This window comes from Solanum dulcamara, chromosome 2 (assembly GCF_947179165.1).
Source record: "Solanum dulcamara chromosome 2, daSolDulc1.2, whole genome shotgun sequence".
NCBI lineage: Eukaryota > Viridiplantae > Streptophyta > Magnoliopsida > Solanales > Solanaceae > Solanum > Solanum dulcamara.
This window is the reverse complement of record NC_077238.1, coordinates 81,195,452-81,318,217: the sequence shown is the minus strand read 5'-3', so window position 1 is coordinate 81,318,217 and position 122,766 is coordinate 81,195,452. Positions and strand designations below refer to the sequence as shown.

The window sequence follows — 122,766 nt, the reverse complement described above, 5'->3', positions numbered from 1 at the left end:
TAATCTAAAGTGATGTCCTCGACAAATTATATAATATATCTAGATTTCAAATTTATTTTTATAACTTATAACAAAAAAAAACTTGGAAAGTTGAAAATCAAGATATTGATTCAATACATTGAATTGATTTGAGATAAGTTTAAAATGATATCTATATATTGCTATATTAGATAAAATACATACACATGGTATCCCTTTAATTTCTTTCTGCTGCCTCTTTCATTTTGGGCTCTTCCATTCCAATTAGAGCCAATATTATCAGAAAATATTGGAAAGTTTGCTTGTCTCTCTCTATATATATTATTATTTTTTTTAATTTTATTTTATACATGAAAGAAATTTTTCTATAATGTTCTTAACTTCTTGCAAGTAATGTAATACTTTTGGCCACTACTTAAAAAAAATTAATTTTAGAAACATTCAAATAGACTTTTTAAGAACAAAAGCCAACTTGTGATGTTCCTTTATTTTTGATAAGTAAAATTATCCAAGAAAAAGGTTTATCTAGATTTATTTTATTTTGTCTAACAAAGTTTCTCGTGAGACAACTGAATTTGTTTCTAAATATGACGTTTTATGAAAAATAAAAGAATTCGTTTATTAAAAATTATTTGGTATTTGAAAAATATTAATCCAAGTAATTTAAATTCATTTTGCATTGGACCAATTTAAGAGGGTAGCTCCCCCTAGGAATTTCTCCAGTCCCGTTGTGATTGCTCCTTAATTTAATGCATTAATATTATTTGATATAAATATCGAATCCAAATAAATTTTTACTCAATAAAAAATTATATTTTATCTAAGATCTTTAGCAATCGATCATTCATTCTCCCCTCAATAACTTTCCAAAAGGTCGACGAGGAATACCAACAAAAAAGTTAAACGTAAATGGAGACCACAAAAGGAATTGATCTTGTGGAACACAATTGATGCAAAAGAGGGACAAAACTATTGTGGCATCATGCTCATGCCCCACTTGAGCAAGCCTCATTTTCTTTTCCCAAAAAAGTGAACAAGGATATAATTGGGCCTGTCTTGGTAAATTCCTCCAATGTACAACCATTTTTTGTCGCTATTCAAAATATTTATTAATTTGAATTCATATAATTACAAAAGTAAAGTGCTTCGATTAATTTAATTACTTATCATAAAAATAAAGTGCTTCTTAATAAGAGATTCTCCATTCATAGAAATTTGCAATGTATCAGTGAGTAGTGACATATATAATATATGAATAAGCAAGATAAATTAACAAAAATATAATAGTAGCTTTTCTTTTAAAGAGCAATCATCAGATTGACCGATTTCGAACAGCATCACAATGTTCACTTGTGGTATATTAAGTACAGTATTTAGAGAAGACGTTACCAATATCCGTTTGATTATTATATGTGTGCTTGTGCATGTTCGGGTTTGTGACTGTATTCGTAGTCGAGATGAACAAAGGCACGCTCGATCTCTGGCAATAATTCGAGCTTCTCCTGCAATGACTCGCCGATATCATGTGCCTCTTGCAAGGGCATGTCTGCAGGTAAGACGATATCAACTTCAACAAAGTAGTGAGAACCAAATGTATAGGCTCTCACTGTATCTATATGCTTTATGGCTTTGTGATGGTTCCAGCAGAGGTAAGTCAGCTTCTGTAGATATTCTGGTGCAGCTGCCTTACCGATGAGGGAGTTCACGTTCTCCAATACGGTCATTGACCAAGTTCGAATGGTATACAGCGCAAGCTGCAACAGAGGGAAAATTGCTTAAAGCCACTAACATTGTTTGAAGTGACTGTGTTTTAGACAATATTTGCTTGAAGTTGAAAAAACGAGTAATTTCAAACTCAATTTGAAAAGAGTATTTGTGAGTTGTTCAATATTTCACCATTATTTTGAATACTCCAGTTCAGGATTTGCAAATATTGAAATGTTGTATATGACCAAAGGGAAGAGCATCAAAGGAGATATAACTCACAATCATAGCTCCAACAGGGTCTATCCAGCCACTGAAGTAGTTAGCAAGCAATGCTGCGACTAGTCCAATGATGTTTGTGATAACATCGAAGAAATGATCCTGGGCATATGCTTTCACAATCTCATTGGTAAAAGACCGGCAATACAACACCAAAACTAGTTTCACCAAAGTTACAAAGACCATAATCCCAATAACCCATCCCTCTTGCTCCTTGGTAAGGCTGAAATCAGACTCCTACGAATCCATGTAATTTTCAACCAGACAATACATCATAAATAAAACATAAATTTGGCAATATTAGGAGCCACAACTTACATCAGAAATTAGTGTACGCATAGACTCCAGAATAATCTGCAGTCCCAAAGTCGCCATGACAGAAGCAAAAACAAGGATTCCCTGTGTATCATTTTCAAAGTTGAATTGGACCAGCTCCCAAAGAAGAATAGAAAACAATCATACAATATCTATATTCATGCCTGTGCATTGTTGTCATCAGATACGTAGGAATAATATAAGTAAAACTGAAAGTTAATACAGAGTTCATCTTGAACCCATCGGGAATTACATGAAATGCATTTTGAATATAGTCATACACCTGAACTTTGCTCTAGCTCCATTAAAAATCAAACAATATGCAAAATCATTCAACTGTGTAGGATCATCCAGCATGCAGGGTAAAACTTGTTTGCAGACTAGATCTTTTTGAACACAACAATCAGCAAAAGAGTGGAAGTTACATTGAGTCTGGATCTAAATCAAAAACTTCCTTCTTTTTGTTTTTTTGGCTAGCAATAAATGAAGAAGAAAACCATGTCCTTAGAATCATGTAATGTGAAAATGACAATATTCTAGTAATGCTTCTCTAGAAACAAAGAAAAATCTCCTTCTGCCAAAGAATGGACAATTTTATGGATTTGTAATTGTCAATGAACAACTCATATATCAAAATAAGCTCATCACATTTACAGAGGGATCATACCAGGATCCTAAGGAATTATGAACTGATTTAAACAAGAAGGTCAATTTTATATGAACAGATAACACAGACTAAATAAACTAGTATTTCCACAATGGCACTTTACTAAGCACTAAAGTAAAACTTCACAAAGGTACTTAATTTACAGATATTAGGAAAGATTATCTTCAAATGACCAAGCTAAAGAGCAATCATCCTCCTTAAGATGTGCATCATAAGCTTCCTAACTAAAATGCAACTGTTATGATAGTACTACACCAAATTCATGTCCCAGACTAGTTATACTTGCTGAAAAATAAAATAGCAAGTCCTTAATGTCAATTCTGATAATCCAAATGAACCACAGGACATATCATCTGCAACAAAAAATATGTAAGAAACCAAATGTAGCTCAACTCTAGGATCCCTCCTTAGTTCTATTCAGATATTGGACCGGTAGAACATCAGGAGATGATGGGTTGTTTTTAGGTAACATCAGGAGATGATATTATAGAAACCATAGATGTCTATATGTATATCCACCAAAGTACTGTTAACAAAATGAATTAGAGGATCACAACTTAGCATCAACACTATGGCTATCAAAACCTGATGTGGGAGAAAATGGTGCATATGGGAAGCTAGAAGCGTCGGTTTCCACCACAGACCATAAACAGGGAATAAACCATATTCATCCACCCCACAGTACAAACGAAGCACCTAAATATTGTCAAATAACTAATAAACACTTCATAACTTCCTTCAGAACCACTCCCCTCTCATTCTTCTTACTGGCTGACAGTCTGTTTTTTTCATCTCACTAAATTCACTATGAAAAATCGGCTTCAATCTCTCTGCGGCCTAGTTGGTCTGTCTTTCTCATATATCTCTCCCTTCCTCCCTTGCCTAGTTGCCTTACACCAGCTTCACCTATCTTCTCTCACCATTCTTTGAGTCTCAGCAACGTACTCGGTTTGGTTCTTCACTGAGGGTACACTTGGAAGACAACAATTGGAGAAAGAGATGCTGAAGATTTGAATATCTGTAGGATATATTGTAGTCATGTAAGCTGTCTGCTACAGTTCATTATTAAAATTTTGCAGGTATTTTCTTTAATTTCTACCTTTTGTAGTTGGTTAATATCAGACAAATTGTTATCATAATTCATTTAATTTGTCTTAGATGCATTCACTTTGCATTTCTCGTGGTTCTATACTTCAGGTGGAAATTTTCCTTTTGTTTTTGGACTACATGATGTCATGCTTAGAGATTGATCTCAAGAAGAGGGCTAAGTTTCCTCTGCATCAACAAACAAATTGACTATTAAGTTTACCATGAGCACCAACTAAAAATAGAAGAGAAAGTGTTTAAGGTCCCTCTAGAATCAAATGCCACAAGAATGCATAGTACAATTACCTTGTTAGACAACTATTAATTGCATGAACAAGCAAGGCAATAGTTATTATATGCAGTCATGAACATTAGCCAATAGCAAGTGAAAAGTGCAGGATGCAAATTGCCCCAATTTTAAAGGCATAGGAAATCCTTGGAGAATAAAAGCAGCGGCACTAACCAAAGGCTGCATACGTTTCTTTCCGATAGGATATTGATACGGGTTCGGTGTCTGCATGGAGAAAGCTGTAAACCATAATATAAAACCAGAGAGAAGATCAAGCAGTGAATCCAATGTGGATGCTATGATGGCCAATGAACCACTCTTGACAGATGCATATACTTTAGCGGCAAAGAGAACCATGTTTGCAATATTTGATATCCTAATGGCGGTTGTTTCACTTCTAGCCAATTTTTCCCTCTCTTCCTGTAAGCAAATTATCGACCTTGTCAGTCCAAGCTTCGAGTCAAATTCTTTTTTTCTTATTAAAAGATCGGACCATCAAGTTATATAATAAGAGAAGAACGACTGCATACAGAGAAGGAACAAATGGTTGGTATTATACATACAGAAAAAGCAGATAAAAACTATCAAAACCTTTGATATCCCAGGTACAAAACCACGATCGGCCAAGGCATCCATTTCATTGAAGCCTTCGAGCATTTCCACCTGTTGCTGGTAGTACACGGCAATGTTGTCTTCTTGACCTGTAAGCACCAAAGATAAAAACACAAAGTGTGATAAGTCTTCCCTTCAAGGTCACCCCATATCATACAGTGAAAGCATTTAGTAAATCCCTCCAACATGCATCTCTATACAGCACTATAGACTCCTCTAAGCACTAACCAAAGAGTTGATGAGACCACTCATATCAATTAATCAAAGTTGATAACAAATTATAGATATCAATCCGAAAGTTACAATTTCATGGACATATTTAACAATTCAACAGAAAATGTAAAAATAGCCTCTCAAAACAATCTAACGACTAGCTCATGTCACAAGCAAATACACACACACCCAACTACACATGTTCTATTACACTGACCTAAGAACTGCTGAGATGTTGAGAAAACTAATGGATCCCTTGAACACATGACCTTAATAGACTTACCTGCTGAGCACACTCAACTAAAGTTCCCTTCTTATTTTTACTAGCTGAAGTGATGAACACATTAAATTTGAGCTCAAAAGCATATGTTCTCATAACAGTAATCATCCATCTAAAAAACTTATCCAAAAAGAATCATCCCTCTAAAATACATATATGCCAATTTGCTCCAAACCAATGAACTGGGTATCAAGCATGTTCAGTAGTCCACAGAACAATCAAAAAAAGCACAAAATATTGCTTAACATCTTCAGCAAATTTTAAGCCATCCATACAAGAATCTTATTGTTCTTCAGAAAGTTGGACCCACATGGCAACAAATTGATGTATAAAAAAAGAGTCACCAAAAATTTCACAACATCATCAATCAACTATTCCTCCATCCCTAATTAGTTAAAATCAGCTCTATAAATCCTCCATATACATTCCTCTCTACGTGAACAAGTCTCCATTCGATTCACTACTCTTACAATCAACCTAATACAGCTAGTGAATAGAAAAAACAACACTCAAAATCTACTCTGAGTCATAAAAAGTGAATCACAACAACATATATGGAGGATTTACAGAGCTGGAGAAATTTAACAATCATGGAGGCCACAAGGAGGCTTCTTTTTGCTCTCAGACAATAACTGCAGTTCGTCCTAAGCACAAGAGAATATCAATCAATCAATTATTCCTCCATCCCTAATTGGTTGAAATCAGCTCTATAAATCCTCCATACACATTCCCATCTACATAAACAATTCTCCGATTCACTACTCTTACAAATCAACCTAATACAACTAATCAATTGAAAAACAACACTCAAAATCTACTCCAAGTTTAAAAAAATGAATCACAAACGACGACGGAGAACCAGTGAGAGTTGGAGAAATTTACTCAAAACACCAAAACAAACATGGAGGCCACGAGGAAGAGGTTTCGCTTTGTTCTCAGACGATAACTGCAGTTCATCCTAAGCACAACAAAATAACAAATCAACTATTCCTCCATACCTAATTAGTTGAAATCAATCAGCTCTAAAAATCCTCCATATACATTCTGCTCTACCTAAACAACTCCCCGTTCGATTAACAACACTTACAATCAACCTAATACAACTAATCAAAAAAAAAATACTCAAAAAAACTACTAAACGACGTTTGCGAACTAGTTAAGAGCTGGAGAAATTTACTCAAAACACCGAGACAATCATGTAGTCGATGAGGAGGAGGTTTCTCTTTGTTCTCAGACGATAACCGTAGTTCATCGAAGTTCAACCTCCATGACCGGTCTACATTGTTAGTCTCCATCAACAACAGCTGCTCTTCGCCGTCGCATTCTCCGCCATGATCGCCGTCGGGAGGCACTAATTCCAACATTTTTCCCGTGAAAAACGAAAAAAACTAGCCAACTTGTAATGAATACTATTTGTAAGGAGTGGCAGAGTTGCGTAAATTTGCTGAAAACAGAAGGGTGTTTTGGGTATTTTAGGGGATATAGTGGAGGTTGTTGTGGTCCTCGTGGTGAGCTTGTGGCGGAACTTTTTTTGAACCGAAAAAGTGGAACTGATATTTCTTCAATTTTACGGAGCGTGATATCAACTCGCTCTCCTATTGGTTGAAATGATGATGACGTGTTTTAGTGGGGCCCATTTAGGTTGCTGAGCTGGATGGTGGTATGGGAGAGATCATGAAACGTGGATGGATAAGATATTGACACGTGGATTGAGAATATAGTTAAACTTTTAATTTATTTTTTTTATTATAAGTCCCTTTTTGAAAAGTTAATTTTGAAAAGTATCTCTATGTATTTGATAAAACTTTATTTTATAAAAATATTTATTTATATGAAAGAATTAATCCATATTTGGTCGAGTGGTTAAAAAGGTATATTGGGGAAAAAAATTGCTTTTTTTACGATTTCTGAATATAATTTATCTTATTATTCAAAGTATCTATGTTCTTGCCTAAAAATTTGGTCAAATCTTGCGAAAATAGAAATAAGGTAACGATCAATTTCACTATAAATATATTATTATTATAGTTTCAAAAACGTCAGTTGTTTACGATAAATATTTTTAAAAAGAATCAACTTCCTAAAAATTTGGCTAAACATATTATAAGTCCACCTGTGGTGAATACTTAATAACAAAAAAATTGTTATACTCATATTATTATTCAATTTTTTTTACCTAAAAAGGATTATTTTTATCTTTGATTAAATTTAATTATCACATAGTTATTACACATATTATTAATCAACAGTTTATTTCATATAACATAATATATAATTTCTCACATAACTTAATGCATATTATTTAATATCGTCAATTATGTTTATTTATTTTTGATAATTGCAGTATTTTAATCAATTTGTGTGCACGCACTTTGACTAATTTCACGAAATTTATATCACCAACAACAGATACTAATAAAATTTGAATTTGAAATCTCTTTATATTTAACTCACTTTATTAATCATTAAATCACACCCTTAAGTACATCGCCAATCAAATATTACTAGATAAGTTATATGTTCAATCAAATATTGTAGTATCGTATACGTAACTAAATAGTTTTAAGCAAAGATTAATCATTTTGAAGCATCCAATAAAACGGCTCCTCGTTGATTTGACGTAACGTGTTGATTTTATTTATTTTGTTAACAAAAACACGAAATGTAAATTCAAGTTTTGTTTGAACAAAGTAAGTTATGTTTTTCTTCTTCTTTTTTAAACACATTTAATCGTTCGAACAAAAATAATTGTAGCGGCTAATCAATATAAAAAAGATATATATTTGCATATTATAATTTATGTATAAAAATCCTATATGTTTATTAACTTTCAATTTTGGTGCATAAAAGTATGTGTTAGCCAGGTTTGGGGAAAGGTCAATTTCAAGGAATATTGTAGACAATTTATGTAATGTAAGCAGATTGGTGCAGAAATTATTTTTCGTTAGCAGAGTTTGGGAAATGATCGATTTCAAGGAATATATTGTAGACAGCCTATCTAATGCAAGCAGAACTGTGCATAAAGCACATCGCACTAACAAAATTTGGAATGTGTTATAGATAGTCTATCTTAATGCAAGTATTAATGATTGTTTTCACGACTCAAGCTTGTTACTTATAAATCACACAAAAATAACTTAGTCATTTCTTCAACACATAAATAGTTATTGTAACGATTCAAATTTGTTACCTAAAAATTATATAAAAACAACTTTATCATTATTCTAACGCTCCCATAATATAAATTTTTTTTAAAAGAAAAAACTTCCTTTCGGATAAAGAAGGAATTGTGCGGATTCGTATAAACAATGGGGACACCAACACCAGTCTACTGGCTATGGACAAAATGACAAAAGAATTCAAAATAAGTATACTGTTCATACATTGCTAAGTGACGACGACCCATGACGATCAAGTCCAACGTGATAAAAAAAAAGCTGCGTGTTTTGACATCGTCATTTAATTTATATTTATTTAAAACTTTGTTTTAATATAATCACTTTAGATATGTCGTGTCTGAAATTAAATTTGACAAAATTAAACTTCAGACACAATGTTTGAATGTATATGACAGAAATTCCAATCATTTTTGTTTGAGTTTAGTGATTTCAATCGGAAGTTTAAACAAAAATGGCTGAAATTCAATCGTTTTTGCCTTGCTTCAGACACACACGTCTACAGTAATAAAGTTTATCTATTTTTGTCTTCAGTCTTTTTCTGCTCGAACTTCATGTTATTGAAGTTAAATCATTTTGCACGACCTCAGTCAATTATATCCTCCGATGTTCAATCAAAAATGGTGAGAAGTCATTTTGACTGAACTTTAATCATATATGGCTGAAATACATAAAAAAAATTAAAAACAATGATACAAATTTTGTACCCTTATATGTAAAAGAGCATTTAACTAGGCTGTGAAGGTAGCAAAACAAATTATTTGATGATCTTCCAAGGTAGTAAATAAAATAACACTGTTTGAACAATAAGACATAAGAAACATGATTTTCATCTGTGTACAAGGCTATGTTGCTCGGATGTGTGTCGGATCCAACACAAGTGAGACAACATTTTTGGAGAGTTTGAGTAATACATGGACCCTATATGTTGGCTTTCATTAATCATAAGGTATTTGAATATAAGCTGCATCACACACAAATGGGATGTCAGCATACATCCCAGCAAGTGCGCACCTTATGGATTCTAAAACTGTGAACAGATAGGCAAACGCAACAGCGGTCCAAAAATGCATGCCAACCTTGCCCCAGTATACCGCGAGTGGCATCCAACGGCTTATAGTCCCGATAACCTGTAGGGCAATCTCGAGTAGCATCCCCATCACCACATGGAACCTAAAGAAATGAGGCCATTCTTTTCTCCTCACTACACCAAGATAAGCAACAAAGAAGTATGCCATTAGAAACCAGCTGGGTAATCTCCCAATAGCTCCCAGGAAAGGGTATGTCAGAAACTCGAAATCTTCCAAGAAGGGGTGGAGATGATATGCTGTCTCAGCATACATCCAAGTCTCGTGAAGAGGCATCAAGTAAGGAAGGCATGCTAAGGTTCTCCACCACCACCTTGGCTTTTTGGTCATCGGAGGGAATCTGTAACTATAAGGGACATCCTTCGATGCTCTAGGGGTCATGGACATTTGGCTTCGCCTTGGTAACCGGGGTATAGCATTAGAAAGACCACCATATTCACCACTTAAAAGAAGTGATGATGCAGAAGAAAGATCAAGGAAGCTGAATCCTGCACTGACAACAAAACTTTAATAGGGAAACTAGCTTCAAATCTATAAATTGATAGAGCCAACATAAAACAATTATACCATAAGCTTGTAGGGATAAGATATATTGGCTATTTGAATTAATGATCTGTTGACCATTTTGTTCCCTCCATCATGCTGCTTATAACACTGAATCCTCTAAAAGAACTACCACATATGACCTCCTATACCCCCTTAAACCTCTATGTTTTACTGAACCCGCCTTTTCCACATTTGTCTACTAGATGTGTGTGAGAACAAAAGAAAAAGGGAATGGGAGGATATGCATCTCTAATAAACAACACCCACCAAAGATGAGTGCATAAGAAATTCAGGCCATTTTAATTTTACTTCAAGTCTTTGAGGAAAGAAGACTTAAACTAAAAATGTTAATCTAATCATTCTTATTAAGATGTTTGAATCTGATGATTAAGATGTTATATCTAAATCTGAAGACGGGATGATAAACATTGTTTGTTTCTCATTATCTGAATGTGTATAATATATCTTTATTTAAATTCTAATAAATATACAATTCAAATAAACAATAATTATTGTTTAAACATTATATCAACAAAGTATTAGAAAAAAAGCTTAACTTACATGGCATTATAAAATTATTTGTTTGAAGCAGCACACTTTGAAAGCTAGTGATGGTGATCGATTGTGATAGTTGTGACTTGTGAGATGGTGGTTCTGGTTGGTGGAGGTGGCTGATGATGGTGGCCATGCATTGGTGGCTGGTGATAGGTATATGGTTGTGGCCAAAGGTGATTGTTATGCATTTGTGATTTGTAGCGGTTGTTGGCGGCGGATGTGGTTGTTGGCAGTGGAAGGCAATGGTGGTTGTTCATGATGACTGGTGGTAGAGGTGATTGGTAACGGATGTGGTTGGTGGTGATGGTGGTGGAGGTGGTAGGTAATAATCACATGAAGAAGGTTGGTGGTGGTGACTGGTAATGGAGGTAGTTGATGGTAGAGCTGATTGACATGGAGGTTGTGCGATGGTAACTAACGTTAAAGGTAATGGTGGTTGTTGGCGGTAGTGGATATGTGGTAGAGGCTGGTGGTTATGGCGGTCGTCTGGTGGTATTGGATAGAGTAGTGATAAACCATCTTCATGGGAATCCTTAATTGAATGTCTTAAATAGTCATGCAGTGGCAGTGAGTAAAATAGTGATACAATGTCATTTTCACAGGAATCTTTAATTTAACAACATTTTAATGATTTAAGACAACGAACAAGATAGGAATGAATAAGACCTATTTAAGAGCAAATATGTTTTTATAAAGAAAAAAATGAACTTTTACGCGCAGAAATTTGAAAATTTCAAAGTCAAACCTCCTTTAACTGAAAACAAAAGTAGCTAGGCAGAACTAACATAAGAATCAGATCTATGCTTCGGTTAAAATCAGCTTCCTCAAGCTAAAGAAAAGTAGACTAATGACCTCATTAAGAAACCAAATATCAATCTAGTTTAGTTGCAGTCATGCATATGATGCAACAACAAATTCCAAATCAATTATGTGTTTATTTCAACTCAGAAGTGCAGAATGAAAATAATGACATGCAAAAGGATCACCATATAAGATTCATACACACCTTTGGAGCAGGATGTTGGATACTGATGAGGTGTCGGTGAATGTCTAACACATGAGACTATAACCTTGGAAGGCAGCAGCGGGATGCATGATGATGCATATCCATAGGAATTGGAACTACATGCCTTGTAAGGTTTACAAATACCCCCAGACCTCAAGGAGCATCCATTTAGGATCATATTCAAGCCCTTTGATAAGATCTGCAAAGAAGAAAAGCACACAGCACCATAAATACACTGCAATGCGGGTTAAAAACCAAGCGGACTGAGCCAAACATTTCAATGTAAATTTGAAGCACCATTGTCTAAACGAAGAAAATGCATATAAACCTGATTGACTATCAAATCCAAAAGCTGGAAGTTTTACCATCAATAATTACATAATATGGAGAGTCTAATAAAACAGGAAGTTTATTGTTATTTGAAAGAAGAAACTTCTGTATCTGTGTAGTATAACTTTATGAACTGATGACCAACACATACCCATTCCTTAATGTTTTCACTAACAGAAGCCTTGAGGTTTCAAAATATATAAACTACAGCTATTTGCAATTTTGAGTAAAGATACTAGTATTTTTCCAATTAATGTACCAATGCTATCCATTATCCATAAAGAGAGTGGTTTTACATTCAAACTTGTCCCAATCATCGTAAAACAAAAGAAAGTGAAATTGTCCTACGCCTTCAAGCCAAAAGCAAGAAGTGGTGCATGCCCTTCACCAATGTTAAGAGAAGAATTATTTTTAGAAATGCAGGATTTAACAGTGATTTAACAGTAATATCCTAAAATCTCTCTCTTCAACCAGCAAGTGAGAAACTTCTGCTCATAGACTAATTATTGATCCATATCACTTATACAGCCTAAAACGGGACAACTATTATTTGCTTTGAGCTGTGATGGGAATAAATGTTAATGTTACTGTCGCTGAGGCAGTCAGTATTGTGTCTACAGCATTGGTGGGAAAAATGAAGAATGACGCAACAAAATAAGGCCAGAAACATTCAGTTTAATTGTCAGGTGAACGGTATTTGTGTCAAATGTTTTAAAAAAAGGTATTTAAAATAACTGCATGGTTTGGGGAAGGATTGATCCCTAAAAAGTGTATTGTAGACAGTCTACCCTATAGCAAGCATTAATGATTGCTTCCACGGCTCAAACCTGTTATCTATATGTCACACGAAGATAACTTTATCATTACTCCAACGCACTAGTGGCTGTTTTCACAGCTCGAATCCATTACCTAAAGATTAGACATCAATAACTTTAGCACTATTTTTCAGCCTCCTTTCCGATGGGCCATAGTATAAAATCTTTTTTCCTTTTAACTTCCTTTGGAATAATGAATGAATTATGCAGATTCGTGTCAGGTGAACAGTATTTATGTCGAATGTTGAAAAAAAAGGTACTTCAAATAACTGCATATTTTGGACACTAATTACATTAGGATGCACAAAGCCAACAAGAAGCAATATCAACAACCAGATAATATTGAATAGACTATAATCAATTGCAAGGCGCCCTATGAATGTTATGATAAACTGATTGAATTTTTCAAATGAAAAAAAATGTGACCTTTCCTTATTCAAACTTGAAGAAACTTAAATTTAACTTCATAAATGAGCAAATGACAGATTCAACAACATTACTGTACAACTATCAGTTTTTTTCATGGCTGCCGTTTCATCATTAAAACCCTATACTCCAGAGAAATATAAATGGAAATAAGCTTAACTGGACAGTACAAGCAATCCAACGCTGCCGGAGCACCCACCAACCACCACCGGAAAAGGTCGCCGGATCAACGGCGACTGAGAGGCACAGCGAGCAGTAGTTGAAGTAAGTAAAAGAATCAATTCTAGAAGGAGATAAACTGGTTTTTCTTATCGATTGGGACATTTTGGGTTGGGCCCCGACCCACATACATATTGAGTCTTTTATCGAGAGTGGACATTAATTCGAAAATTGAATTATCGAACTAAATGGAATTTAAATTTATCATCTACAAGTTTAATTTAATATACTGAACTGAATTTGAAATATCCAATCGAATATCAAATATCCACCTCTAAAAAATTCGTAATAACAATAATAAGATACTAAAAGAAAAATTATTGGATAACGATAATATTCTATTTATGACAAGCCCACGAGGGAGCTGATGTACTCAAGATCAGAGTCATGATCGAACATGACATTTATTTGATGAGCCTAGTTAAGAAATAAAATTATATTATTGTCATCGTCTATTAGCTATAATATTTGACATTATGATAGACGTTTGATCTTGACAAGTAATATAAGAATCAATATAGGAATTCGATCCCAAGTACAATATACTGCATGAGGCAAATGTTGGAAAATAGATTGTTGGCAATGACAACATCTTGTCATTTTTTTATGTAATGTTTAATTTGATGTATTCAAAATAATATATAGTACATAATTTGTATCCTTAATTCAGCTAATATATGTCTTAAAAAAAGGGATAATTATTGTTATCCCCTAAAAATAAATTATTTATCATTGGATATTCCGTTATTTTCATACCCCTTGTTTTTAACTATCTCGCGCATTTGATACCATGAGAGTATATAATATACTCTGATAGTATCAAACAGTTTCGTTGAAGCATTTTCTCTTCCTTCTTGATACCATCAAAATATATATATTACGATGGTATCAAGAAAAAACTATTTGATAAATTGTTTGATACCATCAAAATATAATATACTCTGATAGTATTAAAGAGGAACAAGTAAAGAGATATTAGCGTAAATACATATTTAATACATATATATATATATATATATATATACTCTGACGATATCAAGAAGAAACGGCTTGATACCATTATAATATAATATGCTCTAATAGTATCAAAGAGGAGCAGTGATGCTAACATCAGCATAATGTCATGCGCGAAATTAAAAAAAAAAAAATTGATAAGAGGATAAATAATTTAGACCATAAATCTATTAAAAATAAATAATTTGAATTAAATTCAATTTAAATAAATAATTTCATAATTAATCTATTTTTTTTTCCTAGTTTTGCGGAAGAAATTTATATTACTACTACTCCTAGACAACGACCCTAATTGATGTGGACCAGATAAAGTACGACAGAAATCTTACACTTCAATTCAAAAATTCAAAATAATAAAAATCACAAAAAATAAAAAACAAAAAAAAATATGATCATCATTATGCATTTACCACCGCACCTTTTTTTCCATCAAACCATTGAATCGAAACATATATTTAAACTTAATTTTAACTAATATTTATATTTTTTAATTTTAAATATGTATAAATATATATTTAAATTTATATAAAATTAAATAAATAAACACACATATTTTATATAAAAACGTAGGATGTATGTGTATGTCACTGAAATGTAATTAAAAACACATTTATATTCATTATATCTGTTGAATTTAAAAACATCTCTATATCACCTTTTTTTAAATTTATTATAAAATTACTATAATTTACATTATCCTTTTTAGTGGTGATATATAAGGTGGTATGATTAGTCATGAAATTATTAACCCCATAACATCATATCATATTACACATACTACCCTAAAATTTCTAACATTCATTCAATTTCCTCCACCAACAAAAAATGTCCTCAAATTCTTCAATTTCAACCCTCAATTCTTCACAATTTCTACTCAAAACCCTTTTCTTCTTCTTCTTCATATCAATTTTCCCATTGGTCAACGCTCGCTCGATAAAGTCAACGCATCACCACAGTAAAGAGCTCGATGAATCTCTCACGTATCTATGGCCTTTGCCATCTCAATTCAGTTCCGGTAACGATACGCTCACCGTTGATCCCAATTTGACACTTGATTTTACCGGAAATGGCGGTGGTGATGGATCAGTTGTTGTTGAAGAAGCGTTTGAGAGATATAAGAAGATTATCTTCAAGCATGGTTCTAAGTTATCTAAATCTGCTGAGTATTTTGACGTCAATAGGGTTACTGTCATTGTTCATTCCGATAACGAAAAGGTACTTTTTATTTTTTTTTGCTATATTTGTTATCTTATTGATGGGATTTATATTGTGTTGAATTGTGTGAAATGTCTTTAAAATATATGATTTTTATGGATTTAAGTTATTTAAAAGCGTTACATAGATTACTAATTACATATAATTACTTCTTTTTAAATAAATGTGGTGGAGGCTAGATGCTACTTCCCACTAGCATATGAAGCGGATAACTCTGTCCACCAACTCCGGAACAAATAGGAAGAAATCCTCTAGTGTTTTTTCCTTGATGTCACGGGTATAGGTAACTCCGTCACCGTGGCTTGTACAGATGGGAGGAAATTATCTAGTGTTGTTTGCCTTGAACCTCAGATGTCATGGGTATGGGGTAACTTTGTTCATCATGGTTTGTACAAATGACGAAAATCCAACTATGTAGTGTTTTTGCTACATATTGTGTTGAATTACGTTCTAAAGATACGATTTTTTAATGGATTTAAGTTATATAAATTGTCACCATTTAGAATCATGTGTTCGTTCAGCTCACTCGCACCTCGACTAATGTGTAGTGTTTTTGCCTCCGCTGGGATTTTGAACCTGAGACCTCATGGGTATGGGGTAACTGTGTCCACAAGGCTTCGACATATCGGTAGTGTTTTTGCTACATATTGTGTTGAATTGTGTGAACTGTCTTCTCCAAAGATATGATTTTTTTAACAGATGTAAGTTATATAAATTGACAATGTAAAGAATTTTAAGTTGTGATAGCAGGTTAGTTGTTTTTTTACTGGATTACCAATTAGTGCTTTATCATAGAGATTTTCTACTTCGGGGATTTCCCTTTCATAGATGAACATTATCTGTCCTTGTAGTTCGTTGATTAATTGGCTAACAATATCTGGTAAGTTAGAATAGTCTAGCATACAAATTGCGTGTACTATTTCTTCACTAGTCATCTGCCATATATTCATATAGCTGATCTAAGATATCTAGAGCTACATCTAGTCCTAATAGTTCTTGATCTATCTGTTCCTTAGTGTACAAAATTATATCTACCACTACAAGGACAAATAATGTTCATCTATGAAAGGGAAATCCCTGAAGTAGAAAACATGATTCAGATAAACCCTTCTTTTATCACTATTCGCACAGAACTCACAAACAAGTTAAGTGTCTTACACAAGTTAAAAGAAAGCCTAGTCAGCCTACAGCGGCAGCGTAACGGGACGACCCCCACATTGGTATCAGAGCAAGGAGAGATAAATATTTTAGATGAATTAGAAAATCAAGGTAGAAATGTTAGACAACGTAGAATATGAATGATAATAGAATACCACAAACTAAGAAATATACTTTAGAAAAATCAGAATTATTACCAAATAGTTATAGACAATGGCCAACAGAAGCAGTTACTTTTGGAGAATTTATACCTTATATGCTAGCAGGAATAGCAGGAACACAAGAACATAAACAGTTAAATTGGACAAATTTAGCATTAGATATAATAATTAGGAATAAAGGTTCAACTCAATTGCAAGAAGTAGATAGTGCAATCCAGACAGGCAAAGAAAATAATATAGTTAGTGCAATAAATAAATTACCAACAGAATTAGCAAAAATTATTAATCAAGATAGGAATATAGTACAACAGGTAAAAATACCAGAAGATGTTAATATAGCAAGGATCAATACAAAATTAGATGATATAGAAAAAACATTAGAAAAAGTTAAACAAGTGTTAAGAATATTAGATGATACAGTTACTAACAAACCACAAAGTTATACAAAATCATGACAACCTTACAGGAAATATTAGAAAATATAAGGATAATAATAACAAAACAAGACCAATTATTAGCAAACCATGATAACAGGGTAGAAAAAATACTAAACAATACAGAAAAAATATTATTAGAAATAGGAAGTCCAGAAGAAATTATACCAGTAAAAGAACCACTCACTGAAGAAGATAAAAAATTAATATTATCAGGAAAACAGTTAGGAAACTTTGGGATAAACATGAATAATGAATAAAATAGAGAAAATAGTAAAGACAAAAACATATAAAGGAGACTATATAGACCACTACATACATAAAACAGACCAAGATAGAGAATTTTATCAAATAGGAGAAAAATATTTATTAATAAAACCAACCCCAGAATATAAGTTTAATTTGGAAGACGAATTAACAGGAAAATGGCGAGTAATGGCAGAAAATGATGATATAGATAGGAAAGCTGGAATAAAAAAGAAATATATTAATAAAACTAGTGGAGAAGAAGTAGATTTAAGAGAAAGATACCAAGAATTAGAAAAAAGAGTGGTAACATTAGAAGAAAGATTAGAAAAAATAGAAACATTGGATGAATATTTAGTCAGATTGAAAAGAAGAAATAAAGAAGTAGCAGAAGAATTGGAGAAAAAGAGAAAACTAAAAGCTGAAATGATAGAAGAAATGGAAAAATTCAGGTTAGAAGAAATTGAACAACAAAAAAGTGTAGAAAAACAAGACATACAAAATATGGAAGAATACTTAGCAGAGACAATAGAAAAAGAACAGGAAGATAGAAGTGAAATAAGTGAAACGTATACAGAACTTATAGAAAAAACTAGAGAATTACAATTAGATAATTTAGAAGAAGATATAGAAGTAAACATGGAAGATGTAGAAATGAAACCAGCAAACTCGGGAGAAGGAACATCAGGGAAAAGAGAGCATAAACCAACAGTATTTGATACCTATGAAAAAGATTTAGCAGGAAGACAAGATGATATAGGAAGAGATAAAAGACAAAAGAAAATGTGGGAAAGTCGTAGAAATGAGAAATATATACCACATAGGAACACATACCCGGAATTCTTAAACCTAGATTGCCCGGAAGACATGAATGAAGAAATACAGAGATGGATAGCATATATATCAAAACAGATTATAGACAATAGGATACCAGTAAGGGATACACCAGGATATATAGAAAGAACTTTTATAGGAGTAGTGAAGGCATGGTATTTAAATGTAGCACCTAGTATAAAAGAAAAGGTAAGAGGAGGATTAGACCCAATGACAATACTATAAAATTATAAGTTATTAATAAGGAATGAATTTGCAAGTGCAGATACAGAAATACAACAAAAAGCAAAAGAACAAGAACAATACAGAACAGGTTTAAACAACTTAGTTATATGTGATATGTGTTATTTAAAGGAATACATATGTGCATTTAGAGAATATTATTATAATAGTGGATTTAATGATGAAGCAGCTAAGGAAAAAAGAAAGTTATTATTCAATAAATTACCAGAACCGTTTGGATCAAAGATAGAAAAAGAATGGAACAAATCCCCAAAAAAAGATACCTTAGGAAGTAGGATACAATATTTAGAAAATTGGTATGCCATATTATGTGAAAGATATTACTTAGAATATAAGATGGAAAAATCAGTTAAAGCAAATATGAGATGTTGTACATCAGTGAGAGCACCAAAATTTGGATGTTCAAGAGAATACCCTAAAAAGGAAAAAAAGAAGTAAAAAGGTACAAAAGACATAAAAAGTATGATAAACCTAGAAGAACAAAATATAAATATAGGAAACCAAGAAAAAAGTATTACATAAACAAAAGAAAGATGTATGATAAAAAGATATTACAAAGACCCAAAAAGTTGTAAATGCTACAACTGTGGAAAGTTAGGACACATAGCTAAAGATTGTAAATTACCAAAACAAAAGGAATTGAATGATGTAATAGTAGAATATGAGGATTTAGAATTAGTAAGTATAGATTATCTAGATTATGAATTAAGCGATACAGTATCAATATACGAGTTAGACAAAGAAGAAGAGATAATAAGCACAGAGGAAGATACTAGTGAACCAAGTGAATCAGATGAGTGAACAAGAAATAAAGGAAATCATTAGTCAAGACCACATAGAAACAGAATAATCTAAGCCAACATAGGTATATCTTTGATAAAAAATTGTTTGATGAAATACAAAAGAAAGAGTTAGATTTAACGATAAATAAAATATTTAAGTTACCAATAATAAAAAATCCTTTTAAGACAGAAAAAGAAGAATATTATGTAAGCAAAAGAGAACATATAATAGACTGTAAGTATGCAGAAGGAAAAGCTAAGATACCTTTAATTAACCAACAAATAATAAGAGAAGAAAGATCAAAAATAAAAAGTAAGACACCCTTAAAATATGTGTTCTTTGGAGCAACAGAAATACTAGTAAAAGCATGTTTCAGACAAGGAATAGATACACCAATAGAACTATACATAGCAGATGATAGGATTATAGAACCTATAGAAAAAAGTATAATAGTTTCAGTTAGAGGAAATTTATGTTAGTTTAAGTTCACAGTCAACAGAAATTACTCAGTACCCTTAACAGACCAGAACATAGATAAGTCATTCATACTATATTGGAAGATAGGAGGAATAAAATTAACCCCGGGAAGTAAGATATGTACAGCAAGATGTAAAAATCTTTATGTACTTACCACAAAGCATAAAATAACAGGAAAAAATAAAGTAGACAAAATAAAAATAGAAAATCCATTTGATGAAATAGTAAAAGTAATAGACTATGAAGATAACACTTATCAAGAAACAGATAATTCACAACTACAGATAGTAACAGATAGGATAACAAGTTTTAGGAAACCACAAACTCTAAGAATACAAGAAAAACAATTAGAAAAAGAGCCTTTAGGACAATTTTATATATTAGGAGAAATAAATGAGAGGATATTACCAAAACTAATAGACACAGGCGCAGGTAAGAATTTCATAACCCCAGACTTAGTTAAAAATGAACCAGTATATGAAAGTGAATTTAAATATTTAGACTTGCAGAAAAATAGTTATAAGAGCTTAGGAAAAGTATAAAAAAGTATAAAAATCTCTAATAAAAAAATAATAATTCAATTTGAAATACAAAAAGAAAATAGCGAACACAACAAAGAAGTAAAATTAGGAACCCATGGGTTAGAAAGTGTACAACCTTACGAATTACACCAAGATAAGCTAATATTCACATATAATCAGGAGAAGATAATAGTATTAAGAGAATTAGAAGAAATCCATGAGCTAAGACAAAAGTATGGATAAATGAAGATCCACATACTAGTAAAAATAATAGTAGAAGGATATTATAATAGATACTATACACCCATGTTAGATACAGGAGCAAAATCTGTTTTCATCTTTTTCCACTTTTCTGGTGGTAAACAATTATATTTACATAAACTTGAGGGATTTCCCTTTCATAGATGAACATTATCTGTCCTTGTAGTTCATTGATTAATTGGCTAACAATATCTGGTAAGTTAGAATAGTCTAGCATACAAATTGCGTGTACTATTTCTTTATTAGTCATCTGCCATATATTTATATAGCTGATCTAAGATATCTTGGGCTACATCTAGTCCTAATAGTTCTTGATCTATCTGTTCCATAGTATACAAAATTATATCTACCATATCGTTCCACATATCTAAGTAAGCAAATTCTATCTGTTCTACTTCAATAGGTAAACTCATTATCATATAAATGCTAAAAATTCTTCACCTTCCACTTTAACCTTACCAATGTATTATGGTTATAACCATAATCACCATATCCTGCTATATACACCTTTTTCAGAGTTCACTATTCATTTCCCTGTTCCATATGATCATACTGCTATGTCCCCTCCCTATCAGCAAAATCATTTAAATAAGGTAGTTCACACAACTCAACACAATATAAGATCAAAGGTACATAGTTATTTATGTTTGCAACAACTTGAACCAATTGACGCTTACTGGAGAGACTAGGAACGATTTTTATTGGTGTGTTGAATTGTATTTTTTTCCCTCAGTTGCAACTTGGTGTTGATGAGAGCTATTCGTTATTGGTGACAAAGAACAATGAACATTCAATTGTCGGGGGAGTCTCGATTGAGGTAAAGTTATCAACATTGTTGTGGCTGAACTTTTCTTTATTTCTTGTTCAAAGTAATTTGAGCTGTAGTTCTATTTGTGCTGCGAATTCTTTTTTCTGCCCCCTAGCTCTCAGTTGGAGAAGTGTTTTATAGCATACAGTAGGATGATGGTTGATGAATGTGATATAAACCTTAATCAAATAGAAAGTAGAACTAGATCAAAATCTCCATAGTAGTTAAAGAATGCGTCTAATGTTTAGGATATGGAGAATGATTCGCCTCCTCTACTTCAGAACATAAGTTAATCTCTAACGTATCTGGAGAATCTGAAGAGAAAGTTTATGCTGATAGGAAATTAGTTTGTAGACATTTAAGGAGTCAGAAGAATGTAGACAATGGTTTCTAATAAAGAAGCAGAACATTTTGTAGTTATTAGTGTTTTCATCCTTAGTGAAATGTAAAACACTATGCTTTACTTAGAACACTTTCTAGTATTCTTTTTCTTTCCTATTGATGTACTCCTTCTTATGGCAGCATTGATACTCTTTTCCTTATCTATGGAGAATTTTGGTGATAACTCTGCTCTAGCTCCCGATAGTAACCTTTGCCTATTTTATGTCTCTTTTATTTCTCTCTGATAGCTAGGTTGTTTAGCTAGTCTAACTTTATCATAGTGAATTAACTTCTCCAATCCATACTGTTAACCCACTTATCAGGAAAAAGGAAATTAATAGAAAAGTCTTGTCCTGTAATTTCTTTGCCTGCCTTTGACTGTTATGTGATGATGGTGCTTCTAGTGCATTCTTTAATTGAAGTTCTATAACTAGAAGTACATGAATAATTTTTTCATCAACATTGCAGGCAAATTCTGTTTATGGTGCACTAAGAGGACTTGAGGTACGTATGTTGAATGAATATGGTTTTGAAATGGTTTATCATAGTGGACACGGATTTATGCCACTATGGTTTATCTTAGTGGAATTAGGGATTTATGACTGTTAATTTCATATGCTTACTTATAACAAAAAGTTTACTCAAAACCCTTTTATGCAGACAATGAGTCAGTTATGTATTTTTGATTATGGGGTTAAAACAGTGCAAATTCATAAGGCTCCTTGGTTTATTCAAGACAAGCCAAGATTTGCATATCGCGGACTTCTGTTAGGTAGGATCCAATCTCTTGTACAGATCCAGCTAATTCTTGGGATTTAGTTGTCGTACAAGTTTTCCATGCACTCTTCTTGGCTTGGTGGTCACATAACATGTAATTCATGATACTTCTGAGAATGAGTCAAAACATGTGGATGCTGCCTTCTGCAGAGCACTAACTGGTCTACTTGTTGAATTGTTTTGCAGATACATCAAGGCACTATTTGCCGATTGAAATTATCAAGCAAATTATTGAATCCATGTCCTATGCTAAACTTGTAAGTTGTTGAATCCTATTTTACTGATCCAGTTTTTGAAATGAGCAATTTCTTATTTCTAATATTGTTGATTGGAATCAGTAGAATGTTCTCCATTGGCACATCATAGATGAAGAGTCATTTCCTCTAGAAGTGCCTTCTTACCCAAACTTGTGGAAAGGGGCATATACAAAGTGGGAACGCTACACTGTCGAGGATGCCATTGAAATTGTTGAGTAAGAATCCCCCCCTGCCCCCCAACTCAGATGATTTGAAGTCTTTTGGTATGAAGGATTCCCCCTTCACTTTTTCAATAACCTTGAGCATAGAAAGTGATTTTCCTTTTATTGGCTGTGAGTTTTGAATAAAGGCCCCAAAGTGAATCAAATACTTTGAGCATTAGCTCCATATTTCTTGAGAAGAAAGTTGGTTCTATGGTTTTAGAGGGGCCAACATTAGTGAATTACTTATATTGCACTGGATCAATATTCTACTATATCAGGATTTGGTAGTTGGGGGTGTGGGGATGGGACTAGTGAATTGATCCACATTCTTTTCGCTTGATCCTCTCTGGCTGAAAGATTAACAAAGTCTCAAGTTCTTCCCTTTTGGTTATTCATGTTACGTGCCATTTTGGACAAACCAAATATTGGATACCATTGTAACACTTGAGTTTAGTCAAAAAGTTTATTATGAGATTTATTTCAACACAATGTTACCAATTTCAAAAAAAATAATATGAGATTTAGTTCAACACACTAACTGGATCATTTTGTAACATCTAGAGAATTGGTTAAAGCTATCCAATCAATTGGGGAACTTCTAAAGAGAGCCTTCTTCTAGTGTTTAATTGAACGAATGCTATGAACTTAAAGTTACAAGCCTATCCCTTTCGTTTAATGATTGAGTCAAATAAGTTGCATTCAGTTCCATCCTAGAAGAGCCATATCATAAAGGGTGCCTATTACTTGTAATCTGGAGGTGACTGAGTGACGTTTACTACATAAGCTACTGACGGAATCCAAGTGGGACACAAAGTTTAGCAACCTTCCACCTACCAAAAAGAAAAGGAAGAGGACAGCCAAGAGATTGTAGAGGGTAAAAGAAAAAGAGCTGGCGACTTTGATTAATTAATTTTAATATATAGGCTTCCATTCAATTAATTGTTCTGGATATTGTCAAAGTTTCCAGAAAAAATGATACAAAGAACTATAGTATTCTTTTACGCTATCGTCTGTTTCAGTTGTTTGTTCTGTTTTTGTCTTCTCGTCAGATGTTCCTATATTATAAACTGATGTTCTCCTTGTTTCTTCTCTTTATGATGTCACATCAATTGAAGCTTTGCAAAGATGAGAGGTATGTGGCTTCTTTGGAGTCTATGCATATTTTTCATTACCTCATCTATAGATTTTTGCAGCTATACTTTTCATGATAAGTAAATAAAAAGAATGTTTTGTTTTCTAATCCAAAATTGTTACCTACACAGGTATCAATGTTATGGCAGAAGTTGATGTTCCCGGTCATGCAGAATCATGGTAAGTACTTTAAAGAATTGGTCTATTCCCTGTACTATTTTGGGCTATAGAGCTTCTTTTAGAAATCTATGGATCTTCTGATTTTGAATTGCTGCTGGTTTGCCCTAATTGCTCTTCACTCTTATCTACTAAATATCCTGCAGGTTTTAAACTAATTCCGCTAGTGTGGTACTTTTTTGGTATTCCAATATCCTGCAGATATCAATGCTTAGTTAAAAAGCACAAAAACTTTGAGAGCTGTACTTTTGAGGCGATAATTGGAAGAGTTTTTCGTGTGTATTGAGTCCTTTACTTTTTCAGATTGTCTTATTTGTTCACCATTCCAACCATCAAACTGTGTTTCTGAAATAAAGGAAGAGTCCTGCTTATTTGAAAGTAAGACGTTAAAGCTTATGATATTTGCATGGTGAAAGTAATTGTACTTCTAATCAGAACAAAGATAACAGAAAAACACTTAGCCTAATTCTTATGAATTTTTGCCCTCCCTCCTAACTAATAAGCTTTGAACCGTTGAACAAACTTGGTTGATAGACATAATTTATTTTTTTCTTATTAGTTTTGCTTGACATTTTTGGTCTGGTAATAATGTGTTGCCTAGAAAGATGTTAAAAAAAGAACGTTAAAAGGAATATGAATATTTTGTATTCACTGTAGGTCATCACTCCCTTTAGTTGTGTTACAAATTTATGTTGTGTCTCAGCTTGGTTTTATTCACTCTACAGGGGTGCAGGGTACCCTGATCTTTGGCCTTCTCCATCTTGTAAAGAGCCCTTAGATGTTTCAAAAAACTATACTTTTGATGTGATATCAGGCATCCTGGCAGGTTAGTTTTGAAGATTTTCCTTGAAGAATTCTACCATTTTTCCTGGATTTGTATAATTACATTTCACCCTCTTTGTGGTATAACTAAAAAGGATATATATTCACTATGTACTTCGATTTATCATTTTCTTTTATTTAGAGAATAGAGCCTAGTTATTTGTAAGATAATCTTTTCTTTTAGTTACACTTTCAAAGAGTTCTTATTTTGAGTTCTCTGTTCCATAAATAGGGCATTTTGTACTTTGTCTGGGATAATTGAAGAACACATAATGAATTGATTTGATCATTAACTTCTATACACTAACAATATAAAAAGTTCATAATATAAAAAGTTCATGTCACCCAACTACAGGTAATTGTATTTAACTTTTCTATTAAAAAAATGAGATCAGTAACCTAGAAACTGAGACAGGAAACGTTCTAAAACATGTTAAAGTACCTGAAAGTGTAAAAATTCTGGAAGTGTATGTAATTTCAATCTATATCCCAATAATTTTATCTTGCACCGTATCTTCCTGCTCCCTTCCCCTTTCTTTCCCCATCTTCAACTCTCTTATACTTTTGTTTCACTCTTTTTCTCTCCTCTTTCTTTCTTTCTCTTGTCCTTCTCTCTTTCTCCTCTTTCTCATTTCTTCCCTTGCCTTTCTCCTTTTTTTGTTTCTCGTATGTCATCTCCCTCCCCCCCCCCCCTCTCTCTATGTACATTGCATCCTTGCATATTTAATTCTGATAATGACCATGCCTCCCGTTTACTGATTTTATCCTCTGGTCATAGTTTAGTATTGCATTATCCTCTCAAAAAGGACCATTGAACTCAAAGTTGCCGCACGTGAAGACAATATTTTCTCTTTCTTGTCACCATGGATTTTAAATTTCCATTATTATTATTTTGCAGACATGAGGAAGATTTTTCCATTTGAGCTCTTCCACTTAGGCGGTGACGAGGTCAACACAAGTTAGTGTTATCCTTCTATTTTTTTGCAGAAACTTCCCTACATTTTGTTGCATTTCTAATTTTAGCTAATTTCATTTGATCAAAAGAATAGAAAAAAATTATATTTATGTCCACTAATGTCAAGTCAAGATAACTTGTTACTTCAGAATCAAAAGAAAATGATTGTTGTTGGATCTTTTTTGTGGTTGAGAGTCATAAACACTGCCCACTTTCTATACCTCCCCACCTCCCCCAGAAAATATTGGAGGAACAATCGAAAATAAGTACTGAATATTGTTAATTTTTGCAGCTTGTTGGACAACTACACCACACGTGAAACAATGGTAACCTCCCTCTTCTTATGTCCTTACTGTTTTTTAAGTTCCATATATATGTTGAAATTGCACTGGCACCAAAAAAAGGCGCTGTTAGTATTTCAGTCATGGAAATACATTGCACTATGCCTGTGAAGAATAGTGGCATCTACATATTGACTTATATCAAGGATGATGAAAATCATGAGTATTTATGCTACATAAACTAACTCGTGCTTCAGTTAGTGTATGATATACTTTGCATTGAGAACATGTCCCAGGCAGTAGAAGAAATGCTATCTTTAATTTATATTTTTAAAGGACTGTGGAAGTAATCATTCGTTATGTATGTAGCGCTATATTTATTTCATTTTGTGTTTTAGATTTAGATGGATTGTATCCTTTTTCTTTTGCTGACAACATGCCCAGATTCATCCCTTTTATTATGTCTCCTATCTTTATTTTTTCTCTGCAGTATTGTTCATCAACTCATTCTGTTTGCAGGCTTCAACATCATAATATGACTTCGAAGGATGCATATCAGTATTTTGTACTCAGAGCTCAAGAAATAGCTATATCACACAACTGGACACCTGTTAACTGGTAAATTCTCTTATAAATCACAAAGAAAAGGCCCTGTTGTACTTGTAAGTTCATGTTTCTCTTCCTTATAATCAGTTAAAATAGGAACAATGAAGATAAACTAAATACAGATAAAAAAAAAGATTCAACAGATCCAAATCGGAGTGAAGATTTTGTTGGCCTGTGGTTCCTTTGAACTTGCGGGGCAAGGTGTTTTCTTTTCTATGTTTCTATTTTGTTTGCGATTTGGTAAAGGATTAAAAATATATGTTGCAAAAAAAATAATTGGAGGACAATGTGGCTCTTGCTGTCTTATAATGCGTAAAATAAATGTTTGTTTTCTGAAAAAGATACTAGTTTTTCGTTTAATCTAAAAGCAAGCATGAGCAGTTATTTTGGGTTGAAATGCAGTCATTTGTTTTTTTCTGATGTATGACATGGTGTGCTGATTTTGTTTTTGTAGGGAAGAAACCTTCAACAATTTTCCATCTAAACTTAACCCACAGACTGTGGTACATAACTGGTGAGGATCAATTTGACTGGATTTATCTGCTCACTAATATGATGGTTTTTTTCCATTTTAAGTATGCAACCATCTGAATTTCTTATTGATATAGGTTAGGTGGTGGTGTTTGTGCAAAGGCAGTTGCAAGTGGTTTTCGATGCATTTATAGCAATCAGGGTTTTTGGTATCTCGATCACTTAGATGTTCCGTGGGATGAAGTCTATTATGCGGATCCAGTGGAAGGAATAAAGAGTATTTCCGAGCAAAAACTTGTACTTGGGGGTGAAGTGTGCATGTGGGGAGAAACCGCAGATCCCTCCGATGTTCAGCAAACCATATGGCCACGGGCTGCAGCTGCAGCAGGTATTCTCTTGGATATGTTGGATTGCACGACACTTCAACTATGTTGCATATCACACATTTATCTTGTGCTCCAACCTTAGTTATGTTGGCATTTCTCAAAGGAGCGTTCAGCCAAAGTGGCAGAAGCATGACAACTTTTTCCTTAAACCAAGATATTGCCTGTTTGGACATGATTTTTTTTCTCAATTTCAATAAATATTTCAAAACAATGTTTGGTTAGAATGATCTTTTGGTTAGTTTTTGATGATGTGTTTCAAGTTTGACTGTTTTTTCAAGTGATTTTTTCTCTCTCACAAAGCTTCAAAAAAATTCCAAGTGAAATGCATGTCCAAACAGAGTCTCAACTTCCGAATACTCTTTTTCAACTTCAACTTTAAATACTACCTTTTTTTTTCAAATCTCATTCAATTCATGTCCAAACGCCTACTTATTTTTCATTTTGGTATCGACATCTTTGTTATACAAAACTGGTGATGAAACAGAGCTCAACCACTGCTTGCTACTAGTTCTTCCACTCAGTCTTTTGCTGTCATATATTTGGTTTTCTTTCTCCAGAAGAAATTTCAAGCTTGCTACTGATACTGCCTTTGTGTTTACTTTCTAGAACGGTTGTGGAGCGACAAGGAGACCACATCATCAACAAATACTACTTCAGCTGCATTGCAGAGGCTGGAGTACTTCCGATGTCTCTTGACAAGGCGTGGTGTTCCAGCCGCTCCAGTTACTAACTTTTATGCTCGACGTCCTCCATTGGGGCCAGGGTCATGTTATGAACAATAACTTGTGTTGTATCATCAAGTCCAATCCGTGTACTGGAACTGGTAAGTTTGCGAAGCCCTTGACCTAGTAAATCTTGTCAGCTTGACGTTGTTATATAGTTTCCTGGGTCTAGAAACAATTCTACGTTGAGATTTTCTGTTGTTTACGCGCTATTTCGCGGGCTCTTCACTGTACCATTATAGTGTTTTATTAATGTGATGAATACGAGAAAACTGGATGATCTTGCAAGACTTCATACTTGAAGACTTTGGTTTTGGCAATATTTTGCCTGAGGTATTTGATATTATGGTGAAATTATTCTGTTTGATGTAAATATCATATGCAAATAAGTTTATCCAGACAAATGCACCATATGACTGCAAATATTATCTTTCGGTCTGGGGCGTATGCAAAGGGGGCCACCGGGTTCACGTGAACTCATGCTTTTCTCCCGAGATCATATGTAGTAGTGTTATATTTTTTAAAAATTATTGAAATATAGATGTGTGAACCCACACTCGGAGTATCATATAATGCGATAAAAATTGGGTGCACCTCTCTAAGTGAGGTTAGAAATTTGAAATCTTATATCTATTTTGTTTTATTTTTCTTTCTAAAGTTAGGTAATACCTCTCTAACTGGTTATTGGTAGCTTTTTTGGCATTTTAAAATTTTAACGATTTTCAGTGATAAGAACCTAAATGTCAAATCGATCAAATTTATATTTTAGATTTACCTTTTTATAATAGTGCATTCATCATCTTGAAATTCTGGATACGTAATTTCAAGATACGCCTCTGCTTTCTATCTGTATTACATACAGTACATTACAAAGGCAGATTTACCTTGCCCAAAACGTTGTCACGAGGCACTGCTTTGTCAATTTTCTATAAATGGACTTTGCGCTCCCTTTAATTAAGAAATAATAAACGAAAGTAAAATATTAAAATAGTCCAAATAAAATAACTTGGGAAATTAAAATTTAATGTTAAGAGTAAAAATAAGGGAGGAAATTATCTTTTTTTTGATATGTTAATGTGGATAAATAAAAAAAAATTAATATAATGAATAAGTAAAAATAAACGTAGAAAATAGATCCGTACAAGATTTTAACCACCGGTCTTACTATATAAGGAGCAACAAAACTAATTCAGATAGAATAAGTTCCCAAGGCAAATTGACATATATTTAACATCAATATGCATAAAGTTTTATTGTTTATTATTATTATTATTTTGTCTTTTATCAAGTGTTTTTGTCAAAAAAAATGTTTATTTAAAATCATTTTGGAATGTATAATTGAAGGACTTTTTAAAACCCAAAAAACTAAATATTAATATCGTTACAAAAATTCCACACACACTCTTTGTATACATTTATATATAGTCAAATCGTTTTATAACGTCATCGTAAATATTCTTTTGATTGCTATAGCAACATGTTATTATAGAGAATGTATTATATAACACAATATAAAAGTCGGTCTCAACAAAAATTTAACAGTTATTATAAAAACCGTTTTATAACGCCATCGCAAATATTTTGTTGATTGCTTATAGCAATATGTTATTATAGAGAATATATTATATAACACAATATAAAGTCGATTTAAACAAAAATTTAATAATTATTGTAAAATATCATTATAAAATATAATTGTTATAGAGAAATCTGACGAGAAATTTGAAGGCGGTCGAATAAGCCAATTTTTTTTCAACAAGTGGTCTTCCCAAATTTCCTTAAATAAGCCAGTTTAAAGGGGTCTTTCTTTCCCACTCAATAAATAAATTGAGTGAAAAGGAAGCACTACTTGATTGTGAAGTTCAAAATATGACTCACATTTGCACTATTATTGTAAAAAAAAATATTCTACACGACATTCACATTATTCTTGCACTATCTTTTATTTTTTAAAAATAATTGTGATAATACATAGGACCTAGTGTTTACATCAATTTAGTAGATGCATATTATGTGTTTGCATAATAAAAATTCATATGTTTTGGGTATATACATAGTCGATGGATATAGGACATATGTCTCGCATATACACTTTTTTGCACAGACCTTTAACATGTACTTAATCGTAGTTAATTAACATGCATTTTCTATTTGAATTATGTTAGGGGATCTTTCTCTTTTGTCAGATCTAGAGAGATACTACAAGTCCTTCATCCCAGATTTCATCGCCACAATCATCTAATTTATTGATACTATCAAAAATCTCGTGCTTACGTTCTTGTTATTGATTTTTTGATTATCTTGGACTATAAGAACCTCAGTTGTGCTTCTGATTTCCACTCCAATCATCATATGATGACAATTCTCCTCATGCTCTGCCATAAGAATTTGAAGTCCGTATCATGATGAAGATAAGGTAAGATTGTGATTCTTACTCAAAAAATAGACATTTATCCACTTCACTAAATAAATTAATTATAATAAATTTAAATGATTCGATATAAACGTTCGATATAAATAAATATTTACTTTAAATAATCTATCAAGACTTAAAAAAAAATTAAAAAAGAATATAGACAAAGATAAAAGGAGCTTGACTATTTTAACATGGATTCCTCATGGACTTTAAGACCAAAAATAAAACCATATAATAATTATTAAATGCAAGTATAAATTGCGTGCAATATGTAACAGAAAAAGTCCTATCATATCACTAACGTGAGTCCTTTAAATTGAACGATATTTAATAAACAAGGTATTAATTGTGACATTCATGGGTTGTCTTTCTGTTTTTCGCGAAGTCAAAATTTAAAGTTTATGAATTTTTACAACAGTCTCAAATTTATGTAGTATTGTAATAATTGAGTTTCTAATAAAATATTAGAATAATTTTTTTTAACATAAAATTTAAATTAATCGAACTCCAAAATTAATATTTAACGTCAAATGAAAAACTAAAAAAAAAATAATTAAAACCAATAATAAAATAAGACAGAAAACATTATAGCATAATTTACAGAGTCACAAGCAAATTATAGTAACTTTATTGAAATAGTTACATTTCACATGATTTGTGGGTGGGGTGGGGGGTATTTTTTTTTTTGAAAAAGCTACATAAATTAGACTCATTAGGCAAAGTATTTATCAAAATTGGATTAAATTCAATCTATTTATCCGAGTTGCATCTACAACCCAGACTATTTACTCGTTTGCCCCCTTGTTTTATTCACTGAACCACGATTTCTTCATCTTTGATACCATCACAGTATATATCTATATACTTTGATAATATCTATATACTTTGATGGTATCAAGCAGAATTGAATAATATTTTTACTAAAACATTGTTTGTTACATAATATACTTTAATGGTATCAAAGAATAACTGAATAATGTTCTTTACTTATCTTTAATATACTCTAATGATATCAAGCGGTAAATGCGAATTAACAATTAAAACTAGGAGGGTATGAAAGTAAGAGGATAATTGTTTGTAAATAGTTTTCTTTTTTTAGGTACAAATATTCTTTTCCTTCATTTTTTTTGTTTGCATAAAAAGGAGGATAACATAAGCCACGTTTACTGGTTTGGAAATGGGGAAAAAATATTTCTAACCTATTAAAAAATAATTTATAAATATCTGAGAAATTTATATAAATTTTATTAGTTTAGGAACTAATTACTTAGCTACACTCTATTTTGCAATACTACAAATCTTGTCAGATTTTGGTGTGTCCAGATATGTTCAAATACTTCGAGATACATGTATCTCGGGATACATGTGGTCAAAATTAGGTGTAATTTATTCTAGATACATTGTATCTAAGTGGACTCGTGTGTATTTGGGATACATAACAAATCTAGACCCCCCTCTCTCATCTCCCTCTTATTTCGCTCGACGCTCTCCTATGTATCTGGTATTCCAGATACATGTGAACCATGCAAGATACGTATAAATACATGTAACTAGTGTGTATTCAGTGTAATCTGCATGTATCCAGGATATGTAACAAATCTCACTCCCTTCCCTTCCATCCCGCTCTCCTCTTTCTCTATTTTAGTGTATCTGTTAGCAAAAGTACATGTATGTAGGTGTATCTTCCTCAATATATGATTGAAAACTTTTCATTAATGGTAAGATACGTAATATTTTGAAAGTATATGTAGAAATAGTGTATATGCTAGTGGATATGTCTAATTATAAGCATTTCCCTATTTATTTATTTTTAAAAAACCATCACTAAAAAAAATGTGTTTAAAAAGAAAAGAAATAATATATTTATTTTAAAAAATATATATATTTTGACTCATAAGTAACAATAGGAGTATTTGTTTGTCAAACTATAGACATCAATGGTATTTTTAGACCAAACTACTAGCTGAAACATTTTTATTCAATTTTGCCTAATTTAAAGACATTTTAATTTGACACTTTTTCGTAAAATAAATAATAGTATTAGTGTGCTTTTGTACTCCAATTAAATATCCATGTTTAGATATTTCAAAAAATTGAATTCAATAAATCAAGCTTGTAAGCATTTATATAATTTGTGGTGGAATAATTAGTATTTCTTCACCTTTAACCGGAAGATTTAGGTTTGGGCTTTCAAAATGGAAGAAATCCAATTGTAAGTGTCGGCCCAAAAATATGCTTTGCAATGTATGAATTTAAATTAATTGAGCCTAAATATAAATATCGAACAGAACATCATATGAAAATGAATAACAAAAAAGTTTGTAAAACAATTAAAGTTATTTATGAAAAGGTCAACAAAACATTATATATGAACATATCCGATAAAGTATAAAAAAACTAACTCATTTACTGCTTTGATCTTTTTATGACTCGAATCATCCTTATATTAATGATAGAGTCAAGAACGACTTCAACATGGAATTGACTGATTTGCTGAGTCGAAACTCCCATAATTAATTTTTTCTTTCTCCAAGATTCATACTTAATAGTTTGGTTGTTTTCTTATTCAATTCAACTTTCGCGATTAATGGAATATGTAAATTCAGGCTATTTTTATTTATGAAAAGGTCATCCGAATGAAATACAAGCATATCCAATAAAATTATAATGGATAACTTGGTTATTGCTCTGATCTTTCTTAACTCAAATCCTGTACCTCTATATAAATGACAGAGTCAAGAGAAAACTCTAATTCTTTAAAACAGAACTGTCTGGTGAAGTTGGATCGAAATTTCATCAGGTATTTCCTTCCTCCTTATGAAATCATGTAAGAAATTTTGATAATTTGTAAATTTTTGATCAATTAGTCTACTCAAATTCTAGATATACATATATTTTTCGATTAACCTGATTTTTAACTATTACTTTGATATCTTTTTTTTACTATTTATATAATATATAAATTGTATAAACATTTTAAATTCAGTGTTCTTCAAATACCTCAATTCAATATTTCATTTTATGTGACTCGCTTTTTATGAATGGATCACTTAGTCGGAATTAATAAGCTTACCCTTCTTTCTATAATCGTTCAATTCAATATCAAAGTATTTTTTAATACGAAAAAAATGACAGATTAAAGCATGTTATTGATTAAAAATAAATATCTGAACAACGTAACATCAAAATGTATTTTGATACGGAGAAAATGATAGTTTTAAAATAAGTAAAGAAAACAACGAATAGTTATAATATTAAAGGCGCGAAAACATGATTTTTTTTTGTTAGATGTGCTTGTGACGATTAACTCTCGAAATAATTTTTTATTTAAATAAAGAAAATAAATAAATAAAAAAGAAAAAGCCGCTACATCTCCTTCTTTTTTTTTTCTTCTTTCTATCATTTCATTGTTTGCTACAGTCTTTTACACCTCTCATCGTTCTTGTTAATACTCTTCACACTTCCTAAGCAAAAAAATGTTCTTCTGAGTCTCTCTCTCAATGATGGTAACTTTTTCTTTATGTTCAGTAAGTTATAAATCCAAGATTTTCCCTTTTTTCTCTCTTTCTGTACATAGCATAAATTGGGTTTTTTTTCTTTTCTTTTTAAACTGTGTGGATTCACTTAGAGACTGTGTACACTTACTTTAACACATGGGGTTTTTGAATCCTTTAAAGATATGGCGTTTTCTTGAATTTTTATGTGTTTTTGAGTGTGGTTTTTTTTAGATCTTGGTTAGTTACTGTTTATGTGTTATGGTGCTAGATTCTGAATCTCAGATTTGTGAAAGATTTGTTTTTTTTTTTGGGGGGGGGGGGGGTTTCTAATTGTGTAGTTATATTGGAGTGAAGGGGGTTTAAATAGAGCAAAATGGGTATATAAGGATGTATATAGGTGACCCAAGTACCAACTAGTTTGTTGTTTAAGTTTAGTTGATTGTTTGGTTGATATTTAGTTATTGGTTGTGTGGAGTCTTGAGCTGAGGGTCTACAACCTCTCTGTCTGAGTAAGGTTTGATTACACGCTACCCTACCTAGACTCCACTTTGTGGGATGGAACGTCGTTGGGTGTGTTCTTGTTGTTTGTGTTGGTTGTGTGGAGTAGCTTGACTTTGTTTGACTTGTCTTTTTTTTTGTTTTCTGTTCAACACTTTTGCAGGTGAAATTTGTGGAGCTTTAGTTTTGTTTAGTTCTGTTTCCTTGGGGTGGGTTTGATTTAGTGGATTTTCGGGTTAGTTTTACTGGATGTGAACTTCAAAATCAGAAATTTGAAAGATTTTAGTGATTTTTGTATCTGAAGTTTCACTGTGGCAGTTAGACTTTGTCCTTAGTTTTGATTGTTGGAATGCCGGGAAAGGAAGATGCCTCAGCTGGTGGAGTGGATGGTTCTCAGGAGCCATGCCAACTTGCAAATGGTCGGAGAATGTATTGGCGGTCAGCATCTTGGTCGTCTTCGAGGACTTCACTGCCTCCGCTTAACCCAGATATGGAAAAAGATGGCTTGGATCCAAATGGAAGTAATAGCTCTCACTGTCGGAGGCCTTTAACCCCTAGGTCGCAACAGAGTTTTAAGGCTAGGTCTTGTCTTCCACCGTTGCAGCCATTAGCAATTGCTCGAAGAAGTTTGGATGAGTGGCCGAGAGCAGGATCTGATGATATCGGAGAGTGGCCACTTCCTTCTACCCCCAGTGGGAGGGATTCGAATAGCAACAGTGAGAGGCTTAAGCTGGATTTGTCCAACATACATAAAAATCCAGAGGCTAATGGTGGGCTTGTGAGAAGAGAAAAGATTGCTTTCTTCGACAAAGAGTGTTCAAAGGTGGCTGAACACGTATATCTTGGTGGGGATGCAGTGGCAAGAGATAAGGATATACTAAAACAAAATGGGATTACCCATGTTCTTAACTGTGTGGGGTTTGTATGCCCCGAGTATTTCAAGTCTGATTTCGTATACCGAACTTTATGGTTGCAGGATAGCCCGTCAGAAGATATTACTAGCATTCTCTATGATGTTTTTGACTACTTTGAAGATGTCAGGGAGCAACATGGAAGGGTTTTTGTTCATTGCTGCCAAGGGGTCTCTCGGTCAACCTCGTTGGTTATTGCTTATCGTATGTGGAGAGAAGGACAAAGTTTTGACGATGCCTTTGAGTATGTAAAGGCAGCAAGGGGTATTGCGGATCCAAATATGGGTTTTGCTTGTCAGTTACTACAATGCCAAAAAAGGGTTCATGCTTCTCCTTTGAGCCCAAGTTCATTATTAAGGATGTACAGAGTCGCACCTCATTCACCATACGATCCTTTGCATCTCGTCCCAAAAATGTTAAATGATCCCTCTCCGTCAGCATTAGATTCTAGAGGTGCATTTATTATACATATACCTTCTTCAATATATGTTTGGATTGGTAAGAAATGTGAAGCAATCATGGAAAGAGATGGCAGAGGGGCTGTTTGCCAGATTGTTCGTTATGAGAAAGTGCAGGGCCCTATCATAACAGTTATGGAAGGTGAGGAACCTTCGTACTTCTGGGATGCTTTCTCCAATTTCCTGCCATTGATGGACAAATTAAAGAATGGAGGGGATGTTGTTGAGTCATCAAGTAAGGTTTGTCCAGGGGAAAGAAAGGTGGATATTTATAATGTTGACTTTGAGATTTTTCAAAAAGCTACTTCGGGCGGCTTTGTTCCTCCTTTTGCATCATGTGAGACTGAACATGAAACCCACCTTCCAGTTAGAGAAAGTTCTTGGAGCATGCTAAGGCGAAAGTTTGTATCGGGGAATATGAGGGATTTTGTCTTTTCAACAAAGTCAGGTATCTCTAGAGTCTATCCTGATTCTATGTTTATAACGATAGACAATTGTGCAACTAAACAACTACATTCTTCTTCTATGTTGTCTTCATCTTCTTCGTGTTCACCGTTGTCAACTACAATATCCTTATCTTCAACACCTTCTTCATCATCAGCCTCATCACCTCCTTATCTCTCTCCAGACTCCATCTCGTCTGATTCAAGCATCAATTCAAAATGTCTTTCTGATTCTCCAGTTGTGTCACCTTCAGTTATCTCTTGTGCAGATTTAACTTCTTCAACTCCATCTAACTCTAGTGTGTCTGTTCTCCCTTCCAAGATTTCTCCACAGTCCATATCTAAAACTTCAAAGTATATTGATGTCAACTTCACTTCCCATACTTCTTCACAATCAGCTCCTGCGCTGTCTAAAAAGTTCCCCCTTTCTATTGCGGAGCGGAGAGGAAGTTTGTCAAAGTGTCTCAAGCTGCCAATGCTGACTGATGATTTCGAGAGTAAAGCTGGTCATTTGAAGAGTGTTGCCAATGAACAAGATGACAGTGGCATATCGGAAGTGACAAATGAGTCTTTCAATGAAGCAGCGACTGCAGGCGAGATTTTACAGTCCCCACAAGAGATAATTGAGAGTAAAATGGATGAATTGAATAGGTCTTTAAATAGTCTAAGCATTGATAATCCATCTGATAAAGAGCCTGTTGTTTTTAGTGGCTTTCATGAGTCATGGGAGAAAATACCATGCAATGAAAAGAGCACGGCTGTGTTAAATGATGTTGTGGATACTGATGGAGCATCTTGTAACCTAGTGAAACATGCTGTATATCGTTGGCCCAGCTTGGAGAAACTTGGTACTTGTAGCATTGATGATTTGGATTCTAAAGGTGCATATATTTTCATTATTCCAACTTCAGGTTTTGGAAAAGATGCAAGTAGAGCTGTGTATGTTTGGGTAGGAAGGTCTTTTAGTTGTGAGATTAGCAAAATTCGGCAGGTAAGCTGCAAAGGGCTTGGTGATCCAGGGGAGATTGACTGGAAACAGGCTGCTACAGATGTTCTTCATCAAATGGTTCTGCCAATTGACACCAACATTAAGGTATATCACTACTTCATACTCTTGTACTATTGTTGCTTTTCTTGATCTAAGTTCTAGAGCCGCTCATGTATGATTTGTTTATCTGTTCATAGTTTTTGATATATGGGTTCTTCTAGGTTTCAGCTGTAACATTCACAAAATAAATGGAAAAAAAACTGAATTTTTTTATGTAGTATGTGGCTAGAATCAGGAAAATGCTCTTCATACTTCACTTTTGAGCTTCTCGTATTTTTAGTTAATTTTGCGCAAGATATATTTTCTCGTTTTGGAATATTTGTTGTCGTTGTTCTTCCCCCATTGCCACACTATTCAAATAGAGTGTTTTGCCACGTTGCTAGAATTCAGAGTGAAATTGCATGTTATATGCATGGAAAAGCAGAAGATGCTAATATAACATGTCTATTCAATTCATTCTTCTATTTTAATTAATTAACATCACTATCAGTTAGTAGCTTTGCCGAATTGTTGGTGGCATAAGCACTCACAAAGTTGCAGTTTGCTTGGTGGCAACATCACTTCCAAGTGGTGCTCTACCCCTTCCTTTCTTTTCTTTCATTTGGTTTTGGGGGGGTGGGGGATTAATATCTAGATTTGTGGTACTGTTTGGTGTGTTTTATCTCAATGCTCATTCTCTCTAAACATGCGATTGATAGGTTGTGAAAGAAAATGAAGAACCTGCTGAGTTCCTAGCATTATTGAGTTCCCGGTAAAGCTAACATGTTCGAGGACACATCAGGAATTCCAGTAGATTACCTCCTCTTTCATACATTTTCAGCTTCCATAATTTTCCTGGGTTTTGAGTGAAAGTCCACCTGACTATAATGTGGAGGTATGTATCCCAAATACTACCATAAATATATAGTACCTGCAATATCTAGCTTGGCTTGAAGTTCTTCATGGTTGTCATCTAAAAAGAAAATTCTACACCCAGGGGAGGGGTGTGGCCTAGTGGTTAATGATGTGAGTTGTCTCAGCTTCAAATTCCGCCGGAGGCAAAATCACTAGGTGATTTCTTTCGGTCTGTCCAAGTCTTGATGGACAGAGTTTTCGGGTACCTGTGTTGGTAGTAGGTAGTAGGTACCTGTTGGAACTTGTCAAGGTGCGAGCAAGCCGGCCTTGATACCATGGTTATAAAAAAGAAGATAACATTCTTTAGATTTGGATTGTAATGTTATCTTTCAATCATTCAGTGTGGGAGTTTGCTTTCATTTCTTGGGCCTGAGAAGTTAAATACAATATGTTTTAATATGTAAACCATAGTCTTTCCACATTTTTTATATGATATCATAGTAAGACTCAATACCACTTTCTTGATTTACCCTAAATACAATATGTTTCTATGCTTCAAATGTCTAGTCTTGGGCGTGGTTGCGAGGAGAGAAGGGGAGGGTGTTAATTTTCACACATTGGTCGATAGAACGAGCTGTTGTTGTCTTTGTTATATGGTCTTGAGCACTCCTTATCTCGTGAGCGAACTTTGTGGTTGAGTCAGTCTCAAGATTGTCCGTTTTCTTTACCATCACCTTAACTGACCGGCTATTTTGTGTTTCTCTTCTGCAGGAGGCTGCTTTTAGAAGTTGTCAGAGGTGGTTCACCTGAATGTACATGTAGTGCTGCAACACCCGATAACCGTTAGAGGCAATTTGCCGACTTAACTTTTCATTGTACATTTGCCATGACTTAGAAATTAGAAATTTCAAAGCCAGTTTAGGCAACAAAATAGTTCTCAAGTCATAGTTACTTCATCCCTTTCCTTCTGTACATTATTGCCTTTGTGCCAATGATTTTCGAAACTGTTGTTGCCTGTTGGTTCCAAGCCATTTTTTAACGATAAGATGGCTTAATGTTTACTTATTCCAAACTATTCAACATAGCTTCTTCTTCGCTATTGTATTTCCTTTTCATACTTATTTTGATATGCTTTGTTGGAACTGAGAGTCCAACCTCTCTACCTTCACATGGTGTGGGGTAAGGTTACGTATACATCACCTTCTTAAACAACACTTGTGGGATTTCGCTATTGTTAAACTATTGTTCTATATTGTTGCAATTGGTGATTTTCTTGATCAATATTTTGAGTAGCTATGTGCTTGAACAAGTAGGCAGCAACAATCAGTAATGAATGTTGCACTGAACCATTCAGCATTTGATTATGGGTTTAGGACAATATATATATATATATATATATATATATATATATAATATTTTGTTTCCCACCCGGTCTCCAGAGCTCGTGGAGTTTCGACCAAATTCGGATCGCGCACTGCAGGGCCCATTCAGGGGTGGTGCTTCCAACAAGATTTTTTTCATTCCCAGGGCTCGAACCTGAGACTTCTGGTTAAGGGTGAAGTAATCCCACCACTGCACCACAACCCATGTTGGTGGGTTTAGGACAATATATGTTTCTACTACAAGTAGAACGGGACAATTTTGGTTTAGTGGTAAAGTGCGACGTTTGATGTGTGGGTTAAGTGCATGTCATGGTTCAAACTAGTTTTTTTAGACAAAAGAATAGTATTTGGAGAAGAGTGGAGTTGTGGACTTTTATCCGTTGAGATCGAAGGTATTCGGAGGAGAGTGGAGGGACGGACTTATTATCCACCGAGATTGAAGACCACTAGCAACCCTTGGCTATTTAGGGTAGAGCGTACTAAAATCTTATCTCTATCTCATGGAGGTAGATAAACTATTCCCGAAAGGCTTTGAGCTCGAGTAACAAACATCAAAGTAGTTTAACAACAACAACAAAACCACTGTAATCCCACATATCAAAGCAGTTTTAAAAAAAACTACAGAATTAAAGAGGACATAACAAATAATATGGAAAACATTACATAACATTCAAGAAACAAGAAACAATAACAATATCCAAATAATGCAATAACCGAAGCACAAGAAATAACAAAGAGCAGCAGAAATAGTAAAACAAAGAAAATATGAGAATAACACTACTATTATTGATATGAATGTTTACATTAACATCGAGATAATAGAATGACAGGACTATTCATTGAAAAAAATATTACATTCTCATATAGTAGTTTTGATTTAAACTGAATTAATTGCATGTTACCTGTTTTAGAGTTGAACTAACATTGTTGTACCAATTCACTTAGTACCACATTGTTAAGTCAAGAAGATACAATAGTAGCACGGAGATACTATAAAAAAGGGTCAAGTACAACAATGAAACATACTTACCTGGATGGGGTCAATGAGCGATCAATAAGACTCATGGCCTAGGTTGGTGACTTTCATTGCACTCTGAAGGGGTGCCCACCTAAGGTTGGCCTAATTGGTCGAGCCTATGTCATAATTTGTGACAGTGGGGCTTGCGTTCGCGCGGCCCCTGTCCAATTCAAAATACGAAACTTTAAATTTTAGAATATAAATCTTATAATAATCTTGGAGCTATTAGAGCGGGATTTGCTTTTTGGGGGAATATGAGTTGAAGCAATACCAAAAATATTTTCACATTGCTTTTTGTAAATTCGAATTGAAGGGTGATATAGAATTTATATCCGACATCATATCCACAGTTAGCCCATTCATCTTAGTTAGCAGTTTCAGCTCCATATCAAGATCACAATGGATATCGTCATTCAAATAAATAATGCAGTCTGTTTTCGCAATAGTTATAGATTTAGAAAGACGGGAAAAGATTTATATACTTTCTTTTCTCGCCTCGACTCCCACATTGATAAGTTAGCCAGACAGGCTAGTCTTTTATATAACATTGCCACAATTTACATGTGCTCGACCTTACTTGAACATGATCTGTTCTATAGGCTCGTACCACTGTATCATGAGACTGGAGCGTGATTAATAGGCCCCCATTACCTGCCTGGGGTGATGGAGTCGTAGATGATCGTTCTCAGCCTGGTTTGCTGGGCTTGAGATGGTCTCAAGTCTGTCTGACAGACTTCCAATTATTTTGTAGTATTATCAGAAAACAAAGGCATCCTCATTTGTTGTTTTTAGTAGGCATAATCGTTTGTTACCATCTCCGTGTCAAACTAGCACCAATGTTAGGTTCAGTGAAACTGAAAAAGTGGAAAATTGTTCAATACTTAGCAGTGGAGCTTTAGATTAAGTTCTTCTCGTTTCACATGTTCGAGATTCACGTTATTCCGTTTCATTGCTTCTTATAATACAGATAGAAAGATTTACAAGGAAGATGCATACACTTGTGTATATAGCAAATGTGATAATCAAAGTCGTCTAGGGAAAAAATAATTCAATATTGATAGGCAGATTGAAAAACTATGACTTACTCCCACATCGGTGAGTGAAGAAGATAGAAGAGTAATGTGTAGATACTATAAAAAAGGGCCAAGTACAACAAAAAAACATACTTACCTGGACGGGGTCAATGGGTAATCAATAAGACCCATGGCCTAGGTTGGTGACCTCCATTGCACTTTGGAGGGTTGTCTGCCTAAGGTCGGCTCAGGTGGTCGAGCCTACGTCATAATTTGTGGCAGTGGGGACTTGCGTTCGCGCAGCTCCTACCTAATTCTAAGTACAACCGTTTTCTAGTATCTCATTTCTAGGCTTGTGAACTCCTACCTAATTCTAAGTACAACCGTTTTCTAGTATCTCATTTCTAGGCTTGTGAATTACTTGTGCACTTCAAAATTGAAGTGAAAAACAAATAGATTGATAGAATTAAATACTTCATTTTCTTCTTTCTCGTGACGTCTCCACATAAATAAGTTATCCTGCATGAAGTCAAGTATTTACATCAATGGACACAACCTTACTTGAACAGGATCTGTTCTATAGGGTCGTACCTCCTTATTCTTGAGTTCTAAGGAGACAGAAAATTAAGTCTGGTGGATGAACCGTGGCCAGCATATGAGACTAGAGCTGAAAATGAGCCCTTGGTGAAAAGACTTATCATTCAGCATTCTGAAAGTTGTACTTAATGTATTAAAAGAGTTGTGCCATGATAAAAGCACGTGATTAGCAGCCTCCATGGTCTTTCGGGGTCATGGAGTCGTAGATGATCATTCTCAGCCTGAATTTCCGTACCTCAGATAGTCTAGAAACTGTCCGACAGACTCTCTTAACTCTTTTTGCTGGTTCCACTCACATTGAATCTTCAGAACAAGTTAAGCCATAGATTGTATATGTTGTTGCTTTGATTAATGTGTCAGAGGCGGATGTAGCATGCTTGCTAGGGGTTCAACTTCCGCCTCCATTTAGAATAAATGTTGACAAACGTTTTTCTTGGAATGAAGATGAGCTCTTGATACATTTGTTATTCAGAACGTGGTTTACGTCAATTTGGAAAAACTATGAAATCATTCAACATCCTGGAAGTTGTACCTGATGTATACCTTAAAAGATGTTACCATTTCTTTATGACTATCGTTAATGTTATTGTCAAAATAAAATTGCTCAATATTTAGCAGTGGAGATTTAGATTTAGTTCTACTCGTACACTCTAACCTTGAGTTCTAAGGAGCCAGAAAACCAAGTCTAGTAGATGAACCATGGCGATTAGTCCAGAGCATGTTAAACAGCCTACATGGACTTCAATTGTTCTCAGCCCCTACCCTTCGAAAGGCCACCACTGAAATAAACAGTAAACTAGCAGTGAACGTAAGTAGCACAAGAGGGTGATGTTAACTAATGGATAAGTTTATGTGCAATGCTTGAGTCACATACAAAATGTGGTTGTCATCATTACGAGTCTATGAAAAACTGAAGTTCAATAATATGAAGATTAATAAACTAATTGGTCCCACATCTGCAAGTGAAGAGTATAGAATAGTAGCAAGGAGATACTATAAAAGAGGGCCAAGAACAACGATGGAACATACTTACCTGGATGGGGTCAATGGGTGATCAATAAGACCCATGTCCTAGGTTGGTGACCTCCATTGCACTTTGGAGGGGTGCCGGTCTAAGGTCAGTCCAAGTGGTTGAGCCTATGTCATAATTTGTGGCAATGGGGGCCTGCGTTTGCGCAGCCCCTACCCAATTCTAAGTACAACTGATTTCTAGAATCTCATTTATAGGCATGTGATTTACTTGTGCACTTACATTCTCAATAATAGCAATAAACAAATCGATTGATAGAAATGAATACTTCATTTTTGTCTTTCTCGCGCCTCGTCTTTACCTCAACAACACGACCTTACTTGAACGGGATCTGATGTTCTATAGGCTTGTTACCTCCTTATCCTTGAGTTCTAAGGAGACAGAAAATCAAGTCTGGTAAATGAACCGTGGCAGGCTTATCAAACTAGAGCTGAAAACGAGCTCTTGGTACATCTGTTGTTCAAAATCTGGCTTTCGACAACTTGGAAAATAGTATGAAAATCATTCAACATCCTGAAAGTTGTACTTTATGTATTCCTTAAAGGACATTCATAGAAAAGAGTTATGGCCATGATAAAAGAGCGTGATTAGCAGCCTCCATGGTCTTTCAGGGTCATGGAGTCGTAAATGATCGTTCTCAGCCTGATTTTCCAGGCCTGAAATAGTCTAGAAGCTGTCTCTCAACCTGATTTTCCGTGCCTGAGATGGTCTAGAAGCTGTCTGACAGACTCTTAACTCTTTTTGCTGGTTCCACTCACATTGGATCTTCAGAACAAATTAAGCCATATATTGTATTCTCTTGTATATGCTGTAGCATTCTTGCTAGGGGTTCAACTTGATCCAACATTTTAGACACACGGTGTATATCTACCTAAAAGTTTTTAAAATTGTGACAAATTTTAAACTTTGAATCCGAAATTCCATAAGTGCAATAGATTCAATATTGATAAGATTTTAGAAGTTGAAACCATCAAATTTAAACTCTAAATCTGCTCCTGAACGTTATACGAATTTATTACTACTATTTAATGATGTGATCTAACGTTTCTGATTCTTCAGGAGTAATCAGTAGTATAAACTAAGCACGTATTTTGCTTCTTTCGGACATTGAGGATGTTAATTATATTCTTTTTTACAGACTAGAAATAATCCCACACCATCAAGTGAATAAGACAGAAGACTAGCAAGGAGACGCTATAAAAAAGGGCCAAGGTCAATTACAGAGAAACATATTTACTTGGACGGGGTCAATGGGTGATTAACAATGCCAATGGCCTAGGCTGGTGACAGACCTCTATTGTACTTTGAAGGGGTGCTTGCATAGTTTCCTTTTTTTGGTTAAAGAAGGAATCAATGTGTCATATTGTAACTTTTATAGTGTGAAGCTGTTGATTCCGCCTCCTTATATGATCGAGTACAATTTCTTTATAAATTAACTCCCAGTAGAGCAAATGTATGAATTGCTAGACATTTCGTTCACCTTGGCTTGAATGAGTTCATAATTTTCATTTATGTTACCTGAATATAGTTATCAAGAATCTTCAATTTTCTCGGCTTATCTGGCAATGCATAAGGTATGAAGTTAATGAAGAGAACTTTGCTCTCAACTATTGAACTCAATCACTTGCTGCCGTTACTCTTCAGTTTTCTGTTGAGGTCTATCCTGCAGACATACATTTTTCTTTGAAGTTTCTTTTTTTGCTACAACTTAATAAAAATCATTGTTTTAGATGATGCATATGTAGAATGCCTATTTGGTTCTAGTTCTTTTTTCCCTATATAGTGAAGTTAGTCGCACGTAAGGACAGATTGCAGCCATATTACTAAAAGCTTGTGCGAAGAATCTGTTTTACAACAGAATGGATGTATTCCTTCAAGGATGTTTGTATGAAGAAAACAATGACTTACTCCCACCATCGCTAAGTGAAGAAGACAGAAAAGTAATGAGGAGATACTATAAAATAAAAACAAGGACAACAGGAAAACATACTTACCTGGACAGGGTCAATGGGCAATCATGAAGGCTCATTGCCTAGGCTGGTTGTCTGACAGGCTCCCATTTCTTTTTTATCTAGTTATGTAAAGAGGATGTTGAAATTGAAGTTGCAGCATTTGGCTCTTTAAACTGCTGTTAGAGGAGCATTGTACACTGTGTGGCTTGTATGAATTCACATTTTCCATTTATGATATTTGAATATACGACAGAAAATCATCAACTTTCTCGGATTATCTGGCAATGCATAAAGTATGAAGCTCATGAAGAGAGCATTTACCCTTGAAGTTACAGGTTCAACAGAACCCAAACGTTTTTCTTGAAACGAAGATGAGCTCTTGGTACATTTGTTATTCAGAATGTGGTTTACGCCAACTTGGAAATGACTATGGAATCATTCAAAATCCTGGAAGCTGTACTTTCTTTTAGGGGACACTCAATAGAGAGAACCCCTCCAAAAATAGGCGTATGCTACTATTTGCAGCATGCACACGGTATTCTTTAGTAAAAGGTGAAAGAATAGTCCATTCTGTGCTAACTGCGTGGCTGCATGGAAGTTGTACATGATATTCAAGGAGGCTTTGTATATAGTTACAATTTTTTTTGTGACTATAGTGTATGCTATCGTCGAAATAAAATGACAAAAGGACTCTAAAAAAAATAACTGCATTCTTATTTGTTATCGTTCAAATAGATTAAGAAAAAAATTGCCATTCATTATTTCGTTATTCATTTCTTCTTATAATACCGATCATAAGGAAGATGCATAGTCTGGACGAGTATTTGCGCAAAGGTTAAAATACACAGCAAATGTGATAACCGAAGAAGTCTACCAAAAATAAAATATTGGATATCGATATGCAGATTGAAACAGTATGACTTACTCCCACATCGCTGAGTGAAGAAGACAGATGAGTAATGAGGAGATACTATAAATAAGGGCCAAGTATAACAAAGAAACATACTTACCTGGACGGGGTCAATGGGCGATCAATAAGACCCATGGCCTAGGTTGGTGACCTCCATTGCACTTTGGAGGGGTGCCTGTCTAAGGTCGATCCAAGTGATCGAGCCTACGTCATAATTTGTGTTAGAGGGGGTATGCGTTCGCGCGGCCCCTGTCCAAGCCAAAGTTCAATTGTTTTTGTTTTATGTTTTAACCTCGGTCTATTCGATGAATCTTTTGATCTTTCAATTAAATACTTTATATAATACAATTTATTTTATGTATGTTTTTTGTACAGTCTTTAGACTGTCCAATGTATCTTTTGAAGTTATGATAAGTTGCAGCTAATATTGTATTCTTGAATGTATGTTTTTACTACATTCTTTCAGATTAAATTTATTGGTCTTACTAACAAAATTCTGCTATAACTATATGTTGTGTCCGTTTAGGATAAAATCACTAAATAGTATAACGAATCTGGAAAATATAAACCAGTCCCACATCATCAAGGAGTTGCTACAAAAGAGGGCCAAGGACAAATGGATAAACTAATGGGTGATCAAGAAGACTCGTAGCCTAGGTTTGTGATCTCCATTGCACTTTGGAGGGGTGGCCGTTTAAGGTCGATTCAAGTGGTCAAAGCCTATGTCATAATTTGTGGTAGTGAGGGCCTGCGTTCGAGCAACCTCTACCCTATCCTAAGTCTAATTGTTTGCCAACAGAAATACGAGAAGAATTGTTAAGAGCCCAACATTGTTAACATTTAACTAGCTCAATATTGTTTTGATCATGTAATTCCTTTTTTTTTTGCATGGACCCACCCTTGTCAAATCGACTCCTTCACAGAAAAATTACATTGTGGAGACAAATATAATTTTAAAAATATATACTATAATATTGAATCCTCTTGACTTTAATTTTCGAATATTCACTTCTTTATATATGTATATAGTTCGAATCTTCTTGATGAAAATTCTAGCTTTGACACTATTAGCGCTGACATAGACTCCTAAATAATCATAAAACAGGCTAGCACTAAGCTGTAAAATAAGCAAAAAATGCTTTTTCTTGGACAAAAAAAGTTGCCTGTCTAAGAAGGATCATTTAGTCCCACATCATTAAGTGAAGAAGATAGAATAGTAGTAAGAATGTACTATAAAAATGACTTTGGAGGAGCGCCTAGCTAAGGCCAGTCTACGTGATCAAGTCTATGTCATATTCGTCTATCCAATCTCATGTCTAATTATTTTTATCCTTATTATAAGGTACCAAAATAACGATTTCCAGTGCCTACGATATGCTATTGTTTGACTATATATGAGCACTAAATAAAATATTTTGACTTCGATAAAATAAGTTGACCAATAAAAATGATATTTTTTCTAAGTAGATTTGAATGAGAAGAAACTAAGATAAGTTATGAATGTATTGAGGCTAATCAAATGTTTTTCTTGTGAATGTTTCACTTGACACTTATTCAATAATTTAGAATTTTACTATTTCATAATATACATATCGTATGTACAATATAAGTAGGCCAATAATTTGAGGTGTACATTATAAATAGACAGATCCAACATATATTTTATTTGAAATTTGGAACTTCAAACGTGAATTTTTTCAACTTCAGTCTTGAAAGTCTAAAGTTGATCTGAAACGACAACTTACAAAAATTTATATAATTCGACTATAGTTTAAATAGTGGTCCTCAAATTGGCTATATGTGCACTTGTACCCAAATTTTAGCGGGTCATGAGGTAAACACAAGAAGGCCCAAATATATAAAAGCAAGCCCAAGCCCAAGCCCAAGCCCAAGAACTTTATCATTGTCAGTTTGCAACCCTACGACTTCGCCGGCGGCTGCAATATCTCCCGTCGCTTCCTCCTCCAGGTTGGTCAATTCTCGCCGGCCGTTTCCGGAAAGTTCCTTATACGAAAATGAACATCTGTATATATATGTATCTCATTGTCTTTTTTATTTGTATGATTTGGTATACGTAAGGTTCGGGTTGCAGTAATCGTCAAAATGGCTCCGGAGAAAGGTATTTAGCTTCAATTAGCTTTTTATGTATTTACTACTGAATTAAGCGATTTTAGAGTCCTTAATTTGCCTTAAAAGAAGAATTATTTAGCATTGGAATGAATAAAGTGGATTCAATAAGCGTAACCTGATTAATTTTGTTTAAGTAGTTGGTTGATTGATTTATTTACAGTTTTCCGATTATGACGTGTTTTGATAAGCTAAAGAAGTTGTATTTGCGTGGATTTTGGATCTTCATTGCCAGTTTTGGAAGGCAAATGGGCTTGAACTGCGAATTGACCGATCTTCATGTTGTGCTGTTCTTTTTCGTAGTTTTTTTTTTTCGTGTTTAATGGAGGTCGGAATGGATAGAGTGGATTTATTTAGCTGAACTTGACAAAGTTTGATTGAGTTGTAGTTGATTGATTTGCTAGTCTTCTGATTATACTGTATTTTGATAAGCTAAAGAAGTGGTATTTGCATGAACCGTGGACCTTCAATGGTCTACATTTTGGCGGATAAATGGGCTTGAACTGCGATTTGATTGATCTCGTGTTGTGCTGTTCTTTTTGATAGCTTTTTTTCCTATTTAATGGAGGTCGGAATGGTAGAGTGGAATGGAGGTAGTGAATTTACTTAGCTGAACTTGACTAATTTTGATTGATTTGTAGTTGGTTGATTGATTTGTTAGTCTTCTAATCATACTGTATTTTGATAAGCTAAAGAAGTTGTATTTGCGTGAACCGTGGACCTTCAATAGTCTAAATTTTGGCGGATAAATGGGCTTGAACTGTGATTTGACTGATCTCCATGTTGTGTTGTTCTTTTCATAGTTCTTTTTTTTCTATTTAATGGAGGATGAAAGTTAGGAGAGCGGACTTTTCCTTGTTCAAATCGCCTGGTAATGTCCACTAATAAATTCTCCACTCGGCATCTACTTCTTCAAACGAATTCTAAGAAGATCTAGAAATTCTTTAAATAGTTTCTTTTAGTAGCAGAACATATAGAAGTTCTATTTGAAATGGCATTGGTTTACACACAATGATAAGAGTTACTATTAGTTTGTTCTGGTGGGGGGTGGGGGGGAAGAGGACCAGAGATACTTCGAAGGAAAAATGGACAATGTACTTAGACTAGCCTACGATTGTTTGATTTGTTTAGCTTTTTAGCGTACGATGGCTGATATATGTGAAACAGACACATGTTAGAATCTTTCGGAAGTTTTCAGCTCTGTACAGGAATAGAGAAGGAACTGAGCTCTTGCCTCTTTTGTAATGTATAGATCCAGCTTCCCCTTAATGCTGGTTTTACATTAACAGAATGGCTACTTTACTTATAAAAAGGAAAAGAAAGATGACAATTTGAAATTCCTAATTCGTGGTCTGAAGCATGATAATATTATGTTTTCCGACATTTTCCCTTGGTAGTATGAATTATGAAGTAGAAAACTATTTTTTAGAGATGCGTGCCTATTCTTTAAAGCCCGTGATAGTGTCATCTAAGTTCACATTCACAATGATATTTTGTATAACTACTCTTCTACTAATTGTGGTCTCATTGCATCACATTGATTCTGTTCCATCTTTTGGGTCACAGCTGATATCACAAAAAAAGGCAGACCCCAAAGCTCTGGCTGCAAAGGTTGCCAAGGCTGTGAAATCTGGCTCAACCTTCAAGAAGGCGGCAAAGAAGATACGCACAAAAGTCACCTTTCACAGGCCCAGGCCATTGAAGAAGGATAGAAACCCAAAGTATCCTCGTATAAGTGCACCTCCGAGGAACAAGTTGGATCATTACCAAATCCTCAAGTGTCCATTAACCACCGAGTCTGCAATGAAGAAGATTGAGGTTAATAACACCTTGGTTTTCATAGTTGATATCCATGCTGACAAGAAGAAGATTAAGGATGCCGTGAAGAGGATGTATGATATTCAGACCAAGAAAGTGAACACTTTGATCAGGTGAATACCAAAATATCTAATTAATATTCATTGGGGGTACAATTACATAATATCAGATGATCTTTTAGTATCTTAGTTTGTTGATCACACCATCATCATGCTCTGCATACACCGTGTGAGACGATTACATCAGCATTAGCCACATAGAATCATCCCATTTTCGTGCCAGCGTCTGTTTTTTGGTTCTTAGTGAATGTTTTGTTTCTGAGAACTGTTGACATGAAGCTCGTTCGTTTTTCTTTAGGCCTGATGGAACCAAAAAGGCTTACGTTCGACTGACTCCAGACTATGATGCATTGGATGTAGCAAAGAAGATTGGGATAATCTAAAGAGAAACTAGTTGTTTTCTGGCAAAAACAGCTCATTTGACAATTTTGTTAGCTGTTTTCTGGTCAAATAGTTTGAGTGGTTCCTATAGTTGTGTGACTATTAGTTAGAAAGGTCAATATTTTTGTACTCTTGAGAACAACATTGTCACCTTTTGCTTACATGTTCGAGAAGCTCAAACTTGGCCTCAATTGGTAAGTAAGTATTTCGACTTTGAGTATATACATGTACACATCTCAACTCGTCTCTATTCTGTCAGTTGAACACTTCAACTTATAAAATAATTATCTAGACTACTTAAGATGTTACCAATAGGCGTACTTGAAAGTTTTAAAATATTAAAGGAACAAGTAAAAGAAAAAGTCAAGTAACTTGGTGTCATTTCGTTGGGAACAAGTTATTCCCGAATTAACTATTGCCAAGATAAGTTATTTATTTCACCATGCATATGAGATAGCTTATTCTGTCACTATGATATACTTTTTCCTTTTTCTTTTTTGAACCAGGAATAGAAAGATTCTAAGAACCGCTACAAATAATAAAGTGATTTCTTTTAAATGATTTCCCCTACTCGAATTGAAAGATAAAGTACTATTTTTTTTTCAGAATGGAAAAACTAAATTTTTAATTGGGTAATGAACATTAGAGTGTTACTGACAAAAACAAAGATTTGATTAATTTGAGTTAGAAATATATATTACTTAATTATTAATCAAAAGAGCTAAACTGGATCTTAACAGGATGGATCACGTGATTAGATTACTTAGTTAGGTGATTAAAACTTAGGCATGTGATTTGCACGTGCTCTCCTGCAGAAGCCCCACATAACATAAGATGATTTAAAGGGAATTTCCTCATCCTCATTTTATTTTTTTTCATTTTTTTATTTGAGTGAACAAGCAAAAAAGATAATCTATCAAATGCTGATTAAGTGTAATATATTGAAGATTATTTTTTATGAAAAAGCAAATAGGCATGAAATTACCATCAAAGTGGGAATCTTTTGACTCTTTCTTAGATCGTGTAGGTATACGAATGTTTCGTGCATCGAGCTAGATTATTTCATCATGAAATAGGATTGGATGAGATTAAATAAATATCTCAATCAACATCAACAAAAATACAAGGTGTGCAAATTATCATTAATAAAATTTCATTTTCAACCAAAAATGAAAAAAGGACAAATTATTTTTTTGGATATGTACATTATAAAATTAGAAAAGAAGTTGGTCAACTCATGAATCTAGAGATATGGCAGACAGTTATTAAAATATAACAAGAGTGACAGTTGTATACTGGCTGTGTGGTGTGTTAGTTAGCTAGCTATTTCAATTCCCTAAGCTTCCAACTTTTATGTCATCACACAACTTGTTTCCAAAATAATTTCATTACTACACTTCTCACTCCAACAGACCTAAAAGTTCCAAAATCTTGGAAAACACAAAAAAACCATCTTCAAACTCACACTTCTCATTCACCTTTTTCCTAAATTTTACTTCTTTTTTCTCTCTCTCATACACACCAGGTATGCCAATTTGACAAGAAAATGAGTTTTTCTCATATGGGGTTTTTGTTTTCAGTTTTGTAATGTTGTATTTTTGAATAAAAATGGTTTCTTGGAAAGGGTTTTTCTTGTTTTCTGCTAGTATTGTGTGTTGTCTCAGTTGTATCTTTGAATAAATATGGGTTCTTTAAAAGGGCTGTTCTTGTTTTCTGCTAGCATTATGTATTTTCTCAGTTTATCATCATTGGGTTTTGCTTCTTTTACCCAATAGACTGTTTTCTCAGTTCTATATTTGAATAAAAATGGTTTCTTTAAAAGGGTTGTTCTTGTTTTCTGCTAGCATTGTGTATTTTCTAAGTTTGTCATCATTGGGTTTTGCTTCTTTTACCCAGTAGACTCTTTTCTCATTTGTATATTTGAATAAAATGTTTTCTTTATAAAGGCTGTTCTTGTTTTCTGCTAGCATTGTGTGATTTCTCAGTTTTTCATCATTGGGATTTGCTTCTTTTACCCAATAGACTGTTTCTGAGTTGTATCATTGAATAAAAATGGTTTCTTTAAAAGGGTTGTTCTTGTTTTCTGCTAGCATTGTGTCTTTTCTCAGTTATTCATCATTGGGATTTGCTTCTTTTACCCCAATAGACTGTTTCTTGATTAGCTGTGGGGGAAATAAATCTATACAAGTTGAAGATGGAAGGGTTTTTGAACCTGATTTTGGGGATTCTGATGTGGGGTTGTCTACAAATTCACTTATCACTGTCTCAAATAGTGAAAATGGTTTGTTGTCTGAACTTCATAATTCTGCTAGAGTGTTTACTAAGAGTTCAGTATATACTATTAGTACAAAGCAGATTGGTAGACATTGGTTAAGGTTGCATTTTTACCCTGTTAAGAATAATCAGCACAACCTAAAATCAGCTGTTTTTTCTGTTGTGGCAAATGGGGTAACACTGCTTCATGAGTTTTCCTTTTCAAGATTGGGGAAAGGGGAACCTTTGTTGAAGGAATACGTAGTTGAAATAGGTGGATCGAGTAGTTCGGGTAATTTAGTACTTATATTGACTCCAGCTAGTGGTTCAGTTGCATTTATCAATGGGATAGAGGTGGTCTCTATGCCTGAGGGTCAGTTTGATTTCAGTGTTGTCCCAATTCCGATGGGGCCGGGTTTTGTTATCCCATCCTCAGTTGCCTTAGAGACAGCTTATAGAGTGAATATGGGAGGTCCAAGATTGACACCAAGAAATGACACTTTGTGGAGGATGTGGAATTCAGATCATACATTTCTTGTTAATCCTGGTAGTGCTCGGAATGTGACCAAGGATCCGAAATCAGTCAAGTATCCAGCGGGAGAGTCGGTTGATATTGCACCAAATTGGGTTTATGCCACTGCCCAAGAAATGGCAGATGCCAAAGTAATAGATCAGAAGTTCAACATTACATGGACATTTCAAGTCAAACGTGGATTCACTTACTTCATTAGGATGCATTTCTGTGACATTGTTAGTGCTTCTCTTAACAATTTGATCTTTGATGTGTACATCAATAATGAAACTGCTGTGGAATCATTGGATATCACAACGAAGACAATGACATTGTCAGCTGCTTACTTTGTGGATTTTGTAGTGAATATGTCTACGGGCTCGGATAAAATTTTCGTTCAAGTTGGTCCTTCTAATTTAAGGACTACTCCAGCAAATGCGATTCTAAACGGTTTGGAGATAATGAAAATGAGCAATCCCAGTAACAGCCTTGATGGAGAATTTGTCGGATATATCAGCAATTCCAAAAGATCAAATACTAAGAGACATGTAATGCTAGCTGTTTTTGCTACCTTAGGAGGATTGGCAGGTTTATTGCTCATCGCAGCGTCCTGTTTTCTCTGTTCCGTATGTTTCCGTAAGCCAAAGATGGTGAAGCAAAAATCTTTGTCATGGTTATCTTTTCCAAATCATATTGGAATTTCAGAAACCAAAATCTCAGCAGGTAGTTTTGCTTCAACAACACCTTCGCGGACCTTGGGGCGCATCTTCGCCTTCTCTGAGATTCGTGAAGCTACAAAGGACTTTGACGAGAGCTTGGTCATTGGTGTTGGTGGTTTTGGAAAAGTTTATAGAGGAGTGCTGGAAAATGGAGTTATGGTTGCTGTAAAAAGGGGAAACAGCAAGTCTCAACAAGGACTCGTGGAGTTCAGGACAGAGATCAAGATGCTATCCAAGCTACGCCACAGACACTTGGTTTCTTTAATTGGCTACTGTGAGGAGCTCAATGAGATGATCCTTGTATATGAATTCATGGCAGGCGGACCGCTCAGAAAGCACTTATACGGATCAGATTTTCCTCATCTTTCTTGGAAACAAAGACTAGAAATTTGCATTGGAGCTGCGAAAGGATTGCATTATCTTCACACAGGGGCAGCTGAATGCATCATCCACCGCGATGTCAAGACTACCAACATCTTGTTGGATGAGAATCTCACCGCAAAAGTGGCTGATTTTGGTTTATCAAAATTTGGCCCCGCTTTGGATCAAACTCACGTGAGCACAGCCGTGAAGGGAAGTTTTGGTTACCTTGATCCAGAGTATTATCGTAGACAGCAACTGACAGAGAAGTCTGATGTCTATTCATTTGGAGTAGTACTCATGGAAGTTCTATGTGCTCGGTCAGCAATCAATCCTTCCCTCCCACGAGAACAAGTAAACATAGCCGAGTGGGCAATGCATTGGCAAAAGAAGGGCCAATTGGAGCAGATAATCGATCCTTATCTTGTAGGAAAAGTGAGCATTGATTCACTCAGGAAATATGGTGAAACCGCGGAGAAATGTTTGGCTGAGTATGGTTGTGAAAGGCCATCGATGGGGGATGTTCTTTGGAATCTTGAATATGCTCTTCACTTGCAAGCTGCTGCCAGACAATCTTTAGAGGATGAAACCAGCAATGCCATACCAGATATACCTTACTCAATTCCCCGTTTTGAGTCGGGTGAGGCTGATGAAATTGACATTGTTAGCCATGGTGAATCAGATTTAACAACTTCATCTGGAGTTTTCTCTCAGCTAATCAATCCAAAGGGAAGGTAAAGAAGAAGTTTGTGTTTGTGGAAAAAAAATGAAATTGTGGTTTTAGTGTTCTTTTTTTCATACTATAAGTAGATTTATACCTTATATTATCACTCTCAGGATGAAAGTCGCTTGATGCATTTTTATGTATGGCTTACACAACTTACATTATGAATCAATCAATTGTAGTAATGCTCATGTTGTAATTGTCATTTGATGTCTTTTCAAGATTCTCAGTTGTGTATTTTCCTTCTCCTTTCATTTCTTTTTTGATAATTATGATGTTCGGGTCAATTTGCATGTACTTCAACTAATTTTACATGTTCGGGTCAATTTGCATGCACTTCAACTAATTTTACAAGGTTCCGGCAAGGGCGGAGGTAGAAGTTTAGATATGGGTTCGGTCGAATGCAGTAACTTTTGTTCAAACACTGTCTTTGTGTTAATAAATTCATTAAAATGTACAAAATAATAAATTTAAAACTCAATTATTGACATTTGAAGTCGTCGTTCTAAAATTCAAAACCCATAAATTAAAACTATGGCACTCTCTATGAATATCAAGTAATTCTGTTCGCTAAGACTTAAACGGATAATCACCTACATTTTTGTCTTCACTAGTTTTCTTCTTCTACTACTACTACATCGATTAGTGTGAAAGTCTTCTTTATAAATTTTTTACTAGTGATAAGCAGATTAGATATCATCATTACCAGATTATCCATTAATGTTTATTGAGAAATTTACTTTTAATTTTCTAATAAGTAATTTGATTCTAATTATATAATAAACACAGGAAAAAACGATTTAAGACATGTTATAAAAGGTGTTTTCTTTGGAGAAGATTTTTATTCTGACAGTATAATAAACATAGGAAAAATTGATGTAAGACACTTTATGAAAGACGTTATCTTCAAAGTAGATTTTCATTCTGATTATATAATAAACACAAGAAAAGTCATTTAAGACACGTTTTGAAAGACATTATCTTCTTATTATTGATCCAAATAGAAAAAATGATGTCTTACTCTAAAAGTACAACGAATCACTTAAATAGAAGTCTCGAAGAACTCTTAAATCTTTCAAGTGTTTTTTTAGGAATCAAGAAAATGAAAAAATACTTAACTATAATAAATTCACATGATCTTTTGTGTATATATATATATATATATATATATTGAAAGAATTTGTCACAACCCTAAATGGGCTATGAGTGGCACCACACTTAACCTCCTAGGTGGGAGAACCAACGATGTGAACCCCAACTTATAAAGTATAATAATAACGCGGAAGCTCAAACTTATAAAGTAAGAAATAACAATCCACAGGAGTTTACTACATAATGTTCCCCAAAATCTGAAAGTCATCACATCAAGGACATATAATTCTAAATACTAAGTCTAGAATGTCAAACACTAAAATAAAATAAGTGACATAGTTCGTGTCCGAACACTAAGGACATCATGTCATGACTAAGAGAATCCATCACGAGCTAGAAGGATAGCTCACCCTTAAATCCGATGAACTTGAGACGGACTAGAGCTGAGGTCGAGTCGAAGTCTGTGGAACACTCGCTGCACTCCACAAAATAAAACAAGAAAAGATACAAGTAAGGGTCAGTGTCCTGTACTGAGTAGGTATCATCGGCCGACTCAAAATAGAAATTAATATACATAAAATAATAGTGGAAAATCAACAACAACATTTAACAGGTGGCAACCAATGAACAATTACATAACCAGTCAACAATATCAAGATCACACATAAGGACTCAAGCCTCCTCATCATACTCTTTTGAAATATGAGTTTTTGGAGATTGGGTAGTATTAAGTAATTTTAATTTATTTTCCTTTAATATTACCGTGCCGGAACGTGACACCGGATCCAAATATACCGTGTCGGAACGTGACACCCGATCCAAATATAATTAATTTATCATTTCTTATGATTACATTCCCCTTTATTAACAATATTTCATCAAGCCTTCTTTATTCAAGGCACCATTTTTGATAGGACAAGTTCAAGATTATGGATTTCATGGCCTCGGGATTTTAGATCAATCACAACAACATATCAACCATCGAAACCACAACAATTAAATGCGTAGTAAACTTCACACATATTACTCAATGAATATCAATCACTATTAAGAGTCTATCTATGATATAGAATAAAACCATAACCTACCTCAATTGAAGAACCAAAATCAAGCAAGCTAATTGACCAACGCTTTTCCTTTCTTCAATGCCTCAGGACTTTTCCAATCTATCAAATATACAATATTCATAAGTAGACGAGTTCGTGGATATCCATACTATATATATATATATATATGTTTAACCTAAAACCAACAACTCACTCAATTTTATTATCAATTCCCTAAACTCAAGCCTAGGGTTAAGAGGTAATTCCTCTAAATAATATAACTTTGATGGATTTCATATAAGCACTACTCCTAATATTTAATTACATATCTCAAAACTTAAAATATAATATAATAAGCACAAGAGATTTCCATAACCAAAACTCAAAACATATCTAGAAACTGCAACTACGAAAATAACATACAAACATGAACCTATTGTAAATCTATTACGTATATAATTTCCAATTACTACCAAATCAAATGCCACTCATTGACATCACTACCAATAATGAATACTAAAAGTTAGTCTCCTCCCATAGGTTGAAAAGACACAATTTTCAACCAATTTGAGAACCAATTATTTACACACCAACGTATAATAACTGTTTATGCTTATATATATATATCCTAAAATCACCACCTGCACACACTATCACCTTCCAAGTCAATTCTTCCTATCTAATCTATATATTATAATATATTACAACTCTTTAAACCACATATACCTACTATCATTTAATGCTAAGTACTTAATGAAAGAATAAAGGTATTCTTACATGGTGTTCCTCTCCGTTTGCCCTCTTCCGCCGCAGGTAAGGTTCTTTTTCTTTTTTTTTTCCTTTCTTATTAATTAGGTATTTAAAAGTTATAATCCTACTAATTTATTTTAATAAATATGGAATAAGTGGTACAGGGTATTAATTAAATTATAAATTTAACCCACTAATTAAATTAAATATCTAAAGTTATCCCTCAATTAAATAACTTTAGTTATCAATTAGTCCAAAGTACCCATTAAAAATTTACGGGGTAAGTCCTTTATAAAATAAAAAGTTCTAGTTCTCAAAACGACCTAATGGGTCGTTACAAAATTATATTAGTAAAATATTTTTGAGAGAATGTTGTGTCTTGTCCAAAAAGTATATATTAAAATTTTGAATTTCTTTTAAACAAATAGCAACAATTATTTCGTGCCCCTACATATCATGCAATCACAAATGTGATGATTGAGTTACTATAAATAGAAATTCAAAGGAGATATTAAACAAATAAGAAAAAATCACTTGGGGTCCCACTTGGTCCAAGTTCTCTTTTCTTGAGAGTTTAGTTTAGGAATTTGAGAACCAAGGGAGAAAATAAGAGAATTTTAGTTATATAGTATTTTCTTAAATCATTGTGATTAAAATTTATACATTTCTATGATACAATATTAGCTGGAAGAAAGAAAACAGTACTCACCCTACGTCTGTTTATTTTTACTTATCCATTTTAAACTTTGTACTGTTTATTTTTATTTATTTATTTTAAATTTTGTATATTTTTTTGAAAAATAAATTAATATAAGTATTTAGTCATAATATTCATATTAATTATTACAGTCTTAAGTCTTGAATAATAATTTTGAGGAATAAATAATTAATATTGAGGATAAAATGATTTTTTTTAATCTTTTCTCGATTTATTAACATCCTTAAAAATATTGATTGAGCTTTTTATTATCTGTTAAAAGACTATACCACAAACAAAATTATATTTATTATTTTCCTAATATTATAGATGTACTTTAAAACCAACTAAAATTTTGGTGAACTATATTTAAAAACTCCTAATATTTTAGAAATTTAATTAAAATATAATTCATCTATTAAGGACTTTGAAATCAACAAAGATTTTGGTTATTGACTTTTTTCTTATTTGAGTTTTCTTTTTCGAGATCATTAGAAATGTTAATTGAATTTTTTGCCCTTTATTAAAAAATTCTATCATAGAAAAAATTGTCATTTATAAATTTTCTCAAATAATTGTCATTCAGTTATCATCCTAATATATAACAACAACAACAACAACAAACCCAGTATAATCCCACAATGTGGATCATCCTAATATATAGAATTCTGAAATTAATTAAAATTATAGCTATTAAATCTTTACTTATTTATAAGATGTAAGAACTTTTAATATTTAGTATTTTAAATTTGACTAAATTTAAACTTAACTCATGGTACAATGTAAGCACTCATGGTATTTAATATTTTAAAATTGACTAAAATTAGACTTAACTCAAATACGGGAAAATTAAACTTCTTCTATAGTAAAAATAAAATATTGAAACGCGACTTATTAGATTATAAAAAAAGTTAATAACTCTCATTTTCACCATTTAAGAAAATATTGTGTTCATTTTAGCGGTAATTGTTATTTTAAAATATATTTTGTGCTAATTAATTAACATGTCATACATGTGCAACGCACGTATACTAAAATTATAAAACACATATTTTTGCTATTAAAATGTATATTATTACATATATTACAACTTCAATTGCAATATTATATACTTCATTCAATTGTATGCAATATTGACACGACAAATGCGTGCATTAGAGTACACAAAACTAGTATAATTGAATTGGTTGTAGCATATCATACAACACTTTTTAAAAATACAAATATATCCTTGTAATCGACTTTTAAACAATCTTGTCTCAACACAATTTACGATGCTTGTCGATATATAAAAGCTATTTGCCATATTTAATGTGAGGTATCATGTTCGAACCATACATGTTGCAAATCGTGATAGGAACTGCTTTTTTGACTTTTATACAATATGAATTTAGATAGTCAAAACTTTAATAAGAGTACTCGACACGTATATTTTGTGCTAATTAATTGACGTGTCATATATGTACAACACACGTATACTAAAATTATAAAAACATATATTTTTTTTATTTAAATGAATATAATATTACATATATTGTAACATCAATTGCAACATCATATACTTCGTTCCTATTGTATGTAATCTTTTATATTGACGCAATACACACGTGCAATACACATACACAAAATTAGTATAATTGAATTGGTTATAGCGTATTACACAACACCCTTTTAATGCAAATATATCTTTTCAACAATCTGTTAAAATACCTTATTTCAGCATGATTTATGATATTTATCGATATATAAAAGTAATCTATCACATTTAATAGGATGTATCATGTTCGAACCACAAATACAAAAAATTGTGATAGGAGATAAATCTCCCTCTAATGAGTCTTATATGTTAAAGAATCCACATAAGTTAAAACTTGGATATAAATACTTAACACAACATGAAAGAAGTACACAAAAGTTAAACTGCATCATTAATGTCTTTTTATCCTCTCGATTTTTTTCATGTTTAATTGGCTTAAATATTTTACGAATGAGCTTATTTTCCTAAATAAAGTAAGGAAAACATTGTTCAAAACTCTCTGATAACCTCAACTCAAAATCCAACCTCGACTCGAGACACGACACCCGATCTCCAGTTCCCCACCCCTAACCTCGACTCCTTCCTCCAACCTCAAACTTAACTCCTGATTATAGTATTTTTGAGTCTGATATCATAATTTTTATATTGACACGACACATATGTGCAGTACACGCACATAAAACTAGTATAATTGAATTGGTTATAGCATATCATACAATAATTTTTAAAAATACAAATATATATCCTTATAATAGACTTTTAAACAATCTTGTACGATGTTTGTCGATATATATAAGTTATATTTGTCACATTTGATATGAGGTATTATGTTGGAACCATAGGTGTTGCAAATTGTGATAGGAAATGCTTTTTTGACTTTTATACAATATGAATTCAGATAGTCAAAACTTTAATATGAGTACTTAATACATATATTTTGTGCTAATTAATTGACGTGTCATACACGTGCAACACAAGTATACTAAAACTATAAGAACACATATTTTTTCTATTTAAATAAATATAATTTTAAATATATTGTAACATCAATTGCAACATCATATACTTCGTTCTTATCGTATGCAATCTTTTATATTGATGCGATAAACACATGCAATGCACGTACATATTATAATTGAATTAGTTGTAACGTATTACACAACACTTTTTTAATACAAATATATCCTTGCAATAGTCTGTTAAACAACTTCATTTCAACACAATTTTCGATGTTTGTCGATATATAGAAGTAAGTTGTCACATTTAATAGGAGGTATCATGTTCAAATTACAGATACAACAAATCGTGATAGAAAATACTTCTCTCTCTAATGAATCTTATACGTTATGATTCTAGATAATACAGACCTCCGATGAATACTTAACACAACATGAAAAAAAGTACATAAAAGTTCAACTACACCATTAATGTCTTTTTATTCTCTCAATTTTTTCATTTGATTGACTTAAATGTTTTATGAATGAGCTTATTTTCCTAAATGAAGTAAGGAAAATATTTTTTAAAATTCTCTTATAACCTCAACTCGAAATCTTACTTCAACTTGAAACACGACATCCGATCCCCAATTCTGCACCCCCAGCCTCGACTCCGATCCCTCCTGCAGCCTCGAACTTAACTCCTGATTATAGTATTTTTGGGTTCGATATCATAATATTTTTCTCAGATTATATTTAAGTAAATCAAAAAATCACTTAAAACAAACTATATACCTCGATTTTCTACTCCAACCTCGAATGTAACTCCTGCTTATAGTATTTTAGGTCCGATATCACAATATTTTCTCAGATTATATCCAAATAAATCAAAAAACCACTTAAAACAAACTATATACCTCATCTCCCTACTCCAACCTCGAACTTAACTCCAAATTATAGTATTTTCGAGTTCGATATCACAATATTTTTTTAAATTATATCTAAGTAAATCATAAAACCACTTAAAACAAATATATACCTTGACTCCCTACTCCAAACTTAACTCCTAATTATAGTATTTTCGATTCTGATATCATAATATTTTCTCAGATTATATTTAAATAAATCAAAAAATCACTTAAAACAAACTATATACCTCGACTCCTTACTCCAATCTCGAAGTTAACACCTGATTATAGTAATTTCGAGTCCGCTATCATAATATTTTCTCAGATTATATATAAATAAATCAAAAAACCACTTAAAACAAACTATATACCTCGATTTCCTACTCCAACCTCGAACTTAACCCCTGATTTTAGTATTTTCGGATCCAATATCACAATATTATCTCGAATTTTATTTAAGTAAATCAAAAAACCATTTAAAACAAACTATATACCTTCTCCTTACTCCAACCTCGAACTTAACTCCTGATTTTAGTATTTTCGGATCCAATATCACAATATTATCTCGAATTTTATTTAAGTAAATCAAAAAACCATTTAAAACAAACTATATACCTTCTCCCTACTCCAACCTCGAACTTAACTCCTCATTTTTAAATCTGATATTACAATATTTTCTCAGATTATATATAAATAAAAAAATAAAAAAAAGCACTTAATACAAACGACTATATATTACTGCATGCTTCTTTAAAACCAGAAGCAATTTTTTTTACAATTGGCCCATTTTGTCCCTTCCTCTTTCTCTTCTCTTCTCCACTCTGCTCTCTTTATCAGCGTCACCTTCTTTTTCGTTGTTTTTTTTCTTGATTATAGCTTTCTATAAATAGCATAATCTGTTAGTATTCCTTCATTTAAGCATACCCATTTTCTCAAAATCTTTTCTTGTGGAGTTTACGGTTCTGCAGGGATTTTTTTTTTCTTTTTTGGTTTTGAATCAACTGGGTTTTGAGTTTTTTCAATGGGACCTATAAGGGGGTTAAAGAGGAAGAAGAAGGTGGAAAAAGATGTTGACCAATATACCCCTTTACATTCTTCGTTATCTCAAGTTTGTCCTTCAGATTGGTGGGTCGAATTCTCCAAAAGGATTTCTGGTAACAAATTTTCATGTTGTACTTTCTTGATTTGTGAATTCTGCTTCATGTTTTATGTTTGATGCTGCATTTTTGTTGTGTTTGTTGTGGGTTGTGTTTGTCGTCTCTTAAAAGGAAAATTTGGAATTTTGGGTCAACTTTGAGTTATTTTTTTCGATAATCGTGGTGTTCGGTGCAGCTACATCTCAAATAACATAGTTATTGGGTAACTCTGTCTATGGAGGTTTGGATAGATTGTAGATGGAAGATATCACTTAGTGGTTTTGCCTCGAGGTTTGGATAGATGGAAGAAATCACTCGGGGGTCGTTTGTTAGAGTGTACAAGAATAGTACTGAATAGGGTGTATTAGTAGTGTTGAGAATAGTTATGCTGAGATTTTGTTATCTATTTGGTTTGGTGTATTAAGGGTAGTTTTGTCTTTAACCATGCTTATCCATGTAGTAATAGCCCTTGTATTACTAATACCATGATTTGTACATGGCTAAAAAATCCTACCAAACCAAATCACCCGTTGTTTGGTGTTGTATAGGATGTATTAGTAATGCTGAATGCTGAGATTATTTCTTATCACCACCGTTTGGTTTGGTGTATTAAGAATAGTTATGTCTTTAACCATGCTTATTCATGTATTAGTTATACATAGGTTGAAAATCATATTACCACGGCTAATACATGTATTAGTTTCTCTAATACATCCTACCAAATGATTCCTTAGTGTTTCTGCATCCAGGATTTAAAACTGTGACCTCATGGGATACACTAGGCCAGCCCTTTGGTGAAACTTTGATGTTATGTTGAATTGGTTTCTGCTCACTTTACATTTTTTTTTTGCTTTTTCTTTCCTTGAACCATGAAAATAACTAGTACGGAAATCTCTCATTTATCCGAGAAAACAGAAGAAATGAGGAGTGTGATGGATTGTGTGACCGTCTTATGTCAGGGGAAGGAATACATTTTTCTTTATTTATCCAGGTCCAAAATACGTCTCCTTACATGCGAGCCTGATTAGTGTTTTTGGGTTAAACACGTTAAAATAGATGAGTGGTGGCAATGAAACTCAAACATAGAAAGATACGAGATTAGAGTTGATGGATTCAACCCTTAGGTTCTTACTGTAGAACCTATTACATTTTTTCAAAATCAAATATTTGTTGAGAGTATGGGTTCAAAGACATTGCGTTCAGTTGAAACCATTGATTATATGCCACATTTACCTCTGAACTTGAATCCAAGATCTCCCTGTTGGGTGATCCTTCATCTAAAAACTTAAAACTATCATAAATGATATTTTATTTATTTATTTTGGTATACAATAGAGTGTTGGATGTTGGCTATACTTGTTCCAATTTATTGTTTCAAAGAGTCTTGTATTTGCTACATTCTCTTACAGTTTCTTAAGTGCATGGGTATTTTTCCCCCTTTTTTCCCCATTGTACTAATAGATGCATGAGATTTTTTCGAATGGTAAAAGATGAGAGGTTGAAATTATTGGTTTCTGAATCCTGGATTTATCTGTGACACATTGAATACTCCTATAACGAGATTAGCCACCAAAAGGGAGGAACTTGAAGCAATGAAAAAACAAAGAGCAAACGGACAAGAGTTTATCTTTTATGATGAATAGCTGAGGATGAAAGTTCAGTGTACTTGGTTGTGCGAGTTTTACTTTTTCCCAATGACATACTTACTAATCAACTGTAAAGATTTACATGCTCAGTGTGCATTATCATAGTTGAGAATCATTCACTAGTAGATGTTTGCTTTTGGTCTTTTCCATTAGGTACAATTCACTAAACTCCTAATAACTTTGCATTCCCTTCCAATCGTTTAGCTTTCCTAAAATTTGTTGGGGCTAATACAATTTCTACATCTTAGCTTATTCTCTGTTGTTATTTGCTTATTCGGGCTTTTGTAGAAAGGAATGCATCATATCCTGATACCAAATGTAGAATTATTAAGTTTGCAGCATACCACTCACTTGAGAAGCTTTAAGAATGAAATAGTTCCCGTTTTCCTTGAAAGATTAATGGGAAATTTAGATCAAAATGAGGAGGGAACATATCGGTATTGTATGCGGAGTAGCTTCTCTTGTCTTGTTACGCCTGAACCATATCTATTGATGAAAACGAACGAAGGACAGGTCAACTGACCAAATATCCTGCAATGGTTGATTAAAGTTCGAATGTTCTTAACCTGTCTAAGTAATAGGCTGGTAGGACTTATCTGGTGACTTTACCATTGAACATGCTTCTGACTGAAAATTGAATGAGTCTTTTGTCTTTCCCATCACCAAACCGCGCTGACAGATGAATGCGTAATTCTAGTCTATAGCAAAGAAAAGCAATTGAGGATAAGGATCAAACTGTGTACGTTTAGGCTTTACAGGTAAGTAAAGTGAAAACTTTGAAGTCATCAGCTATGCTTAGAGATATGTTTGAAGTGTTCTGTTGCTCTCTCTATTTCTATCTCCTCACGAGGAATACTAATTCAGAAGTGCTTTTTTTTGTTTGTTTTAATCTCTTTAGTTCTATGTTCTATCTCCCTTTAAAAGGTCCAAGTTTGCTCCTATACTATCCGAAATTGGTCAATGTTACCCTTTGTTCTAATTTGGGTCCATTCATACCCTCACCGTTAGAAAATCGTCTTGTACTTACCCTTACAATTAGTGTAGCTCCAACATGGAATGAGTGAACTCCATGTGTCAAAATACTTCAAGGATAAAGGTCTAAATTTGCCCCTCTATTTTTGCTGTGGTTTTAAACTACCTTCTGTTAAACCCAAGGGTTAGCTCAACTGACAAAGGTTGAGGGACTTGTGTCTTACGTCATAAGTTCAAAGCTGTGCCAAGCGAACTAAGTTTAGTATTTAAGTGGAGTAGAGTAGAGGGATGAACCCATTTTCCCCTGAGTTTGGAAGGCTGCACTTGGCCCAAAGGGTTGGCTCCAGAGACTATACGGTTTCTGGCATCATAAAAGAAACTACCCCCCCTTATACTTCAGGTTGGAGCTTCATTAGACTCAAATGTTTAACGGAGGGAAAAGCTGCTCAAGTACTGGGACAATTTTGACCATTTTCTTTCCTTCTATATTTTTCAACGGTGGTGCAGAGCCAACTTGTGCACGCCTCGACTATTCCACTGGGTATCTGCTATCTGCCACCAATGCAGGTACCAAGGTAACTCTGTTTATCAAGGTTTAGGCTGATGGGAAGAAATCATTTCATATTTTTTTTGTCTCTGCTGGAATTTGAACCCCAGGTCGCCCCTGATTTTCACCCAGTAAATTGACTGCTAGGTCTTATTGATGGATGCTATGCTCTAGCTCTCTGTAATAGCTAAATAAAGCTTGACTATGGGCTTCCAAGCAGATTCCTTTCTGCGTATATGTGCTTGCTTTAGATATTTCTGCTAGACTCTGTTATTGAAGAAGCAGTAATAGTGCTTATGGTCATTGATTCTGCAACAATAATGTTGATGAGTGAAGATTTATGAAGAAAAGAGTACAGAGTTACTAGGGATGAAGCAATGGAAAAGAGACAAAAGGAAGGTAACTGAAGGATGGAACAAAGGCATTGGTGACTTTTAGGACTTCCGAGTATAATTCATATTGGAGCTCCCGTTCCATTGCCTCAAGTCTTTTTCCTGAAATTGCACCCCAAGAGCTGAACCAAACGATTCTTTTATTGTTCTAGTCAGCTGTGACCCCCCCCCCCCCCCACACACACACACTAAAAAAAAATAATATTAGCACTGACTAGAACTCTGTAAGGATTGGTTGGTTCAGCTATTGGGATGAAATTTTCCGGTGAAGACTTTGGTATTAAGGCTAGGCAAATTGAGCTAATTTTATGCAGCAGTGTCTAAGACTGTTGCAGCCTAGCCTAATGGAGTAGTGCTTTTCTTTTGACTGTTTTAATCTAGCTTTAGGAGCTAAACTGATGAGCTGATTTGCCTTCGATAGCCGAAGAATGCATATGACCAAACATTCAATTTTTTAGGGAGAGACTGGATACATGTACACAGAAGTGCTTCAGGATATTTTTAGTAGTGGTGAAATGATGGTTATGTATATATGTAGCTCCTAAGCTTCTGCGCTTTTAATAGATGATATCGAACATGATTGAAGAGAATTCTCATCATTGTTGACAAGACAGTTTTGAAACAAAAGCTTGCAACTATGACCTCTTTCTTGCAAGTTCCATTTCTAGTTAGTACTAGGTCTGAGGGAGAAAGGGTCTTTTTTTGTGCCTGAGATGATATTCATCAGTTAAAAGGCCGAACTTAATGTTTTTGTAAATTTGCGGCCATGAAATTTGACTTCTTTTTGTTTGTTGCTTCTCAGGGACTTCAGTAGAGGAAGGAAATTCAGTTACATTTGAATCTCTGTTCAAACTTTCAAGGAAGACATTCAACTACATCTGTTCACTTGTGAAGGAAGATATGATGTCTAAACCAACGAACATAACTGATCTCAGCGGTAAGTTCTTGTCTCTAGATGACCGAGTTGCTGTTGCTTTGAGAAGGCTGAGTTCAGGCGATTCACTATCAGTTGTTGGTGAGTCTCTTGGAATACACCAGTCGACTGTCTCTCAGATAACTTGGCGATTTGTGGAAGCCATGGAAGAAAGAGGCCTTCACCATATCCATTGGCCTTCAAACCAAGATGACATGAAAGACATCAAGTCAAAATTTGAGAACATCCGAGGCCTTCCCAATTGTTGTGGTGCCATTGACACCACACATATCATGTTTTGCCTCTCTACAGCTGATCCATCAAGTAAAGTCTGGTCTGATTTGGAAAAGAATCACAGTATGATTTTGCAAGCAATCGTCGACCCTGATATGAGATTCCTAGATATTTTAGCTGGCTGGCCTGGAAGTCTAAGTGACTCTGAGGTGCTCAAAAGCTCAAGGTTCTTCGAACTAGCTGAAGAAGGAAAGAGGCTAAGTGGAAAGAAATTTAACCTCTCAAACGACACAGAACTAAGAGAATATATTGTTGGTGACTCGGGTTTTCCCCTTTTGCCATGGCTTCTTACTCCTTATACAGGACGTGGACTTTCTGATCACCAAGCCGATTACAACAAGCGTCATTTTGCAACGAGGAAGGTGGCACAGAGGGCTTTGGCCAGGTTGAAAGATAAATGGAAGATCATTCAAGGAGTAATGTGGAGGCCCGATAAACAAAAGTTACCAAGGATTATTCTTGTATGCTGCATGCTGCACAACATTCTCATCGATTTAAACGATGGAGTTCAAGATGAAGTGCCGGTTACTCATCATCATGATCCTGATTATGGGCAACAAGTTGGTGATTCTACCGATAAATCTGCTTCAATTCAAAGAGAGAAACTTGCTCTCTACTTGGCTAACAAGCTTCCACCTAATGTCCCTTAGGTTGCTCTTCTCTCAACTGAGATATGCTCAACAATTCTTTGTAGTTTCGAAAGCTGGCAGAATTAGTGTCAGTTTATGATCCATGTAGTTTTAAGTTCAGAGAAAGTACCATCTTGTGAAAAGACACCAACTATGAACAGCTGTGAATTTTTATGATGTTAGTTATACTGCCCGAAAGGAAACTTTGTAGCAACGTTAAAGTTGTTTTCGTATGATTTATAGGTCGGGTTAGAGTCATGGAATCATCCATTGATGTTTGATGCTTGAGTCAGGGTAGACTGTATATAGCACCCCCCCCCCCCCCTTGGTGTGTGGCTCTTTTCTATACCTGTTGTGCGTGCGAGATGCTTTGTTTACCAGGCTGTCATTAGTTATACTGTCCTAATTTGTAATCTCACTTGATGCTTGATGATTGAGTTAGGGTAGCCTGTATACATTATACCCTCTTGGTGTATGGCTCTTTTATGTACCTTTCATACATGTGAGATGCTTTGTTTATCGGGCTACCATTAGTTATACTGCCCTAATTTGTAGTCTCACTTAATGATTGATGATTGAGTCAGGGTAAGCTGTATACAACACACCATCTTGGTGTGTGGCTGTGTGTGGCTCTTTTCTGTACCTTTCATATATGAGATTCTTTGTTTATTGGGCTGTCATTAGTTATACTGCCCAAATTAGTAATCTCACAAGTGAGGTTTGAGGAGGGTGATGTGTACATAGTCATACCTCTATCTTGTGAAGATAGAGACTGTTTTTGATAGATATCCGACTTCTAAAACGTGGAGTGTCATTTACCATAGTTAAATAGGGAGGTGAAGATGCATTTGTTTTTTCTTATACACTAATAATTATAAAGTGTTTACTATTAGGGTTTTCAAAATCGATTATCAGAATAAAATTCTCATTTATACTTTTGTCCCTTTTTGTGCTGGTCTTTAATTTTTACTCCTCAAGGTAATTAACTTTTTTGCATGGTATAAATTTATGTTTTCTCATCATAATATCCAATAAGTTATATTCCGCACCTTTAAAGAACTTATGTCTCGCTAGACATAAGTTCGATTTCTAGGGACAAAAAGTTAAAAACCAACCCATTTGAAATGTTGATCCATGCCACACTAAATGGGCTAAGTGGCCCAAAATGTATTCTGAGCTTAGTAGGCACTTGGACTTCAACTTGGGCTTCACTAACAAAGCTATCAGTGTTTTAAAAAAGTGAACTTTTTAATTTGTTCGTATTAATCTATTCTTTACATACTTTAAAGGGAGTGCAATTGGTGAATATCCCGACGGAATAATATATTTTTATTCTATTATATCATGTTTTTATTGTTTATTTTGGGTACCAATCAATATACTATTAAATAGAGTTACTTACAATTTCTTTTTACAAGTTAATTATATAAATAATTTTATTGTCTGTGCATAAAACTAAACCTTTATACTATGTATATAGTTCCAAATTGTATAGTTACATATGTATCATGTATGTAAGACTTTGTCAAATACTCTTTTCCAGGAAACGACAATAAATACATGACATGTATTTGCTAATAAATCCTTATCTTAATTATAATTAATAAATTGATATGATTTGGTATAAATATCGAGTGCGGATAAATATTTGCTGTCTCAATTCAACTCACTTATATGTATATCAGTTTCATTATTAGGAGAATTATGTCCACATTCTAGATTAGTTTAATTTCTCCATCAATGAAACTACCAATTTGAAACTTTGCAATACTCTTTTAAGAAAATACTACTTTTCTTGTGCAATTTTTTATTTTTATTTTGCGTTCGGTCCGATATTTGCATTGAGATTTGACTAAATCTAAATTCGTGCATTGCATGATTTTTTTTTTAAGAGAAGACACTTCCAACAAGATTTTTTTCCCTCTATTTTTAGAGGTTTATCAAACACGAGACTTCTAATTAATGATGAAATGATTTCAACCATCTTGTCAACTTTTATGGTCTTTATTATGCCAAAAAAAAAACTTATCTGCAAAACGTAATCACATTCTAGAAAGGATCTAAGTTATATATATATTGAGAGTGTCAATTTTATTTATATCATAATGTATTTTATCACGTACTATAAAATATTGCTTCTTCTTTATATTATTAATTAATTTTTTATATAGAATTACATGTAGTTAACTCGAAAAACGATATGTCAATGTAGATTTTATCTAAACATGGTATATATAATCGTAAACTTAATTATTATTTTATAATAACTAAAAGTCGTTGGAATTAAATCTTGAATCCGCCTCTAAAAAGAAATTTACTCTTTTTTATTTTGAACCAAAACATAATCTTCAAAGGCACTGATTAACTACCTTCTTTTTCCTCTATTCTTGTTTGAATTGCTGGGAACTAACAAGGAAATTCCATGAATATTGAATATGACATTTTCTTTCTTTTATATTGTAATTATTAAAATATAAGGTATAACATAATTAATGTATTGACAAATACATGTATATCTACACGTAATAATCATCGAGAAACATTGAAAAATATGATATGTCTTGTCATAAAAGTATTGGTAGTTATAACTTCCCATGCTTAGGACTTTAGGAGCATAGGCAGATGCAAAGTGATGATATCGGGTTCATTTGAAATATAAATTTAAGAATTAAATTTATAAAATTTGTAATACATGATAAATATGAATTCATAATTTTTAAAATATAATAAATTTAATATAAAATTAAAATTAATATTCTAAATTTACCTTTGAAACTATGATTGAAGTACATTAGTCCATTAACCATTTGCTTTCAAGTGAAAGAATCTTTACCCCTATCTGACATTGAACTAAATAAAATTAAGAAAACGACTATATAATATATATTCTATGATTTGCACAACATGACTGACTTTAAGATGAACATATCTTTGACTTCCAAGCTAAACATATATAATTAATTTATCATAATTAAGTGACAAAATTAGGTAAATATTCATGAGTATGGCCAAGTAACATGTGATTTATTTTTCATCTACCTAAGATTTGATAAATGTGAAGTCAGAAATTAAATTTATAGGTTTTAAATTTTAGGATGACGATATCAGATCTTAATAATCATTTAATTGGAGTTTTCATACATTTTTAGTGCATTTTAAAATACAAATATAAGGGTTAGATTAAAATTATCAAGTTCGTCTGAACCTGTACGAAACCTTCTAACTCCTCCTGAGGTTTTGGTGGACAAGAGTTATAACTTATAACCATCTGACTACGTCTCTTAGGCTTTCGGGGGTAGAATTACCTAATCGTTATGCTGTTGACGGAATGTAAGAAGTATATATTCAATAGAATAGTTGAGGTGTGCACGCACTAGGTGGTACAAATAACACCTTTATAAAATAAGGAAAAAAAACACCAAATATACTTTTAAACTATTAAAAATAAGTTAATTTTACTCTGATATATTTTTGGTTCAAAATAACTTTTAAAAAATAAAACATAACAATTAATTTCAACCGGACGATGAAAGTATACGCTAAACATGAGATTAAGGTGACAAAGGATGCCATTTGCAATACAAAAGTCATATCTTAATTTCATTTAATCTTCACAAAAAAAAGTCAATAAATTATTAAATGAGGAACATTAATTTCCAAATTGAAACAATAAGTCTGAGTGTATGCTTTTCACAATTAATTTTTGGCGTTGAAATAAATCTGTCAAGAAACAAGACATATTTAAGGTCTTTGGAGATACGGATAGATTGTCTATATCATATTTAAATACGATTTTTTTTTCAATTTCTACTAATACATGATGTTTTGTGCATTAGATTATCTTTTTTATACTATTATAAAGTAATGGAAAAAAAAAAACTAGCATTCCATGCAATGATTGTGTCATCTTTACCCTCCAACACACCTTAATTATCTTATTCACTACTAGAATAGATGTTTTTACCTACCGCGAATCAATAAAAATATTGTGTTATAAAACATGATTTTTTTCATTTATTTTCCTCCGAACCAGCTCATTTAGAAAACACATGCGCATGATGGGAAACAGATTCTCACTAAAATATCGAGAAACTTTTTAATTTTTTCATGTCAAAACACTATTATTTTTTCCTTTCTCACTAATACAATCAAAATATTTGTGAAAATAACCACTTTACATTTTTTAGTGGAAAATTTTAATGATTAAAATAGTAATTTTTTAGTCATACCGATAGCTCAATCCCCACTACCCCACGTACACCCCTACCCTCCATTTCCAACTTCTATCGTATTTGTATAGATTATATATGAATATTTTTAAAATAATATTTTTTACTTACAAAATAAATAAGAAATTCAATTTTTTTTTGTACCAAATACACCCTTTATTTGACTAACTTTAGTAATTAGGATAAAATATATATAGTAATTATGACAAGCATGACTATGACTTTGTCCTTTTTCTAAGTACACATTGAGTGACGACTTAATCAATTGACTTTAATTTACTTTTAATGTTATCACTATTATTATTATATTAGTCAAAGCAGTTAATTATTTGATGAAAAACCACATCAGTACGTTCTTCCAACTAACTTTTGGCTAAAAATTATGGTCATTCAAATCAAGCAAGTTGAATATAATAATAGTGTGTATATATATATACTGGTAGAGCCAAAATTTTGATTAAGGGGGTTCAAAATCTGAAAAAATAGAGATACAAACTAGTCGAATGAGTTCGATATCTACTATATATACATAAAAGATTATTTTAATTATGTATAAATAATATAATTTTCTGTCGAATGTGAAACCCCTAACTCCAAGGTGGCATATATGTATATATTCAACAGGTCGACATAATTTCTCATATATCCTCTTTCAAACCTATGAAAAGGCACTTAAAAGAATATAATATGCATAATACGTGAATTCATAGATTTATAATTAAGAAATGAAGATTTGTCTGAAGCAAAGTCAAGACTTTGAAATAATGGTAAAATTATCTTTATATAATCATAGCTATGAGTTATCGTGAAAATAACTACTATAAATGATGCTTGCATATTAAGATAGATTGTCTATATTACACCCCTTAAGCTACGACTCTTCCCCGAACCCTACATGAACACAAAATATTTTGTGCATTAAACTGACTTATTAAGTTTTGTTTGAAAATGTATATTAAGTAACATCACTACATCTAAGGGGGTGCACCATAATCGTTGACTATTTGTGTATAATCCTTCTAGTATTATCTAAATAAGTAGAATAATATATACGACTTTTACATTAAAAATATATCAATAAACTCCAGAAAATATAATAGTATTATAATAATCCATCTCTGTACGGAAAGTACATGAATAGGTACGGACAACTACCCCAATATTTTAAAATTAATTATATACACAATTTAATTTTAATACAAATTCAAAGTACAAACAATCAAAATAATTGAAAATTGCATGAAAAGGGCTCCATAAGAGCATCATTACCAAAATTATTATTGCCTGCATGTACGTATGTTTACAATATTTAATTAATGCAAATTAGTACTCAATTTATATAAAATTGATCAAGTTTAGAGTATGAGGGTCGAAATATTTAATTTTGATAATAAATTTGATTTAAATAAAGAGTCTTACAAAAATTGTTTACATAGCTAATGATTTAACAAAAGTTCGACAAAATTATAATAATAAAAAAAAACTGTTTGGATCCTCCAAATAATAATGACATTTGCACATAAATTGAGACGAGGAGTATGATATACAAAAATTGCGAGCGGCATTAAACAACCTACGTCAAATATACATAATATTAATATTATATTACTCACACATAATATTTATACTAAATTATATTAATTTACTATGACTAAGTCATAAAGTAAAGTAGAGTAAAAATTAATTATGATTTACTGATAAGAGTGTATGTATTAAAGATACATATTATGTACTCATTGTAATCGTTAAATAAATATTTGGTAATGTAAATTTTTATTATTCAAACTATATAATTAACAACCACACAATAATAGCTCTAATTAAGTGTGTGTACATATAGGTCACCATGTAATTGATGTGTTATTAATTAATTACAAATAATTGTAAGCACTTACCGACCCCTAACAGATGATTAGTGACTAGTGATACAGATTTGTCAAGTTTTAATTTTAATTATTTTTTCCAAATAAAGAAAAGAAACTCAGGTGGGAAAAGACCAAAAGAATATTCTAGAATAATGAAAGTGCCACGAATTTTACAAAAATAATAATGGCCTATCACGACTCACGACCTTGATAACATATAGTCATATATATACTAGTATGTATGCATAAAAATATGTCAAGACATTCAACATAATTTTCCAATAAAGAAGGTGTCAATTCATGACTATACTTTTGACAATAAGGGTAGTTTCGTCACTAATTGATATTAGGTATCATGTAGTGGAGATGAACTATTTGTCTTATTTAAGTTTATGATTTTCAAAAATAATCTTTTTACCTCCGTGAGTTAGAGTTAAAATCTGTATACATGTATCCATCCTCTTCGAATCTTGAAGATCCCATACAAGATTTAAATGAATCAAACCCATTCAAAATAAACAAATGAATTTAAAAGAAAAAAGAATACATTTAATGAGTTGAGATTTGAGGTGAACGCTCCTACTAAATAATGATGAATCTAGAATTTTTGCATCATGATACTCTAGAGTAATTAATTGTTAGTAATAGAGATAAGTGTCAACATATCTAAACTATTTTCTTTTTTTGAGTTTCATATTTAAACTATTTGAAGTGTGCGTTTTATACCTAAACTATCACTTATTAATTTGAGAAACACACCTCAGTGGTGTGTGTAATACACTTTATCTACTCTCTCTATTTTTTGAAAAAATCTTGCCACGTGACATTCTATATGGATAAAATATCCACTTTGGCAAAAATTAAATAAACTATTAATATTAATTAAAAGTTAAAGACTAAAGTATTTCTATCCCCAAAAAAGAAATTATTTTTTTATAAAAGAAATTACTTTTAAAAAAAATATTATTTTTTTAAAAAATAAAATTTAAAATATTTTGCTCACGCACTCCTCCACCTCTCCTCTCACCCCACAATCCTGTCCTTTAATTTTTTAAATTTCTTTTATAAAATATTTTTAAAAATTCATATTTCACCCCTCCCCCACTCCTTTCTAAAAAATGTTATAATTTTTTTTTTAAAATAAAATTATACCCACCCCATCTAACCCTCCGCGCTTTTTTTTTTTTTATATTTTTTATTTTTCTTGTTTTGTGTTAGATATGTATATGTATTTTTAGGATTTTTTTTCTATTTGCGTACCGAATATAACAGATATAAAATTTTATTTTAAGAAAAGTCTTGCGAAAGTAAAAAATACTTTTCTAACATAAAACGAGAAAAAAATTTGAAAGTGAAAGGTTAGGTGGGGTGGGGTAAAATTTTTTTCTAAAAAAAATAAAAATATTCAAATACAATGGGTGTTTGAACACCATTGGTCGCTAGGTAGGTCCGCCATTTTTCTCTTAAAAAATGAAAGAGTTTCAATCATACAAATTGCAGTACCTATTAGTGGTATATAATAAGATTGAATTAGCTAATTAATTATTAGCAAATTAAACATCTTATTTAAGAATCATGTATATAGGCCTTAAAATATATAAATAAAAAAGACTAGTATATGTAGATTTATCAATTATATGTTCACATAGGGTCATCAATACATTCAATGATGGATCACCAAATTCACAATTGCAATTTCCCAAAAGACACCAATAATAATATTCAAAATACTTTACAAATTTTCTATCATTTTTCACCTACTTCCATCTACATACACACATATCCATTTGTTGACACACATACAAAAAAGATAGTTCGTTTTAATATTAACGTAATTATTATTTATTATTATATCATGGCCTAAAGAAACTGTTTAATGCACAAAATATTCTGCGTTCATGCAAGATTTAAGAAGGATCGCATCTTAAAGGGTGTGATATGAACAATCTGCTATGATGCAAACATTAATTATATTAATCACTATTTTCATGACTCAAACTCGTAATCTATAAATCACACGTAAAACAATTTTACCGTTCCTACAACTTTATAGTACCTAAATAGAGAGGTGTGACATATATATATATATATACATGATGCAGTAATTTTTCCCATTTAAAGTCTACTGCTACAGCAACTTGGACAAACTCTTTTAGAACAATTCTTGATTTTATCATAGCAATTATTCCCACAATCATTTTTGTTTAATTAATAACTAATTCTATACGTACACTCATATTCTAATTTTTTTTATCAGGTAACTTAAAAGATAATTATAATCTAAACAATTGTTCATAGATCAATATAACAAGTTATTTGAAAAATAAGGATAGATCAATATAACAAGTTATTTGAAAAATAAGGTAAATAATATGGTACAATATATTAAATTAAGCCTATATCTTAAAATTTTCACCAATGATGAAAAAAAATGTATGAAATTACATCATTTTTATTTGTTGTAGCAAATATTAATTCAAACAAAATATATCTTACTTTCTAGCCAATTTGGTCATAACAACAAGAAAAAGTCAACTACTCATAGTCAAACTATCCAACTAATAACACTTATAAATAATCTACCCCCATGACTCATGAGATCCTCATTTTCATTCTTTCTTCTCCAAACCAAAATCAAATTCTCCCTTTTCACATCCAAGATTCAATCCCCCCCCTCCCAAAATAAATAAATAAATAAATAAATAAATATACAAATTCATTTCCCAAACATTACATGAAATCATGGTAGTTCTACAAATGAAAAGAGAAAGAGAAAGTGAGTTTGAGAATTACTTGATGTCATTTTCACGTCAAGAAAATCATTTTGACACGATGGTGAACAATTCTCCTAATAGAGTTTTTGAGTGCAAGACTTGTAATAGACAATTTTCTTCGTTTCAAGCACTTGGCGGTCATCGAGCAAGTCACAAGAAGCCAAGATTTATGGGAGAATTGAATTTTCAATTGCCAATTTCACCTCCTAAACCAAAAACACATGAGTGTTCAATTTGTGGACTTGAATTTCCTATAGGACAAGCTTTAGGTGGACATATGAGAAGACATAGAGGTATTATGAATGGAAATAATAATAATAATAATAATAATATTCAAGTTCATCATGTTGTGAAGAAATTTAAAAGTCCAAGAATTTTGTGTTTGGATTTGAATTTGACACCATTGGAAAATGATCATTTAGAGTTGATCAAGTTGAAGAAGGAAGCTCCTAAAGTTGATTGCCTCTTGTGATTATTGAATATTGGGTAGAATAAATCCTATCTAGATGCATATAATTATATTTCATTTCTTTTTCTTTCTTATTTGTTCTTATGGATCATGTTCTGGATAGGGGTTTATTTGTGTTTATAGGTTACAATTGACGAAGGGTAGTTTGAATATTTTTACTGAAAAAAATATATTGTATTGTATATATAAATCAGATATTACCTTTTTTAATTCTCTAAGTTCCTTCTTAGAAAAACAAAATATAATGAAGTTTGCTGAAAAATACATTAGATTATGATGGAATGATTGATATTTTTACATTTTTAATTAAAGGTGTTGGGTTTGAGCCCTAGAAAAACAAAAAAAATCTTGTTGAGCTGGTGAAAAAATAAAAATAAAAAATAAAAAATACAACGGGATAATGAAATTAAATAAATGTATTTTTTTTAAGAATATGACAACTAAAAATCTTCGACAATGACTTGTCAATTTGCCAGTAGACATTCATGTGACGACTTAATCTATTGACTATAATGTTATCACTCTTATTAGTCAAAGCAATTAATTATTATTTAATGAAAAATGGCATAACTTAGCTTCTTCCAACTAACATTTGGCTAAAATTTTAATAATTGAACTAAGCAAGTTGAATAAAGATATGTAGAGTGTGAAAACGATCGTGGAACCCATACAAGTTGAAATATATATATATACTTCATGTAGTTTTGTAAGTAAAATCTGAAAAGAGTAAAATATACATATACCTTATTCTTATCTTTGCTAGGTAGAGAGGTACTTTCTAATAGACGTTCGTGACCTCTTTCTTTCTACAATAAATTATTAAAAATGGTACATAATTTCTCAAGAATTCTATAATTAATTGTCTAATTATGTTATATTAATAAGAATCGATGAATGTGGAATTTCACTGGGTTGTTGTTGTTGTTGTTAATAAGAATCGAACATGAAATCATTTTGTTTCAATAGAGATTACGAGAAACGGTTATGGGTGACGAAGTAATTCTGATTTTGTGGGTTGTTCTAACCACTGGTGGATGTGATTTTAAAAGTCGAACGAGAATGATCAAATACTACACAGAATATTTAAGATCAAAATTAAAAAGATTTTTTTCAATAATAATAATAATTTCAGTTAAATAAAACATAAAAAATATGCACACTCAGGGGCGGATCCATGTTGAATCAGTAAGTAGCACGTGACATCGCTTCATTAGAAAATTTTATTAAACATAGATATATTAATCCTATATATGCATAAATTCATGATATATAGAAAGAAAATAACACCACTTAACATTGAGCGTTACTTGGCGCATATGTTCAACACGTGATTTGTTCTTCGAGATATTAAATTCGAACCCATAACATCTAATAATCTAAAATTAAACTAAATCAATAGGACAACACTATAATCTCTTGCCTATAAAATGTCATATTTAATATTTTAGTTCTCTCTTTTAAAAAAAATATTCACATCACTTACGAAAATCTATATGCACACTAAAAAATAATAATTTGAAAAGGAAGAGTTGCTTGAAAATATTTATTTAATTTTAGTAACATCACTAGACGCAAGGGATGACATCATAATATAGTTGACAAGCTGCCTAATAGCTGTATAATTAATAATTTATTCTTAAAATTACCCTACTAATTAAATTATATACCAATGTACCTAGGCAATAAAGCTGGCTCCATCCATTAATCCAATATTAATTTATCCTTATAGTATTAAGAAAAATAATTAGAATAATATCATATTTGACGACTCTTCCATTAAGATAATAAACTCGATAAAATATTATAAGATTTCATATTTTGTACGAAGAAGTACTAATAAGTACAGATGTAGACGTGCATATTTTTTTTTATATTTGAAAAAATATATTGTTACCCTCCCCTACCTTGGTAGGAGTAAGGTCTGCGTACACTTTATCCTCTCCAGACCTCACATTTCTAGACCTCACGTTGTGGAATTTCACCGGGTTGTTGTTGTTGTATTGATATAACTTAGTGGACTCATTCTCTATTTTTTTTTGTAAACTTTACCTAAATCTCATAGTGAAAAAACTCAATTACAATTTATCCCTCATTTTTTTAAATTATCCGATTTTCCTGATTTTCTCCAAATTTTTGATACATTACTGGTTCTTCTTATACATCACGTTTTGGGTGTAGTATAAATGGATAGTAACGTAATTTAAGTTAGGATTCCTTGTTTCAATAAATTGGTTTGCTAAATAAGGAAAATAATCCATATAAAGCGTAACAATTATAAGGAACATGAAAAACTTAAAAAACAGAACATAACATCGAACAAAAACTTTAATCCAAAATTTGAATTTCATCAACCGAATCGAGATGAATATCCCGATACAAAGTCACAAAGGCTTGACAGGGGAGAGGAGAGTAGAAAAAACAGAGAGTTGTTGGAGAAAATGGTGGAAAAGAATGAGAATATCATGAGAAAGATGAATGAACTATGCCAAAAAAATAAAATACAAACACAGATGCTGAATTCGCTAGCGTAGAGGGTGGATCAATTAGAGAAAACTTTCCTATGTAATAGGTTGAAGACTAAGAAGAAGAAGAGTAGGCATCCTGCTTGATTCTTGTTGTAGCAAAACTGTGATAGTGGATCTCATTTTCTTTTCTTCTTTTTTCCCTTTTTCAATATTTTTGGGGCTCTTTCTTGTGCCTTTCATATTTCACTCTGTGATAGTGTGCATATACTGATGAAAAAATAATTTAGTTTTCAACTGAATTGTGGTTGATACATAACATCTTGTATTGATTTAGGTTGTAGATGTATCAGAAGCAGTAAAGGTTGATACATGAGAATCTGATACATAAACTTTCATCTTATATTTGAATTTGATACATTGATAATTGATACATGACCATTCGACAAATTTATGGTTGATACATTGAAGATTGTTGTATTAGTTTGAAAGAACAAATGAATCAGATCAAAATACTATCTGATACATTATATAATTTGCTTCAGGAAACAGAACATCATATGATACATTAGAGTAGCAGATACATATCAAACTTATGTATCAAGTACATGACAAATCCAGATACATAGTGATATATGACCATTCGACAGATTTATGGTTGATACATTGAAGATTGTTGTATTAGCTTGAAAGAACAAATGAATCAGATCAAAATACTACCTGATACATTACATAATTTGCTTCAGAAAACATAACATAATATGATACATTAGAGTAGCAGATACATATCGAACTTATGTATCAAGTACATGACAAATCCAGATACATAGTGATACATAGAAAATAGACTACTATTTTGACTTTTTTCTCCTTTTGCCGAAGCTTTTGGAACCAAAGATTTTGAACTTGAGACTATTAGAACTGGAGATTTCAAACTTGAACAAGCATCCTTTCACAATTTCTTCATAATTAAAGGCCTTATTACGGTGTTTGAATCTATTTTCATCAAAACCACCACTATTAGAAGAATTAGAATCATGAGTGAGAAATTAGGGATATGCTCAATAAAAGCTATGAAAATAGAGAGGAAATGCAGTTGAGAATCAAAAGGAGATAATAGATTGTAACCTCTAACTCGTGTGAGTGATTTTAGGCGAGAAATTAGGGATATGCTCAGTAAATTTCTTAAATTTTTGGATCTTGAAAATGGAGAGAGAACGAGAGAAAAGGATTTAGAGGAAAGAGAATGTTTTTTGAGTGATGTATCCGGAACATGAAGGAAAAAACTAAAACTAAAGTATTTTGGTAATTTTTTTAAAGGATTGAGACTTTTAGCAAATATAATACTAAAAAGTGTGTAGTTTGATAATTTTTCCTTTTTTTTTTGATCAACTCTTGAATGTGAAAAATTAAATAATGAAATAAAAATAAAATATCGGATCAATATATATATATATGAAAGGGTTGGGTTGGTTGGTTGGTTGGGTTTACAAATATAACTAAAAACCCTTTGATTAATTATTATATGAGTGAAAATCATTTAGGCCCGGAACATTAGTTTAAAAATCAAATTTCGTCGTTAACCTTGAGAACTAATTGTTCTCCCCTCTTTATTTTATGCAAAGTTTATTTTAGCCCTATCATTTTTAATCCTCCATCTATATAATATATTTTTTATATTATATATATAATATTTTATTTTGTAACCTTTGTATTTATAGATATTAACTTTATGAGTAAAATAATCATTTTATAATTTCTTGGAAAATTTAATGCTATTTTTTATGACTGTTATTCTAATATTACATATATTAAGTTCATATGTATGAATGTATTACGTGCATGCATATTTAAGTTTCACTTATTTCTTAGGCAAATACATTAACGTTCTCTTTAAGTTAACCTCAACTGGCATATGTGGCCTCTAACTTATGAGTGTGCATAAGTAGACATTTAAACTTGTACCAAGTTGAATAAATAGACATACACGTCCTACACATAGCATGATATCTGTCTTGCATGACATAATACAAATCAATTTAAGTATATCTCACGTGAATTTTCATGTAGAACACGTGTGTCTACTTGTTCAACTTTGTATAAATTTAAGTATTTACTTGTGCACATCCAAAGTTGGAGGGCGTAGATGATAGTTGAAGCCACGTTAAAAAGAAACATTTATGTAATTATGCGTATCTCTTATTCTCTATTATCTATGTAGATAAATGAATTTTGATTGTCATTAATGAAATATTTTCTAAATTATAATTTAAATTTTATTTACAATATACATAGATAATTTTTAAGAAATTGTTATGAAATATAACTTTATTTTTACCAATTACTTTTTATTGCTTGCATCAAAATATGTTTATAAGGTTATCACATTATAAATTTTTTCAAAATCAATAACATTATTTTTTTTATTATGTTCTTTTGTTTCATTATAAAACGATATTAAATTACATACTCAACCAATATTTTTTAATAGAAAAAATCTTATATGAATTTACAAATAAAAATATTAAGATTTTTAAAGAAGTATAAAAAAGAGATAAATGTTGATAATAAAAGGGCAAAATAGGCATTTAAAAAAGTCAAATAAGAAAAAAAGGGAGGGGGGGGGGGGGAAGGAGAGCGGGGCGAGGGAGGGGAGGGGGGATGATTATTTCTCAAAATTCCGAAGGAAATTTAATTTTTAAAGTAAAATTTAGGGGTATAAATAATTTTCATCCGTTATTATATCTCTGATTTTATTATCCAATTACTCCCACAGGATAATAGAATATACCTAATTTATTCCACAAGAAAATGCTGCATATTTCGTCATTACAAAAAGAAGTCAACTAATACTAGCCAACTATATTATGACCATATTATAAAATATAAAAACCTACCCCAATGAGATAATTTCATTCTTAATTCAACCAAAACCAGTTATACCGACTCTCCATTTTCACACCAAATTAAATAAAGAAATAAACAACTTATAATTATTTTAACTCGTTTTTGTTTTTGTTTGAATGATTTAAATGTATTAAATAAAGCTTAAATTATATACCTATACATTAAAAATCAGAGTCATATTTAATACAGTAACTCTAGATTTTGAATTTATCTCTATATTAAAAGGATAATTGATAAACCCTATCTAGATGTATATACAAACGCCTACTTTTTTAGCAAATAACATAACTCTATAGTATTTAAAGAATTTTGATGTAGTTTAAAATCATTTCTAATTAAGTCAAGTGATACCTAATATTGATGTAGACAATTTTATTAGTGTGTGATTATTGACACAATGCCGTTGGAATGCAAAGGCCTAAGTGATCAATCATTTGATCAAACTACGTACAGTGTATGCGAATCTTACCCCTATTTTTATTGGGATAAAGATCAGAGGTTTTTAATTTTAATAGGCTCTCGGCTAAAAAAAATCATGTCAAAACAGATTTAAAAATATATCATGCTTTGTTTAATTATCTCTCTAATCTCTAATTAATTCTTCTTCAATCTACCTCTCTGTACTATATAAATTAGATACCTTAGAATCGGAAATAGAGAAACCATATAACATCTTTGATCCCCAAATAAAGGTCCTTGAGACACGATTTGATCTTCATATAAGGAACTTATGAAATACGAATCTTAATTATTCCAATCAATATTATACCAAAAAAAAGAATCATTATTCTTGCTCTTTTAAGACTCAAAAATTAAAAATGTCATCAAGTAAAAAGCATATATAACGGGTCAAACTAATATAGTACAAACCAAAACAAGGGGTTGTTGTGAACCACCTCAAATATACACTTGCCTTAATGTTCACACATGATCATCTAATTAAGTAAAAACCAAATCTCACTATTGTATAGTTATACACTTTCATATTTATATTGTCACTAGTAAATTTACCGCGCTTTGCGCGGTAATAAAAATTCATTGTAGTTAACAATTTTTATAATACTAAATTAATATAGGTATTTTAATATTAAATATTTTTTTTATGTTCTTCAAATTCAGAATGAATTAGATTGACACTTTTATTATGCCCGTGGTATTCGGACCAACTTTTACACACCTCAATTAATTTAATAAGATACCTGTCATCTCTCGTCAATAACAACTATCAATAACTCTGTTCACCAAATCTGATATTAGATTAACACTTTAGCAGTACGTTTCTCCCATATTTTGACTTTTGTCTAAATAATATAGTTGAAGCTAAAGGAAGATTAGAATATCAAGAAATATTTATCCCTATGTGCATCTATATAAGTATTTAACCTCTTTTCTTTCATTATAGAATTTAACTTTAATGCTTTCATAATTTTCTTCATGTTTTCAATCTGAAGAAGTAAAAGAAGGATAAACAAACAATATACAATATCAAAATTATTTGCAGTACTCCTTTTGTTTTCTTGTTCTTCTTACAAAAAAAATTTCTTTCTCTTCTTTTTAAACATACATATTTTTTTACCCATTTATTTTCATAAAGAAAGAAGTATATATTCCACTTCTTTCTTCTTCCCTAAATTTTCACAACCAACAACTAATCATTTAGAACCACTAAAAGTAAATGAAATAATTAATAAAGTTAAGAAGAAAAGCTAGTAAAAAGGAAAAAACATTTGAAAATGGGGGAAAAAGTTAGGTGAGAAAAAAGTTGAGGGGAAGTATCAAAGGTGCAACACAAGAAGTGCAAAATTGGTAGCAATGCCTAAATCCGGCTGTCGTTTACCTTTTATGAAGACGTGGTTGTTGGGTTTAATTGTTAGGTTGAATAGGAAATGGAGGGAAAAAGAAGTGGAGGGAAAAATGAGTTGTTACCTCTTGCTTTATGAAATAAACATTTGTCCAACATTGTCAAATAACTCAACCCATTCTTGTGATGATGACAATGTTAAGAAACAAAGATAAAATCTTAAGGCTTTTTAATGAGTTAATAAAGCATTAAAGTTTTTTAATGATTATCTAAGTCTGGCAGAAAATGATTAGATAGTGTGTCTATAGGACTACACGTTTAGAAATCACCTATGTGAGTGTGAAGTATAAGCCACTTCAAGGGGAATGACGGTAAAGACCCATTCTCTATGCATTCACGAAACCAGGCGATGTTCATGGCTGAAACGAACACAACCGTGAGAACTATAGATGGTTGAGGGTTAATTGTGTTACTTATGTTGTCTAGTTATACAACAAAGTTCGACGGTTCAAATATATCGCATCTACCGATTGATCAACTATATCCTATATAAGTTCACTATGGAAAGTTCAAAGGAAAACCTACTTATCCAGATGCAATTAATCTTCGCTTGTATATCACACACTTATCCGTGCATTCCTTTAGCTTATAGACATTCCCCATTCATGTGGGGGATTGTTGGGTTTAATTGATAGGTTGAATAGGAAATAGAGGGAAAATGAGTTGTTCCTTCTTGCTTTATAAAATAAGCATTTGTCCCACATAGGTGGTGGAAAGAAAAGGTCTCCTACTTAAAAGTAGAAGCACTCCTTCATGTTGCTAAAGGGTCAAGAAAAGGGTCTCCCATCGCGCCGTCGTCGTCGTTGCTCGGCTTCAGCTTCAGTCAAATGATTTGATTGATAATCTTTTTGGACCAAATTTCCTTTAATTGTAATTAATTATTTAATTGAAAATTCTGACCCGTGACCCGATCCATTTTTTTCTTTCCTGGATTAATTTAAAATATTTCCTTCCGAAATGTTGCACTTCTTAAAAAAACCCGTGTGATATACTGCTTTCAAGTGGTTTGCAGTCACCTTAATTTGTTGTACCGCTATTTTTGGTGAGTAAATCATTCTATCCTGGGAGGAAAGATTCCAAAAACCTCAGATACGTTGAGGGGGATAATTTTCTTAAGGACACACTGTGCATTCAGTGGGCTCAATTTTTGTTCTTACATAATTTTTCAGATACTGTTTTTATTTTCAATTTCTGTCCAGTTTCTGTCTTTTATTTTCAAAAATTATTGTTACTGTTTCAATGTTTTACAATACAGATTACTAACAGTGGTCTCTCTGGATCCCATTGAATTTCATTCGGAGGAGGAGCCTTATAAAGATCGTATTGATTCTTTTTGATTTTTAATTCGTTGTCCGGAGCCATATTGGAGCTCCGACGACTAAATTTGGATCGCACATTGCAGGGTCATTCGGGGATGGCGCTCCCAACATATATACCCATGACTTGAACCCGACACCTCTGATTAAGAATGGAGCAGTCCCACCATTACACTACAACCCATGTTGGTAAATCCTGCTTTCTTGATTGGCTTTTATATAAGCAATTCATAAACAAAGGTTTAAAATTATATTATTATTATTAAGTAAAAGATATGTATGATCCCGTGAGCATGCGAAAATGTCCATTAACTCCTATACATAGTCATTGTTCACTAAATTTCTATCCCAGTAATCACAAATTCCATCAAAAATGAGCAAGCAAAACGTCGATGACCTCTTGTCATCTACACGTAATCAATCTTCATTAATTTATAAATGACTCCAAGCAGACAGAATCACACAATAATAAGCATTAATTATAGGAAGGGATAGATCAGAACCAAATTATTTAGAGTTATTGGAGGGAAAATGAGGTTAAAAAGTTTTGTTAATTGTAGAGCTTCATTAAAAGGGGGTAAAAGGGCAAAAATCAGAGAAACGCAATACATGATAGGCCAAATTCATTGACAAACTTTAAAAAAAGCAAGTAAAATTTACCAGGTTATCTTTTGATATTTATGTCAGACTTTATTGATCCAAATCTTTTGACGTGATTATTCATGTCACGCTTTGTCGATTCAAATTTTTAACATGATTTTTCCAGAGCGTATTGTTTGATACATTAAATAAGAGTTCATATTAAAAAAAGAAAGAGATTACAAAGGAATGAAAGAATTCGAGGATGGTGATTTTAGAAGAAGAATGACGGAACGGAGAATGTTAACGTAAGACTTCAAAAATGGTTGTGGATTTTATTAATGATTGGTGTTTTTTGGATTCTTTAGGAACGATTGTTTACTTAAAAAAATAGTTGTAGATTTTGTTAGAGTTTGGTGTCTTTTGGACTCTTTAGGATCGGTTCTTTTCAAACGTTATAAGTGGAATTAGAAGGAATGATTCTTTTCAAACGTTATAAGTGAAAGTAGAAGGAAAGATAGAAAATCATTTTTTAGAAAGAAGAAATTAATTAGATAGCAATCCTGGACTAGGAGAGTGCCACATCACCGGATTAAGAATCCTCTTTTATATCAATATATAGATTATTTTTCTTTTATTTATATTTTGATTCTTTTTCTTTTGAGTCGAGGGTCTACCGAAAATATTATCTCTACACCATAAATTGATAGGGATATAATTTGTGTACATGCTGTCATCTCTAGACTCCACTTATGAGATTATACTAGGTACATTATTGTTGTTGTTAAATTAAGTTTGATATTTATGAAGGAAATGTATGTATAAAAGCATAATGAAAACAATATTACCAAGTATATATTAATTACATTAAATATGGTAGAATATATTACATCCACAAACGCCAAGGGTCCTATATCCCTTATATAAACGAATAAATAAATCCATATCTAGAACAAGATACATAATATAAGAAGAAAATAGAAGAGAGAAAAAACAAACTAATAATTAAGTATCTAGATGAGATTTAATCATATATGTGCAATACTGAAATAAATCTAGAATTCAGTGAGTTCAACGTATCGAAAATGATGAATTAATCATTTGAACTCATAGAAATCATTCTAGATTCGCGATCGGATCCAATATTCATTGATCACAAAAGGCAATCAACTACAGGATTTGCCTTCTTCAACTTGAATTCTAAATCATTTTCCAAAGGTGTCAAGTTCAAATCCAAACACAAAACTCTTGGACTATTTGATGATTTCTTCACAACATGAGGAACTTGAACATTATTACTATTATTTTCATTCAACATACCTCTATGCCTTCTCATATGTCCACCTAAAGCTTGTCCTATAGGAAATTCAAGCCCACAAATTGAACACTCATGTGTTTTTGGCTTAGGTGGTGAAATTGGCAAATGAAAATTCAATTCTCCCATTAATCTTGGCTTCTTGTGACTTGCTCGATGACCGCCAAGCGCTTGAAATGAATTAAATTGTCTATTACAAGTCTTGCACTCAAAAACTCTATTAGGAGAATTGTTGACCATCGTGTTAAAATGATTTTCTTGACGTGAAAACAACATTAAGTAATTCGCCACAGTTGTTATATCAAATTCTCCTTCTCTTTCTCTTTTCATTGGTAGAACCACCATGATTTTATGCAATTTTGAGAAATGGTGTTTTTTTTTTGTTGTTCAATTTTTGGTGTGAATGGATTTTGGTAGAAGGAAGAAAGAATATGAAATATTGTTTTTAGGTTTTTTGTGGTGAAATGTTATTTATTTATAAGGATTTTTAGTTGGGTAGTTTGACTAGTATTAGTTGACTTTTTTGTTATGACGAAATTGGGCACGTTAATTTCTTGTGGGATAAGTAAGTTAGATTCATTCTCTTTCTCATTAGAAAGAAATGACACCGGGATTTATTGCTATGATTGATTTAACTTTTTTGTTTTGCTTAGGGTATGTTTGGCATGTCGGAAGGATTTTCAAATTTTTCATGCTTCGTTGGTCAGCTAGAATAATGTTTTGAAAAATATTTTGTCGATTTTGTAGCATAGGTGGAAGGTGGTGTCGCACATTGACCAATCCCGACTGGTTAAAATCGAGCAAACAAGTATTAGAAATGAAACTTCATGTTGATTGCCCCCCCTCCCCCCACACACCCCATTCCCCACCCTTATTACCTATCGTTACCAGTGAATTCAGAATTTAAGTTATATGACCTCAACCTCTAAGATTCTTAGCGTTGAATGCTTGAACCTATTATATTTTAAAAGTTAAAATTCATATATACTATTCAATGCAAATTTTATGGATTTCTACGCATAAATGTACATATTGCATGGGAAGTAATTGGTTCAGATGAATCTAGTTACCATCACTTTGCATTCGCTTCTGAACCCATCCCTCCTCCCTCGACCCCCTTCCTACTCCCAGCACCCTCCTTGCTACCCTCATTCCCCTCTACCCCTAATCCAGCCCATTTCCGCTTGGTTTAAATTATATATAAATATTTTTGTGTAACAATATTCTCTAATTACTGAATATTAAAAAATAAGTACAAAATTAGTAATATTTTCCTACATGCCAAACACACCCTAATTCAAAAAAGGAACTTGAATAAGTGTTATTTTTGGGTCAATATAATTGTGGTCATGGAGCATGTAAGCGTGACAATATGATTAGGAAATACTGCTAGAAGTCGAATACTTACAAAGTTGACTGTAGTGAACCAACTTTAAAGTATACATATATTTACGTAAATTCTTGGCACTTTCATTTTTTTTCTAGAAATTCTACTAATCCAATTCACACTTTTGTTTCTTTAGTTGGAAAGAATTAAAATGTAAATTGAACAACTCTATATCTTCTTTTTTTGTGTCTCTTCTCGAAATTTGGTATTCACATTGGAGTTCAACTAAATTTTAATTTGCGTCAAAAGTATCATATTGAGGTTCGTGTTGGGGTGAGGAAGCACCACAACTAAAGTTTGATATGATGAAAATAATGAAAATAAATTGGACACGAGAATTTTACGTGGAAACCCCTCTAAATATAGAAGGGAAAAAACCACGGGGTAGAAGGATCTCACTATATTTTATGGAGTACACAGCTCTCAAATACAAGGAGAAAACAACAATTAACACTTCTCTCTTGTAAAAGGAACAACTACTAAAGAGGACACTCAAGACTACAATATTTATCTTGGTGTAAAACTCTCTTTGTATTCTTACTCTCTCTTTCTGGGATGATTTAAATGAAGGCAGAATGCCCTCTATTTATAAGAGGAACAAAACGCGTAAAAGAAATTTTTACGCGCTTTGTAAACGTGTTGCCAGTTTTGATTTTGTCAAAAGTTGCTTTTGGCAACTTTGAACTATTCTTCTAGCAGCAACTTTTGACCAGCAGCAACTTTTGACCAGCAGCAACTTTTGACCACATTCTCCCACTTGAAGATTTAATTGAGAATCAATTAAGTCTTCACACCATCCTTTCTACCCAATTACTGCAATGTTACGTTTCTGCTAGGCCAATAGAAGATCGACACCATATGAACTTATTACTGTTGATCGGCTTCGTAAACATATCTGCTAGGTTGTCATTAGTGTGAATTTTCTGAATATCCACACTGCCTTCTTCCACCTTCTCACGAACAAAGTGATACTGAACTCGTATGTGCTTTGTCCTTGAATGAAATGCCGGATTCTTTGCAAGATGCAAAGCGCTCTGACTGTCACAAAATAGAGCAATCTTCTCTTGTTTGTGCCCGAGCTCCTCCAATAACATCTGCATCCATATTGCCTCTTTGCTAGCTTGTGTAGCTGCTACATATTCTGCTTCCGTCGTAGATGTAGCCACGATAGACTGCAGTTTTGAAACCCAGCTTACAGCTCCTCCAGCAAGAGTAAACACATAACCTGTGGTGGACTTGCTTTTATCAAGATCACCTGCATAATCTGAATCAACATAACCTTTAACAGTAAAGTCAGATCCTCCATAACACATTGTAACATCTGAGGTACCCTTGATGTATCTTAGGATCCTCTTAACAGTATTCCAATGCTCTCTTCCAGGATTAGACATGTATCGACTAACCACTCCCACTGCTTGTGCAATGTCAGGTCTTGTACATACCATGGCGAACATTAAACTTCCCACTGCTGATGCATACGGTACTCGAGACATCTCCATCCTCTCTGCTTCATTGCTAGGACTCATACTTGAGGATAACTTGAAATTAATAGGAAGTGGGGTAGAAATTGACTTACAGTCTTGCATCTTGAAGCGTCTCAAGATTTTCTTCAAGTAGTTCTTTTGAGAAAGCCAAATCTTCCTATTATTTCTGTCTCGGTGAATTTGCATCCCTAGAATCTTGTTTGCTGGTCCCAAGTCCTTCATTTCAAACTCCCTAGCCAACTGTGCCTTTAAATTTGTGAGACGATCTTTGTTGGGGCCTGCTACCAACATGTCGTCAACATACAACAACAAAATAACAAAGTCTTCATCACCAAATCTCTTGTAATAAACACAAGGATCTGAACTATGTCTGTTGTATCCAAGGCTTATAATGAAGGAATCAAATCTCTTATACCAACATCTCGGCGCCTGTTTGAGACCGTATAGAGATTTGTTCAACCTGCAAACCAAGTTCTTTTTTCCCTGTTCTTCAAAACCTTCTGGTTGGAGCATATAAATTTCTTCTTCAAGTTCTCCATGAAGAAATGCAGTTTTGACATCTAACTGCTCCAAGTACAAGTCAAATGTAGCACACATCGCCAGGACCACTCGAATTGTTGTGAGTCGAACCACTGGAGAAAATATCTCATTGAAATCGATACCTTCTTTCTGAGCGAATCCTTTTACCACCAATCTTGCACGATATTTCTCCACTTGATCATTACCATTGCGTTTGATCTTGTAGACCCATTTGTTTCCAATGGCCTTCCTTCCTTGTGGTAATTGAACAAGATCCCATGTTTTATTTTTATGAAGAGCTTCAATTTCTTCTTGCATTGCTGCCACCCACAGAGATGATTCTTGGCCTTTCATAGCTTCTTGAAAGGTTGAAGGCTCTCCATCTTCTGTTAATAGACAGTATGCAATATTACTCTCCATAGAATAATCTGAGTGCCAAGCTGGTTCTCTTCTCTCCCTAGTTGACCGTCGAACTTCTGGAGTTTCGATCTCAGCTTGCTCTTGTTCTTCGTGCTCTGGTGCTGCTTCAGAAGAAACTGGAACTTCTTCTATTTCTTCAACTTCAACTGTAGTAGTCTCTGATTTTTCTTTTGAAGTGCTACCTTCTTTTGCTTGTATCTTGTTTTCAACAAATACAACATCCCTGCTGATTACCACCTTGCGGGCTGTGGGATCCCACAAGCGATACCCCTTGACTCCATCAGCATACCCTAAGAAAATGCATTCTCTGGATTTTGGATCCAACTTTGATTTTTCTTGGGTGTTGTACATAGCATAAGCAGGACTTCCGAATATATGTAAGCGAGAATAATCAGCTGGTTTTCCTGTCCACATCTCCATTGGCGTTTTCAGATCAATTGCGGTTGATGGTGAGCGATTGATCACATAACAGGCGGTTTTGACTGCTTCTGCCCAAAATGGTTTTTCCAACCCTGCAGTTGCCAACATAGCTCTTGTCCGTTCTAACAAGGTTCTGTTCATCCGCTCTGCTACTCCATTTTGTTGTGGAGTATATGCCACCGTGAATTGCCGTTTAATACCTTCTTGTTTATAGAAGTTATTAAATTCATCACCAGTGTATTCTCCTCCATTATCTGTCCTCAAACACTTGATCTTTTTCTCAGATTCAAGTTCCACCCGCGCTTTGAACTCTTTGAAAACTAGAAAAACATCTGCCTTCCTCTTGATTGGATACACCCAACTTCTCCTGGAGTAATTATCGATAAATGACACAAAATATTTTGCTCCTCCTAGAGACTCCACCGGTGCTTGCCAGACATCAGAGTGAACCAGATCTAGTATTTCCTTGCTTTTAGCAGAGGAACTGCTAAACTTCAGTCTATTTTGCTTACTGGTAACACAATGCTCACAAAAGGGTAGTGAAACCTTTTTGAGCCCTGGAAGAAGTTTTTGCTCAGCAAGAATCTTCAAACCTCGTTCCGACATATGGCCAAGTTTACGATGCCACATCATCGTTGATTCTTCAAGTGAACTTGCTGACGCGGTTGATGCTTCTCCTTCTTGGTGTGTTTCACCTTTAAGCACATATAGATTTGCAGCAAGTTTTTCTGCTTTCATCACTACAAGCGCTCCTTTGGATATTCTCATGACTCCACTATGAGTCTTATATGAACATCCATTATCATCTAGTTGTCCTAAAGACAATAGATTCTTCTTCAAGTCTTTTACATGTCGTACCTCCTGGATGGTGCGAATCGTGCCATCATACATCTTTATTTTGATGGACCCAATACCAATAACATCCAAAGCATGATCGTTTCCCATGAACACAGATCCTCCTGAGATAGGATTATATTGATGGAACCATTCTCTCCTGGAAGTCATGTGCCATGTTGCTCCTGTGTCCATGATCCAGACATCAGCAAAACGTTTTCTGCCTTCATTATTTGATATTGCCTCACTGCATAAAATATCGCCATCATCCGAGGTACATGCAACATTCCCTTGAGCATTTGATGGCTCAGGGTGTTCACTCTTCTTCTTGAACCGACAATCTTTCTTGAAGTGCCCTTTCTTGCCACAGTTGTAGCACTTGATATTCTTCTTACTCCTTGATTGAGATCTGCCATGATTGTGACTCCCACTGGGGACACGTTCCGTTGGTCTTCCTCTCACCATCATCAAAGCTTCAGCTTGTTGCGAACTTGCTTGTCTGTCTTCCTTATTTTTGCGCCGATTTTCTTCTTCCAAGACAGCAGCTGCAATTTCATCGAAAACTAGACTATCTGTATTGTTCGTCAGGTTGATGATAAGTTGATCATACGAGTCAGGCAGACTTTGAAGTAGAAGCTCCGCACGTTCAGTCCCCTCTATTTTGCAACCCATTGTTGTAAGTTGCGAAAACAAAGTATTCAAAGTATTGATATGTTCAGTAACTGACATGGACTCTGCCATTCGAAGAGTATACAATCTTCTTTTTATGAAGATTTTATTATGCAAAGACTTGGCCTCATACAATCCTGTAAGAGTATCCCATATTTCCTTCGCCGTTCGCTTTTCCGCTACACTAGACAACACTTGATCAGCCAGTGCCAAGTGTAGATCAGCAACTGCGTTGCTGTCTATGTCATTCCACTTGCTGTCATCAGCAAAGTCTGCGGGCCTGCCTTCAATTGCAGCTAAGCAATTGTCTTTTCGCAATATCGCTTTTATTTTCATTTTCCACAATGAGAAATTAGTCCCATTGAATTTTTCAACATCAAACTTTGTTGTACTCGACATTGTTATTTGCTTCACACCCTTCTAGATCGTTTCTGAATATTTTTGCGAACAATCGTGACAAACTGTACCGTCACCAAAATTTACTATTCACGTGAATAGTACTATTCACCGAATTTTACTATTCATGAAAAGTTACTATTCACAGGTAGTATCTTCGCATAAAATAGACAGAATAACCGAGGGCTCTGATACCACTGTTGGGGTGAGGAAGCACCACAACTAAAGTTTGATATGATGAAAATAATGAAAATAAATTGGACACGAGAATTTTACGTGGAAACCCCTCTAAATATAGAAGGGAAAAAACCACGGGGTAGAAGGATCTCACTATATTTTATGGAGTACACAGCTCTCAAATACAAGGAGAAAACAACAATTAACACTTCTCTCTTGTAAAAGGAACAACTACTAAAGAGGACACTCAAGACTACAATATTTATCTTGGTGTAAAACTCTCTTTGTATTCTTACTCTCTCTTTCTGGGATGATTTAAATGAAGGCAGAATGCCCTCTATTTATAAGAGGAACAAAACGCGTAAAAGAAATTTTTACGCGCTTTGTAAACGTGTTGCCAGTTTTGATTTTGTCAAAAGTTGCTTTTGGCAACTTTGAACTATTCTTCTAGCAGCAACTTTTGACCAGCAGCAACTTTTGACCAGCAGCAACTTTTGACCACAGTTCGAACTCAAACATCTGATTAAGAATAAAGAATATTCACGACTCCACCACAACTCTTGCAGATAAGAAAAATAAGGCTACTCCCACCAGGGGCGGAGCCGCCTAGTAGTCAGGGGGTTTGAACCTCCTTTGACGGAAAATTATATTATTTATATATAATTAAAATAAATTTTTATGTATATATAGTAGATGCCAAACCCCTCGGCAAGTTCATGTGTCTAATTCTTTAAATTTTGAACCCCTTAATCAAAATTCCAGCTCCACCACTGACTCCCACTGCTCAAAATTATTAATCCACACATGAAAATAAGATGTAGTTTTAAAATACTGCATAGATATTTGATGTATAAAATTAAACAAAAGATTATGTGAGATTAGATAAATATATTATCAATTAATTAATTAATTAATTGACTGAAATGTGTGTGCTAATCGTGTTTAACATTCGTCTATACCATATATATGTTGAATACCAGCCTTCATTATTATATAGTATAATATTGTTCACACTACATCATATTTCTATTTTATTTTTGTGTAATATTTTTCGAATACTGATTAAGGTACACAATTAGTCGGTAGTTGATCATTATCTTGTTTTTCTTCTTCTTCCTTCTTCTTCTTATTTTTTACCTTGGATTCAACGTAATTTTTCATTGCTATATTTAATTTCTTTTTCATACTGATTTTATTATGTTTTACTTGAGTTAATGGTCTTTCAGAACAAATCTCTTTATTTGCACAAGATAAAATAAAATTACATACACACCACACTTTTCAGACTCCATTAGTGAAATTATACTAAATTTACTTTTGTTGTTGCTTATGTTTTCCAAAATAAAATAAAATAATTCAAGTTGTATTTGCATAAGGAAACTACCAAGAACCTACTTATATGAATAGAAAAATGTGTACCACTAAATGGATAACCTTATTGAGATGTACGTGAGTAAATTAAAGTCAGATAAATACTTTATAGGAAAAATATATATAATTAGACTTATCCAAATATCTAGAAGGTCGTTAATCAGTTCATGTACTTGTTCGTACAACTTGAATTTTAAAAAAATCAGTTGACAAAAAGTACATAAAATATTGTTGTGGGTTTGGTTGGCACATAAATATACATTTTTTTAAATATAAATTATATATGTCAAAAAATTGAGTCAGAATTTTAGCGTTTATAGATTCTGAATTCTATAACCATAGCTTATTGGATTTTAAATAATATATATATATATTAAATTTCTGCGATGTTTCAAATACTTCTCTTTTGAGTCACTACAACAAAAATAACTTTTATCGGCAATAAATATGCACATTAACAAAGAATGCTAAAATTTTTATCGGCATTAATTAATTGTCATTAGATCCAATGTTGCTATAGGCTTTAGCGACATTCACATAGAGTGTTAATTGTCTCTAAAAAAATATTTTTAGTGGCAATTAAACTATTCCTGTTAATTAATTGCCGCTAAAGATCATTTTTGGTGTAGTGAGTTGAAGATCGATCTATCGAAAATACTATCTCTGCCTTACAAAGATAAGGATAAAATTTGTGTATATTTCATACTTTTTAGATTTTATTCGTGGAATTACACTCGATTTATTGTCATTGTTGTTGTAATTTAATTTCTTAACATAAATATAAGATTTTGTCAAACTCAATAACTTAATTTCTCTCTAGCTCCGCCCATATATATTATGTGCAAAAGGTCTAATTTACCCTTGAATTATGTGAAACCAATCAAATTTATTTCTAAATTTTGCGAAATAATGAACTTTTGAGAACCCTTGTTTAATTTGTTTTCTCCATTTTGTTTCTCAAATAAATTTCTCCAATTTTTTTTTTTGAAATTGTCAAAACTCCTTTTAGTACAAGTGTGGATAAGGATACATATCGAAGGACTCTAGAGAAATAGTTAAAAAGTCGTAGCTCACCATTTATTTGAAAATACTTTCTTGTTAGATCTTTCAACTATATATATATATATATATATATAATATGTCCTAACATGGATTTAAATAATATATATTATTAGTATAAAAAAAAATTAAAAAAATCATCAGTTGAAGTACCTAAAGGATATCTACTGATACACTTTTTTAAAAAATAAAATTTATAATTTTGAAAATATGACAAACAGAAAAAATTGATTTGATAGAGTATATAATGTAAACCTCTTTAAATTATTAAATTATTTCTTAGTGGGAAAGATTATTGTCTACGTTCCAAAATATCATTTTCAATTAACAAACTATATATCTATACTGTTTCAACTTGCTTCACTAGTAACAATTTTTTAGCCATACAATTGTTGAGGAATTATTAATTGGTTTGTCTTTTCATCAAATTGGGTTGGTCTTTTGACTAATTAATACTGACCATAACGTCTAGACTAAAATTTATTGATAAAGTCCTCCCTAAGGTTAACAGTAACGTACACAAGATTTTTCGTAAATAGAACGTATTTATTTATTAAAGAGTTTCTATGAAATGATATTCCCAACGTGGCATTACTTGAGATAAGCCACCCCTTACGTTACAATACTGTCTTCATGATGAATCCATCATGTTAAAATATCTACAACAACAAAATATTTATAATAATTCTAATCGATGGTCAGTAAGTCGATAACATAGAAATAACCTAAGAATCCTGATATAATAACTTAAAATTTAATAGGATAGTGTGAAATTATTTATAATATGAATGTATATAAGGTAAATCCATATGATTATTAATTAACAAAAAGGACAAGTCATTGTCATAGATTTGTTAGTTGTTTAAGCTTTAGAAGACATTGATTTGATCCTATTTAGCTCTTCCAACGTAACACTGATCTGGATATAAAATAAAATAAAAAACCTTTATATGTTTTATACTTTATTTTATTATTTTAGTTTTATTTTGGGAGTACCAAGAGACAATAAAAAAAAAGGAAGAGTAAACTATGAAAAACACAATATCTTATCTTTCAGCTGAACATTGTTCATGATCATAGCAACGATTTAATGGTATTTGACTTCTCATTTTTCGTGTGGATTAATCATAAATATTTTGGTGAATTGATTTTTGATCTATTTTTTCTGAAATCTTTATGGAATCGTCCGTAAATATTCGGGAGATCAGTACGTATAGCCTCAGCATGATCCACAGGGCATTCATACCATTTAGGGGTCACACATGTGTAATTAGACGATTTTCTCATTTTTCATGTGTGTTAGCCAATGAATATTTTGGTAAACTGGCTTTTGATCAATTTTTTTTCGAAACCTATATGGTACCTTCCTTAAGTACCCGAGGAATCTGTACGTGAAGCCTCGGCATAATCCACGGTGCATTCATAACATTTAGAGGCCGCACAAACGGAATTAGACGATTTTTTGATTTTTCGTGTGTGTTAGCCCATGCATATTTTGGTAGACTGGCTTCCGGTCAATTTTTTTTCGAAATCTATATGGGACACTCTGTAATTACCTGGGGGATCAGTACGTGTAGCTTCGGGATGATCCATGGCGCATTCATAGCATTTAAGTGCAGTATAAGCGGAATTAGAGGATTTTCTCATTTTTCGTGTGTGTTAGCCCATTAATATTTTGGTGAACTGGCTTTCGATTAATTTTTTTCCTAAACCTTTATGGGACCCTCCGTAAGTGCACAGGTATCAATACGTGTAGCCTCGGCACGATCCACAGCTCATTCATAGCATTTAGGGGGATGCACAAGAGGAATTACATGATTTTCTCACTTTTCGTGTGTTTTAGCCCATGAATATTTTGGTGAACTGGCTTCGGGTCAATTTTTTTTCTAAAACCTTTAAAGGACCCTCTATAAGTACCCAAGGGATCATTACGTGTAGCCTTAGCACGATCCACAATGCATTTATTGCATTTACGGACCACACAAGCGGAATTAGGTAATTCTCTCATTTTTTGTATATGTTAGTGCATGAATATTTTGGTGAACTGACTTTCGGTTAATTTTTTTTCGAAACCTATATGGGACCCTATGTAAGTACCAAAGGGATCAGTACGTGTAGCCTCGGCATGATCCATGCCGCATTTATAGCATTTAGGGGCCGCACAAGTGGAATTAAGTGGTTTTGTCATTTTTCGTGTGAGCACATTAATGTTTTGGTGAACTGACTTCCGATCATTTTTTTCCAAAATCTTTATAGAACCATCCTTAAGTTCCGGCGGCACTTAAGAGGAGTTTAGGAGCATTTTATTGGCGACGCATCAGAAATTACGCGATTTTTTTCAGTTTTTCGTTTGTGTTAGCCCACAAATTTTTTAGGTGCCGGAGGTCCAGGTCGAATTTTCTTGGATTATTTAATAGTAGCATTCGTAACGGCCTGGGGAACGACTTGTAGCCCCAGTGGCGCTTAAGAGGGGTTCAGGAGCATTTTATTGGCGACGCAATAGTAATTAGGAAATTTTGCCAGCTTTTCTTGTGTTAGCCTAAAAATTTTTTGGGTGCCGGGGAGACGATTCGAATTTCTTGAATTATTCCATAGTAGCGTCCATAACAACCCGAGGAAGAACTCCAGTAGCCCCGATGGCACTTCATAGGGGTTTAGGTGCATTTTTTTGGAGACACAATAGGAATTAGGCAATTTTGCCAATTTTTCGTGTGTGTTAGCCCACAGAATTTTTAGATGCCGGGGGTCCGACTCGAATTTTCTTGGATTATTTCAAAGTACCATCCGTAAAGACCTAGGGAACAACTCTAGTAGCTCCGGCGGTGCTTAAGAGGCGTTTTGGAGCATTTTATTAGCGACGCAACATGAGTTAGCCGGTTTTGCCAGCTTTTCGTGTGTGTTAGCCCACTGATTTTTTAGGTGCCGGGGGTACGAGTCAAATTTTTTTGGATTCTCCCATAGTAACGTCCGTAACAACTTCGGTAAAGACTCCAGTAGACCCGATAGTGCTTTAGAGGGGTTTAGGATCATTTTATTGGCAACGCAATAGGATTATGCAATTTTGCTAGTTTTTCGTGTTGTTACCCACAAAATTTTTAGGTGCCACGGGTCTGGGTTGAATTTTCTTGGATTCATCCAGAGTAGCGTCCATAACTACCTAGGAAATGACTCTAGTAGCCTCGACGACGCTTAAGAGGGGTTTAAGAGCATTTTATTGGCGACGCAACAGAAATTAGGCGATTTTTCCAATTTTTCGTGTGTGTTAGCCTACAAATTTTTTAGGTGCTAGGGGTCCGAGTCAAATTTTCTTGGATTCTTCCATAGAAGCATTCGTAAAGACCTGGGGAACGACTCCAGTAGACCTGTCAGCTCTTAAGTGGGGCTTAGCAACATTGTGTTGGCTACACAACAGGAATTAGGCGATTTTGCCAACTTTTCGTGTGTGTTAGCCCACAAAATTTTTGAGTGCCGAGGGTCTGGGTCAAATTTTTTTGAATTCTTCCATAGTAGCGCCATAACAACCTGGGGAACAACTACAGTATCCCCGATGGAGCTTCAGAGGGATTTATGTGCATTTTATTAGCGACACAATAGTAATTAGGCGATTTTGCCAGTTTTTTATATGTGTTAGCCCATAGATTTTTTAGGTATCGGTGGTTCGGGTAGTATTTTCTTGGATTTTTTCATAGTACCGTGCGCAACGACCTAGGGAATGACTTTTGTAGCTCCGGCATCGCTTAAGAGGCGTTTGGGACCATTTTATTGGCGACACAAAAGAAATTAGATGATTTTGCAAGATTTTCGTGTGTGTTAGCCCATAGAATATTTAGGTGTCGAGGGTCCGGGTCGAATTTTCTTGGATTCTTCCATAGTAGCATCCGTAATGACCTAGGGAATGACTTCAGTAGCCCCGGTGGCTCTTTAGAGAGGTTTAGGATCATTTTATTGCCAACGCAACAGGAATTAGGCGATTTTGCTATTTTTTCGTGTGTTAGCCTACGAATTTTTAGGTGATGGGGTATGGATTGAATTTTCTTATATCCTTCCATAGTAGCATTCGTAACAATCTGGGGAACGAATCCAGAAGCGCCGATGGAGCTTTAGAGTGGTTTAGGAGCATTTTATTGACGACGCAATAGGAATTAGGCATTTTTGCAAGTTTTTTGTGTATGTTAGCCCACAGAATTTTTAAGTGCCAGGGGACCGAGTCGAATTTCTTGAATTCTTGCATAGTAGTATTCGTAACGACTAGAGAATGACTCTAGTAGCCTTGGAGGTGATTAAGAGGCGTTTAGGAGTATTTTATTGGCGAGGCAACATGAATTAAGCGATTTTATCCAATTTTTCATGTGTGTTAACCCCCGAAATTTTTAGGTGCCGGGGTCCAAGTCGAATTTTCTTGGATTCTTCCATAGTAGTGTTCATAAAGACTTAGGGAACGACTTCAGTAGCCTCGACATTGCTTTAGAGGGGTTTAGAAGCGTTGTATTGGCGACTTATCAGGAATTAGGCGATTTTGCTAGTTTTTCAAGTGTGTTAGCCCACAGATTTTTTAGGTGCCGGGGGTTCAAGTTGAATTTTCTTGGATTCTTCCATAGTAGCATTCGTAAAAACCTGAGAAGTGACTCTAGTAGCCCCGTCAGTGCTTTAGAAGGGTTTAGGAGCATTTTATTAGCGACACAAAAGGAAATTGACGATTTTGCCATTTTTTTGTGTTTGTTACTCACGAATATTCTAGGTACAGGGGGTCCGGGTCGAATTTTCTTGGATTCTTCCATAGTAGCGTTCGTAACGACGTAAAGAACGACTTTAGTAGCCCCGATGGCGAATTAGAGGAGTTTAAAAGCATTTTATTGGCGACGAAACAGGAATTAGGCGATTTTGCCAGCTTTTTGTGTGTGTTAGCCCATGGATTTTTTGGGTGCCAGGGGTCCGGGTCGTATATTCTTATATTATTCAATAGTTGCATCAATAATGACCTAGGTAATGACTCCAGTAGCCCTGACGGCGCTTTAGAGGGGTTAGGAGCATTTTATTGTCGACGCAAAAGGAATTAAGCGATTTTGCCAGTTTTTCGTGTGTGTTAGCCCATATAATTTTTAGGTGTCGGGGGTCCAGGTCGAATTTTCTTAAATTCATCCATAATAGCATTTTTAACTACTTGGAGAACGACTACAATAGCCCCAGCAGCGCTTTACAAGGGTTTAGGAGCATTGTATTGGCGACGGAACAAGAATTAGACAATTTTGCTAGTTTTTCGTGTGTGTTAGCCCACAAATTTTTTAGGTGATGGGGTTCGGGTTGAATTTTATTGGATTCTTCCATAGTATCATCCGTAACGACCTAGGAAACGAATCTAGTAGCCTCAGTGGTGCTTAAGAGGGGTTTAAGAGCATTGTATTGGCGATGCAACCGGAATTAAGTGATTTTGCCAGTTTTTAGAAGGGTTTAGAAGGGTTTAGGAGCATTTTATTGGCGACGTAATAGGAATTAGGGGATTTGCCATTTTTTCGTATGTTAGCCCACAAAGATTTTAGGTGTCGGGGGTACGGGTCAAACATTCTTGGATTATTTCATAGTAGATCCCTTAAAGACTTAGGGAACGACTCCAGTAGCCCCGACAGTGCTTTAGAGGGGTTTATGAGCATTTTATTGGCGACGCAACAGGATTAAGGCGATTTTACCAATTTTTCCTGTGTAGCCCATGAAATTTTTAGGTGCCGGGGGTACCGGGGGTACGAGTCCAAATTTCTTGGACTCTTCCATAGTAACGTCCGTAACAGCTTTGGTAAAGATTTCAGTAGCCCTGATGGTGCTTTAGAGGGGTTAAAGATCATTTTATTGGCGACGTAATATGATTAAGCAATTTTGCCAGTTTTTCGTGTGTGTTAGCCCACAGAATTTTTAGGTACCGGGGATACGAGTTGAATTTTCTTGGATTCTTCCAAAGTATCATCCGTAACGACCTAGAAAACAACTCTAGTAGCCTCGGCGGTGATTTAGAGGCATTTAAGAGCATTTTATTAGCGACGCAACAGGAGTTAGCCAATTTTGCTAGCTTTTCGTGTGTGTTAGCACACTGATTTTTTAGGTGCCGGGGGTACGGATCAAAATTTCTTAGATTCTTCCATAGTAACGTCTGTAATGACTTCAGTAAAGACTCCAGTAGCCCCGATGGTGCTTTAGAGGGATTTAGGATCATTTTATTGGCGATGAAATAGGATTAGGCAATTTTGCCAGTTTTTCGTGTGTGTTACCCACAAAATTTTTAGATGCCGGGGGTCCTGGTCGAATTTTCTTGGATTCATTTATAGTAGCGTCCTTAACAACCTGAGAAATAACTCCAGTATCCCCGATGACACTTAAGAGGGGTTTAGGTGCATTTTATTTGCGACATAATAGGAATTAAGCGATTTTGCCAGTTTTTCGTGTGTGTTAGCCCACAGAATTTTTAGGTGTCGGGGTCCGGCTTGAATTTTATTTGATTCTTCCAAAGTACCATCCATAACGACCTAGGAAATAACTCTAGTAGCCCCGACGGTACTTAAGAGGCGTTTAGGAGCATTTTATTAGCGACGTAACAAAATTTAGGCGATTTTGCCAGTTTTTCGTAGTGTTAGCCCATTGATTTTTTAGGTGCCGGGGGTCCGGGTCTTCTTGGATTCTTCCATATTAGCATCCGTAACGGCCTAGGGAAGGACTCTTGTAGCCTCGGAGGCGCTTTAGAGGGGTTTAAAATATTTTATTGGCGACGCAACAGGAATTAGACGATTTTGTTAGTTTTTCTTGTGTGTTAGCCCATGAATTTTTTAGGTGCCGGGAGTCTGGGTCGAATTTCCTTGGATTCTTCCATAGTAGCATCCGTAACAACCTAGGGAATGACTCCCGTAGCTCCAATAAACTTTAAAGGGGTTTAGAATCATTTTATGGGCGACACAATAGGAATTAGGCGATTTTGCCAGTTCTTCGTTTGTGTTTGCCCGCAGAATTTTTAGGTGCCGGGGGTCCATGTCGTATTTTCTTGGATTCTTCAATTTTAGCATCTATAATGACTTGGAGAACGACTCGTGTAGCCCTGATGGTGCTTTAAAGGGGTTTAGAAGCATTTTATTGGCGACGCAATAGGAATTAGGCGATTTTTCCAGTTTTTTTGTGTGTTAGCCCACAAAAGTTTTAGATGTCGAAGGTCCGGATTGAATTTTCTTGGATTCTTTCACGTTAGTGTATGTAACGACCTAAGGAACGACTCTAGTAGCCCCGATGATGCTTTGGAGGGGTTTAGAAAATTTTATTAGCGACGCAGTAGGAATTACACAATTTCGCCACTTATTGGTTTGTGTTAGCCTACAAAATTTTTAGGTGTTGGGGGTTCGGGTCAAATTTTCTTCAATTATTCCATAGTAGAGCCTGTAACGACTTAAGGAACGACTCCAGTAGCCCCGAAAGCGCTTTAGAGGGGTTTATGAGCATTTTATTGGCGATGCAACATGAATTATGTGATTTTTCCAATTTTTCGTGTATGTTAGCCCACAGAACTTTTAGGTGCCGGAGGTTCGGGTCGAATTTTCTTGGATTCTTCAATAGAAGCGTCCGTAACGACCAAGGAAATGACTCTAGTAGCCCCAGTGGATCTTAATAGGGGTTTTAGGAGCATTTTATTTTCGATGCAACAAGAATTAGGCGATTTTTACAGTTTTTTTATGTGTGTTAGCCCACAGAATTTTTAGGTGGTGGGGGTTCGGTTTGAATTTTTCCTGAATTATTCCATAGAAGCATTTATAACAATTTGGGGAATGACTCCAGTAGCCCAGACATCACTTTATAGGGGTTTAGGAGCATTGTATTGGCGACGCAACATGAATTAGGTAATTTTGCCAGGTTTTAGTCTTATGCTAGCCCACAAATATTTTAGGTGCCGGAGGTCCGGGTCAAATTTTCTTGGATTCTTCCACAGTAGAGTTTGTAACGACCTATGGAACAACTCCAGTAGCTCCGATGGTGCTTTGGAGGGGTTTTTGAGCATTTTATTGACGACGCAACAAGAATTAGGCGATTTTGTGAGTTTTTCGTGTGTGTCCACAAAATTTTTAGGTGCCGGGGGTTCGAGGCAAAATTTCTTGGATTCTTCCATAGTAAAATTTGTAACTACCTCGGGAAAGTCTCCAGTAGCCCCGATGGTACTTTAGAGGGGTTTAGGAGCATTTTATTGACGACGCAATAAGAATTAGGCAATTTTGCCAGTTTTACGTGTGTGTTAGCCCACAAAATTTTTAGGTGTCGGGGGTCCCGGTCGAATTTTCATGGATTCTTCTATAGAAGCATCCATAATGACCTAGGAAACGACTCTAGTAGAACTGGTGGATCTTAAGATGGTTTAAGAACATTTTATTGGCGATCCAACACGAATTAGGCTATTTTTCTAGTTTTTCCTGTGTCTTTGCCCACGAAATTTTTAGGTGACTAGGGTACGGGTCAAAATTTCTTGGATTCTTCCATAGAAACATCCGTAACGACTTTGGGAAAGACTCTAGTAGCCTCGATCGCGCATTAGAGGGGTTTAGGAGCATTTTATTAGCGATGCAATAGGAATTAGGTAATTTTACCATTTTTTGTGTGTGTTAGCCATGGAATTTTTAGGTGCCGGGGGTCCGTGTTGAATTTTCTTGGATTCTTCCATAGTAGGGTCCGTAACAACCTAGGAAACAACTCTATTAGCCCTGGCGGTGCTTAAGAGGGGTTTGAGAGCAGTTTATTGGCGATGCAACATGAATTAGCCGATTTTTCCAATTTTTCATGTCAGTTAGCCCATAAATAGTTTAGGTGCCGGGGGTCCAGATCAATTTTTCTTGGATACTCTAATAATAGCGTCCGTAAAGACCTGGGGAACAACTCGTGTAGCCCCGGAGGCGCTTAAGAGGGGTTTAGAAGCATTTTATTGGCGACGCAATAGGAATTAGGCAATTTTGCCAGTTTTTTGTGTATGTTAGCACATAATTTTTTTGGTTGCCAGGATCTGGGTCGAATTTTCTTGGATAATTCCACATTAGAGTTCGTAACAACATAAGGAACGACTCCAGTAGCTCCGATTGCGCTTTGGAAGGGTTTATGAGCATTTTATTGGCGACGCAATAGGAATTTCGCGATTTTGTCAGTTTTTCGTGTGTGCCCATGGAATTTTTAGGTGCCGAGGGTTCGGGGCAAAATTTCTTGGATTCGTCCATAGTAACGTCCGTAAAGACTTCGAGAAAGTCTCCAGTAGCCTCGATGACACTTTAGAGGTTTTTTTTTTAAGGGAATAGACCCTACACGAGGCTCCCACCTCTCGTGCACAGTCAGGGGTTGCGCATTACCCCCAAGCCTTAACATAAATAATAAACAGAAAGGTACAAGGAGGGGGACATAAAACCTTACCTCCGATCCTATGTTGGTTCATAAGTCGGCTAACCAACTAAGGTCGGCTAACTCATCCCCGATACAAAAGAGGGCTAACTAAAAAATAGAAAGCAGTAAACCTATGAGAGGACTCCTCCCAGTACAAGTTGACTAAGAAAGCATAAATGAGGGAGACTCTCCCCTTCCATGAGAAAATAAGAAAGTAGCCTACACTAGTCCTATTCAACTATGCTATGTATCATACATAGCTAATTGAAACAGAATAAGTATACGAACCTTCTATCTCGCATGGGGTGAGGAAGCTCTTTTCATCTTTGCCATTTTTAGTCTTGTCGTACCAAGAAAATCTAAAGGAACTATACAACAACATCCAGAGCATGAATATCAGATAAGGAGGGTGAAATGAGGAGAAGTATATGGAACTTGAGTAGTCAGCAGCCTTGGGATTTTTGAAGAAGAAAGTGGCGGGCTGAAAAGAAGTATCTTGCAAGTCCTGGCTTGACCAGCTGCTTGGATGTTTAGCTGTTGGTGCCTTGCACATTGGAGAGATTCTTCTGTGCCTGCAATCAAACAAATAAACAGACACGGAGCTCCAAGAATTTTAGATGCAAGGGGCCTGCTGCAATTGTGAGACCCCTGCATGTATGGCTGTTATCTCTCTTTATTTGAAGCTTTGTGGGCCTGCACAAACAAGTAACCAAGCAAGGATCTCCAAGAATATTGTTACTAGTAGTGAATGCAGCCTGCCGCATCTCAGCCATGTAGTTGTTGGTGTGCTGTGATGTAGCTTCTACATGTGTTATCGTTGTAGAGTTGTGAGACTATATGTATTTGTTGGTGTAGGACTTCCAAAAACAGCTGCTGCAAGTCTAACACAAGGCTCAAAATTGCATGATGCCTGCACAAAGAGATATACAACAAAGAACAAAAGTAGAACTGAAGATTCAGTTTTGATGTCTGCTGAATGGATTTCCATGTGTTGGAAGTTGTCTTGCTGATCTGAAGAGGTGTTGCTGGAGGCTCCTGAATGTTGTTGAAGGTTGAAGTTCTTGTTCTAGGGAAATAGAGCTGTGTAGAGGAGGAAGAACACAACCAAAAACTGGAGCAATTGTTGTGTGGTTGCTGCTGTGTGAGCAGCTCCAAGTTGCTTAGCTGGAGATTCATGTTGTTGCCTTTTATTTGCCAAGGTGCTGTGAATAGAACCCCTGGGGAACGACTCCAGTAGACCTGTCAGCTCTTAAGTGGGGCTTAGCAACATTGTGTTGGCTACACAACAGGAATTAGGCGATTTTGCCAACTTTTCGTGTGTGTTAGCCCACAAAATTTTTGAGTGCCGAGGGTCTGGGTCAAATTTTTTTGAATTCTTCCATAGTAGCGCCATAACAACCTGGGGAACAACTACAGTATCCCCGATGGAGCTTCAGAGGGATTTATGTGCATTTTATTAGCGACACAATAGTAATTAGGCGATTTTGCCAGTTTTTTATATGTGTTAGCCCATAGATTTTTTAGGTATCGGTGGTTCGGGTAGTATTTTCTTGGATTTTTTCATAGTACCGTGCGCAACGACCTAGGGAATGACTTTTGTAGCTCCGGCATCGCTTAAGAGGCGTTTGGGACCATTTTATTGGCGACACAAAAGAAATTAGATGATTTTGCAAGATTTTCGTGTGTGTTAGCCCATAGAATATTTAGGTGTCGAGGGTCCGGGTCGAATTTTCTTGGATTCTTCCATAGTAGCATCCGTAATGACCTAGGGAATGACTTCAGTAGCCCCGGTGGCTCTTTAGAGAGGTTTAGGATCATTTTATTGCCAACGCAACAGGAATTAGGCGATTTTGCTATTTTTTCGTGTGTTAGCCTACGAATTTTTAGGTGATGGGGGTATGGATTGAATTTTCTTATATCCTTCCATAGTAGCATTCGTAACAATCTGGGGAACGAATCCAGAAGCGCCGATGGAGCTTTAGAGTGGTTTAGGAGCATTTTATTGACGACGCAATAGGAATTAGGCATTTTTGCAAGTTTTTTGTGTATGTTAGCCCACAGAATTTTTAAGTGCCAGGGGACCGAGTTGAATTTCTTGAATTCTTGCATAGTAGTATTCGTAACGACTAGAGAATGACTCTAGTAGCCTTGGAGGTGATTAAGAGGCGTTTAGGAGTATTTTATTGGCGAGGCAACATGAATTAAGCGATTTTATCCAATTTTTCATGTGTGTTAACCCCCGAAATTTTTAGGTGCCGGGGTCCAAGTCGAATTTTCTTGGATTCTTCCATAGTAGTGTTCATAAAGACTTAGGGAACGACTTCAGTAGCCTCGACATTGCTTTAGAGGGGTTTAGAAGCGTTGTTAGCCCATGGATTTTTTGGGTGCCAGGGGTCCGGGTCGTATATTCTTATATTATTCAATAGTTGCATCAATAATGACCTAGGTAATGACTCCAGTACCCCTGACGGCGCTTTAGAGGGGTTAGGAGCATTTTATTGTCGACGCAAAAGGAATTAAGCGATTTTGCCAGTTTTTCGTGTGTGTTAGCCCATATAATTTTTAGGTGTCGGGGGGTCCAAGTCGAATTTTCTTAAATTCATCCATAATAGCATTTTTAACTACTTGGAGAACGACTACAATAGCCCCAGCAGCGCTTTACAAGGGTTTAGGAGCATTGTATTGGCGACGCAATAAGAATTAGACAATTTTGCTAGTTTTTCGTGTGTGTTAGCCCACAAATTTTTTAGGTGATGGGGTTCGGGTTGAATTTTATTGGATTCTTCCATAGTATCATCCGTAACGACCTAGGAAACGAATCTAGTAGCCTCAGTGGTGCTTAAGAGGGGTTTAAGAGCATTGTATTGGCGATGCAACCGGAATTAAGTGATTTTGCCAGTTTTTAGAAGGGTTTAGAAGGGTTTAGGAGCATTTTATTGGCGACGTAATAGGAATTAGGGGATTTGCCATTTTTTCGTATGTTAGCCCACAAAGATTTTAGGTGTCGGGGGTACGGGTCAAACATTCTTGGATTATTTCATAGTAGATCCCTTAAAGACTTAGGGAACGACTCCAGTAGCCCCGACAGTGCTTTAGAGGGGTTTATGAGCATTTTATTGGCGACGCAACAGGATTAAGGCGATTTTACCAATTTTTCCTGTGTAGCCCATGAAATTTTTAGGTGCCGGGGGTACCGGGGGTACGAGTCCAAATTTCTTGGACTCTTCCATAGTAACGTCCGTAACAGCTTTGGTAAAGATTTCAGTAGCCCCGATGGTGCTTTAGAGGGGTTAAAGATCATTTTATTGGCGACGTAATATGATTAAGCAATTTTGCCAGTTTTTCGTGTGTGTTAGCCCACAGAATTTTTAGGTACCGGGGATACGAGTTGAATTTTCTTGGATTCTTCCAAAGTATCATCCGTAACGACCTAGAAAACAACTCTAGTAGCCTCGGCGGTGATTTAGAGGCATTTAAGAGCATTTTATTAGCGACGCAACAGGAGTTAGCCAATTTTGCTAGCTTTTCGTGTGTGTTAGCACACTGATTTTTTAGGTGCCGGGGGTACGGATCAAAATTTCTTAGATTCTTCCATAGTAACGTCTGTAATGACTTCAGTAAAGACTCCAGTAGCCCCGATGGTGCTTTAGAGGGATTTAGGATCATTTTATTGGCGATGAAATAGGATTAGGCAATTTTGCCAGTTTTTCGTGTGTGTTACCCACAAAATTTTTAGATGCCGGGGGTCCTGGTCGAATTTTCTTGGATTCATTTATAGTAGCGTCCTTAACAACCTGAGAAATAACTCCAGTATCCCCGATGACACTTAAGAGGGGTTTAGGTGCATTTTATTTGCGACATAATAGGAATTAAGCGATTTTGCCAGTTTTTCGTGTGTGTTAGCCCACAGAATTTTTAGGTGTCGGGGTCCGGCTTGAATTTTATTTGATTCTTCCAAAGTACCATCCATAACGACCTAGGAAATAACTCTAGTAGCCCCGACGGTACTTAAGAGGCGTTTAGGAGCATTTTATTAGCGACGTAACAAAATTTAGGCGATTTTGCCAGTTTTTCGTAGTGTTAGCCCATTGATTTTTTAGGTGCCGGGGGTCCGGGTCTTCTTGGATTCTTCCATATTAGCATCCGTAACGGCCTAGGGAAGGACTCTTGTAGCCTCGGAGGCGCTTTAGAGGGGTTTAAAATATTTTATTGGCGACGCAACAGGAATTAGACGATTTTGTTAGTTTTTCTTGTGTGTTAGCCCATGAATTTTTTAGGTGCCGGGAGTCTGGGTCGAATTTCCTTGGATTCTTCCATAGTAGCATCCGTAACAACCTAGGGAATGACTCCCGTAGCTCCAATAAACTTTAAAGGGGTTTAGAATCATTTTATGGGCGACACAATAGGAATTAGGCGATTTTGCCAGTTCTTCGTTTGTGTTTGCCCGCAGAATTTTTAGGTGCCGGGGGTCCATGTCGTATTTTCTTGGATTCTTCAATTTTAGCATCTATAATGACTTGGAGAACGACTCGTGTAGCCCTGATGGTGCTTTAAAGGGGTTTAGAAGCATTTTATTGGCGACGCAATAGGAATTAGGCGATTTTTCCAGTTTTTTTGTGTGTTAGCCCACAAAAGTTTTAGATGTCGAAGGTCCGGATTGAATTTTCTTGGATTCTTTCACGTTAGTGTATGTAACGACCTAAGGAACGACTCTAGTAGCCCCGATGATGCTTTGGAGGGGTTTAGAAAATTTTATTAGCGACGCAGTAGGAATTACACAATTTCGCCACTTATTGGTTTGTGTTAGCCTACAAAATTTTTAGGTGTTGGGGGTTCGGGTCAAATTTTCTTCAATTATTCCATAGTAGAGCCTGTAACGACTTAAGGAACGACTCCAGTAGCCCCGAAAGCGCTTTAGAGGGGTTTATGAGCATTTTATTGGCGATGCAACATGAATTATGTGATTTTTCCAATTTTTCGTGTATGTTAGCCCACAGAACTTTTAGGTGCCGGAGGTTCGGGTCGAATTTTCTTGGATTCTTCAATAGAAGCGTCCGTAACGACCAAGGAAATGACTCTAGTAGCCCCAGTGGATCTTAATAGGGGTTTTAGGAGCATTTTATTTTCGATGCAACAAGAATTAGGCGATTTTTACAGTTTTTTTATGTGTGTTAGCCCACAGAATTTTTAGGTGGTGGGGGTTCGGTTTGAATTTTTCCTGAATTATTCCATAGAAGCATTTATAACAATTTGGGGAATGACTCCAGTAGCCCAGACATCACTTTATAGGGGTTTAGGAGCATTGTATTGGCGACGCAACATGAATTAGGTAATTTTGCCAGGTTTTAGTCTTATGCTAGCCCACAAATATTTTAGGTGCCGGAGGTCCGGGTCAAATTTTCTTGGATTCTTCCACAGTAGAGTTTGTAACGACCTATGGAACAACTCCAGTAGCTCCGATGGTGCTTTGGAGGGGTTTTTGAGCATTTTATTGACGACGCAACAAGAATTAGGCGATTTTGTGAGTTTTTCGTGTGTGTCCACAAAATTTTTAGGTGCCGGGGGTTCGAGGCAAAATTTCTTGGATTCTTCCATAGTAAAATTTGTAACTACCTCGGGAAAGTCTCCAGTAGCCCCGATGGTACTTTAGAGGGGTTTAGGAGCATTTTATTGACGACGCAATAAGAATTAGGCAATTTTGCCAGTTTTACGTGTGTGTTAGCCCACAAAATTTTTAGGTGTCGGGGGTCCCGGTCGAATTTTCATGGATTCTTCTATAGAAGCATCCATAATGACCTAGGAAACGACTCTAGTAGAACTGGTGGATCTTAAGATGGTTTAAGAACATTTTATTGGCGATCCAACACGAATTAGGCTATTTTTCTAGTTTTTCCTGTGTCTTTGCCCACGAAATTTTTAGGTGACTAGGGTACGGGTCAAAATTTCTTGGATTCTTCCATAGAAACATCCGTAACGACTTTGGGAAAGACTCTAGTAGCCTCGATCGCGCATTAGAGGGGTTTAGGAGCATTTTATTAGCGATGCAATAGGAATTAGGTAATTTTACCATTTTTTGTGTGTGTTAGCCATGGAATTTTTAGGTGCCGGGGGTCCGTGTTGAATTTTCTTGGATTCTTCCATAGTAGGGTCCGTAACAACCTAGGAAACGACTCTATTAGCCCTGGCGGTGCTTAAGAGGGGTTTGAGAGCAGTTTATTGGCGATGCAACATGAATTAGCCGATTTTTCCAATTTTTCATGTCAGTTAGCCCATAAATAGTTTAGGTGCCGGGGGTACAGATCAATTTTTCTTGGATACTCTAATAATAGCGTCCGTAAAGACCTGGGGAACAACTCGTGTAGCCCCGGAGGCGCTTAAGAGGGGTTTAGAAGCATTTTATTGGCGACGCAATAGGAATTAGGCAATTTTGCCAGTTTTTTGTGTATGTTAGCACATAATTTTTTTGGTTGCCAGGATCTGGGTCGAATTTTCTTGGATAATTCCACATTAGAGTTCGTAACAACATAAGGAACGACTCCAGTAGCTCCGATTGCGCTTTGGAAGGGTTTATGAGCATTTTATTGGCGACGCAATAGGAATTTCGCGATTTTGTCAGTTTTTCGTGTGTGCCCATGGAATTTTTAGGTGCCGAGGGTTCGGGGCAAAATTTCTTGGATTCGTCCATAGTAACGTCCGTAAAGACTTCGAGAAAGTCTCCAGTAGCCTCGATGACACTTTAGAGGTTTTTTTTTTAAGGGAATAGACCCTACACGAGGCTCCCACCTCTCGTGCACAGTCAGGGGTTGCGCATTACCCCCAAGCCTTAACATAAATAATAAACAGAAAGGTACAAGGAGGGGGACATAAAACCTTACCTCCGATCCTATGTTGGTTCATAAGTCGGCTAACCAACTAAGGTCGGCTAACTCATCCCCGATACAAAAGAGGGCTAACTAAAAAATAGAAAGCAGTAAACCTATGAGAGGACTCCTCCCAGTACAAGTTGACTAAGAAAGCATAAATGAGGGAGACTCTCCCCTTCCATGAGAAAATAAGAAAGTAGCCTACACTAGTCCTATTCAACTATGCTATGTATCATACATAGCTAATTGAAACAGAATAAGTATACGAACCTTCTATCTCGCATGGGGTGAGGAAGCTCTTTTCATCTTTGCCATTTTTAGTCTTGTCGTACCAAGAAAATCTAAAGGAACTATACAACAACATCCAGAGCATGAATATCAGATAAGGAGGGTGAAATGAGGAGAAGTATATGGAACTTGAGTAGTCAGCAGCCTTGGGATTTTTGAAGAAGAAAGTGGCGGGCTGAAAAGAAGTATCTTGCAAGTCCTGGCTTGACCAGCTGCTTGGATGTTTAGATGTTGGTGCCTTGCACATTGGAGAGATTCTTCTGTGCCTGCAATCAAACAAATAAACAGACACGGAGCTCCAAGAATTTTAGATGCAAGGGGCCTGCTGCAATTGTGAGACCCCTGCATGTATGGCTGTTATCTCTCTTTATTTGAAGCTTTGTGGGCCTGCACAAACAAGTAACCAAGCAAGGATCTCCAAGAATATTGTTACTAGTAGTGAATGCAGCCTGCCGCATCTCAGCCATGTAGTTGTTGGTGTGCTGTGATGTAGCTTCTACATGTGTTATCGTTGTAGAGTTGTGAGACTATATGTATTTGTTGGTGTAGGACTTCCAAAAACAGCTGCTGCAAGTCTAACACAAGGCTCAAAATTGCATGATGCCTGCACAAAGAGATATACAACAAAGAACAAAAGTAGAACTGAAGATTCAGTTTTGATGTCTGCTGAATGGATTTCCATGTGTTGGAAGTTGTCTTGCTGATCTGAAGAGGTGTTGCTGGAGGCTCCTGAATGTTGTTGAAGGTTGAAGTTCTTGTTCTAGGGAAATAGAGCTGTGTAGAGGAGGAAGAACACAACCAAAAACTGGAGCAATTGTTGTGTGGTTGCTGCTGTGTGAGCAGCTCCAAGTTGCTTAGCTGGAGATTCATGTTGTTGCCTTTTATTTGCCAAGGTGCTGTGAATAGAACCCCTGGGGAACGACTCCAGTAGACCTGTCAGCTCTTAAGTGGGGCTTAGCAACATTGTGTTGGCTACACAACAGGAATTAGGCGATTTTGCCAACTTTTCGTGTGTGTTAGCCCACAAAATTTTTGAGTGCCGAGGGTCTGGGTCAAATTTTTTTGAATTCTTCCATAGTAGCGCCATAACAACCTGGGGAACAACTACAGTATCCCCGATGGAGCTTCAGAGGGATTTATGTGCATTTTATTAGCGACACAATAGTAATTAGGCGATTTTGCCAGTTTTTTATATGTGTTAGCCCATAGATTTTTTAGGTATCGGTGGTTCGGGTAGTATTTTCTTGGATTTTTTCATAGTACCGTGCGCAACGACCTAGGGAATGACTTTTGTAGCTCCGGCATCGCTTAAGAGGCGTTTGGGACCATTTTATTGGCGACACAAAAGAAATTAGATGATTTTGCAAGATTTTCGTGTGTGTTAGCCCATAGAATATTTAGGTGTCGAGGGTCCGGGTCGAATTTTCTTGGATTCTTCCATAGTAGCATCCGTAATGACCTAGGGAATGACTTCAGTAGCCCCGGTGGCTCTTTAGAGAGGTTTAGGATCATTTTATTGCCAACGCAACAGGAATTAGGCGATTTTGCTATTTTTTCGTGTGTTAGCCTACGAATTTTTAGGTGATGGGGGTATGGATTGAATTTTCTTATATCCTTCCATAGTAGCATTCGTAACAATCTGGGGAACGAATCCAGAAGCGCCGATGGAGCTTTAGAGTGGTTTAGGAGCATTTTATTGACGACGCAATAGGAATTAGGCATTTTTGCAAGTTTTTTGTGTATGTTAGCCCACAGAATTTTTAAGTGCCAGGGGACCGAGTTGAATTTCTTGAATTCTTGCATAGTAGTATTCGTAATGACTAGAGAATGACTCTAGTAGCCTTGGAGGTGATTAAGAGGCGTTTAGGAGTATTTTATTGGCGAGGCAACATGAATTAAGCGATTTTATCCAATTTTTCATGTGTGTTAACCCCCGAAATTTTTAGGTGCCGGGGTCCAAGTCGAATTTTCTTGGATTCTTCCATAGTAGTGTTCATAAAGACTTAGGGAACGACTTCAGTAGCCTCGACATTGCTTTAGAGGGGTTTAGAAGCGTTGTTAGCCCATGGATTTTTTGGGTGCCAGGGGTCCGGGTCGTATATTCTTATATTATTCAATAGTTGCATCAATAATGACCTAGGTAATGACTCCAGTACCCCTGACGGCGCTTTAGAGGGGTTAGGAGCATTTTATTGTCGACGCAAAAGGAATTAAGCGATTTTGCCAGTTTTTCGTGTGTGTTAGCCCATATAATTTTTAGGTGTCGGGGGTCCAAGTCGAATTTTCTTAAATTCATCCATAATAGCATTTTTAACTACTTGGAGAACGACTACAATAGCCCCAGCAGCGCTTTACAAGGGTTTAGGAGCATTGTATTGGCGACGCAATAAGAATTAGACAATTTTGCTAGTTTTTCGTGTGTGTTAGCCCACAAATTTTTTAGGTGATGGGGTTCGGGTTGAATTTTATTGGATTCTTTCATAGTATCATCCGTAACGACCTAGGAAACGACTCTAGTAGCCTCAGTGGTGCTTAAGAGGGGTTTAAGAGCATTGTATTGGCGATGCAACCGGAATTAAGTGATTTTGCCAGTTTTTAGAAGGGTTTAGAAGGGTTTAGGAGCATTTTATTGGCGACGTAATAGGAATTAGGGGATTTGCCATTTTTTCGTATGTTAGCCCACAAAGATTTTAGGTGTCGGGGGTACGGGTCAAACATTCTTGGATTATTTCATAGTAGATCCCTTAAAGACTTAGGGAACGACTCCAGTAGCCCCGACAGTGCTTTAGAGGGGTTTATGAGCATTTTATTGGCGACGCAACAGGATTAAGGCGATTTTACCAATTTTTCCTGTGTAGCCCATGAAATTTTTAGGTGCCGGGGGTACCGGGGGTACGAGTCCAAATTTCTTGGACTCTTCCATAGTAACGTCCGTAACAGCTTTGGTAAAGATTTCAGTAGCCCCGATGGTGCTTTAGAGGGGTTAAAGATCATTTTATTGGCGACGTAATATGATTAAGCAATTTTGCCAGTTTTTCGTGTGTGTTAGCCCACAGAATTTTTAGGTACCGGGGATACGAGTTGAATTTTCTTGGATTCTTCCAAAGTATCATCCGTAACGACCTAGAAAACAACTCTAGTAGCCTCGGCGGTGATTTAGAGGCATTTAAGAGCATTTTATTAGCGACGCAACAGGAGTTAGCCAATTTTGCTAGCTTTTCGTGTGTGTTAGCACACTGATTTTTTAGGTGCCGGGGGTACGGATCAAAATTTCTTAGATTCTTCCATAGTAACGTCTGTAATGACTTCAGTAAAGACTCCAGTAGCCCCGATGGTGCTTTAGAGGGATTTAGGATCATTTTATTGGCGATGAAATAGGATTAGGCAATTTTGCCAGTTTTTCGTGTGTGTTACCCACAAAATTTTTAGATGCCGGGGGTCCTGGTCGAATTTTCTTGGATTCATTTATAGTAGCGTCCTTAACAACCTGAGAAATAACTCCAGTATCCCCGATGACACTTAAGAGGGGTTTAGGTGCATTTTATTTGCGACATAATAGGAATTAAGCGATTTTGCCAGTTTTTCGTGTGTGTTAGCCCACAGAATTTTTAGGTGTCGGGGTCCGGCTTGAATTTTATTTGATTCTTCCAAAGTACCATCCATAACGACCTAGGAAATAACTCTAGTAGCCCCGGCGGTACTTAAGAGGCGTTTAAGAGCATTTTATTAGCGACGTAACAAAATTTAGGCGATTTTGCCAGTTTTTCGTAGTGTTAGCCCATTGATTTTTTAGGTGCCGGGGGTCCGGGTCTTCTTGGATTCTTCCATATTAGCATCCGTAACGGCCTAGGGAAGGACTCTTGTAGCCTCGGAGGCGCTTTAGAGGGGTTTAAAATATTTTATTGGCGACGCAACAGGAATTAGACGATTTTGTTAGTTTTTCTTGTGTGTTAGCCCATGAATTTTTTAGGTGCCGGGAGTCTGGGTCGAATTTCCTTGGATTCTTCCATAGTAGCATCCGTAACAACCTAGGGAATGACTCCCGTAGCTCCAATAGACTTTAAAGGGGTTTAGAATCATTTTATGGGCGACACAATAGGAATTAGGCGATTTTGCCAGTTCTTCGTTTGTGTTTGCCCGCAGAATTTTTAGGTGCCGGGGGTCCATGTCGTATTTTCTTGGATTCTTCAATTTTAGCATCTATAATGACTTGGAGAATGACTCGTGTAGCCCTGATGGTGCTTTAAAGGGGTTTAGAAGCATTTTATTGGCGACGCAATAGGAATTAGGCGATTTTTCCAGTTTTTTTGTGTGTTAGCCCACAAAAGTTTTAGATGTCGAAGGTCCGGATTGAATTTTCTTGGATTCTTTCACATTAGTGTATGTAACGACCTAAGGAACGACTCTAGTAGCCCCGATGATGCTTTGGAGGGGTTTAGAAAATTTTATTAGCGACGCAGTAGGAATCACACAATTTCGCCACTTATTGGTTTGTGTTAGCCTACAAAATTTTTAGGTGTTGGGGGTCCGGGTCAAATTTTCTTCAATTATTCCATAGTAGAGCCTGTAACGACTTAAGGAACGACTCCAGTAGCCCCGAAAGCGCTTTAGAGGGGTTTATGAGCATTTTATTGGCGATGCAACATGAATTATGTGATTTTTCCAATTTTTCGTGTATGTTAGCCCACAGAACTTTTAGGTGCCGGAGGTTCGGGTCGAATTTTCTTGGATTCTTCAATAGAAGCGTCCGTAACGACCAAGGAAATGACTCTAGTAGCCCCAGTGGATCTTAATAGGGGTTTTAGGAGCATTTTATTTTCGATGCAACAAGAATTAGGCGATTTTTACAGTTTTTTTATGTGTGTTAGCCCACAGAATTTTTAGGTGGTGGGGGTTCGGTTTGAATTTTTCCTGAATTATTCCATAGAAGCATTTATAACAATTTGGGGAATGACTCCAGTAGCCCAGACATCACTTTATAGGGGTTTAGGAGCATTGTATTGGCGACGCAACATGAATTAGGTAATTTTGCCAGGTTTTAGTCTTATGCTAGCCCACAAATATTTTAGGTGCCGGAGGTCCGGGTCAAATTTTCTTGGATTCTTCCACAGTAGAGTTTGTAACGACCTATGGAACAACTCCAGTAGCTCCGATGGTGCTTTGGAGGGGTTTTTGAGCATTTTATTGACGACGCAACAAGAATTAGGCGATTTTGTGAGTTTTTCGTGTGTGTCCACAAAATTTTTAGGTGCCGGGGGTTCGAGGCAAAATTTCTTGGATTCTTCCATAGTAAAATTTGTAACTACCTCGGGAAAGTCTCCAGTAGCCCCGATGGTACTTTAGAGGGGTTTAGGAGCATTTTATTGACGACGCAATAAGAATTAGGCAATTTTGCCAGTTTTACGTGTGTGTTAGCCCACAAAATTTTTAGGTGTCGGGGGTCCCGGTCGAATTTTCATGGATTCTTCTATAGAAGCATCCATAATGACCTAGGAAACGACTCTAGTAGAACCGGTGGATCTTAAGATGGTTTAAGAACATTTTATTGGCGATCCAACACGAATTAGGCTATTTTTCTAGTTTTTCCTGTGTCTTTGCCCACGAAATTTTTAGGTGACTAGGGTACGGGTCAAAATTTCTTGGATTCTTCCATAGAAACATCCGTAACGACTTTGGGAAAGACTCTAGTAGCCTCGATCGCGCATTAGAGGGGTTTAGGAGCATTTTATTAGCAATGCAATAGGAATTAGGTAATTTTACCATTTTTTGTGTGTGTTAGCCATGGAATTTTTAGGTGCCGGGGGTCCGTGTTGAATTTTCTTGGATTCTTCCATAGTAGGGTCCGTAACAACCTAGGAAACGACTCTATTAGCCCTGGCGGTGCTTAAGAGGGGTTTGAGAGCAGTTTATTGGCGATGCAACATGAATTAGCCGATTTTTCCAATTTTTCATGTCAGTTAGCCCATAAATAGTTTAGGTGCCGGGGGTCCAGATCAATTTTTCTTGGATACTCTAATAATAGCGTCCGTAAAGACCTGGGGAACAACTCGTGTAGCCCCGGAGGCGCTTAAGAGGGGTTTAGAAGCATTTTATTGGCGACGCAATAGGAATTAGGCAATTTTGCCAGTTTTTTGTGTATGTTAGCACATAATTTTTTTGGTTGCCAGGATCTGGGTCGAATTTTCTTGGATAATTCCACATTAGAGTTCGTAACAACATAAGGAACGACTCCAGTAGCTCCGATTGCGCTTTGGAAGGGTTTATGAGCATTTTATTGGCGACGCAATAGGAATTTCGCGATTTTGTCAGTTTTTCGTGTGTGCCCATGGAATTTTTAGGTGCCGAGGGTTCGGGGCAAAATTTCTTGGATTCGTCCATAGTAACGTCCATAAAGACTTCGAGAAAGTCTCCAGTAGCCTCGATGACACTTTAGAGGTTTTTTTTTTTAAGGGAATAGACCCTACACGAGGCTCCCACCTCTCGTGCACAGTCAGGGGTTGCGCATTACCCCCAAGCCTTAACATAAATAATAAACAGAAAGGTACAAGGAGGGGGACATAAAACCTTACCTCCGATCCTATGTTGGTTCATAAGTCGGCTAACCTACTAAGGTCGGCTAACTCATCCCCGATACAAAAGAGGGCTAACTAAAAAATAGAAAGCAGTAAACCTATGAGAGGACTCCTCCCAGTACAAGTTGACTAAGAAAGCATAAATGAGGGAGACTCTCCCCTTCCATGAGAAAACAAAAAAGTAGCCTACACTAGTCCTATTCAACTATGCTATGTATCATACATAGCTAATTGAAACAGAACAAGTATACGAACCTTCTATCTCGCATGGGGTGAGGAAGCTCTTTTCATCTTTGCCATTTTTAGTCTTGTCGTACCAAGAAAATCTAAAGGAACTATACAACAACATCCAGAGCATGAATATCAGATAAGGAGGGTGAAATGAGGAGAAGTATATGGAACTTGAGTAGTCAGCAGCCTTGGGATTTTTGAAGAAGAAAGTGGCGGGCTGAAAAGAAGTATCTTGCAAGTCCTGGCTTGACCAGCTGCTTGGATGTTTAGCTGTTGGTGCCTTGCACATTGGAGAGATTCTTCTGTGCCTGCAATCAAACAAATAAACAGACACGGAGCTCCAAGAATTTTAGATGCAAGGGGCCTGCTGCAAGTGTGAGACCCCTGCATGTATGGCTGTTATCTCTCTTTGTTTGAAGCTTTGTGGGCCTGCACAAACAAGTAACCAAGCAAGGATCTCCAAGAATATTGTTACTAGTAGTGAATGCAGCCTGCCACATCTCAGCCATGTAGTTGTTGGTGTGCTGTGATGTAGCTTCTACATGTGTTATCATTGTAGAGTTGTGAGACTATATGTATTTGTTGGTGTAGGACTTCCAAAAACAGTTGCTGCAAGTCTAACACAAGGCTCAAAATTGCATGATGCCTGCATAAAGAGATATACAACAAAGAACAAAAGTAGAACTGAAGATTCAGTTTTGATGTCTGCTGAATGGATTTCCATGTGTTGGAAGTTGTCTTGCTGATTTGAAGAGGTGTTGCTGGAGGCTCCTGAATGTTGTTGAAGGTTGAAGTTCTTGTTCTAGGGAAATAGAGCTGTGTAGAGGAGGAAGAACACAACCAAAAACTGGAGCAATTGTTGTGTGGTTGCTGCTGTGTGAGCAGCTCCAAGTTGCTTAGCTGGAGATTCATGTTGTTGCCTTTTATTTGCCAAGGTGCTGTGAATAGAACCCCTGGTGTTGTTGCACCTACACAAAAACAATCAAACAAAGAAAGGCAACCAAACAAACACAAGACCCAAGAGGGGCTTCTAATTCTTCACAATCCTTTTGTAGCACTCTTGGTGAAGATATTTGATTTGGTGGTTGTATCTGTGATGTCCTGTATGTAGTTGTTGTTAATGCATGTTGATGTATCACTCCAACAACCTACAACAATAAAACAAACAATCAAAAGCAAGAAAGGACTTGCACAAGCTAGCAAAAAGGAAAGGACCTCTAAGAGTGCTTTGGAGCCTGTTAGCTTTTTCAAGGTCGCTCGACTAACGTCTCCAATTATTTGATTGAGCTGAAACTTCTTGAGCTTTGCACATACAGTCTTTTCTTTAGTCCTGCAAGATTTGGAGGCTTTTTGCACAAGTTGGAATTTCCAAATTGCAAATTTCTCCCTCTTTAGGCTTAAGACAACTGACTTTTTCAAGGTCGCTCGCCTAACGTCTCCAATTATCCGTTTGAGTTGAAACTTCTTGGGTCTTGACACTATAGTAGTTTCTGCAATCCTACAAACTTTGGAAGCCTTGGTGCAGGTCCACATGATGCAAATCACCCTGCACATCA

The 122,766-nt window shown here is 34.6% G+C and overlaps 9 protein-coding genes, 6 non-coding genes and 1 pseudogene across 20 annotated transcripts; 12 read left to right on the top strand and 4 right to left on the bottom strand.

The window, feature by feature from the left end:
• Nucleotides 1-1,159: 1,159 nt before the first annotated feature.
• On the bottom strand, nt 1,160-7,117 carry LOC129881040 (metal tolerance protein 11). 4 transcript variants are annotated; one of them, XM_055955356.1, is made up of 6 exons: nt 6,602-7,117; nt 4,911-5,020; nt 4,494-4,739; nt 2,281-2,361; nt 1,966-2,199; nt 1,160-1,733 (listed from the first exon to the last, which is right to left on the bottom strand). In XM_055955356.1, the coding sequence occupies exons 1-6, from the start codon at nt 6,786-6,788 to the stop codon at nt 1,386-1,388; spliced, it is 1,206 nt and encodes a 401-aa protein (XP_055811331.1). In that variant the 5' UTR covers nt 6,789-7,117; the 3' UTR covers nt 1,160-1,385. The 4 variants fall into 4 exon arrangements, with proteins under 4 accessions (XP_055811331.1, XP_055811334.1, XP_055811333.1 ...); XM_055955359.1 differs by lacking the exon at nt 6,602-7,117 and adding an exon at nt 6,307-6,310; XM_055955358.1 differs by lacking the exon at nt 6,602-7,117 and adding an exon at nt 5,428-5,526.
• Nucleotides 7,118-9,308: 2,191 nt separating this feature from the next.
• Nucleotides 9,309-13,686, bottom strand: LOC129881034 (protein TIC 20-I, chloroplastic-like). Of its 2 annotated transcripts, none has more exons than XM_055955350.1 (3): nt 13,537-13,686; nt 11,796-11,994; nt 9,309-10,176 (listed from the first exon to the last, which is right to left on the bottom strand). In XM_055955350.1, the coding sequence occupies exons 2-3, from the start codon at nt 11,971-11,973 to the stop codon at nt 9,539-9,541; spliced, it is 816 nt and encodes a 271-aa protein (XP_055811325.1). In that variant the 5' UTR covers nt 11,974-11,994; nt 13,537-13,686; the 3' UTR covers nt 9,309-9,538. The 2 variants fall into 2 exon arrangements, with proteins under 2 accessions (XP_055811325.1, XP_055811324.1); XM_055955349.1 differs by having other exon boundaries at nt 13,527-13,685.
• A 1,651-nt stretch (nt 13,687-15,337) lies between these two features.
• On the top strand, nt 15,338-29,282 carry LOC129881033 (beta-hexosaminidase 1). The gene is made up of 15 exons (XM_055955348.1): nt 15,338-15,814; nt 21,666-21,749; nt 22,590-22,625; nt 22,782-22,893; nt 23,085-23,155; nt 23,240-23,370; nt 24,474-24,490; nt 24,621-24,669; nt 25,392-25,492; nt 26,387-26,446; nt 26,736-26,769; nt 27,244-27,342; nt 27,785-27,844; nt 27,939-28,189; nt 28,794-29,282. Exons 1-15 carry the CDS (start codon nt 15,425-15,427, stop codon nt 28,967-28,969), a joined length of 1,671 nt encoding a protein of 556 aa, XP_055811323.1. The 5' UTR covers nt 15,338-15,424; the 3' UTR covers nt 28,970-29,282.
• Nucleotides 29,283-34,715: 5,433 nt separating this feature from the next.
• On the top strand, nt 34,716-40,094 carry LOC129881032 (protein-tyrosine-phosphatase MKP1). Of its 2 annotated transcripts, none has more exons than XM_055955345.1 (4): nt 34,716-34,852; nt 35,484-38,225; nt 38,879-39,054; nt 39,786-40,094. In XM_055955345.1, the coding sequence occupies exons 2-3, from the start codon at nt 35,670-35,672 to the stop codon at nt 38,933-38,935; spliced, it is 2,613 nt and encodes an 870-aa protein (XP_055811320.1). In that variant the 5' UTR covers nt 34,716-34,852; nt 35,484-35,669; the 3' UTR covers nt 38,936-39,054; nt 39,786-40,094. The 2 variants fall into 2 exon arrangements, with proteins under 2 accessions (XP_055811320.1, XP_055811321.1); XM_055955346.1 differs by having other exon boundaries at nt 34,723-34,831.
• Nucleotides 40,095-41,418: 1,324 nt separating this feature from the next.
• Nucleotides 41,419-41,578, top strand: LOC129881309 (U1 spliceosomal RNA). Its single transcript, XR_008765542.1, has one exon. It is a non-coding gene; the product is annotated as a U1 spliceosomal RNA (small nuclear RNA).
• Nucleotides 41,579-42,576: 998 nt separating this feature from the next.
• LOC129881304 (U1 spliceosomal RNA) lies at nt 42,577-42,737 on the top strand. Its single transcript, XR_008765538.1, has one exon. It is a non-coding gene; the product is annotated as a U1 spliceosomal RNA (small nuclear RNA).
• Nucleotides 42,738-42,978: 241 nt separating this feature from the next.
• On the top strand, nt 42,979-43,290 carry LOC129881205 (small nucleolar RNA U3; annotated as a pseudogene).
• Nucleotides 43,291-44,049: 759 nt separating this feature from the next.
• On the top strand, nt 44,050-44,210 carry LOC129881308 (U1 spliceosomal RNA). Its single transcript, XR_008765541.1, has one exon. It is a non-coding gene; the product is annotated as a U1 spliceosomal RNA (small nuclear RNA).
• A 2,167-nt stretch (nt 44,211-46,377) lies between these two features.
• On the top strand, nt 46,378-51,503 carry LOC129873751 (60S ribosomal protein L23a-like). The gene is made up of 4 exons (XM_055948921.1): nt 46,378-46,462; nt 48,751-48,884; nt 50,610-50,974; nt 51,219-51,503. Exons 1-4 carry the CDS (start codon nt 46,378-46,380, stop codon nt 51,301-51,303), a joined length of 669 nt encoding a protein of 222 aa, XP_055804896.1. The 3' UTR covers nt 51,304-51,503.
• LOC129881322 (U5 spliceosomal RNA) lies at nt 46,479-46,595 on the bottom strand. Its single transcript, XR_008765549.1, has one exon. It is a non-coding gene; the product is annotated as a U5 spliceosomal RNA (small nuclear RNA).
• LOC129881303 (U1 spliceosomal RNA) lies at nt 47,009-47,168 on the top strand. The gene has a single exon (XR_008765537.1). It is a non-coding gene; the product is annotated as a U1 spliceosomal RNA (small nuclear RNA).
• LOC129881311 (U1 spliceosomal RNA) lies at nt 47,525-47,685 on the top strand. The gene has a single exon (XR_008765543.1). It is a non-coding gene; the product is annotated as a U1 spliceosomal RNA (small nuclear RNA).
• Nucleotides 51,504-52,570: 1,067 nt separating the features above from the next.
• Nucleotides 52,571-56,105, top strand: LOC129881031 (receptor-like protein kinase THESEUS 1). Its single transcript, XM_055955344.1, has one exon. The coding sequence runs from the start codon at nt 53,354-53,356 to the stop codon at nt 55,880-55,882; it is 2,529 nt and encodes an 842-aa protein (XP_055811319.1). The 5' UTR covers nt 52,571-53,353; the 3' UTR covers nt 55,883-56,105.
• A 7,472-nt stretch (nt 56,106-63,577) lies between these two features.
• LOC129878650 (protein ALP1-like) lies at nt 63,578-69,620 on the top strand. The gene is made up of 2 exons (XM_055953474.1): nt 63,578-63,987; nt 68,329-69,620. Exons 1-2 carry the CDS (start codon nt 63,855-63,857, stop codon nt 69,381-69,383), a joined length of 1,188 nt encoding a protein of 395 aa, XP_055809449.1. The 5' UTR covers nt 63,578-63,854; the 3' UTR covers nt 69,384-69,620.
• Nucleotides 69,621-78,103: 8,483 nt separating this feature from the next.
• LOC129878634 (zinc finger protein ZAT11-like) lies at nt 78,104-78,834 on the top strand. Its single transcript, XM_055953473.1, has one exon. The coding sequence runs from the start codon at nt 78,199-78,201 to the stop codon at nt 78,700-78,702; it is 504 nt and encodes a 167-aa protein (XP_055809448.1). The 5' UTR covers nt 78,104-78,198; the 3' UTR covers nt 78,703-78,834.
• A 9,840-nt stretch (nt 78,835-88,674) lies between these two features.
• LOC129878618 (zinc finger protein ZAT12-like) lies at nt 88,675-89,569 on the bottom strand. The gene has a single exon (XM_055953472.1). The coding sequence runs from the start codon at nt 89,482-89,484 to the stop codon at nt 88,978-88,980; it is 507 nt and encodes a 168-aa protein (XP_055809447.1). The 5' UTR covers nt 89,485-89,569; the 3' UTR covers nt 88,675-88,977.
• Between the last annotated feature and the right edge of the window lie 33,197 nt (nt 89,570-122,766).

What these genes read in the sequence shown, in the direction of transcription:
- LOC129881040 (XM_055955356.1), bottom strand. Translation starts at nt 6,788, where the DNA reads ATGTTGGAATTAGTGCCTCCCGACGGCGATCATGGCGGAGAATGCGAC. An exon ending in AGAAACGTATGCAGCCTTTG is followed by an intron (nt 2,362 to 4,493) that starts GTTAGTGCCGCT and finishes AATGATACACAG; the next exon opens with GGAATCCTTGTTTTTGCTTC. An exon ending in ACCCTGTTGGAGCTATGATT is followed by an intron (nt 1,734 to 1,965) that starts GTGAGTTATATC and finishes CCTCTGTTGCAG; the next exon opens with CTTGCGCTGTATACCATTCG.
- LOC129881034 (XM_055955350.1), bottom strand. Translation starts at nt 11,973, where the DNA reads ATGATCCTAAATGGATGCTCCTTGAGGTCTGGGGGTATTTGTAAACCT. An exon ending in TCCAACATCCTGCTCCAAAG is followed by an intron (nt 10,177 to 11,795) that starts GTGTGTATGAAT and finishes TTGTCAGTGCAG; the next exon opens with GATTCAGCTTCCTTGATCTT.
- LOC129881033 (XM_055955348.1), top strand. Translation starts at nt 15,425, where the DNA reads ATGTCCTCAAATTCTTCAATTTCAACCCTCAATTCTTCACAATTTCTA. An exon ending in TCGGGGGAGTCTCGATTGAG is followed by an intron (nt 21,750 to 22,589) that starts GTAAAGTTATCA and finishes TCAACATTGCAG; the next exon opens with GCAAATTCTGTTTATGGTGC. An exon ending in CGGTGACGAGGTCAACACAA is followed by an intron (nt 26,447 to 26,735) that starts GTTAGTGTTATC and finishes TAATTTTTGCAG; the next exon opens with CTTGTTGGACAACTACACCA.
- LOC129881032 (XM_055955345.1), top strand. Translation starts at nt 35,670, where the DNA reads ATGCCGGGAAAGGAAGATGCCTCAGCTGGTGGAGTGGATGGTTCTCAG. An exon ending in CAATTGACACCAACATTAAG is followed by an intron (nt 38,226 to 38,878) that starts GTATATCACTAC and finishes TGCGATTGATAG; the next exon opens with GTTGTGAAAGAAAATGAAGA.
- LOC129873751 (XM_055948921.1), top strand. Translation starts at nt 46,378, where the DNA reads ATGAGCTCTTGGTACATTTGTTATTCAGAATGTGGTTTACGCCAACTT. An exon ending in CATTCAAAATCCTGGAAGCT is followed by an intron (nt 46,463 to 48,750) that starts GTACTTTCTTTT and finishes GCGGGTCATGAG; the next exon opens with GTAAACACAAGAAGGCCCAA. An exon ending in AAAGTGAACACTTTGATCAG is followed by an intron (nt 50,975 to 51,218) that starts GTGAATACCAAA and finishes GTTTTTCTTTAG; the next exon opens with GCCTGATGGAACCAAAAAGG.
- LOC129881031 (XM_055955344.1), top strand. Translation starts at nt 53,354, where the DNA reads ATGGTTTCTTTAAAAGGGTTGTTCTTGTTTTCTGCTAGCATTGTGTCT.
- LOC129878650 (XM_055953474.1), top strand. Translation starts at nt 63,855, where the DNA reads ATGGGACCTATAAGGGGGTTAAAGAGGAAGAAGAAGGTGGAAAAAGAT. An exon ending in ATTCTCCAAAAGGATTTCTG is followed by an intron (nt 63,988 to 68,328) that starts GTAACAAATTTT and finishes GTTGCTTCTCAG; the next exon opens with GGACTTCAGTAGAGGAAGGA.
- LOC129878634 (XM_055953473.1), top strand. Translation starts at nt 78,199, where the DNA reads ATGGTAGTTCTACAAATGAAAAGAGAAAGAGAAAGTGAGTTTGAGAAT.
- LOC129878618 (XM_055953472.1), bottom strand. Translation starts at nt 89,484, where the DNA reads ATGGTGGTTCTACCAATGAAAAGAGAAAGAGAAGGAGAATTTGATATA.